The 144,179-nt window shown below is 32.5% G+C and overlaps 6 protein-coding genes and 1 long non-coding RNA gene across 7 annotated transcripts; 4 read left to right on the top strand and 3 right to left on the bottom strand.

Moving 5' to 3' along the window:
* Nucleotides 1–28,151: 28,151 nt before the first annotated feature.
* LOC112779638 (transcription factor MYB78) lies at nucleotides 28,152–29,658 on the bottom strand. Its single transcript, XM_025823969.3, has 3 exons — nucleotides 29,364–29,658; nucleotides 28,959–29,088; nucleotides 28,152–28,870 (listed from the first exon to the last, which is right to left on the bottom strand). The coding sequence occupies exons 1-3, from the start codon at nucleotides 29,557–29,559 to the stop codon at nucleotides 28,369–28,371; spliced, it is 828 nt and encodes a 275-aa protein (XP_025679754.1). The 5' UTR covers nucleotides 29,560–29,658; the 3' UTR covers nucleotides 28,152–28,368.
* Nucleotides 29,659–39,672: 10,014 nt separating this feature from the next.
* Nucleotides 39,673–40,122, bottom strand: LOC112778118 (uncharacterized protein At5g39865-like). The gene is made up of 2 exons (XM_025822482.1): nucleotides 39,812–40,122; nucleotides 39,673–39,727 (listed from the first exon to the last, which is right to left on the bottom strand). The coding sequence occupies exons 1-2, from the start codon at nucleotides 40,120–40,122 to the stop codon at nucleotides 39,673–39,675; spliced, it is 366 nt and encodes a 121-aa protein (XP_025678267.1).
* Nucleotides 40,123–56,840: 16,718 nt separating this feature from the next.
* LOC112778116 (uncharacterized) lies at nucleotides 56,841–58,492 on the top strand. The gene is made up of 4 exons (XM_025822481.1): nucleotides 56,841–57,474; nucleotides 57,670–57,900; nucleotides 57,985–58,035; nucleotides 58,125–58,492. Exons 1-4 carry the CDS (start codon nucleotides 56,841–56,843, stop codon nucleotides 58,490–58,492), a joined length of 1,284 nt encoding a protein of 427 aa, XP_025678266.1.
* A 24,397-nt stretch (nucleotides 58,493–82,889) lies between these two features.
* On the top strand, nucleotides 82,890–85,150 carry LOC140181889 (uncharacterized). Its single transcript, XR_011877528.1, has 4 exons — nucleotides 82,890–83,068; nucleotides 83,161–83,215; nucleotides 83,304–83,432; nucleotides 84,861–85,150. It is a non-coding gene; the product is annotated as an uncharacterized lncRNA (long non-coding RNA).
* A 31,682-nt stretch (nucleotides 85,151–116,832) lies between these two features.
* Nucleotides 116,833–121,889, top strand: LOC112780099 (probable pectinesterase 53). Its single transcript, XM_025824438.3, has 5 exons — nucleotides 116,833–117,376; nucleotides 119,798–119,987; nucleotides 120,563–120,766; nucleotides 120,871–121,106; nucleotides 121,381–121,889. The coding sequence occupies exons 1-5, from the start codon at nucleotides 117,108–117,110 to the stop codon at nucleotides 121,529–121,531; spliced, it is 1,050 nt and encodes a 349-aa protein (XP_025680223.1). The 5' UTR covers nucleotides 116,833–117,107; the 3' UTR covers nucleotides 121,532–121,889.
* A 6,094-nt stretch (nucleotides 121,890–127,983) lies between these two features.
* On the top strand, nucleotides 127,984–129,531 carry LOC140182198 (uncharacterized). The gene is made up of 2 exons (XM_072228336.1): nucleotides 127,984–128,778; nucleotides 129,025–129,531. The coding sequence occupies exons 1-2, from the start codon at nucleotides 127,984–127,986 to the stop codon at nucleotides 129,529–129,531; spliced, it is 1,302 nt and encodes a 433-aa protein (XP_072084437.1).
* A 4,548-nt stretch (nucleotides 129,532–134,079) lies between these two features.
* LOC112779352 (gibberellin 2-beta-dioxygenase 2) lies at nucleotides 134,080–140,928 on the bottom strand. The gene is made up of 3 exons (XM_025823594.3): nucleotides 140,274–140,928; nucleotides 136,386–136,755; nucleotides 134,080–134,778 (listed from the first exon to the last, which is right to left on the bottom strand). The coding sequence occupies exons 1-3, from the start codon at nucleotides 140,651–140,653 to the stop codon at nucleotides 134,500–134,502; spliced, it is 1,029 nt and encodes a 342-aa protein (XP_025679379.1). The 5' UTR covers nucleotides 140,654–140,928; the 3' UTR covers nucleotides 134,080–134,499.
* Between the last annotated feature and the right edge of the window lie 3,251 nt (nucleotides 140,929–144,179).

Here is a 144,179-nt window from a genome sequence, read left to right as displayed (position 1 = left end):
AAAAGAAATCATACTTACATTATATGTAATGTGATTTAATTTCTTTCTTATATTATAGTACTTAAATATAGCATAATATATCACGTTTAAAATATTTTTATAATTTATTATTAAAATTTGTCTTTCCTTAAATTATTTTAAGTATGAAAAAGAAAATAGAGAAATAAAAGAAAAAAAATAGTCATGAGTGTTAAATAGATCTTCTATGATTAAAAATAATTTCTCTTTTTATCTTTTTTTTTATTTTTTTAATTTTATCTCTTTTTTAAATAATTTAATAAAAATAAATTTAATATTTAAAATAATTAATATTTAAAATTTTGAAAAATAATATGCATTTAGTAAAATAATATATTTCCAATATAGTGGATTATAAGTTCCTTCTATAAAGGTACAAGAGAAACAAAACTAAATTAAAAATAGTATTATCTAATAATAATAATAATAACAATAATAATAATAATAATAATAATAATAATATCCTTGTAAAATAAATAGACAAATAAAATTTTGAGGGAGACACTGCATCACAGCGAAGGAGAGAAATGGGACACCAGTGCTACAGAGAAAGGGAGCTCAAATAAAATTTATACCATAGGGAGATAGGCTGTTTTGTGTCCACTTGGACAAAATCGATATTTTCAGTGTTTAAATATCTCATAACGAATAAATCGGTTGTATTTTTTCCGTGCACTCTCTTGGATCATGTTCAGTTGTTCACATTAAGCTTTTTTTTTTTAATCTGAATTCTTCATATATTTTATATTAAATCTCATTAGTAAAAAAGAGTGAAAGTCTGAAAATCCAACAAAATACAATGTCACACTTAAAATGCAACGCTTCCTATATATTAATGGAAGAGTTTTAAGTGTATCAGAAATATCGATGTTCCAGTTATTTTAACGGTTGATCTGAATTATAGAAAATATATATAATATATATTAATTGAAAATAATAATTAAAACAACTGAAATATTGATATTTTATAATACACTTAAAATTTTTCCTATATTAATACACATATTTTATAAGCGTTTCAGGTATGGCAAGGTACGGGAGTGACATTTCAATATGCCAGGTACGATCAAGTTACAGATATGGTTTTGTCGTTTACTGGTTCGTTAATTACCAATGTACCCCATTTTTAATGTTAAATAAATTATTATAGACAGCTTTCAAGTTAGAGATAATAATTGATGAGGAGTGCTAAGGAGTCAGTAATTTTTGTGTTTTATAACTATCAATTAATCATTAATAATATCTTTAAGAATTATTCTTCACATACAAGTTATTTAAACATACAAGTTTATATAAGTCATTTATATTATATTATTTAAAAATTTTTGGTGTATGTGTATTGATAAGTTTTGTATAATTCAAAATTCTTCTTCTTCTTTCTTGCATTATAAAAGTGAATTTTATTAAGTTAGGGTTAACTTGTATAAATTTGTATGCTAAAAAAACTTGTATGTGTAGTAAGTCTCTATTTTTAATAGTGTGAGATTATATCAATTAGTCATCTAATGATAAAAAATCACTCACTTTTCTTTTGATGATTAAGTGATGACCACAAAATACAAAAATTGTTGGCCCTAGAATTTCTCGTAATTGATAGCCGGTCGTGGAAGAGTGAGCCACCATCTGCTCAAACAACTATCCAATCATGCTCAAACAAGTGCAGTTTATACAAATCTCGTCGCTGTTTACATTTTTCATTCTCTATTTTATTATTATGCATAAACAAGATGAACAAAGCTTACAAAACAACTCCTCTAAGCAGTGTCCGGCTTAAAAGTAAAGCCATACATCAGGCCATCAGCGCACTGACAAATTAATTCATTATCAAATTTAATCCATTCTTTTTTCTTAGAAGACAATGGGACACCCATGTGATTTATAGTTTTAAGAAATTTTAATATGCATTTTCAGAGATAATTTATTTACTAAATCATAACATATTGATAGTTTGTTTGGATGAGTTTCTATAATTTTTTTTGTTTAAATTATTTTTTTAAAATTAAAAAAACAAAAATAATTTTATATTTAATATTTCATATAAAATATTTAAATAATTTAAAAAAAATAAAAAACAAAAATAATTTTATATTTTAATATTTCATGTAAAATATTTTTTTATATAATGATTATATTTAGGAACAATAATATAAAAATATTTTTTATTTATTAATGATGTTAAAAATATTCATTCTAAAATAAAAATATTTTTAAAAAAAATATAAATTGTACTTCTAAAATAAGGTGTATTTTTTATTTTTCTAATATTTTTATTTTTATTATTAAAATTTTATCAAACACACAAAAAATAAAAAATTTATTAAAAAAATATTTTCTAATAGTTTAATAGTGTCTAAACAACCACTAAATTAAAATATTATTCCATCTCAAATTTTCAAATCCATTTATAAGTTAGATTTATGTATATGTTTAAAACCTCATTTTAATGGTTTGGATTTTTCTTTTCCTTTGCACAAAATTATGCTCCGGGACTGCAAGTACTACTAACTTATATAGATATAGGTTAACATATATCCAAGTCTAACTATAATAAAAAAACGAATAATGTTACATTCAAGTATTTTTATTAATCAAGTCTAATTAAATTTGTCTAACATAAAAAAAATTAGCTATGACTAATATTATTTTAAGTTTTACTATTTAATTTTATTAGACTTAGTTTATAAAAAAATTTAAATATGTAATATTACTCTAAAAAAATATAGATGTCGGCACACAACAAATGAGTCCAATCTAATTCACCAAAAAAAAAAAAATCTAATTCATAATGCTTTAAATGTGCTGCAAAACCCGTACCCGGATCCATTACCCATGCCTATGTGCCTCCAAGCCACGAATCAGCAAAGCAGCAACAAACTAACACTGAACACCAATTTAGGGCAAAATCGACTTTCAATACACCTATAGCTAACTTCCACAACCAATAAAAACCCCTTGTTACACCCGACAAGCACTATGTCTACATCAAAACTGCTTTGCATCATCTTAATCATATAATTATTTTATGTTAAATCTAAATGGTTTTAGACAATGGAGTACTGAAATGTCACATCCGTACACTGTTTCACCTGAAACGTTTTTTATTTTATAAACATTTTATTTATATTTTTAATATTATATATATATATATATAAAATAGTAATATATAATTATATATATTAATAATTTTAATTATTTAAAATTTTATATTTATTTTTTATATATAATTTTAATGTAAGATATAAATAAAAAATTCATAATTTATTAATAGATAAATAATATATAAAATTTATTTTTAAATATTTTTTAAAATAGATAAGTTATAATTTATTAATAGACAAAAAATATATAAAATTGATTTTTTTAAATATTTTTTAAAATAGATAAGTTATAATGTATTGATATAGAATTATAGATTATATTCTTATTATTTGAGCCAGTTCATAAGTTCGAGTTAGCTTGTGAGCTTTCGGTGAGGCGAGTTTGAACTTAAGAAATAGGCTTAATTGTTAATGAACCAAGCCGTGAACTAAGCTCAATTTTTGTGAGTTGAGCTTAAGCTTGTTCGGCTCACTTCTAGCCCTACTTATTAGCTAGTTAAACAACTTAATATCATTTAAGATTAGTTTGGATAAATTTATAAGTAATTTTTTTATTTTTAATTTGTAAAAAGTTAGAGCATTAATATTTGATATAATTTTTAAAATTAGTTTGTAATTTTCTAAAAATTATTTAAAGGAGAGGTTTTTAAATGTAAATTGATCCAAATTAAACCGTTTATCAAATCTAATTCAAATCGAAAACTGATTAAACAGCACTAATTTGAATTTAATTAGATTCTTTTTTTACAAATAGTATGGATCGGATCAGGTTTCGAATCTATTTCACAAGCCCAATCCAATCTAATCCAAACCGCATAATATACTATAATATTTATAATTTTATTTTTTATTTTATCAATTTGTTATATATTTTTATATTATTCATATATTATTATTATTTAATAAATATTTTATGTTCAAAAAGAAATTTGTTTATTTATTTTAACTAATTTGTAATTTTATTTCTATTGTTAGAGAATCATTAGCATTATTTAACATATCTGAATATTTATTATAAGATATTACATTTTTATTATTTCGATTCTCTTAATACCTATAAATACTCTTTTATATTGTATCATTTTAAGACAACTTGAATATACTCAATAATACACAAATCTTTTCTCTAGTTTAGTCTCTTGTTTCTAACATGGTATCAGAGCTATGGTATCCTCCTTGAAGAAGATATGTTGTTTTTCTTTTGGTGAAATCACCGTATTTTTCACACTTTTCCTCTATTCCATTTTTCTTGTATTTTGTCACTTCTTTGATGCTTTTTCACCTCATCGATTAGCCTATTCTCTCCGTCTTGTTTCTTTCCGAGTCGAATGATCAAACACTAATGTCATCTGCTGTTTACCTATTCTCATGGAAAAATCATATAGTTTTTGCTCTCTTTCGGCAGTTCCGTCTGCGTTCTCTTGTGCCAGTTCCGTCTGCGTTTCTTTGTGGCAAATCCGTTCGAGCTTTCCTTTTGGCAGTTCCGTCTGCGCTTCCTTCAGACATCGGCAGTTCTGTCTGTGCTTCCTTTAGACAGTGACAGTTCCGTCTGCACTTCTTTCCGACAGTTCCGTCTGCATTCCTTCAGACAGCGGCAGTTTCATCTGCGCTTCTTTTTAGCAGTTCCGTCTGCATCCGTTCTACCAGTTTATGTATTTTTTTTTATTTCATTATTTTCAATAAGTTTCAAACTTAAGTTGTCACTTGAGTTTGAAGAAAGATGTTAAAATATAATTAGGATTAATTAGCATTATTTAACATATCTGAATATTTATTATAAGATATTACATTTTTATTATTTCGATTCTCTTAACACCTATAAATACTCTTTTATATTGTATCATTTTAAGACAACTTGAATATACTCAATAATACACAAATCTTTTCTCTAGTTTAGTCTCTTGTTTCTAACATCTATTTCTATTGAATGTTATTATTGGTTTTTTAAGATATTGTTGAGACGTGTTATGTCATTGTTGATTATTTAAAATTTGATGTTGAGACTTGTTACACATATTTAATTTTTTAATTTACAACATCGCTAATTCAATCCAATCCAAACCTCTTGAAATTAGATCGGAATTATCCAATCTAAACCGCAGCACAAACACCTCTAATTTAAAGTGTTTATGGAGAAGTTAAAAAAAATTTTTTCTCCTATAATAGAATTTTTTTTATCACTTTCATTTTAAACTAAGTATTTTTGTAATTAAAAAATCAAACATAAAATAACTTGTTTATAAATTACTTTTAATATAAATTCATTAGAAGGTTGATTTTCTTTGATTTTCTTCTGCCATATGCTGATTGGCCTGTTATAACTCGGTTACCATCCGAAGAAGTTCAGATGGTGTTGAAGGAAGTTGGTCAGTCATATGCGAACAAGGAAATTTTGAAGTCTAAAAAGGGAAAAGAATTTTTATTTCTTAGGGTCCACGGTGGGCGCCAATTGTTCTTACGTGAATTGGCTGGGGTACAGCTCGTCCTTTCCGCAGTCAACTCGGAATTTCTTATCACAACTCTGAGCTTCTTGTTTGGGAAGACCTTGGTGCAGAGAGAACCAAAGGAAAAATACATGCAAAAGGTACTCCGACGTTCAAGTCACTTTTTATATGTAAAAGTAGTGATCATATCTTTGATAAAGTATCTTACCTCCTTTATATGTGAGGCGAGATATTAACAATTATGCTTTAGAAATTATATGTATTAAAGAAGAATAATATTATATCTAGAGCGTTATGATATACATTTTGGTGTGCAAAATCAAGTTATAACGTTTGAGCGAGTTATAACGTACGAACCCGAATTATAACATATATGGAGCCGATTTATAACATTTTGATTAAGTTATAACAATCATATTAATTTTGATACAAAATTGAAAATGTTAAAAAATGGATAAATTAAAAACATTAAAAAACAAAATTAAATATTATAAATATTTTTAAAAAATTACAAATATCAAGAATAAAAAATATATTTTACCCTTAAATATATTAGCAGTGTCTCACTTTTTTGTCCGAAAATATTTATATCAAATTTAGAGAATGGATCCTCTCAAATATTAAAAAAAATTAAAGGAGTAAAATATGATATCTAATTTTTTATTTTTTTTTCATATTTTTTTTGTTTTATTTATAAAATTAATAATAAAATATTACACTTTATTCCTTCCATTATTAAAAAAAAATTGAGAAAATTCATTTCTATTTAAAAGGATGAGCACCAAAGTACCAATAAAGTCCAAAACATTTTCCTTCCTTCCCAGGTAAGCCAAAACGGTGATCTATTCAACATTTCAACTATTATGCCCGCGTATTGGACATATTGATCAAGGACAAAAATACTAGAAAGCATCCGTTTCACGTGAGTTATTTATATCTATTATTTTAAATAAAAAAAGTTTTTATTTAAATAAATTTTTACATATAATTATTTTTATATAAAATTAATAATTAAAAATTATTAAATAATTTAGTCAAATATATTAAATTATTTAATAATTTTTAATTTATAATTTTATATAAATATAATTATATATGAATTTTTATTTTATTTATTTATTTATTTATTTATTTTGGAACATGTCCAAGCACAGTGTAGAGAAAGCTAAATTCATTCATTTTTTAAATTACAGACGAAATTTAAAACAAGAGTATTCATTATTTACAATAAAAAGAAATAAATTATTATTATTATTATTATTATACAGTAGCACAATAATTTATTGGGATATTTATTGGTTAAAAATATTTTATTAAAAATAATATGTATTATTAATTATACAAACACAAGAAATTATCTAGCTAGAGTTCTTAAGGTATTTAAAATGTGACATGCAATATTTATAACTTTTAGTTTTTGTATTAGAATAATTTAGTTTATTATAGACGCGTGCGCGTGTATATATATATATATACTCTTTTAGGAAGCAATTCAGATATATCTCTATCCTTTTTTGAAGTTTGAAATGTTATGTATGTGTTGTGATAAGATTTGTTAAGTGAATGCCCATTTATGATAGACGATGCAGTATTCTTAAAGAAGAATGTTTTTAATAAGTGTTTGAAAAAGTTACTTCGTGTAATTATATAAATAGAGGCTCAAACCTCTCACAGTAACACAATAATAAGAATATTAAAACATTCTTCGCTCTCTCTCTTTCATACTATTTTCCTTCTTACATACTTTATAATATTATTAAATATATTAATTGATATAATAGTTCTAGTGAATATTATTACTATAGTTATCTAATTATATTTTTATATTTTATATTTGTTATTTCTTCCTTATTTATTTAATTATTTTACAACACGTTATTACGAAACTCTAACGAAATTTTAGGAAGACTCAGGTAACAAATTTTTATTATATCGAAACTCTTTCATCTTAAATATAATGCTTTTGATATATCTGGATACTATATGTTAAAATCCATCTTGATTCAATGGATCTTGAAGATACCATTAAAGCTGAAAATAATACATCCCAGAAGGATAAAGCCAAATTCATAATTTTCCTTCGTCATCATCTTGAAGTATGATTGAAAAATGAATATCCCACATTAAAAGATCCTGCAAATCTGTGGAAAGGCCTTAAAGAAAGGTACAATCATCAAAAGACGGTGATACTTCCTCAAGCCTGATATGTTAGAGAAAATTTTCTCGACATTCCATGCTTCGAAAGTGCTCCTGCAGCAGCAGTATCGAGAAAAATGATTTAAAAATATTTTGAGCTAATTTCTTGCTTTCTTGTTGCTGAACGCAACAATGAGTTGCTCTTAAGAAATCATGAAGCGCGCCCAGATGGCGCCGCCCCATTTTCTGAAGCAAATGCGGCAAATTATAACCCCAGAAGAGGTAAATGACAAGATTTTGATAACAAGAAAAATTATGGAAGGAAAAGAAATTATGCTCATAAGAAAGGATCTCACCAGAAGTGGGATAAAGAAAGGAACAATGGACAAAATAGATCAATTGAGGATAAATGCTTCCGTTGTGGTGGAAAGGGCCATTGGACACGTACCTGTTATACCCCAAGGCACTTAATTGATCTTTATCAAGTATCCTTGAAAAATGATGACAAAGAAAAGGAAACAAATTTTGTTTCAAATGATGAAAATTTCACCACTCATTATGATGTATCTAATTTCTTTGAGGATCCTGAAGGAAATATTGGCTATTTAATCAATGACGAAATAGTTTAATATGTGTGTTTGTTAAGTATTTATGTGAATAATTTTTACTATGCATGTACTTTTGCTCATTTTATTATTATTATTATTATTATTATTATTATTATTATTATTATTATTATTTGTTTTTAAAGAAAAATGGCAAGGACATATCCTGAAGATATTTGCCTTGCGGATAGTGCAAGTTCGCACACTATTCTTAAAAGTACTATATATTTTACCCATCTTGTGCCAAAAGAAGAATGTGTTAATACTATTATTGGCTCAGGTAATGTGATAGAAGGCTCCGAAAGAGCTATAATTTTGTTTCCCGGAAGAAGAAAATTTATAATAAATAATGCACTATTATCTACAAAGTCCCTGAGGAACTTGTTGAGTTTCAAAGATATTCGCCGAAATGGATATCATGTTGAGACAATGAATGAGGGAAATCATGAGTATTTATGTATCACAACTCATGATTCAAATAAGAAAGTTACATTAGAAAAGTTACCCTCACTTTCATCTGGATTGTATTATACCAAGATTAGTGCAATTGAATCACATGCCATTGTAAACCAGAAGTTTACTAGCCCAAATGAATTCATAACTTGGCATGATAGATTGGGTCATCCGGGAACAACCATGATGAGGAGAATTATTGAAAACTCTCATGGACATTCACTAAAGAACCAGAAGATTCTTAAATCTAGTGAATTTTGTTGTGCTGCATGTTCTCAAGGGAAGTTAATTTTAAGGCCATCACCAGTAAAGATTGGATTTGAGTCCCCTGAATTCCTAGAAAGGATTCAAGGTGATATATGTGAACATATTCATCCATCATGTGGATCTTTTAGATATTTTATGGTCCTAATAGACGCATCTTCGAGATGGTCACACGTGTGCTTATTATCTTCTCGCAACCTGGCGTTTGCGAGATTATTGGCTCAAATTATTCGATTAAAAGCACAATTTTCAGAAAATCCAATTAAAGCAATTTGTCTTGATAATGCTGGTGAATTTACTTCCCAAACTTTTGATGCTTATTGTATGCTAATGGAATAAGTGTTGAACATCCAGTAGCTTATGTTCACACACAAAATGGGTTAGCAGAATCACTTATTAAGCGCCTCCAATTAATTGCTAGACCCTTTCTTATGAGAAAAAATCTCCCAACCTCGGTTTGGGGGCATGCTATTTTACATGCCGCAACACTTATTCGTTTGAGGCCAACGAGTTACCATCAGTTCTCTCCTATGCAATTAGCTTTTGGCCAGCAGCCAAATGTCTCCCATTTAAGAATATTTGTGTTGAGTTAAGAAATTAACTAAATTAATTAGTGATGACAAACATTATTTTTGGGAAAATAAATAATTAGTGTTGATTAATTATAATTGCATATTACTAATTATTTATAAAACTGCTGCAGGCCAAAATCTGATTTACAGCCCAAATGGAAGGGAAAATAAAACAAGGGAAATGGGTTAATAAAATAAACAAAGCCCGAAAGGATTCAAAGCTGAGAAATCAAAACGGGCCAAGTTAATGGATACCCGATCCAAGCCCGAATTGATTTCAATTCCCTCCATCTTGCTCCAACCAAAGCAACGTTCCTCTCCTCTCTAATCAAGTCAAATCAAGACTTCAGAAAAAGTAAGAAAGAGAAAGAGAAGAAAAGCTTACTCCATAAGCCAGTAACCAAAGAAGCAAGAAAGAGAAAATTTAAGCTTGAAGCACAGAAGCTAAAGCAGAAAATCTAATCCAAATCAAGCTTAGGTTAAAGGTAATCCATCTTATCTTGCATGCATCAGATCTTCATCCCTTCTTCCCAACTCTCTGCACTATCCGAAAATGGCATTCAAGGTAAAGTTGATCTCTGTTCTTCACTGCTACAAATCCACGGTCACAAGAGATTCTTGGGGACCAAGTTGCATTTCTATGGTTCAGATTTGGTTGACCATGAGAAGATTTCCATGGTTACTGTTTTGTGGCTTTTGGTCAAAATGAGGAAGTCAGAGGGAAAGTTTCTTCTCTGAGGATTAAGGTGAAAAAGTAAATCTGTGGGTTGGTGAAGCTCAAGGCTCAAGGTGTTGACCTTGGAAGAAGAACTCAGCCACATGCAAGGAGATAAAAGAAGCTTGCTGTTCATTCAGAAAGCAAGGAGAGAAAACCAGTGAATAGAGGTTTTGTTCTGAGAGAGCTCTTTGAAGAAGTTCAACTAACTGGACAGTGTAACCTAATCAAAGGTGCATTCCGCCAATATGAAGAACTAAATCAGAGGCTTGCTAATCTGGTTTTTCGCATAGCACAGAGGCTGTTGATGAAGTCAATCTCCTTCATGTTTTACTGATTGTAATGTACTTTTCTATGTTTATCTTTCTGTAATTTTTTGTGAGAAAAGGCATTGTGAGAAAGCTCAAGTAAAAGCCATGAGTGGAAAAAGGCTGAGTGAAACACTTGAGAGAAAAGCCTAGAGTTATTTTCATATTTCTTTAGGTGTGTTTATGTCTTGTATCTTGTACCTGTGAGGTATCCCTTTCTTAGTTGGGTTAGCACTAAGAGTGAATAGTTAGGTATTAGCATAACCAATGTCAAGTTAGGTTAGAACTTGAGTGTGAAAGGATTGTGTCAATCCTGTGGAATTGGTGTATGTAATACTGTTAACTATAGTGAAATTCTTCCATAGTTGTGGAGGAGACTGGACATAGGTTGCATAGCACAAGGCAACCGAACCAGGATACATGCTGGTGTTAGCTTTTCTCTTCTCTGCTGTGTTCTATTTTCTGATATTCATGAGACAAAAATAAATTGTCTCATAAATTTCCGCTGCTAAGTTAAAACAGAATCAGAATTGCAAATTTGTTTTAAAAGGGTAACAACAGCAACTAAAAGGAAGGCATAGATTCAACCCCCCTTCTCTAAGCCTACCACAACCTTCAATTGGTATCAGAAGCTAAGGTCTCAAGAATCAAGCTTAACCGCTTGGAGCAAAGATCCAATGGCAAACAATCTGGACACAACCACAATTGCCTACACCCTCACTGAAGGCCAGTCAAACAACAGGCCACCTTTCTTTAACGGAAAGAACTATTCCTACTGGAAAGAAAGGATAAGGATCTTCATCCAATCCATTGACTACAACTTATGGAAGATCGTTGTGAGTGGTCCCAAGATCCCAACAAAAACAAGTGCTGATGGAGTGGTGACTCCGAAAGAAGAAGCTGAATGGAATGAAGATGACAAAAAGAAGATAGAGCTGAACGCTAAAGCAATCAACCTTCTTCATTGTGCTATCAGCTTTGAAGAGTACCGGAAGGTGTCTAGATGCAAGACAGCCAAAGAAATCTGAGAAAAACTCCAGGTTACATATGAAGGCACTAAACAAGTCAAAGAAACGAGGATTGATATGCTGCGAAAAGAGTACGAGATGTTTAGCATGAAGGATGGAGAAAGCATTGATGAAGCATTTGAGAGATTCTCAATCATAATCAACAACCTTGATGCTATGGGTACAAACTATGCAGAACAAACCTTGGTGAGAAAACTTCTTAGAAGCCTCACAAAAGAGTGGGAAAACACTGCCACTGTCCTAACCGAGAGTAACAACATAAGTCCCATAACCTATGATGAGCTGAGAGGAAAACTCCTTGCCTATGAAGCCACACACACAAATACAGACTCAAAGAAAAAGGGAATAGCCCTCAAGTCACAAATAGAACTGAAAGAGAGTGAGTCTAGTGATGGTATTTCAGATGACGAACTTTTGTTTTTTGCTAGGAGATTTAGAAGGATGATGAAGAACAAGGGCAAATACAAAGGTTCAAGTTCAAAGGAGCACAAGATAGACTTGAGCAAAGTGACGTGCCATCATTGCAAGGAGGCTGGACACTTCAAGTCAAGCTGTCCAAAGCTCAAAAAGGAGGACAAAGGAAAGAAGGAAAGGAAGAGAGTACTCATGGCAGCATGGGAGGATCTTGAGAATGACTCAAATGAAGAAGAAGAATCTGAAGGAGATGACAAAGGCTGTTTCATGGCTGGAAACAACAATCTTGATGAGGTAAATTATTATGATTTGACCATTGAGGACTTGCATGTTATTATTGATGATCTCACTTTAAACACCTCAAAACTGCTTGACAAATACAATGAATGCAGATCTGAAAGAGATGTGTTAAGAGCTGAAAATGAATTTTTAAAAGAAAAAGTGAAGGAATCTGAATGTGCTTTGGACATCATTGAAGAAAACAGATTTCTAAAATCTGAACTTGAAAAATTAAAAGGAAAGCACATTGTGGATCCGTCACATGAGTTAATTGCTGAAAATAAAAGATTAAATGATATGATTAAAAGGCTGAATGGTGACTTAGCAAAATTTGCTCAAGGTTCTAGTAACTTGGACAAATTACTTGCAATTCAAAAACCATTGTTTGAAAAATCTGGTTTAGGCTACATAGCCAAGGAAGATGCATTTTCTAATATTTCCTCTATAAAGTTTGTGGCTTCTTCATCAAATACCAAAACCATACTAAACAAATCTGGTATTGAAAATGCTCCAACACTTGAAGAAAAATTTGATGAAGTATACACAAGTGAAACTGAGCCTTCACCAAGAACTGAACCGAGTTCAAACCGGCCAGGTTTGGGTTATATTTCGAAAAATGAGACTGTTTTCAAGAAACCACCATTTTACAACAAAACCTCATATTCGAAAGGTAAAAATGTTCAAAAAAATTCTGGTGAAAATACTTTTGCAAAGAGGAATAACTTTAATAAAAATCAGTTTGTTAAAAGAAATGTATCTCCTCCAAAAACCAGAAAATTTCAAAACTTTAATCATTTCAAGCAATATAACTCACATCAGTTTCAGCAACACACACAAGAAAATCATTGTATTAATTGCAAGAAATTTGGTCACTCATATGCACAATGCTTCATTGAAAAGAGAGTTGTAGGAAACAAAGTCTACAATGTTGTTTGTGATTTCAATGCACTTGGGCAACCAAGATGGATTAACTTCAAAGGATCCAAATTAATTTGGATACTTAAGGCTACTTGAAACTCATCATGCAGATTTGCCTAGCATCCAAGAACAAAAAGGACATGTGGTACATGGATAGTGGATGTTCAAGGCACATGACTGGAAGGTCAACCTACTTCATCAAACTAAATAAGTATGATGGAGGTTTTGTGACCTTTGGAGATGATGGTAAAAGTAAAATCATTGCTGTTGGAAAAGTAGGTAATGAGCAATCTACTTTCATTGATGATGTGCTTTTGGTTTGTGGTTTAAAGCACAATCTTTTGAGTATAAGTCAGCTGTGCGATTTAGGATATTTAGTTGTTTTCAAAAAGCTTGAATGCTGTGTTGTTAATGAAAAAACAAATGAAGTGATGTTTGTTGCCAAGCGTTTCAATAATATGTATGGACTTACTCTTGATGAACTAAAGAATCAAAATGTAGCTTGTCTTCACTCTAAAGAATCTGAAAAGTGGTTATGGCACAAGAGATTGGGCCATGCAAGTATGTTTCAAATAAACAAACTTGTAAAGAAAGAATTAGTAAGAGGTCTTCCTTTGATAAAGTTTGACAAAGACATCACTTGTGATGCTTGCCAAATGGGAAAACAAACAAAAAGTTCTTTTAAACCAAAGGAAGACATCTCTACTAAAAGACCACTTGAGTTGCTACACATTGATTTATTTGGTCCAACAAAAACTCAAAGCCTAGGTGGTAAACATTATGGTTTAGTAATTGTGGATGACTATACTAGGTTTGGTTGGGTTTTATTTCTTGCACACAAAAATGAAGCATTTTCGGCCTTTGAACCTTTTTGCAAGAAAATTCAAAATGAAAAGGATTTGAAAATCTCTTCTATAAGAAGCGATCATGGAACTGAATTTGAAAATAATTTGTTTGAATCCTTTTGTGAGGAACTTGGAATATCTCACAACTTCTCTTGTCCAAGAACACCACAACAAAATGGTGTTGTGGAAAGAAGAAATAGAAGCCTACAAGAGATGACAAGAGCCATGCTTTGTGAGAGTAATGTTCCAAAATTCCTTTGGGCTGAAGCGGTTAACACAGCTTGCCACATTTTGAATAGAACAATCATAAGAAAATTTTTGAAGAAAACCCCTTATGAACTTTGGAAAGGCTACCCACCAAACTTAGATTACTTACACATCTTTGGATGCAAATGTTTTGTCTTAAATAACAAAAAAAATTTGGGTAAATTTGATCCAAAGGCTTATGAGTGTTTGTTTGTAGGATATTCCACAACTAGTAAAGCATATAGGGTTTATCATCAAGATGCTAGGATTATTGAGGAGTCCATACATGTTACATTTTGTGATACTAACTTGGTACAAAGTATTTTGGAAGACTGTGATGCAGGAAATCAAGCTCAAAAGGAGGATGAAACTGCTCAGAATCATGGAAAAGAAAATTCTGGACAAGCTGAACCAGAAACAGCAAATGCTGAAAATTCAAGAGACAATTCCATTTTGTCTCATGAATCTGAAGGAAATTCTGCAGACAGCAGCACACAGAATCCCTTGGTGACTGAATCTGCGTCCAAGTCCACCAGACCTCGTGAATGGAGATTCTTGAAAAATTATCCTGAGGAATTTGTCATTGGGGACGTCTCTCATGGAGTGCAAACAAGGTCTTCCACTAGAAAGGCAAATGAAGGATCAAACATTGCCCTTCTTTCACAAATAGAGCCTCAAAACGTCAAGGAAGCACTTAGTGACCCTTCTTGGGTTAAAGCTATGGAGGATGAGCTTCTTGAGTTTGAAAAGAACCAAGTATGGACTTTGGTTCCAAGGCCAAGTGGAAAGAAAGTGACTGGCACCAAGTGGATATTTCGGAACAAGTTGGGAGAAGATGGTAGCATTGCAAGAAATAAGGCAAGGCTAGTGGCACAAGGATATGACCAAGAAGAAGGAATAGACTTTGATGAATCCTTTGCCCCTGTTGCCCGAATGGAAGTCATAAGACTTCTCTTAGCTTATGCTGCATTTTGTGGTTTCAAATTATACCAAATGGATGTGAAATGTGCATTTTTGAATGGAGTGATAGATAGAGAAGTGTATGTGGAGCAGCCTCCTGGTTTTGAAAATAAAGAGCATTTTGATCAAGTTTTCAAACTATCTAAAGCTCTCTATGGTTTAAGACAAGCTCCTAGAGCTTGGTATGAGAGACTTAGCTCTTTTCTTTTGAAAAATAGTTTTCAAAGAGGCACCACTGACACAACTCTATTCATCAAGAACTCTAATGATTCTTTTATTCTAGTCCAAATATATGTTGATGACATTATTTTTGGATCAGCAAATGAATCCCTTTGTTCTGAATTTGGAAAACTCATGACAAGTGAATTTGACATGAGTATGATGGGTGAACTTAATTTCTTCCTTGGGCTGCAAATTAAACAAACTGAAAAGGGTATTTTCATTCATCAAGAGAAGTATGCCAAGGAATTAGTTAAGAAATTTGGTATGGAAAATGCCAAACCCATGGGAACTCCCATGCATCCTAATTCTAAATTAGATAAGGGAGAAACTGAGAAAGATGTTAATGAGACTAGGTATAGAGGAATGATTGGCTCTCTTATGTACTTAACTTCCTCTAGACCCGATATTGTGCAAAGTGTTGGATTGTGTTCTAGGTTCCAATCCAAACCAAAAGAGTCACATCTTTCTGCAGTTAAAAGGATCATTAGATATGTTCATGGCACATCCAATTTTGGTCTTTGGTATCCTAAGATTGATGATTTTTCTGCAGTTGGTTATTGTGATGCAGATTTTGCTGGTGATAGAGTTGATAGGAGGAGCACTTCGGGTTTATGTTGCTTCCTTGGGAAGTCCTTAAATGTATGGTCAAGTAAGAAGCAACCAACAGTGGCCCTTTCCACTGCAGAGGCTGAGTATATAGCTGCTTCTTCTTGTTGTTCTCAGCTTTTATGGTTAAAAACGCAGCTTGCTGATTACAAATTAAATGCTGAAAATATTCCCCTGCTGTGTGATAATATGAGTGCCATTAATATTTCTAAAAATCCAGTTTTGCACTCTAGGACTAAACATATTGAAGTGAAATTTCACTCAATAAGAGAACATGTCCAAAAAGGAGATATTAGTATTCAATTTGTTAAATCAGATGAGCAATTAGCAGATATTTTTACAAAACCATTAGCTGAGGATAGATTCTGCATGCTTAGGACTTGTCTAGGAATTTTGAGTTATGATTCCTTGTTTGAAAAATGCTGATGTATTTGCTGGAGCTTTTTGTCTCATAAACATGCATGAGACAATTCTGGGCAGGTGATGAACGTTTCCATCAAGTCAACGTGTTCTGGCCTTGTTTCAAATAAATCTCAATCTGGGCCAACCTCAATATTCAAATCAAGAGTGGTCCAAATGTGTTTCATTAATTTCATATCACCTCAAGGCCCAAATATGAATGTTACAATCTTGTTTTTTAGTTTTTGATGAATTGTGTGTTTCATAAAAGGCTTTCACTAAATGTTTTGTGGCCCAAAAAGTGTTTCAGGTTAATTTTGTTGTTTTTTAAAATTTCAAAAATTAATTTTTTAAATTTTTAAAATCAAATAAAATCTTTCTTGAATGAGGTCATGTCTTTTCAAGTCTTTTCAAATGGTGATGCAGTTGCATGGTTTTAGAAATTTACTTTTGGGTACGGTTACCAACACTCCCTCTCTTCCCTCCATAACTCCTTCTTTATCCCTTCGGTTTTCACCACTACCCACACTACTCTCTTTCTTCTTAAATCAAAAAACCACCAAATGAGGAAGAAAACCATAGCTCACAAGCCTCCTAGAGAAAAGGTGTATAAACTTCCATCCAAACCCTCCACTCGCTCCCAAGACCAAACCTTCACACCTTCACCGTCTCCTCCTACCTCTCCTCCACGCACGATTCCCATGGCGCGAACCAAGACCACTCCAAAGTACCCTGCTCCTGCCAAGCCAATGCCACCACCTAAGACGACGCCCTCCAAACCGAGCTCTTCGAAACCTGGCTCATCCAAAGGGAAGCGTCCTGCTGTTGCAGAACCTGTTCCTGAGACAGCAAAACCTCAGTCAAGGTCTGTCCCTGTTCGATCACAAAGAGGTAACCCTCATCGCCCTCTCACATCTGTTAGAGAACCAGACATTGATCCTTTTGCTCACAAGTCATACTACATGACATCTCACTCAGACTTTAACCCCCATCGTTTCAAATCTGCCATGAACCATGATTTTTATGAGGGAGTCGTTCAGTATCGTACTCTATGTCCATCTTTTCTGGCTGATTTACCTGATTTGAAAAAGAAAGATTTTTCTTTTTGTTAAAAATTTGGAATTTTTAGACTGGAATCACCTTTTCAAAATCAAAAAACCTGTATATCCTCAGTTGGTCAAAGAATTTTATACAAACATGACTTACCATGAAGGAAGTGTGCATTCGTATGTTAAGGGCAGAGACATTATCTTGAATAATAAAACTATCAGTGACTCCTTGAAGTACACTGATATTGGGCCGTGTGCTTATACCTCTGTGAAATGGGATGAAGGTGTTGGTATTTCTTACCATGATGCTTTGGCTCACATTTGTGAACATGTTTCCCTAATTGATGGCATCACACCCACTCACAAAGCCCTGGGATATGAACGTGCTCAGTTGCACCAAATTGTTAATCACATCTTGATTCCTCAAAGTGGTTCATATCAAAGGGTCTCTTACACTGACACACTTGTTTTGTATGACCTAATCACTAAAACAGAAATCTCTTTTGCCTACTTGATGGCTAGATACATGTTTAATTCTGTTAGAAGTATAAAAGATAAAGCACTACCTTATGGCATGTTTTTAACTTGCATATTTGAGAATTTTGGTGTTGACCTGTCAAATGAGGATTATGAAAACAGACATTCATACCTAAAAGGGGGTGGTTCAGTGAAACAGCAAAAAGGACCAACTCGATCTGAGAGAGTGGTTCTAGATGATGATGATGAAGAGTTCATTCCTGATGATTCTACTGCTCCTTCCACTGAGGGTACTTCCATCTCCACTGGGAAGAAATCTACTCTGCTGAATGTGGTGAGGGATGTTGCTCAAGAGTTTGTTTTCCAATCGAATCACTTGATTGAATTGAGCAAAGAGAAAAGGAAGCTGGCTAGCAAGTATGAGAACTTCCTGAAGAAATCAAGGGATAGGGTGGCTGTACTGATGACTTTCATTGACAACCTTCAAAATGATGAAGACATTGCCACGGATGTTGAAGAGGAAGCTGCTTCTGAGGGGAATGGTTCTGATGCCTAGGATTTGTCTCATAAAACTGTTGTTGCTGCTCTCTTTTTGTCTCATGATTTCTGCTTCTTTAGTACTTTTGAACTGTTTCATTTTGGATGACTGTAATAACTCTGGATATTACTGCACCTTTGGTAGTTTAGTTAGTATTTTGGACTGTGCACTAACCTTTCTTGCAGGGTTTATAGTGATGTTTTTGTTGATCTTGCCAGTCGTCCACCCTTGATGACAAAAGGGGGAGTAATAGTAGGATAAGCATTTTTTGACATTGATGCAGCCATCAGTTTTTCTTTTGAAATTTTTGTCAAATTGCTGCACTAAAATTTAATTCTACATGCTGAATACTGATGCTGATAATATTAGCTTGATATTGGGCTGATTATGTGATGTTGCTCATTTGATATTCCTTGTACAAGATAAATTGTGCATAGCTCTTCATTATGCTCTCTTTAAGAACAATGTGAAACAGGAACAAAGAGAAGAGCATAAATCTAGGGGGAGCAAATCTTGAAAAGGAAAGGGGGAGCAACATAAAAGCAAATGACAAAAATCAAAGGGAGCTTCTAAACCTTACTCAAACTCATTTCTTTTGCTTATTGCTTAAATCATGTTTGTCATCAAGGGGGAGATTGTTGAGTTAAGAAATTAACTAAATTAATTAGTGATGACAAACATTATTTTTGGGAAAATAAATAATTAGTGTTGATTAATTATAATTACATATTACTAATTATTTATAAAACTGCTGCAGGCCAAAATCTGATTTACAACCCAAATGGAAGGGAAAATAAAACAAGGGAAATGGGTTAATGAAATAAACAAAGCCCAAAAGGATTCAAAGCTGAGAAATCAAAACGGGCCAAGCTAATGGATACCCGATCCAAGCCCGAATTGATTTCAATTCCCTCCATCTTGCTCCAACCAAAGCAACGTTCCTCTCCTCTCTAATCAAGTCAAATCAAGACTTCAGAAAAAGTAAGAAAGAGAAAGAGAAGAAAAGCTTACTCCATAAGCCAGTAACCAAAGAAGCAAGAAAGAGAAAATTTAAGCTTGAAGCACAGAAGCTAAAGCAGAAAATCTAATCCAAATCAAGCTTAGGTTAAAGGTAATCCATCTCATCTTGCATGCATCAGATCTTCATCCCTTCTTCCCAACTCTCTGCACTATCCGAAAATGGCATTCAAGGTAAAGTTGATCTCTGTTCTTCACTGCTACAAATCCACGGTCACAAGAGATTCTTGGGGACCAAGTTACATTTCTATGGTTCAGATTTGGTTGACCATGAGAAGATTTCCATGGTTACTGTTTTGTGGCTTTCGGTCAAAATGAGGAAGTCAGAGGGAAAGTTTCTTCTCTGAGGATTAAGGTGAAAAAGTAAATCTGTGGGTTGGTGAAGCTCAAGGCTCAAGGTGTTGACCTTGGAAGAAGAACTCAGCCACATGCAAGGAGATAAAAGAAGCTTGCTGTTCATTCAGAAAGCAAGGAGAGAAAACCAGTGAATAGAGATTTTGTTCTGAGAGAGCTTTTTGAAGAAGTTCAACTAACTGGACAGTGTAACCTAATCAAAGGTGCATTCCGCCAGTATGAAGAACTAAATCAGAGGCTTGCTAATCTGGTTTTTCGCATAGCACAGAAGCTGTTGATGAAGTCAATCTCCTTCATGTTTTACTGATTGTAATGTACTTTTCTATGTTTATCTTTCTGTAATTTCATGTGAGAAAAGGCATTGTGAGAAAGCTCAAGTAAAAGCCATGAGTGGAAAAAGGCTGAGTGAAACACTTGAGAGAAAAGCCTAGAGTTATTTTCAGATTTCTTTAGGTGTGTTTATGTCTTGTATCTTGTACCTGTGAGGTATCCCTTTCTTAGTTGGGTTAGCACTAAGAGTGAATAGTTAGGTATTAGCATAACCAATGTCAAGTTAGGTTAGAACTTGAGTGTGAAAGAATTGTGTCAATCTTGTGGAATTGGTGTATGTAATACTGTTAATTATAGTGAAATTCTTCCATAGTTGTAGAGGAAACTGGACGTAGGTTGCATAGCACAAGGCAACCGAACCAGGATACATGCTGGTGTTAGCTTTTCTCTTCTCTGCTGTGTTTTGTTTTCTGATATTCATGAGATAAAAATAAATTGTCTCATAAATTTCCGCTGCTAAGTTAAAACAGAATCAGAATTGCAAATTTGTTTTAAAAGGGTAACAACAGCAACTAAAAGGAAGGCATAGATTCAACCCCCCCTTCTCTAAGCCTACCACAACCTTCAATTTGGGTGTGCGATACATGTTCCCATTGCACCACCTAATCGCACCAAAATGGGACCCCAAAGAAAATTGGGGATATATGTTGGATATGATTCTCCCTCTATAGTGAGGTGTCTTGAGATACAAACGGGAGATGTATTTAAAGCCCGGTTTGCGGATTGTCATTTTGATGAATAAAAATTTCCAACATTAGGGGGAGAGAATAAGCTTCCTGAAAAGAAACTTAATTGGAATGCATCATCGTTGATGCATTTAGATCCTCAATCAGGGCAATGTGAACTAGAAGTTCAAAAGATTATACATTTGCAAAGAATAGCAAATGAATTGCCTGATGCATTTTCGATACAAAGAGGATAACCAAATCTTATATACCAGCGAAAAATGCCCCAATTCGAATTGATGTCCTAGTAGGACAAGTAGCCACTGAAGCAAATTCACGCCAGAAGCGTGGCAGGGCGGAAAATGCCCCAATTCGAATTGATATCCCAGTAGGACAAATAGCCACTGAAGCAAATACATGCCAGAAGCGTGGCAGGCCTGTCAGTTCCAAAGATAAAAATCCTCGAAAGAGAAAAGAGGTAAATATGATTCCTGTTGAAAAAGACATTGTAAAGACACTTGCAGCTGTCCAAAATTCTGATATAACGCCAGAAGACGTTCAGGTACCTGAAAATTATGAAAATGATGAGATCTCGATAAATTATGTCTTTACAGGAGAGAAATGGGACCGAAATAAGACAATTGTCAATTAAATATTTGCATATAATGTGGCATTAAATATCATGCATGAAAGTAAGGATCTTGAGCCAAGATCAGTCGAAGAATGTCGATAAAGGAATGATTGGCCAAAATAGAAAGAAGCCATGAAGGCTGAATTAGACTCACTTGCAAAACGTGAAGTCTTCGGACCTCTAGTCCGTACACCTGAAGATGTAAAACCTGTTGGATACCGATGGGTATTTGTGAGAAAACGAAATGAGAGAAATAAAGTTGTGCGCTACAAAGCCCGACTTGTGGCACAAGGTTTTTCACAAAGGCCCGGTATAGATTATGAAGAAACGTATTCCCCTGTAGTGGATGCGATAACATTGTGTTATTTGGTCAGTTTATCTGCATATCATAAACTGCATATGCATTTAATGGATGTGGTAACAGCCTATTTATACGGCTCATTAGATCGGGATATCTATATAAAAGTCCCTGAAGGGCTAAAGATGTCTAAACCATCCAATGAATTTTTGCAGGGGTCATACTCAGTTAAATTGCAAAGATCTTTATACGGTCTAAAGCAATCTGGACGAATGTGGTATAATCGTCTTACTGAGTATCTGACCAAAAACATATTCAAGAATGATGATATCTGCCCATGTGTTTTCATAAAGAAAACTGCATCTGGATTCATTATAATTGCTGTGTACGTTGATGATTTAAATATCATTGGGACTCCTGAAGAGATTCCAACAATTATAAAAACTCTAAAGGAAGAGTTTGAGATGAAAGTTCTAGGAAAGACTAAATTTTGTCTCGGCCTGTAGATCGAGCATACAAAAAATGGGATCTTTATTCATCAAACAACATACACAGAGAAGATCTTGAAAAGATTTTATATGGATAAGTCACATCCCTTGAGTACCCCAATGATCATAAGATCTTTGGATGTGAAAAAGGATCAATTCCGTCCTAAAGAAGAAAATGAAGATATCCTTGGTTCAGAAGTACCATATCTTAGTGCCATTGGAGCGCTAATGTATCTTGCTAATAATACGCGACCTGACATATCATTTGCAATGAATTTACTAGCAAGGTATAGTTCCTCTCCAACCAGAAGACATTGGAGTGGAATCAAACAAATCTTTCGATGTCTTCATGGAATGGTTGATTTGGGATTATTTTATCCCTATGGATCCAAGTCACAATTAGTTGGCTATGCAGATGCTGGATACCTGTCTGACCCACATAAAGGGAGATCTCAAACAGGATACCTGTTCAGATATGGTGGAACAGCTATATCATGGAGGTCCACGAAATAGACAATTACTGTAACATCCTCTAATCATGCTGAAATACTAGCGATACATGAAGCTAGTCGCGAGTGTTTTTGGCTGAGGAGTGTGATCCAATATATTCTATCATCATGTGGACTGATTGATAAGAAGATAGCTCCAACTGTCCTGTTTGAAGATAATATAGCATGTATTGCTCAACTTAAAGGCGGATACATCAAAGGTGATAGAACAAAGCATATTTCTCCCAAATTCTTCTTCACTCATGATCTTCAAAATCAAGGGACAATTGATGTCCAACAGATCCGCTCAAGTGACAATCTGGCAGATTTATTTACAAAGTCACTCCCAAAATCCTCCTTTGAAAGATTGGTACATGAGATTGGGATGCGCCGATTTCGAGACATCAACTGATGTCGACAAGAGGGGAAGACTGTACTCTTTTTTCCTTGGTCAGGTTTTTTCCCATTGGGTTTTTCTTGACAAGGTTTTTAATGAGGCAGTCCCCATCACTAAAGGATATTGTACTCTTTTTCCTTCACTAAGGTTTTTTTTTTCCCACTGAGTTTTTCTTTAGTAAGGTTTTAACGAGGCAATAATCCTAAATGGTCATCCAAGGAGGAGTGTTGTGATAAGATTTGTTACGTGGATGCCTATTTATGATGGGCGATGCAGTATTCTCAAAAAAGAATGCTTTTAATAAGTGTTTGAAAAAGTTAGCTCCTGTACCTATATAAATAGAGGCTCAAGCCTCTCACAGTAACACAATAATAAGAATATTAAAATATTTCTCACTCTCTCTCTTTCATACTATTCTCCTTCTTACATACTTTATAATATTATTAAATATATTAATTGATATAGTAGTTTTAGTGAATATTATTACTATAATTATCTAATTATATTTCTATATTTTATATTTATTACTTCTTCCTTATTTATTTAATTATTTTACAACAGTATGAATAATTTTTGGGTTAATCATTTGTTTTTTAGTGAGCTAGTAATTGACGATGTTATCCTTGTAAAAGCTTTTAAAAGACGAAAAGGAACAGATAGAATACACTGGCTGAAAAGTTAATGAGAGCCATAAAGATTATAGCTATTTTTCTTACTTTTTCTACCATTATTATTGTAACATGTGTCATCTCATGGTTCCTACTTATTAATGTTCAATAATAAAAGAATAATTTTATACATCTAAATTTTTTTGTTAACAAAATTTAATTAAGTTAGTCTTATTTTTTCTAAAGTTTTAATAATTTTTATTATTTATTTATTTATTTATTTTTGTAATCTTTTGTTTTTTTTATTGGATAAAGATTACAAAAATAAAAAAATAAATATAAATAATTAATAAATAAAAATTACAAAAATTTTAAAAAAATAAAAATTATCAACATAAAAATTATAAATAAAAAAATAATTAAGAATATATTTGTTTTTTATAAAAAAAAATTTATTGTTCTTTTTAAATATTATAAAAATATTTGATCATTTTTAATAATTTTAGTATTAAAGATTTTTTTAATAATTAAATCTTCCTAACGATCCTTTAAAATAATTTTTTTCTTTTTTTTGTTTATCATATATCAAACTCTACTTAAACATACTTACCCATAATATTAGAAACAATATTCTTTAATTATATTTTTTCATATATGCTTATTGCTTCCTTTAATTTGCATTCTGAATAAATTCTAAATACCTAGCCCACCTCCATTAACTCCAAAAAGAAAATTCTAAATACCTAGCCCAAATTGAATCATTTCAAAAGTCCCATGGCCCATCCCATTGGCTGCACTACAGCCTTCCAAGTTAGCTACATAGAAAGAGCCATTACTTTACACTAGCTTGAATATTGACGCCATCTCAAATTAAGGATAAGTATTATTTTGATCTTTAATGTTTAAGGTTGGAATCAAATTTATTCCCAATATTTTAAAATGGTATTAAAATCATCTTTTTTAATAAAATTTTTTTAAATAACAAAAATGATCCTTTTTTACCAGTTCATTGCTCTTCTTCTTCTTCTTCTATTAACAAAATTCAAGCTACAAATCCTTCTTCTTTCGTTAACAAAAGAATAAACTACCATTTCTATCCACGAAAGTTTTAAACACTGACAAATCTACCTACAAAAAAAAAAGAAATTACCGTTTGTACCCATAAAACATGAGTTTCATATAACAAAATTATCCAAATACTAAAAAGTTATTTTAAAACCCCAAATTACCCTTTTTCTAACCCTAATCTCAACCCCCTTCTTCCAAACCTCATCCATTCATTTATTCTTTTCAGAAATTTCACCACCTCCTTCACCAACACCACTACCATCTCTATCGCCACCAATTGTCAACCTCACCTTTCTCTTTCTCCACAGCCATAAACAACAACGATAGTGATGATCCTTTGCTTTTTGCAACCTTTACTTCCTGCAACTGCTCATCTGCTCTACGCCTTGCGTTCTTCTCCTCTTCTATCAAAAACACGCCGCCACTCATTCTTCTTCTCAACCACCTCCATTTCGATGACCACCACTCTTTCACTATCTCTTACCTCACCATTAAGTGCGGTTTCTTCCATGAAAACATTCTCAGAGCACATAAGCGCGTTCTCTTTGACACCCCATCAAGCCAGATTTTGTCATCTCTTCTTCAAAGCCCACGGTTTCTCACTCTCCCAAATCACTACTATTATGTGCAAGATTCCTGTGTTACTCACATGCGACCCCACTAAAGTGATCTTGCCAAAGTTTCAATTTTTAGCATCCAAAGCTACTTCTCTTTTTGATATTGTATTGAAAGTGATGGAGGAAGGGTGGTGATGGTAATGGCGGAAATAGAGTGTTGATAGGATTTGGGATTGGAGAAGTGATGATGAGAAGTAAAATTAAAAGTTAGAGTGAAGTTGTTGTAGTTTATGGCTGTGACAGTGGAGAAGGAGGAAGATGAGGCTGACGGTTGGTGACGATGGTAAAATTGATGAAAAGAATAAAGAGATGGTTGAAATTTGTAAGAGGGGTATTGAGATTAGGGTTAGGAAAAGGGTAATTTGGGATTTTTAGGTTATTTTTCAATGTTTGGATAATTTGGTCATATAAAATTTATCTTTTATGGGTACAAATGGTAATTTTTTTGTGACTAAATTTGTCAGGGTTTAAAACTTTCGTGGGTAGAAATGGTAGTTTACTCTTAACAAAATTTAAAATTATAAATTCTTAAATACAATTAACAAAACTCAAGATTGTGATGAACAAAAACAAGAATAAAAATTAAGAAATTAGAAATTGTGATGAACAACAACAACAATAGATTCAGATTTAAAAACAAAAACAAAAAGAATGAAAAAAATAACAGCATCCAGAAGCAATCCAGAAACAAAAACAAGAACAAAAATTATTCTTCAGATCTAACAACAATAAAAACATATTCAGATTTAAAAAAAAACAGAAAATGAAAAAAGTAACAGCAATCCAGAAACAAGAACATAACAAAAACAAGAATAAAGATTAGAGAAGGTGGTTGTAGTAGCAGCAGCGACGTAGGGAGGGGAACAGCTCGGCGACGACCTCCTTCAGCCTCGACGAAAACCACTACAGGATTTGTGATGAATTTAAAAATTAGGGATTATGATGAATTCGAAAATTAGGGATTGTGATAAATAAGAACAAGAATTAGAAACTTGAATCTTAACTTACCTGTGATGGTAGTGACGGTGGAGCTGCATGGTATTGGTGGCAATGAACCTGGATAGTGGAGAGTAGGGAGGGAAGGGGAAGGAAGCCGCGGCGGTGATGTTAGAAATGCTAGGAACACGACCACCACCACCACCACCTCCCCGACGACGAGGAGGAAGAAGAGGCGAGGGCAAGGGCTGGGTGCGGTGAGGCAAGGCGCGGCGCAGCGAGGCGAGGTCGAGGTGGAGGGCGTCGACGACCACGACGGCGACGGCGAGACTTTCTTCTCTCTTTCTCTCTCTCTCTCTGAGTCTCTGCTCTGAATTCTGCTTCTCTCTTCTTTGAATGTGAGTGAGAAGTGAAGAACAAAGAAGAGCCTTGCTTCTCTCTCTGTCTTCTGATATACCCAAGGGTAAAATCGTCCAAAAAGATGATTTTAATATTAAATAAAACGTTGGGAACGATTTTAAATCCAAAATAACGTTGGGGACAAATTTGATTCCGACCCTAAATATTAGGGACCAAAACAATACTTACTCCCTCAAATTAATGACAACTGCACACCCAATCATTCGGTAAGACCCTTACTATTCACCTCATCACATCGATTATCACACTATCTCCGTGTCTTTTAATTTTACCCATTTAAATATTTTACAATATATCTTAATGGATGAAAGGACTGACGTATTGAACTACCAGTATAGGAGCCAGCCTCACCAGAAACGCTTCCAATCTTTTATATATAATTATAAACAAACGTTACTCGAGGCAAATAAAAATTTGAACCATCAAAATAAGCGATAAACTCGAGATAATACTCAATTTGGTTCTTCAATTTGTACGTAAATCTTAATTTAGTCTTTAAAATATCAATTATCTCTATTTAGTCTCCAAAATTTGTGGATGTAACTCATCTTAGTCCCTGGGATAATTTTTGATGTACAAACGTTAATAAAATGCTGACATGGATAGCCAGATATTATGTTGGACTCCGTAAAATGTTGTTTTTATTTTGGCACTCAAATAATCCAAAAAAAAAATATGTTGTTATTGAAACTTTTTTTCTAAAACAATTGATCCAGTATTGTTTTTGAGTTGTTTGAATATCAAAACTAAAATGACATTGTTTTACAAATTTCAACATGGCATTAGTTCATTAGTTATTCATATCAGTGTTTTATTAACGTTTTTGTGTAAAAAATTATTCCAATAATTAATATAAATTACATTTACAAAATTAAAAACTAAAAAAATTAAAGTTAATTAAAATTTTAGGAACTAAATTGAGATATCTATATAAATTCAGAATTTAAATTGAGGATTAACTCTGATAAACTCAATCGGTGGGATATCATTATATTTAATATGCTACATAACCTGTGTAAATGAAATATCAACGGAAGAAATTAAAAATGAAATGAAATATTTCAAATTAAATAAATGTAACGATTACAACATGATACATGAACAATCTTTGGAAACAAATTATCATGTTGATATACGTAGGACGACAATTACGACCTAAAAAACCAAAAATAATAATCCTAAGAAACTAAATAAACATGCAATTAAATTTTATTAGCAATAATGTCAAGTGGATGGAGACTCACAAACAATTTATTTTTTGTTATATGAAATTGATAATGAATAATTATTAAATAATTTAATATATTTAACTAAATTATCATCTATAACCATCGCTTACTAATTTTATAAGAAAAACAACAAATTTCCACCGTAATGTCACGTAAACTCTAATACACTTGAAATCAAACATGTTAGTGCGGTGCCTAGCGTAAAAGAAATTATCCATATGATGAGAGTCAAAGATGATCATCATCAGCAAGTTGCTGCTGCAAGAACCATATGTTTTCATCAGTCCACAAATCAGCACCCCCGAAACCATTTTCCGGTTCAAATGGCGTGGATGATGACGTGGCTCCCTTTTCCGCATGCTCTGAAGAACCCCCACCACTTCCACTACCCATTAAACTGTAATAAGACACACAAGAATCAGAGACCGAAGAAGAGGCTTGGAATTGTTCACATCCTGAGAATGAAGAGCAAGATTTAGACGAAGCCATCGAAACTGAAGTGACAGGATTAACTATCTCGCGAGCTTGGGAGACGCACATGGTGGATCTTCCTTGGGCTTGAATCTGCTCAATAAGGCGCGGCATCCATACGTAGCGCAACGCGTCTCTGAACTGTTTGCTGTTGACGTCGCATTTTAGTTGCTTCGCCTGCTTCACCACTCTCGTTCTCCAGTAGTTCTTGATCTCGTTGTCTGTTCTTCCAGGCAATTGTTCTGCTATTTTCGACCACCTGATGATAAACACAATCATAATGGTTTGTTCATTCACATGGTAATCACATATCAATCAAATAAATTAGTTATATAATAATTAAGTACCTATTGCCCCATCGCGAATGGAGGTCAAGAATCAAGAGTTGTTCTTCGAGGGTGATGTTCCCACGTCTAACATTCGGACGCAAGTAATTTAACCATCTTAATCTGCAGCTTTTCCCGCTTCGTTTTAGACCTGCAATTCAATAATAAACACACTATTAATTAATCATATCAACCATATCCTTGTTTAAGACATGCATGGTGTGTATGATTCAGAACCCAAAAATGTAAATGCACACCAAAAATTAGCTATAATATTTATGTATAAATACATATGTTATTTAACTTATTTTAATGTACATGTGGCTTATTTGATCAACGATTTTTTAATAAAACTGTTGTGAATCACCAAAAGATTTTTAGTATAAATTTTTTATGAATAATGGTAAATATATGAATAATGCTTGCCTGCAGAGCGTGCAACAGAGTTCCAGTGTCCTTCACCATAGGTGGTGATATGGTTCAACAGAGCAGAATCCTCTTCCTCTGTCCATGGACCTTTTCTGATTTCCATATCTTCCTCGCTCCCATTTGTTACTGAAGAGCCACAATCCGATAAACTTCTCATGATCATGTGAACACTGCTTGTGTACTCCATCTCCATAAAACCACGCACTATCTTCTGAATTGCTTCAGAGAAAGAAACAAAGAAAGAAAGGGAAATATCTTAGCTTAGGATTTGTTGAGCACATGGAAGATATAAATGGTGATATATATAGATAGGGATGTGTAAGCTCTTAGGAGGCATTGGATTTAGGAGAATGTGCACTTCCAAGATAGAGTATTTGTCAAAACCAAGTTGGGGGGCTGCGAATTGAAAATTTTTTAATTGACTCAATGGGTCTAGAGTATTATTTTTCTCGTAGGTTTTGGCTGAGTCTTTGACCTTGCATTTGGGGCTGACCCGTTGACTTCTTATGACACGCTTCTAAACAAAAGTGAGCAATATAATAATAAGAAGATTTGTTTTTCCTTAATGTTGTCAAACTCGATCACACAGTGGGTTTTGCTGCAACACTCGGTCAACGTCCTAATTTTATCGATATCACGACATGGTTCAATGTAACCTAATTGTGTTTATAGTTCCGCCCCTACCTACTTTCTTATTCCTTGTAACCGTTTATAGTAACAGTTTGTGTTAATTGCAATGACAACTAATTTGTATATTCCTTGGTAAAAATTCACCTGCAGAAATTGTTAGAGAATAATTTGGCCAAATTTATTAACTCATTTAATAGTTTTAAATATAAACTTTATATGAAAATAATTACTTGTGAATTTTCACTATATTCTTATTTTTAATTAATTCGTTCAACGAGTTTCAATTGGAAATCTATCTCTTTCCAATAAGAGTGTGTTATTGATAAATATTTTTGCATTAGTGCTTAGGACTGCACATGAATCGGATAATATCCGCATATCCGCGGTAATTATTCACATCCGATTCGAATTTTACGGATATTATTCGATCCACACTATGATAGGATCTAATTGCGGATTTGGCAATGATATCTGTGGATCCGATCCGCAAATTCGCATATCCGCCATCTCATATAAATAGCATAGTTTAAGAAAGTAAACCCCAATGTGATATGAATTTTAGTGTGTTATTTTATGAATTTTATAATATCTTGTTTTTAATTTTTTATGTTGTACTTCAACTTAGAATAATTAAACTTAAATCTTGTGTTATTATTTTGTTTTTGTTATTCAAGAGAACTTTTATTGATAATATTTTAGAAGTAAATAGGCTTAAACAAGTGAAAAATGAATTTTCTGGATATTTTTTTTTGTAAAAACAGCCAAACAAAATCTTAAAATAGTTTTTTTTTGAATTATGCGGATATACCCGATATCCGATCCGATCCGATCCGCGATCGGATCCAGCCTGAAAAAATGTGGATATCATATCCGATCCGATCCGATAAGTACCCATCGAATAGAATTTTAGGCTATATCCAATCCGATCCGATCCGTGTGCAGCCCTAATAGTGCTACATAATAAACTTTTTTAATAATAAGTCTAATTAAATTAGTCTTTATTTATTAGCACAAAATAATTTTCCAACAAAAATTATTAATACACATTCTGCTAATTTTTTTTCCTTTTCTATTGTGTTTTTCTTTTTTTCAGGATTCACATTGAAAGCACTTTGATTTACTCATATCTTTGTTTTGATGGTTGAGTGTTGCCGTTGATACCAATTCATGCACATGTTCTACCAATCTGTCAAGAATCATATGGAGAACAAAGGCCAGTAAATATTCCCAATCTCATTTCATCAAGGGCAATGAAAGAAGAAGATGAAATTTTTTTATAATTAAGAATGAACAGAGTAAATTCGTAATACACCAAAAAATTGTGTTTCTTTATCCTTATTTCTTTTTAAAAAATTCTATGTTTAAGTAAAAAAATTGTGTTTAAGTAAAAAACTTGTATTTATGTAAAAAAATTCTGCATTTTCTTCTTGTGTTTGTTTTTTAAAATTTTTGTATTTATCATAAAAAAATTTACATATTCTAGTAAAAAATTACCATGTTGTCTTCATATAATTCTTTTCAAAAGTTTCCATGTTCAGATCAAAATATTTATGTGCTTACCTTAAAAGTTTTGGACATTTTTTTATACATTTTCTTCTTTTACTACAAGAAAAATATTGAGTACAATCGAATTTATCGTCATCCTGGAGTTGACGGTATATACAATGTTGGAAACTGTTTACCGGTAGGTTTTCTGTCGGTATTTTCAATGGATTTGTCGAGACTGAGTTGATGAGTACTATCGGATTAATCCAACGATAACTTTGGTGCCATTTCATGTATTTAGGAGCCAAGTTACCGTTAGAGTAATTCGTTGGTAAATCCTACAGTAGTTTTATTTTTATTTTTTATTTTTGGACACAGTTAAGCCACAATTAGTAATCAAATTAAAAATCTTGTTAACAAATTGTTAGATGATATCTAAAATTAGTAAAAATCAACAAATTATTTTATTAAAAATAAATAGTTTAAATACAATAAAATGTCACAGAAGTAGAATACAATGAAATAGACAAACAAAAAAAATAAAACCTTAACCCCTACAGATCCCAGTAATCTTCGTCGTTGTGGTCCCCCTACTAAGGCGGCGGAGTAGGTGCTGACGTCGGTGCCCCACCAGCAGCGTTATCACTGGAACCAGCAGCGCTATTGCCTCTAGCGCACATCTGCTGGTTGTACTCCTCCATCTACTCTCGCAATCAATCTAGCTGCTCCAGCTTCTTCGTTAGGTCCGAGCTTATGGCAACGGCTCCTCCCACGCGTGCAAGAAGGTAATTGTACCTTTGCTCAGACTGCTCCGCTTGCTAGTGAAGCTCCTGTGTCAACTTCTGCACCTCCTCCCTCAAGTCGACAACTTCCTGGAGATCGGTAGGGCTGGTGGCAGATGAAGAGGCAGAGGAAGCCGCCAACGCAGAGGAGTGGAGGCCATTGGCGAAGAATGACCCCAACTTGAAGCAACGATTCTTGTGGGGTTCAAAGGTGGTCTCGCGCCAAATCCTATCAGGATCTACCACTGAGGTCTCGGAGCCGGCTTCGTCGTTTCCACTAAGTGGCTGAGATTGCTGAGTCGTGGTCTCCAACCTCTTCATGTAATCCTCCTGTGTCATACACATTGTGATTAGGATAACAGTTAAATAATTGACTTTCAACCAAATAAATTTGAAAGTTATAATTAATTTAAACACACATAATGGGTCACAGACTGCTCGTCAGCATATCTCTCCTTGTTGGCCTTCAAGGTATGGGTATACTTGAAGGTCTTCGCCAGGTTGCCTCACGATCCAACGACTTTGACCACAAAATATATTAACCAATAAAATAAATAAACAAATTAAACAACTAATTCAAATGACTATTAAAAAATCAAACAATGACAAAATTCTTACCAGTCTGCTCTTCGTCTTCAAGAAAGTCGTCGACCCACCCGTATACTTCGATGACCTGGGAGAAGCCCTGTGAGCGACGTTCGTCAGACGGCGATGCTTGAACCCCTCATCATTTCTAAAGTGGGCCTCTAGTTCCTTCTTGATGGATGGACGAACCCAGCTCGTTAGGTGGTCGCGTCCCTGACGAACGTCGCTCATCATCTGTTGAAGTCGTTTAGCTGCCCGGTGATCGAAGATCTTCCTGATCATGAGATTATGTTCTGCATCCCATATGAATTTCAACTGTACAAAGTGATTCAACAATATTAGTTAGTCGAAATAAAATACAGTTCAAATATAGTTAATTAATTCAACATTATTGGGTTCTTACCGTCCACTTCTGAAACCATCGCTTTGGTATCAGCCAGGATCTTCGTGTAGCTTGGCCACGGGTGGTCGTACATTGACGTAATGACCTCAGTGATCTCCTGTACACAAGCATTGAGGTTTGGTGCAAACCTATCAGAGAAAAAAACCTAACATTAACAAACACATAGAAATACATAAACTTAAGAATAACAAACTTAAGATTAAAAAATTGTATGTACTCACGACTGCATGCCATCAGGCCAAATCCTTAGACGGATGATAAGCAGTGGTGGAGAGGCATCCTGCTGGGGGACATTAGAGGAATCACCCAATGTGGGATTTGTTGTTGGCATGGTTGTCAAACTCGCAAGTTAACTCGTAAACTCGTACGAGTTTACGAGTTTAGGTAGTGGAATCGAGTTAACTCGGATACAAACTCGTTTTTGGGTAGACTCGGGTAGACTCGGCTAGACTCGGACAAAATCGCTTAAACTCGCGAGTTTGAGAGCGAGTCAGCGAGTTTGAATTCGGTTCTCATTTTCGCCAAAACGGCGTCGTTTTAAGGGAAAAAAAAACCAGCAACTACAGCTACCCATCACTAACCCAGTAACCCTAATTTGAAACGGCGCAAACTACTCCAAGCCCTCACTCAGTCACTCTCTTCTCCAACATTCGCCGAATCGCCACCACCACCATCCACCATTGTCTGCACCACCATGCCAGAGGCCGGACGGATCCTTCGCCTGTTGCCTCGCCTAACCAGTTTTCCTGGTGGAGTCGTCAGTTGTGGTAGATCGCCGACACCGCCCACCAGCCCACCACCCCCATCGTTCATGTCCTCACTTCCTCGGTTAAGCTGAAGGCTGAGCTGGTGAAGGTTCCTCGTGCTACATCGCCGACACTAGCCCACCAGCCACGTCGGAGAACTCGACGATTCACGGCACGCTGTTCATCGCCCCTGTTCTGCGTTCGTCGGCCGTCGCCCCTGGTCTGCGATCTACTTCCACTTTGTTCATCCCCCTTCTGCTTCGGCATGGTGTTCATCCCCCTTCAGCTTCACTGCGTTCGCGGTTCGTCTCCCCTGTTCGTCGCCCCTATTCTGCACTACCGATCTGCTTCATTCTGCCCCTATTCTCCAAGGTAATTTCTTTAAACAAATTTAAATATTAACAATTTTGTTAATTTGGTATGAAATCTGCAATTTTAGTTCTGAACTTCTGATATTAAACTTCTGATTTTAGTTTAGTTTAAATCATACACAGAATTGGTTAATGAGATTTGATATGATGGGAAAAAAATTAAACTGATGTTGCTTCATGCTTTAATAAGTTAGTAATGTATAAAAAAAACTAAAATGTGTGGTTTACTACTTTACTGGTTGTCTGGTTTAATTAATTTTTTTTTTCTAAACTACTGATATGTGATATCAATAGATAATACTAGGTTGATTGGTTCTGGATTAGTGGACTTGTTAGTTGTTAGACGTTAATGTTAAACTGTTAGTTATTTAGTTAGTGGATCAATTGGCAATTGAAGGCTGAAATCTGAATGTTATTTATCAACTGAATCTGAATCTGAAATCTGAATTTAGTTAGTGGAATAGTGGATAATTTGAATCTGAATTTATTATTTGGGTTGTTGATTTTTAGGGATAAAAATATAAAATGTCTGAGAATGTTGCAGGGACAGGGTCTTCACTTCCTAGTATTCCTAGACCAACATGTGAATGATGATGTTGATTTTGTTGGCCGTGTTGAACCTAAGCTTGAAAGAAACGATGAATCTGATGAAGATGGTGAAGATGATGATGTTGATGTCATGTAAGATGAAGATATTGGAGATTTGAGTTTTAGATTTTATTTTTTTGTTTTCTTTTGTTTTTTGGTTGTATCTTAACTCTTATGAAGCTTTGATTGTGTGATTGTGTGTTATATGTTGAACTAGATACATACTTGTGAAGGATTTAAATGTGTGATTTAGAGTACTTGTTGTAACTTGTAATTGTAATATTATGTTAATTTATTATGTGTTTTGATGTTGAAATTGTTAAGTTTGAATGTCTATATCTGAGTAAATATATATATTATACATGATATATATATTTTTTTATAAAAAATGTATAACAGATAAACTCGTACGAGTCTACGAGTCGAGTCTAGGTCAGCTCTACGAGTTTACCTAGACTCGCGAGTTTGACAACCTTGATTGTTGGATCTGCAGAGGGCGTAGCAAAAGGAGGCACATAAGCCTTAAACTCATCTAAACAAGGAACCTTCATGATTCAAATTCAAAGCAATAAGATGTGACATGCATAAATCCAATGCAAAAATGATACGCAAAACTTAAAAGTAGATTTACAAAAAGCAAAACTGATTATTAAATGATTAATCAAACCATGAAACCAATTATTGAACATTAACATATCTTATGTCATAGATAATTAGAGAATTAAATAAAAGCTTATCAATCAGAACTATCTAATATAAGTGTACATCAGTTGTTTCTGTTCCGATGTTCAATTATTCTTCCCATAATATTCGGTTGATGACAATAAATTATTTGGTTCAATAAAAAATGCTAATTATCAGTTGATCAAAGCTAACAACTAACAAGATCTCTTTTTCAGTTCATCACAATCAGTCAGTGGAACAACAATGCTAAAATAGAAAGATCAGATAGGGAAAAGTTAAGAGGCCTTGTAATAATGAGAACATGGGTGGCCAAAAATGTAAAAGATTCAAGATCTGATCAATAGAGAAATATATTCAAGAACATAAAAACAGTGTGAGAAATGCTAAAGTGTACTGTGTAAGAGCACAATCATTAAAGAAAACTAGCAAAGACAATAACTAAATCATACGTATTCTACATGTGCAGTTTTTATAAGACTATTAAGCACTATTAACCTTTTGACCTAGTCTAATGAGTATAATTTATAGTCTAAAATACCTTTTAAATACGAGAGAGGTATGAAGTCTAATTAACAATAAGAATTAGACAAAGATTAGTTATAAGCTTATTACTGTTTTTTAATAGTAAGTATAAACTAATCTAACGGACGGAAAGAAATTAAATGTCATAGTCAAAAAGTGGGAATTATTACTCATATCCATCAATCATATCATATCTTTCAAATAAAATCCACAATATAACAGCCTGTTATTAATTTGCAAGCATAGTCATAATCATAGTTAAATTATAATCTACGTATTAGTTCATGTCACTACAAGAAATAGTGTAATTATCAACGCCAAAAATCGACGGCAAGATTTTCGTCGATATTTGTCGACGGCTTGTCGTCGATAAAATGAAAAATTATTAAAAATAAAATAATAAAATCGACGACAATGTCGTCTATTATTTTAGTAACCTTTACCATTATCGTCACATGGCCGACGAGATAGTGGGAGATAATTTTTTTTCTTTAAATCGACGGACTGGTTGTCTATTTTAATAATTATAATATCGACGATTTTCGTCGTCGATAAATTTAAATGATAGAGCTCTTCTCTTAAAATTGGATAAGTGGTGTAGATTTATTATATAAAATAGACGGTTAAGGTGTCGATTTTTATTTTAATTAAAATCGACAAAAATTACCGTCGATTTTTATCAACAAAATGTTACTCCCACGTTTGCTTTCCGACTCCTCTGTTGCAGTCAATTCCCCAAATATAAAATAGACAGTTAAAGTGTCGATTTTTTTTAACTAAAATCGACAACATTATTAACAATTTTTGTTTTAACTAAAATCGACAGAGTTACCGTCGATTTTGTTTTAACTAAAATTGACAAAGTTACCGTCGATTTTTATCACCAAAATATTATACCCGCATTTACTACCCACCTCCCTCATTTCAACCAATTTTCCAGATATTAACCCATTATATAAAATAGACGGTCAAGATGTTGATTTTTATTTTAACTAAAATCGACAATTTTACCGTCGATTTTTATCAACAAAATACTATGCCCGCGTTTACTACCCGCCTCGCTCATTTCAGTCAATTTCCCAAACTTTCAGAGAATGAGAGTTCATAGTGAGGCTGTTTCTTCCTCTCCAACGCCTGAGAGTAGAGACAAGAGACGGAGTCACCGGAGAGAGGCAGAGAGCAGATCAGCAGATCTTCTTCTTCTTCGATGCCTGAGAAAACCCGCCGTCCTCCGCCGAAGAGCAAAGCTCTTCTTCTTCTTCTTCGCCTCCGCCACCGTGCCATCCTCATAAGTTCCTCTCTCTCGCTCTCTCTCGCGTGCTCTCTCTCTCTCTCTCTCTCTCTCTCTCTCTCTCTCTCACATTGTGATTTGTGAATCTGCATGTAAGTTTTTCTTCTTCCACAGACTTGTCGTTGCAACGTCTTTGTCGGTCCCCGTTGCTGTGAGCCCGTCGCCAGATTCTGTCGCCGTCGTAACTTCTTGTACATTCCTCTCCGTGTCTCTGATTATTAGATTTATTTTTGCAATTTTTGTATCTAATATTTTCATAATAAAATTCTAAATTTGCGTTTGTTAATAACAATCGCATCAATATTACTAAAACCTAGTTAGCATAATCAATTCATCACATTACTTCAACTCAATTAGTTTGACACATTATTTTTACAATGTGATTACACTAGTTTGTGGTTTAGTGTTTGGTTGTAGGAGAAAGCTCAATTTCTAGATATGCTCTTGTTACTATAAAATGGTGTTCTGATCATAAATTTTTGTGCCATGCTTGTGATTTGGGGTTGTGGATTGATCTCTCTTTTTCTCTGCTTAAGTCAGGTCCATTCTCTCTTTTCCTCTCTCTTTCTCTCTTCCAATGATTGTTACTTAAGTGTCCGTCACTTTTTCCTGGTCCATTTGCTTGGTTTCAATTTAATTTGGTTCATGAAGTTTTGATGTTTTCAACTAATTAATGTGTGCAAAGGCTCATAGTAAGTGTTGACCGTTTGGAAATTGGTTCAGGATTTGAACTTCAGAGATTTTGACAATGGCAGCCAATGCTTCTAATGGAACAGCAAAGCAACCTCCTCAGCCATCTCCCTTGCGCTTCTCCAAGTTCTTTCAGGTCATCTCTCACATGATATTCTGTTATTTCATATTATTCTAAGGTTGTTTTGATTCATGCAAGCTTCAGAATTTGATAATTCTAATTCCTTTTCTTTAACTAATGATCTTATTTCATTTTCCACATGGTTGCTATTCTTCCAATTTTGACTTTTAAATTGTTTTAGGAATTATAGTTGGCAGTGTTTGTTTCTGATAAAGTTCCAAACATTGTTATGGGAGATCCTGGGAGATTCAGACAAATAATAAAAAATCTTGTTGGCAACTCGGTTAAAGGAAGTGTATTTGTGGATGTGGACTTTGGTCTAGGTGTTGGAGGATATGATCTTGAGAGGTAATAAGTATCATGTTGATTTATATCTTTCAAATATTGGTACTTAAATGTTTAATTGAATAGGAAATGGAAACAGTTTTTTGTTGTTTTCGGTGATGATTTTGTGATTTCATTTGAATTTGATATGTGACAGTGGTTCAACGGTTGTGGCTTGTGGGAAGTTATTGGGTGAGTTGAGAAAGCATGGGAAATGGAAATAGGCAGGGGAGGAGGAAGAAGATGAGGAGTTTGAAGAACATGATGCAGTGCATGTGCTCAGGGGAGCAGTTGAGACGAGAAGGAAGCATGGATGAGATGGCAGTTCCTTCGTCATCGGATTCTCTGGAGTACTTGGCTTGTTAAGAATCCTAATTTACAAGGTACACACATTGATTAGTTATTGGGATTTTTCATATTGAGCTGAGAAATCGGGATAGGCTGAAAAATGTTTCTCATGGTGCAGGTATATGTGGATGGAACAACTACCATGTCTACTCATGAAAGGAAAGCTAGCATTAGAGAATTCTATGGTATTTGTTCCTCTATTTTGTTGTATGATAAGTTGTTTTGCATCTTTCTGTCAGTTAATTTGGCTGATTTGTTGAGTTTTTGCATTGATCAGCGGTAATTTATCCATCTTTGTTACAACTTCAGAAAGGAATTACAGATTCAGAGGATAAGAAACAGAAGGCTGTTTGTATGGAGAGGTATTGAAAAAGAGACGATGAGGATCATCAACAATATTCTGATATAGACATTGAAAGAGAAGAAGAATGTGGAATATGCATGGAAGTGAATAGTAAGATTGTGTTGCCTAACTGCATCCATGCTATGTGCCTGAAATGTTACCGTGAATGGTACTCACTCTTTCTTGGTTGCTACTGCATCATGATTCTTTGTACTTCTCCATCAATATATTTTTGTAGTTGAATGTTATTTTAGCACATCATTATTATGATGATACATGAGATTGAAAAAGACCAAACATGAAAGGCATACAAATTAAGCTAATTAATTAAGCAACATGATGCAGAACTAGTACTACTTATTTTTGAGTCAGATACTAATAATTAAAAATCTATTAGGAGGTGAAAATGGTGCATTTGACAAGACCATTCTCGTTGCACTCTGGACACCTAACGAAGAAGAAGTGATCATCCTCATGAGCGTGAATAGTGCTGAGTTTGCGGCTTCAACTGCACAAAGAGCAAATAGAGAACCTGAAATTGTTGTAACCAAGACAAGGGCAGTGATCATGATCGGTAGTGATAGTGGGAGCGCCTTCTAGAAGGTTCCTAAGGCAGCCGAGCTCATGCAAGGCAAGAACCTCGTCAGCGCCACCAATGCAGGTTCCTTTGATGAAGAGCTTGGGAGGGATGGTGACTTTGCCGCCAAATAGGTTCCACAACTCATCCCTGTAGTCCATGTGAAGGGACACATCCCTCTCATCAAACTTCACTCGGAGGCTTCTCAGAAGGAACATGATTCTGTTGCAGTCTTGAAATGTTTTCCTTATCCCTCTCATGCTCATCGTGTACAGAATGATCCAATGCTTTCCTCTTTCTTCTTCTTTCATGTCCAATTTCAGGTTATTTAATAGATTATAAAGTCTCACAGATTTAAAGTCATCACTTCTGAATTATGATGCTCAATTTCTTTTTACTTTTGACTAATTTAATTTAGCTTTTCGAATTATCTCTAAAAATATAATATCCAATGATAAAGTCATCACAAATTTAAAGTCATCACAGCTAAATGTTTTGTTCTGTTTTGAATATTTTGTATTATTAGTGGATTGCAATTTAAACGAATATAAGTCTAAGTTTAGTTATTTATTTTGTCTTGAATCTTTATATTAGAGGATTATTTATTATTTTGATAAGTTTGTAAATTTATTATCTAATATTTAAAAGTTTATTTGTATTAATTGTTTACTATTTTATTTCTATATTTAAAAGTTTATTTGCATTAATTGTTTATTATTTTTTAAATAGAAAAAAATAATTAAAACATATAACTATTAAAATCGACGGCAGAGTTGTCGCTTTTTAAGTTTAAAATAGACAAAAAAAAAATATAGACACAGAATTTGTTGGTATCTAAATGATTAAATCGACGGCAATTGTGTCGATTTTATTAAATCAAATATCGATGGCAACGTCGTCGATTTTCTTAAGCATATTATAGATGAAAACGTTGTCGATTTCATTGAATCAAATATCGACGAAAATGACGTTGATTTTATATAATAATATCGATGGCAACGTTGTCGATTTTAATAAGAAGTTAAAATTTCCAAACTCATATTATAGACAAAAACGCTGTCGATTTTATTAAATTATTATCGACGGTTAGGCAAGCCGTCGATTTTATTAGAATTTTGAAAAATCGACAAGCTTAATAGCGACTACCTCCGCCGTCCATTTTGCCATCAAATTTTAATATTATCGACGGCTTAGCCGTCGATTTGGCCGTCGATTTTAACGATGTTTCTTGTAGTGTGTCATTATTATCAATTTCATGTAGCTCCACCTCTTGAGTACAAAAAATGATAACTTCCATCGCTATTCTTAATTTCTTATAATTTATAGTCTTATACACACAAAATACCAAGGAGTATAATTTATAAGTATTTAAATAGCTTACCAATCATAGAAAACAATAAGAATTTTAGAAAAATAGTAGAACAATAGCAGAACAAACAGCATAACAATATAAAAATTAGATTTAAAATAATAAAAATTAGTAGGAATGTCACTAACTTGAACTTGGTGGACGACGACTCAGTTGGACCTGGCGGCGGATGACGAAGCTGACGACGCGAAGAATAGCCCTCGTTGGCGGTGAAAAGAGCGGTGGCTGCAACGAAGACTAGGGTTCACAACGGCTGCTTCAATGGAGACGTCGCGCCATCGCGGCGAACGGGAGGTGCAAGGAGAGGGGGGAGCATCGGCGGCGGCAGTGGGGCTGACGGCGGTGGCAGGGTTGAGACGCAACTAGAGAGAGAAAGGGAGAAGAGAGGCTAGTGAGAGAGAGTAGTTTCGAATTGAAGGGGGAGAGGAGTTCGTGCTTTGAATTTTAGGGCTCATTAGTCGGATTTATCGGTGGATAAATCTGACGGTAAATCATTGCGGATGACTAGAACGCAACGTTTCACTAAAATAGGTTAAACCCGCCAGTAAACCCCATGCAACATTTCACGCCTATTTTCTCAACTTTCCCTCCAGGTATTATTGGCAAATTTACTGACGAAAACTGAAATCCACCGATAACGATTTAGCCCAACGAATTTCACGTCAAAACCATCAGTGAAACCGACGCTAATATACGAAGCTAAATCCGACAATACTCGATATTTTTCTTGTACTGTTCTTCTACTCTCAATCTTCTCTTTTAATTTATTTCTTACGAATTTTTCTATTCATGGTATTTAGTGGTTGTTTCTCCTTCTTCCTTTCCTTCATAGCATTTTCTTCTATTCAAGTGTGTATATATTGCAGGACGGGTTTTTATGGCATTTTATGTAGTGACTAAGCATTGACTTTTTTATTTGTTGTTTGAGATTATATGACTCTTGTTTAGATGCTGTTTATAGTCTTATAATTTATGCGTGACTTGTTTATAGGATTTCACTACCCTTCAAAAAGCTTTATAAAAATTATTAAAATTAGAGATAATTTAATTAAATATAATTTAAAAATATTAGAGATAATTTAATCAAATGTAACTTATTAAAATTATTTTAAAAATATTATTTATTAATTAATTTTAAATAAGTGTTTTAATTTAAAATTAGGGATAATTTAATTATTTTTTTAGTTCATAAAATTAAACAAAAAATTTTAATCTTTTAAATTAAATTATCAAATTTTTTTATTTTTAATTACTAAAATTTTAAATTTTAAATAAAAAATACCGCATTATTATGAAATTTATATGAGTCCAAAATAATTTTAAATTTAAAATATCGTCAATTTGACTTAAATATTTTTAGTGAAAAAACTTTTTAAATATAAAATCCTAAACAAATATAATAAATCATAAATAACTAATTATTTTTATTTTCAAAAATTTGAGGTCATATATATATATATATATATATATATATATATATATATATATATATATATATATATATATATATATATATAAGAGATATGCTATTTTGCAGTGAGTCTGTATATATGATAAATGAATGACCACTTTAAAATATTTTATGACTTTTTAGTTTAATCTAAATTATTTATGTAAAATATTTAATAGCTCATATAAATTTGACCCGTATGTTCTAATATATTTGTTAGTATTATTTACTAAATTTAATTATATATATATATATATATTTCTTAATCTATTTCTATACATAAGTATTGATTATTTCTTGTATCAATATAGTTCAATTATTAAAAATTTTTTATTCAATTTTTTAGCTATACCAAACAATTTACGGCTAGAGCTCAATCCGATTAATTTTTTTGTTTTTTTATTAACATTAGAAAAATTTCAATTTTTTTTGGGATGAGCAATTAAAAAAATAATATTAGCTAAAAAAATACTTTTAAGTTAATCGGGTTACTTTTTTTAGGTGGCTAGTCAAATTTTAGGTCGGGTCCACAAAAAAACAAAAAATGTACTAGCTCATTTGAAAAAAAAAGGCATCCGTTTGGCTCTCGTTTAAAATTGCTTTAGATTAGTGACAAAATTGTGACAAAATATTTTAGCGTGCTTGACAAATTTGCTTCAAATTTTTTATGAATTTACCATGGATTTATATAGAGGTTAGTGGTTAGTAGCAACATGAAATAAGGACAGAATAAGGACTAACGTTTTTTCTGACAATTTTCTAGCAACATGAAATAAGCGAGAAAAGTTTATCAATTGTTAAACGGTCGCTAATTTCTCACTAAATAAGCTTTTGATTAGTGACTCAATTGCGACCAATTACTTCTAAAAATTTCTCGATTAGCTTTAGATTTATTATAACTCGACGACGGATTTCGAACGAGATTAGCGAGTAATTTGCTACAAAATAGGTAGGATATAGCTTTTGCTTTGTGACAAGATTGCAGTTGCCAAGTCGCTCGCTAAATTAAACTTGCGACAACTTAGCGACAAATGTATTTCGCCCACTAATCAGCGACTTGAAATCAGCGAACGAAGTGTGTCAGTTGTTAAACGATCGCAAATTTCTCGCTACTTAGGTCATAGGGGCTCAATACCCATATTTCCACTTTAGCAACTAATTAGTAAGGAACACTTCCCTAGCTAAATGATTTATCTGTTGCGACGAGTGACGGAGGAAAAATGTCGGTAAAGATTTTCACAAAAATTTTTGCGTTGCAAGTATAGTCTAAATCGACAATTAAACCTCAATCAGTATTTAAATTGTTTGCCACTTAAGCAAACCCAATAAAAGTAACCGAAGTATTAAATCTCGGGTCGTCTCTCAAAGAATTGCTAGGAAGTGTAGTTATTATTGGTTATGAGAAAGTATATTTTTGGATTTTTGAAATAAGGAACAAGTAATGTAAAATAACAAGGAAATAAAATAACAACTAAGAAAAGTCCTAGCAAGGATTGAGAATCGGAATTCTTATCCTCATTATCAATGTCAATTGTGACGGCAATTGCAAATTGCACTCACTTAGTTAACCTCTAACAATTGAAGGAAAGTCAAGTGAGTAAATCAACTTGAGTTCACAAGTCCTAATCAAAGACTAGAGTTAGTGAAGCTTAAGTCAACTAGCAACTTTCAAGCACCAATCAACAAAAGACTTTTGATAATTCAAGAGTCTCCAAATTACTCAATCTAAGCTAAGAATACAAAAAGCTAATTTAAAATCCAACTAAGCATTTTATCAAACACTTGGAAGGCACAAAATAAAAGCATAGAAAATTAATAAGGGATAATAAAATCTAAACAACCAATTGCAAGGAATCAATAACAACAAATAAAGAAAGAAGCAATAAATACGAAATACTTCAAATTGCATTAAAAAGGAAATTGAATCTAACATGAAGAGTTCATAAACTAAATTGGTTGGAGAATAAATAAATCAACAAGACAAGATAAATAAACTAAAGTACTAGAACAAATAAAAGTAGAAGAATACTAAATTAAAGTGAAGTAGAAATCTGAATTTGAGGAAAGCTAAACCTAAAAATCCTAAAACCTAGAGCGAGGAGAGAGCCTCTCTTTTTAGAAAACTACATCTAAACCTAATAATTGTCAATGAATGTGTGAATGAATGAATCCCCCCTTCCAGCTCCACTCTGCAGCCTCTAATCTTCATTTTCGGGCTTGAAACTGGGCCAAAAACAGCCCAAAAATCGCCCCCAGCGAATTCTGATATCTGCAGCACGTGACGCTTTGTCACGCGTACGCGTCGTCCACGCGTACGCGTCATGTCACGCGTACGCGTCGCTTGAAGTATGGCGCAATCACGCGCACGCGTCGTCCACGCGTGCGCGTCGGCATCAGCTTCTCAAATCTTCATTTTCTTGTGTTCCTTCCACTTTTGCATGCTTCCTTTCCATCCTCAAGCCATTCCTGCCCTATAAACTCTGAAAACACTTAACACAAATATCACGGCATCAAACGGTAATAAAGGAGGATTAAAAATTAGTAATTTAAGGCCAAAGAAGCATGTTTTCAATCATAGCACAATATTAGGAAGGAAAATGTAAAACATGTGAATTATATGCATAAGTGTGAGAATAATGGATAAAATCCACTCAATCCAATATAAAATAAACCATAAAATTGCGGTTTATCAATGAGTTAGCGACAACTATTTTCCAGTGCTACCCTAATTTTAAATTTTACAATATTATGTGACAAAATTAGCGAGAAACTAGTTTCTCGCTAAAAAATAAAAACTTTGGTGACAAATTAGCTAGGAAATTGTCCATCACAAAATGCATTTCAAGTCTTTGCGACAAATTAGCTAGTAACATTGTTCCTCACTAATTAATTTTTTCGCACAAAATTTATTTAGCGACGAACTAGCGTGTGAATTATTTTTCGCTAATTGTATATCAAATATTTGTGACAGAATAGTGACAATAATATCCCTTGCTACTTTACTTTTATTCGATTGAACCCCTAAGTGACTGATTTGCTAGAACATTGTCACTCGCTAATTAATTTGTGACAAATTAGCTAGAAAATTTTTTCTGCTCTTTCTTTAGCTACAAAAGTCAATTTGCGAGAAACAAACTTACTTGTGAATCTCTCGCTAATCAGTTGCTTTTCTCAAGTTCGAATATTTTGTGACCGCTCATTAATTTTTTCGTCAGTGTGTCACTAATTCCTGGCAAGTTGGTGACGGATTAGTGACAAAAAATATTTCTCGCAAAAATTTGTCGCTAATTTATCAAATTCTTGTAGTGCATACAATATTTTTAGTATATGAATATAAGAAAATATTTAAAAATTATTGCCCAAAGACTGATAAAGAGTTATTTTTTATCTATAACAACACTTTGGGACTTGAGGCGACGCTTTTGGGACCTTGCAGATGTGGCCTTGTCTTGGATCAGAAGCAATGGTTTTTTTGTTTCAAAAACAACATTTTTGGAAACAATCCTTTGGGAGTGTTGTCTTTTCTTGAAAACAGGCAACGCTTTGTAGCTGTGTTTAGGCAACGCTTTACATATGTTCTTTTGGTTCATCATACTTTGCCCACTAGCAAAAAATGTTGCCTCTTCCTTCGATTATGTAACCTGTTAAAGCATTGTCTATTATTGTACATTAGAGGAAAAAATGTATAATTTATACTTTATTATATATGTACATGCTCTTTTTTTTTCTTTCCAAAAAATTTATATACTGATCATTCTACAAGCATTTCATGTAGGCATGTATGCGGATCGGATCGGATTCAATTTTTGCGTTTTTTAGTCAAATCTGATCAAATTCGATCCGGACATTTGTAAATCAGATATCGGATATATCCGCAAAACATAACAATATTTTAGAAAGTTTATTTCTATTAACAATATTTTAGAAATTCAAAACATAAACGCACTTTTTTAAATAATAAAAATAAAATAATACAACATATAATAATTACTAATTAAAATAAAATATAAAAAGAATATTTACTTACTTATTTATTTATTTTTTATGGATTCACGAATATGTGGATACTAACCTGAAATCCACAATCTGATTCTATTAGTGTTCAGATCGGATTAGAATCGATAGCCTTATGGATTGGATCATATCCGCAATTTTCACATCAAATTTGGATAAATACAGCGAATATACGGATTTAACCCGATCCATAAACAGCCTTAATTCCATAATGAGTAAAAATCTTTAAGAGTAAAACAAAAAAAACAAATAAATTTACTTAGAATAAAAGAAATGTGATTAAGAATAATTTACTTGGATGTGATTAAAAAATAATTGAATAATTATCTACCCAAAAAATTGATATTATTGAAGAAAAAGATTAAAATTTATTAAAATAAACATAAAAAAATTCGGTACATTAGACACAAAAAATATAATTTATATTTTATTATATATATATCATGCTCTTTTTCCTAGTCATTTTAAGCTATAAGCATTCTATGATGAGTAAAAATCTTGAATTCGTAATGCAATTTATTTCGTTAAAATTCACTTTCCTTTTAATTAATTTAATAATTCTTCTAAGAGTAATGTATTGTTATTGTTCCTAATGTTTTCGTCTTATTTAAGTCTCTAATGTTTCAAAATTATCCCAATGTTGTCCTACCATCAATTCTGTTAACAAATCATTAATGGCAGAACATTCTAAAAGAGTGTGGATATATGTACACATATGAAGAGTGGTGTAAAATAATCTAGAAGAGTTTAAAAAAATGTGGTAGGTTAGATATTTATAATCAAAGTTCTGAACACTCGATCTGGACCGTTATTAGATTTAATTCTAACCATCTATTGAGTATGTAGATGGCTATAAATAGAGGTGAAAGTTTGTATTTTAGTGTGTGAGTCATTTGTAATAAATACTTGAGTAGTAAAGTATTTTTTCTACCAAAATTTCTTTTTTCTTGTGTTATTAGCTTTCTTGCTAAATATTGAGAGTTAGGCTAACTTAGTCTAAGGTTGTGACAATTTGGATAACATTGAAATAATTTTAAAATGTTAGGATCTTAAATAAAGCGATTTAAATATTAAGAACAACTTTAAAATTTATCCAAAATATTAAAAACAAAAACAGTACTTTATTCTAGATAAATCTGATAAATTTTTATTCTACTTTCGAACATTCTTTTTAATGAGATTTTGAATTTTTTTGTTTCAAATATTAATTTAGATGTTATTATGAATTAAAAATAAAATTTTAAAAAATAACTGATATTGCAAGTAAATTTTGATTCTCTAGTTGGTCTCTTTTGGTTAACTATTTTAATAAACCCGATTTATGTAGGTGTAAAAAAATTAAACCAATTCACTTTAAAATTAAACAAAATTAATGTATTTTAAATAAATAATTAATTTGAGTATACAAATTTATATAAATTTTGTGTGATTTGTGTTCTGCTTTAGGATTATTTATGCTAATACTCTAGAAACAGTTAAGGCTAAAAAACGTGATGAAAGTTTGACTTAATAAACTGAGTATAGAAGACTGGGATCACTGGATTTGATCTTTAAATATTACGTTTTAAATTCGTTGTGTTTCTCATTGGAAGCACTAATCGCCGCAACCTTTGAAATAAGCACATTTTGTTTCTTCTTAAATTATTTGAATTACAAGAGTCGTTGACACGTAATTGGGCAGTCAACATATTATTTGTTTTTTAATAATCACTTCTCAATTTCTTTGCTTTTGGAGTCCAATATTTGGTCATCGCTGACATCACATTATACTCCGATTCAACTCATCAGCAATAATCATTCAATCATGTGTGTGTTTCTTTACTTCCCTACTTAATTAAATTACAAACTTTGTCTTATTAATAAGAGGAATATAATTCCAAACTTTTACATACATCTAAATTGTAATTATTAATTGTATTGCGATATTTATTTAGTTTTACCTATCTCACCACCTTCAGTTTGAATTAAATTAGTGTTTCAAATAAATAAATAACTATTTTATAATATTTATGCAAATATTATTAAAAAAATCTTATCAAACTCACTTCAGTCAAAACTTCGCTCTATAAAATGCAAGTAACCAAATGGCATACATATAGTACAAAATATTTACAAGATTTTAAAGATGTTAATTGCCCTATCCAAATTGTTAATAGTTGATACTTATACTAAAGTTACGTCTTCATATTATGGTTCTAAAAATTGGATTGGACTACCAATCGGATCAGTCTAACTGCAAATCGAAAAATAATAAATTTCGATTTATTGTTTAAAATTGACAATTTTAAAACTATTTAAAAATCGTTGAACTAACTGGTTAAATCAAATCAAAACTCAGCCCGTTCTCATAAAACTCATTGTTTTGATGAGTCCAATCCCTCCAAGTTATTCAACTCTCAACTTTCATTCATTCATTCACCATCCCAAAACACCACCAACCCTAAGTTACAACGCCGCCGCTGGCGCAAGGAGCTGCTTTCGTTTGTTCAGCCATAGCTTCTTTCAACCTACCACCGTCGTGCTGCTCGTTGCCAGGACTTCGTCTCTGTCACACTTCTGCCCCTTCATCTCTTTCGTTTACGGTAAACCTAATTTTTCTTAAGTTGCATCTCCTTCTTCTCGAGTTCTCCACTTTTCATCCCTCATTCCCTCGGCAAAAGAAAAATAAAAAATCACATCACTCGCTCCGTCACATATGCTTCAAGCTGCCATTCTCACTGTAACTCGTCTCGTGTTGTTCTTCCGTCACGCAGCTGCTATTCCACTGCGTTGGTCCTGTTCCACCGCGCACCGGCCAATTCTCCTCTGCTCCTGTTCTGCTACACTCTACCCTCCTCTGCTCCAGTTTTGCTGTGCTCTACCCTTCTCTGCTCTAGTTCCACCGCACTCCAACCTCCATAGCTCCAGTTCTGCAGTGGTCCAGGCCACCACTTCTCTAGTTTCGCAGTGGTAGAGGCCACCTCTTCTCTAGTTCTACCGCATCCAGCACTCTGTGCTCCCTCACCTCTGCTCTAGAAAGTATTTTTTACTGTAATTGTTGTTTTAATTGGTTTAGGATTGTTGTCAATGAGTTATAGCTCAAATGGCATAGTTTCCCTATACTCATCTAAGAAGTCGCGGGTTCGAGTCTCCCTATCTTTAGTAAAAAAAAAAATTGGTTTAGGATTGTTAATCTCGGATTTTTTTTCTTCAATTATTATTATTATTACTGTGGTTGGCTATTGTTTTTTTAATTGCTAAATTGTTAGGTTGTTATGATATAATTTGCTGAATTTTTATTCAGGTGTTATTCTTATTTATTTGTTAAATTGTTGTTGTGTATTGTTGTCCTTGAGTTGCTATGTTTTTCTCATATTTATTTATGAGTTAATTACATATTAATTATCCGGGTCTTACATTAGTGTTGAAGCGAACTGCGTCGAACTACTGGTGGCAAATTGTAGCAAATAAAAGGAAATACGTAAAATAAATAAAAGCTTTAAATAAATGAAAGCGTAAAATTGAAATTGAAAGAAAGCAAAATAACAATAAAATACTTAAAGCAAAGAAATGAAAATAAATGAATTCAAACGACAAAAATAAAGGAAAATAAAATAAAAGTGGACTTCTAACACTCACATACACTTGCACTCCATGATCTTCCATTGCGTCATTGGAACTGAAAATTTTGGCAGAATTTTGTGTGATGATCTAGTGCTTTTTTTATTAAAGTCCAGAACTCTTATGAGTTTCTCCTATTCATACACCATGAAGATATACTTGCCATGGAGAATCTGGCCCACAATCTTACTCTCTCCTTTTTCTCAGGCCATGACCTTGTCTTGACCATGAAGAATCTTGACTCCTAAATTTTGACACTCACGTCTTTCTTGGTCTTCAAATTCCACATTTTCTTCAGCTTGCTCCTCAAATTTCGTACTTATGTTCTCCTCTTAGCTTGAAGGTCGAGGAACAAGTATTGATCTTCAAGGAAAGACAATAACTAATTTTCGACTTCGACGTTCTTTGCACCATCTTTCTTCGACTTCAGCTTGCCCGTCTCTACTTCTGTCACTACAAGACGGGCGGCAGATGGCGGTGCCATTTTAAAGGCGGTTTCTAAATCAGCCGCTATCTACCAATTTAGTAGCGATTATTGCAGTCATTTTGGAGAAAGCTGTAATACATTTTATTTTTCTCATAGATCTGCCCCTTCTTTTCCTAAATCTCAATCTCATCTGTGTTTACCCTAACAATTACCAGAGTTCTCTCTCTCTCTCTCTCTCTCTCTCTCTCTCTCTCTCTCTCTCTCTCTCTCTCTCTCTCTCTCTCTCTCTCTCTCTCTCTCTCTCTCTCTCTCTCTCTCTGCCAGGTCCGCTCGCCGTCTCCTCTAAGCTATGCATGAGCGTCCTAACAGCATTGCCTCCAACCTCCATCAGCTCTACCAGCGCCCATCGCAAGGACTTCTCCTTCTTCCTTTCTTTATTTATTTGGTATTTTGTTTATTTTTTCTTTTTTTGTCTAGGTTTTCATGTTTTAACAAAAGGAGAAGCGCCCCCTTAAGCATTCCGAATGATACTTTTGTCTCAGATTTGCTCGCTACTCATGTGCCATTTGGTTGAGATTATGCCTTTATTTAACTTTGATCAGATTTCTTTCTCTATTATTTGGTTCCAAATCCATCTCTTTTTCTTTTTGATTTGGTTTCAATTTACACTTTTTTTTGTTCTTGCCAAGAACACAGAACAAAAGACGGTGAAGCAAAATCCAATCCGCCAAAGACGTATCAGTGCCGCCGCGTCGCCCTGCACTTCTAGTTTGTGGGTCTTTCTTGCTCACCATCACTGCTCTATTCCATCCTCTCCTCTTATCTGGTTTGTTCTTCACTCCTTGGGTCTCTAATTTTTTTTCTTTTTAATTTGGATGTCAATTTTAGTCTTTTGATAATTTGTGATGATTATCACTTAACAGTATAGTTATTGATTTTTACCTAATAATACATTTAATTTAATCCCTAATTAAAAATTGGTTGGACTATTGGTGAAGGATAGAGAGCTTCCATGGTCACAGGATACGTGATTTATTATTTGCTGATTATGCTTTATTTTGGTGTTTTTTATGTTTAGTTCTACCAGTTTTTTGTGAAGTTGTTTGTTTAGTCTTTATAGCATTTGATATCTTCAGTGTTGATAGAAACAAAGCACAATCATGCCCCTTTTAGTTTGTTCACACCAGTCATGGAAGTAATTTGATTTTGATTTATGAGTACTGCAATAATTGTTGCTTTAACATTGCTGCTTCCTTTTGCCAAAACTAGATAATAATAACTAATGAAAAAGGTCTTAGATGTTAAAGGGCTATGATGATATCACAAAGTATTGAGGTCTGGAAGGTTTCTCTTGACACACAAATTATTGAAGATGATCCAAAATGTAGGAAGCTTGCTAACTTTGTACCCTTAACTAATTACAGGTACATTTGGTTGATAGTATTTTTGTTCATTTTAACTTTTTGTCTAGTTAATTTGTTGCTTGAAAAAACATCTTATGCAATTGGCTTATGCTTATTTGTTTACAATAATTTTCTACTTAAAAAATTTTCTGTGCTATTTCACTTCTCAAATTGATTAACCTTACACTTTGTTAATCATGAAATCCCGTTGAGTTATTTCATTTATGAATTTTGTTTCTTGTGTTAGTCATACTTCAAAAGAATGCCCCATCCCTCTCATTTTCTCTTATGCTTTCTGTCACAAGTTATGCAGAAAAAAAAAATAAAATTGAAGAAAACTATTATTTTATACAAAAGCTGCAGCCTACTAATTAAGCAAGAAAATCAGGGGTTTCACATCCCTCTTTGCTTGCTCTACTTCTCCGGCGGTACAAGAAGAGGGAGGAAGTTCAGCTTCGAAAGGAAATAAAAAAACAAGAAACAATTAATCTCTATTTTGTTCTTATAATGATATGAGTTGTCTATTGAAAGTTATTAATCTCCATCATCAACACCTCCTACTTTCTGAGTTCTGACTCTCTATATTAGCCATAAACTTTGTCCCAAACACACCATGTTCCTTACTCTTTTCCCTTTCCAAGTAAACGTCACAGTAATTAGATAACATATGAATTATCATTTGCTTAATTAAGTTTTGGAGCTGTTGACTGTAAAATAAGGTGTTGCACTACGACTATGCATTTTTTTTCTTTTTCTGCATGCTAATAATTGTAGTGTATGTGAATCTTTAAATTATTTTTTTCAGGCTATTATTATTAGTATTAATAAGCGTGTTGTGTGGGGATTAATGTTCAATGAATAAGCGTGTGAGTGATGAGGCAATGGGGAATAATATTTTTTAAGATGTAGACACCACTTTGTTGATGATTGTGTTTATTATAACAGGACCTTGCATATGTGAAGCTTGTATATTTGGATCCTTGGTATGGATTATGCGAGTATCATGATGATAATTGATAAGTTCTTATTTCTAAGTAATTAATTTCTTCTGCTAATTAATATTACCTTTTTTGCAGACTCAAGTTTTGTGGCACCTCTTGTGTATGCTTTCATGGGAACCTCAAGAGATATTGCGATACGACTTGTAGCTGTGGTGTCCCTCTTGCTTGGGAGTTTACTTTCTAGTGAGATCAGTGACACCAAAAGTCATTACTACGTGCGCCTTGCCTTAACTGCTACCTTCTTTGCAGGAGTCACTAAATTTGGTACTTGGAGTTTGCAGGTACATACAGTACTAGATAGGACTTAACTATGCAAAAGGTTCATTTTCATTCATATATGCATTGTCCTTTTTGGTGGTGCTTTGCCTAAAGTATTGTGCTTTCATGAATGGTTATTGTAGGCTTGGTTTCTTCATAAATTTCCTATCTCATGCTGTCATTGTGGGCTTCATGGCTGGAGCTGCCATTACTATTGCACTGCAACAGCATAAAGGTCTGCTTGGCATAAAGGACTTCACCATAAAAATTGATATTATTTCTGTAATGCATTCAGTTTGGAGTAATGTGCACCATGGGATAAATCTTTTCATCTTGTTTTATATTTATATATATTTCAGTATATTCAGATGATGAACAAGCTCATAAATAATAATTGTTTATATATTAGTACTTGTCCCTATAATTTTGTTATTCTTAGTAAAGAAAAAAGAAGGTGAATGGAGATTTAGCATAAATTATAGTGCATTAAAATAAGTTACAGTGGCTAAAAATTCTTGTAACTATAGATTTTGTGTTGCTACTTGCTATATGAATCAAGCTGTTAGTGTATTATCTAATTTGGATCTTTAATAGGGTCATTGCTAAATTTGTTATTATTTTATTTGTGATATTTTAGCCATTTTTAGCTTACTCTTATTTTCATATTTGTCTAGATGTAGAAGCAATATAATTGAGTAGGTTTATGAAGCCAATTTTTTTTAATGTAAATGTGAAAATTGTGGGGGTTATAAACCTCTGCAATTATATTTTTTTTTAAACTGCTTTCAAAATTATAGCGGTTTACAAATTGCTGCAATTTTTTTAAAAAACTTGTAAGCCAAATCGCGGCTGTTCTAAACCGCTGCAAATAATCTAATCCTATTTTGCGGTGGTTGTGCCAGCAGTTCATTAGAACCGCCGCAAAATCAAATCTCCACGCCCTATTACGCAAAACTTAATGAACTATTGGTATGCCATTTTGCGACGGTTAAAAACCGCCGCCAATCCCCAAAAAAACCGCAGCAATCTCCCGCATGTCTTGTAGTGTGTAGTCGAAACAATTGGCAGTCGAAATACCTTCTTGTCGAGAAAATTCACTTTTAGAATATATTTAAATAAATATCTTTGTTATTTAACTTTTGAATTTGTACTTTGTTAAGATTTAAGATCATAAGACTTTGGTTGATGATATTTCATGTAATGTTTTAAATTTAGAAGATTTTTAAGGTTTATATTAAATTATAATCATGTTTTAGGGTATTGATTTATAATTTATTTATTATTTTATTATAAAATAATTTTTTCGGTTGAATTATGGTTGAACCGATTGAACTAGTGAACTAGCAAATTAATAAATAAAGTAGTTCGATGACCGATTTAGTTTTCAAAACCTTGCTCTATATATACTTACATCCATTTTAGTTATACATTAAAATTTAGTCACTAAATTAGTTATTAATATAAAATACATATTAAAATATAAAATATATATTAAATATAAGTTAAATAATAACACACAAAGAGTGGTCATCGAACTACGGAAGCAACTTTATATGTAATTTGGGGACAACCGGAGGGTTTTAAGGTGTTGAATCGGGGGGGGGGAGTAATATCTTTCAGTTCCTTTTTGACAAAGAAATTGACCTGATAAGAATCGAGAAAGGGGGCACATTGGTTATTCAAAAACTATATCTTGAATGTTAAGCGTTGGAAGGAAGATATGGTTATTGCAGATGCAGAATTTGCCATAGTCCCTGTTTGGATTCAACTTTGGGGATTGCCGGAGCAATGCAAAACAAGGAGTCTAGGAAGGAGAGTAGGGGAGGCAACAGGTAAAGTTATGGAATCGGACCTATTTCAAATCAGGGGAAGGGAGGAGTGGCTTCTAAAAGTTAAAGTGGAATTGGATATTACAAAACCTGTTAGAAGAATTTTGAGGATCTCAGGCAGCAATCAAAAAGTAATTGAAGTGCAGCTGAAATATGAAAGAATTGGCAATTATTGTCATTATTGTGGTTTTGTAAGGCATGCAATACGAGCGTGCAGACAGAATTTAGAAGACTCGGAGAAAGGGGAAGTAAGGGAGGAGATGCGGGAGCCTTGGTTGAGAACTGAACAGGTAGGAAGGAGAATCGGAGATCGAAAAGAAAATCACAATCCAAATTAGTTCTCTAACAGTGAATAGAGGAAACACACAGCAACAAAACCTACACCAGTCAGCCTTATCCGTGTTTTTGCAGGCTTATCTGTCCAGGAAGGCAATGCTCGGGCTGACGAGATAACAATGAAGTACAGAGCAAACTACAAAAGAATGCAGAGAATAGGAGGAAGCAAGTGGTGGAAGAATGTGGAGGTAAATCGGAGGAGGCGGGAAAGGAGAACGAAGATGGCAGCAAGTTAACTCTGAGGATAATTCAGAGAGCATATCTACATTTGGTGCTTCGGTGGAATTAGGAGAAAGGAAAGGAAGGTGAAATGTTAACTTGAAAAAATTGGCAAAGAAAGGCAATGCAGATAAACCAGTAACAGGTCTCAAGAGGAAGCCAACCAGCAGTGAAGATAGATCTACCTTGAAGCAACACTACCAAGAGAACACCAAGACAGCTGTGAGGGTAGAGGGTGCCACGCTTCAATGGGCACCCCAGGAGGAATGAAGATGCTATTGTGGAACTGTCGGCGTTTGAAAAAACTCCTGACAGTTCACAACATTAAAGGGATTGTTCAATCCCATTCCCCCGAAGTATTATTTCTTAGTGAAACAAAAAATAATACTTCGAAAGTGGGAAGTGTGCTACGAAAAATTGGATTTAATTCATTTTTCATAGTTGATCCAGAGGGTTTATCAGGAGGATTGGTGGTTGGGTGGAAAGAAGAAGTAGATGTTCACATTTTAAAGCATGATAGCTTTTTCATATACTTTATGTGTACTGACCAGCAACACAACAAAGAATGGGAGGTAATGGGAGTCTATTTGGCAACAGATGAAAATAGAAGAAGGGAGCAGTTTGCATATATCCTACATATGATGGAGGGAAGGAACAACAAAATAGTGATTATGGGAGATTTTAATGCAATAAAAGCGCACCCTGAGAAGCATGGTGGAAGAGATAAATCGAAAGCCTCAATTCAAGGCTTTAATGAGTTCATTAATGGAGGAAGGCTGATCGATTTAGGATTTGAAGGAGATCCATTCACATGGTGCAATAGGCAATTTGGAGGAAATTTAATCAAAGAGTGATTGTATAAGGTATTGATTTTGGCTGAATGGTGGGAAGAATGGCCAAATGCTTTTGTCTATCATTTAGATGATATGGGGTTAGATCATAGGCTATTTTTAATTCAAAGAGAAAGGCAAGAACGAACACCAAGCGCCGATTTAGATTTCAAGAAAGATGGTGTGAGATAGAGGAGGTAAACAGCTTGATCAAGAGAACGTGGAGGGAAGACGTGGAGGGCTCTGCGATGTACAAGTTGGCTGGAAAATTGAAGAAATGTAGACATCGATTAGTAGACTGGCAAAAGATCTCATCTTCAAATTCAAAGAACCGAATAATCAACCTCAAAGAAAGCATTGCTGCTGAATCTGAAAAAGGGGAACAAGCCAATCCTATTGATCTAAGGGTGATGGAGTCTGAATTGGAGGAAGCATTGGAGAGTGAAGAGAGATACTGGCGGAAGAAATCTAGGATAAAGTGGCTAAGATGGGGGAATAGAAATACAAAGTTCTTCCATTCCAAGTTTAAAACAAGGAATAGAAGAAATAAAATCCATCATCTAGAGGATGACGAAGGTAATACTGCTACTACTTCTGAAGGCATCGCTGAAATGACCCAAAAATACTTTGAGAAGCTCTTTAATTCGAGCAATCCGAAAGACCCAAAGGAGGATATTCAAGGAATCCCTCAGAAGATCGATAATACAACTAATAGGATGCTGGTCCAAATAGTAACTGAGAAGGAAATTAAGTCAGCTGTTTTCTCTATTAACTCCTTTTCAGCCCTTGAGGATGATGGTTTTACTGCTAAATTCTTCCAGTTCTTTTGGAAAACAATAAAAAAGGATGTATGTCAAGCTGTCAGAAGTTTCTTTCAGAGAGGTAAAATTTTGAAGGCTTTTAATCATACTCATATATGCCTTATCCCAAAAGAGGCAAACACTACCTCTATGAAGCATATTCGGCCAATAAGTCTTAGCATTGTTTTTTATAAAATTATTTCAAAGATTTTGGTTCACAAAATGCAGTCTGTTATGAATAGATTTATTAGTGATAATCAAAGTGTTTTTGTTAAAGGAAGATTAATTAGTGATAATGTCTTAATAGCTCATGGGTTTATGCATTTCTTGAAAAACAAGAGCTATGGTGAAATGGAGATGGATTTGAAATTGGACATGAGTAAGACATACGACAGGGTTGAGTGGTCTTGTGTTTGGGTCATTATGAGGAAATTGGGTTTTTGTAACAAATGGATGAATTGGATTAAGGAGTGTGTGATGACAGTTTCGTACTCTGTTACTGTGGATGGTCAACCTCATGATTTTTTTAAACCATGCAGAGGATTGCGCCAAGGTGATCCTCTTTTCCCCTATCTATTTCTATTTTGTGCAGAGGGCCTCTCCCATATGCTCCACAGAGGAGAACAGAGGCTAGAGTTTTCTGGTTTGAGGTTAAATCACAGATGTCCTAAGATCAATCACCTATAGACGACTCAATACTATTTAGTCGTGCAACTGTTGCTGACTGTCAAGGAATACTGCGTACCCTACGAAACTACGAGGAAATTAGCGGCCAAGTGGTAAATATGGATAAGTCATCGGTGTTTTTCAGTAAAAACACTCTTCTTCCTATCCGAGATCAAATAGCTACCATTCTTCAAGTTCCTCATGTTGGTAATCAAAACAAATACCTGGGTTTACCAGCAATCGTCCAGAGATCAAAGAGAGCTACTTTTAATTACATTAAAGAAAAGGTTAATCAGAAGCTACAACATTGGAAGAGGGCACTATTGTCACCAAGTGAGAGGGAGGTTTTGATCAAAGCGATGGCTACAGCTGTTCCGTTATATACGCTTAGCTGTTTTAAGCTCCATGAGACACTTTTAGATGAACTGCAATGAGCCATGCTCCAATTCTGATGGGACAAAAGAGAGATGAGAATATATTGCAGTGGGTGGGATGGAAGACTACTTGTAGGCCAAGGATCCAAGGGGGACTCAATTTCAAGGACTTGAAAGCTTTTAATCTTGCTATGTTAGCCAAGCAAGGATGGCAACTCCTAACTCGAACAAATTCACTGATATATAAGGTGTATAAAAGCAAGTAATTCAGGTTTACAAATTTTCTCAGAGCTGAGGCTGGGAATAGTCCCTCTTGGGGCTGGCGAAGTGTTTTAGAAGGAAGAAAAGTACTGAAAAAAGGCTTACTATGAAAAATCGAAAGGGGAACTTCTGTCAGAATACGAGAAGATTATTGGGTCACCAAGTTTACAACAATAACCCCTATCTCGAACCCTAACTCAACAGATCTCCCTCTACAGGTATCAGATTTAATTCTCCCGAATAAACAGTGGAACCATAATAAAATAGCAGAATGTTTTAGTGCAGAAGTATCAAAAGCTATCATCAACACTACCATTAATGATGGAGAAGATAAAATTACCTGGATGAAGGAGAAGACTAGCAATTACTCAGTGGCAACCGGCTACCAGACGGCATTCCAATTTAACCACCCACCAGTCGAATACCTCCCTGAATGCTTTCAACATAAATAGATGTGGTCAAATATCTGAAAATTAAAGTGCCAACTAAAATAAAGAACTTTACTTGAAAGGTACTACATGAAAGCATACCTGTTAAACAGAAACTTCAAGAACGAATTTCGAGTGTTAACCCACTCTGTCCCAGATGTAACTTGGCAAAGGAAACAGTCGTTCACTGCATCTGGACGTGTGCAGATTCAGTGGAAGCTTGGGAGACTTCTGAAATTATTGTGCTACCTTGCGAAGAAGAAGCATGAAAATGGTGGTTAGCAATCCAGAACGAAATTGGTCAAGCAAGGCAATCAGAAGGAAGGAGAGAACTAGTTGCGAATTTGTGCTGACAAGTGTGGAAAGCTAGGAACGAGTTAGTGTTTGAACAGAAGCGCAGATCTCTATTGCTATGCTTGAAAGAAGCTCGAAGGACAGTGAGAGAGAGAGAGAGCATACAAGATGACAATTTTCTTTTTTTTTTATTGCAACTCTGTCCGAAGGATATATTTTAGTTTGTTGGATCTTTTCCTTTTATCTACCCAGTATAAGTTAGTCCAATTAGGCTCAAATACAATCAATCTCTATTGTCTTAGAAAAAAAAATAATAATAACACATATTTATATACAAATATATCTTCATTAGTTGATTTAAACTTCAACATGTTATGTATTACTAGGAATTTAACAAAAGTCAACTTAATTTGATAGAGGTTTCAATTAAGAAATAAAAATTTCTAATACAATTGTTTTTTACTTATATGACCCAATCCAGCAAGGATTTCATATATGATATATATGTATAATTACTTTCTTCTTGTATAGTCATATCTACAAATAATATCTCATTTAGGGTCACTCTTCGGTACAGATCAAAATTGATACAGATATACAGAGATTCATTGTTTGATTGACGTGTATACTGTCATTGTAGAATGGAGCAAACTTTTGCCAGCAATTATCCCCCTAAGCCACGGCTTGATGGTGAAGCCAAATGCGACTCATCCCTCTGTGTGTTGGTCTCCGTAACGAGCAAATTGGTGAGTTGGTGAGTTTAGGTTATGGGTCTCTTTGTTCATTTGTTGGGAAATTATAAGGTACAGATATTAATGTACAGATATTCTATTTTAATCATAAATATAAGGACACGTAATTTTTCTTTAGTGCAATGAGAAGTAGTTTGACAAAGTATTAAATGGCTCAAAGTTTTACACGAGCCAATTATCATTGCTAGCTTGTAGACTTACACATAACATAATAATCATAGTACTTAAATAACATTAAATAGTACTTGAGAGCCAACAAATCATTGCCATGCTATTTGTTATATTAAAATTTTTTGCTTTGATATAACTTAAATAATTGTTTTAAAGATTATTTTTGAGGAAAAAAAATATTTGTTTTATCTCAGGATTTAACAAAAAATTTAGTTTTTTATCTTCATAAGATAAATAAATTCAAATATTCAATTTTAATTTAAATATTTTAAATAATTTTAATTTTCTTATTTAAATATGCATAGCATATTTTTGTCATACATTTAACAAATACTAAATTTATGTCATGGTAAAAAAAATTACAAAAAAGTATGAGTTTTTATGCCAATAGTGATAATAAAAAATTAATTAAAATTATAATCTATATCTAGAGATGAAAACACAAAAATCAATGTTATAATTTTTAAGTGATATTTGAATGTATAATTTTATTTGGCACAAAATTATTAATTAAATATTTATTATGAAAATAATAATTTTTTTGAAATAATATGGCTTCATTTTGTAATGATCAATTATGTTTATATTTTTTAATAGTTGAATTGCTCTTTTAGTATTAATCAATATTAAAGGAGATAAATATTTTTTGGTTGAAACTTATAGTTAACAGTGCATTGTAAATGATATTTTTTTATAAAATAGTGTTACAAAATGTTATTTTTTCAAGTATTCTCAAACTAAATAATTATTCAAATCACTAAAAGATTTAAGAATATTAGATATTATTATTGCGTCAAGTCTTCTCAAACTAAGCTTGATCACTAAAATTGGTTTGTTTACAAAGACAGGACATAGAAACAGGGACACAGAGACATAAAATTATATTTGACAGATAAGATATGGACAGAAGTAATGTGTCTAAAGATAATGAATTAGTGTATTTTGTGTTCATCCTAACAGAAAAAACACGAAGACACTTACAATGGACACAACTTATTTTTTATTTTTTTATTATTTTTATTAATTTTTTATAATTATATTTTTTATTATTATATTTTTTGTCTCAAAATTTTTTTAATGAAAAAAATGAGAATAAATTAAATTTTATAATTTGTTATAGTTTATCATCAAATAGAATATAACACAAAAATTTGTGTTTCTGTCATTTATGTCTTATTCTCAATATCTTGTATTATCCTATTTTTAGAAACAAATGCAGCCTAATAGACCAGGTATAAAAGTTCAATAATTTTATCTATGAACTACACATACAAAATCCAAAATTTAACTTCAAGACATTATCAAATGTAACAATTTATAAAAATTGTGTTTAGTAATCAAAAGAATTCAAAAAAATCATAAAAGTGTGTTGTTCAAAAAATATTCTAATTAAATATTTATCATTTTAGTTCTAATATTTTATTCTTTATTTTATAAAATCTCTTCTAATTTCATAAGAGAATTTTCTTAGTTATTTTAAAAATATTTCAATTTGTGATTCTTTTGACTAAAATAATTGACATGGTATTTTAGTGTTTTAAAACTTCAATTCAAATTTCTAATTTATAATTCAATAAAAAATTATGATATTTTTGTCTTTTTAAATTAAAATTTAATACACTGATAGTGTAAAATATTTTATATAGTCGTTCAATTACATTCTTTCTTTTTAATGACCATTCATACTATTAATATGAAACGTAGTTATTTTATTTGGCATATCATTATATAATTGGATACATGTGTAAAATTATTTTATAATGACAGTATCAAAATAAAATTATTTAAATTTATGCTAAATGACGTTTTAATCTCCTAAAACAAACTCTATCTTTATTTTAGTATTCTTAAAAGTTGAATTTTATAATTTCTAATATAATTAAATAACCTTAATTTTAAAAGGTTAATTTTAATGTTTGTAAGATTAATCTTAAAATATTATTTTAATTATTTTAGAATTAAATAAAAAGTTATTTTAATATTTTTAAAGTTAAATTTAAATTCATAATTGCTAATATAATAAATCAACCTCAGTTAATTATATAAGGATTATTTAGTATTTTTTAAATTAATGCTTAAAAGGATATCTTAGTCCTTTAAAAATAAACTAAAAGGTATTTTAGTTTTTTAAAATCAATCTTCAAAAATTGTTTTGTTCTTTTAAAAATTAATTATAAAATTATTTTAATCTTTTTAAAAATTAAAATTTAAAATTTTTATAGATATATTTTTGAAATAATGTGTTTGATGTATGTGGTATTTTCATATTGCCTGTTTCTTGTATTAATTTTTCAACTAATTTTTTTCTATTTTCATTTAAATCTTATATAAGAGAAAACAAAATTTTTACAATTTTAACTTGTATTTGCAATTAAATATATTCTAAAAAGTGAAAAAAGTTAATTATTTTTAACATATTCTTTTATCTTTTTTTTTTCCTAGTTTAATAAACTTGCTTTACATTATTATTGTTTTCTGCTTCTAATCCAACTTTATATTTTTTTTCCATTTTCTTAATAAAATCTAAAATTTATACCCCGAATCCAAGGGCCACTTGCTATATGCCTATATTGGAGCCAAATCAAATAGATGCTAACTCAAAGAGCTAGATGAAGAATAGCCAAGCCAGCCAAAAAACATTCAATACATATGTAATAAAATAAGATTAAAAAATAGAATATCTGTAAATGTTGATCTGTACCATAGTGCGACCCTCATTTGTTTTTGGACCATTGGAATAGTTTGAAAAAAAGTATTGGGTTGGGGAAGGGGATAATTGAGGAAGTCACGGTCGTGTTCCACGGATTTTTTTAAATGGGTTGTACAATTAAAAAATATTAATATAAAAAATGCATATAAAATAATAAAAAATTAAATTAAATATAAAATAATATTTAATTAAATATTTTAGATTATATATATTAGAAAAAAGAATAAATAGGTCCCTGACCTTTTGTCCTGCAGACATTTTTTGTCCCTGACAATTGAAAAATACTTTTAAGTCTCTGACCTTCACAAAACTTGGACATATCAGTCCCTCCGTCCAAATGCCTCCGTCAGGGACTGATCCGTCCAAGTTTTGTGAAGGTCAGGGACTTAAAAGTATTTTTCAATGGTCATGGACGAAAATATCCACAGAACAAAAGGTTAGAGACCCATTTGTCCTTTTCTCTATATATTAACTACAAATATAATATATGATTATATAATATATTTTTTAAAACAGTTTAATTAGGTATTTTTAAAAATATTTTTTTATTCAATTTTTATTATAATATTTAAAAAATAAAACAAATACATCTAAAAAGATTTAGTATCTTTTTAAAATTAAATACACATTTAAAATATAAACTAAATAAAACTCAAATTTAAATTTTAAAATTTCTATTTCTATTTTAACATTTTTAGTTACTAACAAATTACAATTTAAATACACATCCAAAAATCAAATTAAATAAAATTTAAAATTTTGATTTTAAAATTAATAAAGACTTTAAAATGAAAAAATACTAATGCTAGATTAAATAATAAAAATTTCAACTAATACTATAATAAAATATGTTAGATATATTTTTATTGAATAAGATCTAAAAAATTTAATTTAATTATTTATTTTAATAATTTAAAAAATTTTAATGTTCAAATAAGTAATGAAAAAATTCAAGTAATAATAAAAAATTAAGAAATATTAGAGGCGTTTTTATCGAATAAGATATAAAAAATAAATTTTATTTTTAATGTTTAAATTTAAATTTTACATTTATGATTTTGGATATGTTTTAAAAATATTTTATATATAATTTAATAATTTTATATGTGTTATAATTGAAAAAAATAATTTTTATGAACATCTATTTTAATAATTTAAAAAACGTTAATTTTCTAATGAGTAGTGAAAAGATGTAACTAATAATAAAAAAATAAAAAATATTAAATGAGTTTTTATCGAATAAGATGTTAAAAAAATTAATTTTATTTCTGCAACAACTTTTTCTTTTTACATAGTCATTAATTTTAATTATCAACATGTTTATCTATAAAATAGGAACTAGTATTTTTACCCGTAATAATATTACGGGAATATAAATAGTTTAAAATTACGGTCTACTTTATTTTGACAGTATAAATTATGCATAGCACAAAAAATTTATAAAATTAAACTACTTTTACAAAAAAAAAAAAATCGTAGAAAGTCTTTGGTTAAGAAGACCAAGGTATCTGTAGATAAAAATTTAAATAATAAGATTTTTTGTTACTATTTTTATATGAAAAAATTTAATTTTTTATTAATAATTAATTTTAACATTTGTTATCTAAAATTTAAAACAATTTAACATAATAATGTGTATACTTTTACATTTAATTAGGTGTATGTTAACTATTAAGTCTTTTTTTTTTATCAAAGATATAAGACTCGAACCCGCAACCTCTTAATTGAGTATGGAGAGACTATGCCATTTGAGATATAACTCATTGGCAACTATTAAGTCTGTTGCACAAATAGAAATAATTAATTTTTATACTTGTTATTTAAAAATAATATTTTTTTCTCTCTATGTATATAAAAATATAATTAGATATTAGCATAAAAAATTATACAGATAGTTATAAATTAACTCAAAATTAATTTAGGAAGAGAGTTTATTAATTTTAAAAAAAAATATTTTTTTAAAATTTTATTAAGAGAGTGTCATGTGACACATTTGATTATTAAATTATTTTAATAAGAGAGTGTCATATGAGTATGTGACACATTTGATTATTAAATTAGATAGTAATATATGATACATAATATAGGTATATTTCAATTTCAATTTTAATATTTCAATTTTAATTTTAATGCAATTAAAATATGTCATGTTGTACATTTTGATTGTCAAATTAGTAATTAATTATTGATATTGATAATGATATATAAAATAGATGGAGTGGTTGAAGGAATGAGAGAGGTGGAGAAAGGAAGAGAGAGGAGGGAAAAACTTTTTAATTTTGGAAGAAAATATTTGATTTCAATTGCAACGAATGAGTGACATGTGGCACATTTTAGTTGTAAAATTAGTAAGCAGGAATGAAGAATTCTTTAATTTTAGAGGAAAAAATTTGATTTTAATTATCATGAAAAAGTGACATGTGAGATATTTTAACTCTAAAATTAGAGATATATAATAGATATATTTTAATTAAAATTTAATTTAATAATACTGTTTGAATTAAAAGATTGATTAAAAACAAAAATTAAAAGATAACTAGCATTTTTCTTTTTAAAAAATATAGTTTATAGCAAGAAACACTCTAACCTAGTGACAGTTAAGTTGTTCTCAATCTCTTAAATCTCTTGTTTAAAACTCACATTCAAATATAATTAAAAATTAATAAAATGATCTTATTTTTTTAATCTTCTGCATTTCTAATAGAATTTAGATAATATTTATTCTAGTATATATAATATATAATATATGTAATATACATAAAATAATTGATAAAATAATTAATAATATTATATTATATTTAAATTTTTATTTTAATTTATATTATGTATGTAATAATAGTTATATAAATTTTAAAATTTTATTTTATTTATTGAATTTTAATAATTATAGGAGCAAGAGCGAGTATCCGCTTGAACGAGTTAGGATTTAATTTTTTACTATTTATGCGGGTTATTGCAAAAATCCGCCGCTACTCACCCTATTAGTTAATCAATTTGACTATTAAAAGTAGGTAATTCGTTCCACCTGTTTTTTGTTTGTTTCTATTGCATTCTATCTCATCGTATCCTATTCTGTTTTGCGATATTTGAGAATTGCCGTCAGTACTTCAGTATAGGTTTGAGATATTCTCTTGTTTTACAGTTTGGGACTATTTAAACTAATCAATTTAAAATTTTTCAATGTACTAATAGAATAGAAGATGCAAAAGTTAATTATTCAAACAATATTGTTAAGTTAAAATATAGTGTTAAAAAGAGGTCTTTAATTTAATAATATTTTATACATAATTTGTTGTTTGAATTTTTTAAGAAGGCGATAGATAATGAGAGACTGAAAAATATACTTACAAATTTTTTATTTTAGTTTATTTGTAATTATATTATATGTATTGTAATATGTTAACTTTTATTAATTATATATTGTAATATAAATTTATATATTTTTAGTAATTATTGATAAATACTTATGTACAAAAATATAATATGTATTAAATGATAGAATATATACAGATTAAACAAATTGATAAAAAATAAATTTAAAAATTCTAATAAAATAAACCACTTTAGAGTGAATGTTTAGAAAAAAAATCCCAACATCAAATGCATTTCTTTAATATTCACAGAAAATTATTGTGCATCAAAAATTCACTAAATATCCTTCTTTTTGTTATTTTTATCCGTCCAAACTAAATATGCTTGGACTCAGTTATAACAGTTTTTCAATTCGATTAATATTTAAGCAACACATATAGTCAAATTCATTAATATACTCACATTTGTGTACCAGTAACAACCAAAAAATTTTGTATCATAAATCCATTAAAAAGTACAATAAGACATAAAAAAAACGGAACCCAAGAAATAAAATTACGCTTACAGAATTATCAATTAATAATATTTGGGTCGATCTACTGTACAGAGGTAACTTTGTACAGATTTACAGATATGCCGTTTCTTTGTATCTCCAGCTGACACGTATTGTTTTCTTTGTGCGGCTGGAGCAGGCTGTTAGCGTCTCAGCTAGGTGTGGGCGCTGATGGGTGGGTCGAGTGAGCCGAGGGAATTGCGTGAGATGGAACGGAGTTTGTCCGTGCCGGTTCCGTTGGTGAGAGGTTCCGTTTTGGCCTTAGTGGGCGCTCCAAAAACAAAATTGAGGAAAATACGATAGGCAAGTTGAGTCTTTACGTCATGCCTATCTTCTCATCAAAGCATACCCTAGCGCCGTCTACGAGGATCGCCGCCGTTGGTCTGCTTGCTGTCGCTGCTGGTGGCTCGGGAGCTGTGTGTGCTCGTCGCGGACCGTCGTGGCGAAGCTCGCTTCGCAGTTCGCAAATCGCCAGTTGCGTCGTCGTAGCGAGGGAGTGGTTGTGCCTCCGGCCCTCTTCCAGGTCAGTGGCGCTCTTGCCTCGGGTTAGTGTACGAAGCGGATGGCTGTTGGTTCTGAATTGGTTTTGTGTTGCAATGCATTTAAAAAAAAAAAGATTGGTTCCAATCTGCCCACTCGTTTGTGTCCCAGAATGATACTAGGGTGGGTTTTATGTCATTTCATTCTCATTATGTGGGGCAACATAACTTCTTCTGAGACTTTGATGCGTACTGTGAATCATATGGGTTGTGTGAAAAAATATTTTGAGTTGTGTTCAGCTTGGTTGGGTTGTCCTCCTTTGAATTCACAGGAAATCCAAATTAAAAAATACTTAAATTACGGATATGTTCAATGTAGGTAAATACAAAAGAATTTCCTTCATTAGTTATTACTTATTACATAGATAATCATTTTCCTATATTTCATAAAGTCTTTATTATATATATAGTTAAGTTATTTGGTTTAATTGGAAATATGATCAAATCAAGCATTCTAACTATAGGAACTTCGATTATAGACAATAAATCTAAAACTCAATGAAGATTATAAATCCTGATGTGAGTATACAAAAAATAAAAAATAAAAAACATGTGATACAATATAATTAAATTATACATGATTAACAACATAAGTTTTGTAATAGGCCAAACAATGTTATTATATAAAAAGATGTAACAGTGAGAATTTTAACTTGTATATATTCATTATGTTTAAGTACTCGTATTCAATAAACTATTTACTTTTTAATTATATATATACGTTTTTATAATTTTATTTATTTATTTATTTTCTACAAATATAATGATAAAAACCTAATAAATTGGTGTATTTTTCTAACAAAAAGACTAATATTTTAAAAGGAGAGAATATAATTTTAATAGTATCAACTCCATTATTTGATAGTTTTATAACTTTAGTAATTTATAAAAAAAAAAGTGAAATACAATCTTCGAAAATTCACAAAGTCATTTAATAAAATTTTTTATCTTAATTATTTATAACGAAATTTCTAAAAATGACTTAAAATTTTTTAACAATACCCAGAAAGAGGTTTAGAATGTTTTATACAATTTATTTAAAAAAAAAAACTGTTATACATCTATTATTAATTTTATTGTGCCTAATCACATATTTAAGATCGCTTAAATCACACATCTTATATTAACTATTTTTTCTAGCCTTATATATATATATATATATATATATAAATGGTATCATATATCTATTATTAATTTTACTGTGCCTAATCACATATTTAAGATAGCTTAAATCACACATCCTATATTAACTTAGAAATATTTTTTCTAGCCTCATATTATATATATATATATTGTTTATTTGGGTCATACTAAGGTTGGAAGTGAGCCGAACTGAATCGAACTAGACCAAATTTAAATTTGGCTCACGAAAATTGAGTTTGGCTCACGGTTCGACTCATTAACCATTGAGCCTATTTCTTAAACTCAAGCTCAACTCACCGAAAGCTTATAAGCTGGTTCAAACTCACGAGCTGGCTCAAATAATAGGAACATAATCTATAAATCTATATCAATAAATTATATCTTATATATTTTAAAAAATATTTAAAAGATCAATTTTATATATTGTCTATCTACCAATAAATTATATATTTTTTATTTATGTTCTACATCAAAATTATATATAAAAAAATATAAAATTTTAAATAATTAAGATCGTTAATATATATATAATATTAATGAGGTAAGTTTATCCAAACTCAAGTTCGGTTCATTTAATTTACAAATTCAATTCCAAGCTTAAATTTGACTCCCAAATTTAACTTATTAAATTATTAATGAGTCAAACTTAAGTTAATTCATAAGCTAGTTTGACTCATTTCTAGTTCTAGGTCATACACTCTCTTATTTTTTGTTCAGGGGTCATATACTCTTCAATGTTATATTCCTCCTCCATCATGGTTTTTCCTATGCATAATACCACTTACATCAACCAAAGCCTTATTGCAACGTTTTTGGTCCCTGACCCAATCATTGCAACAGCATGCTTAGCTCCAACTATTCATTTTGAGATTCCAAAAGGAAAAAAAAAAAACACAAACGGAGCCAATCACCGTTCCAGCTTCAGCGGCTCCGCACCATTCCACAAAGACTTACAAGCTGCTTCCAGCCGCAACGCTCATGAACACTTGTCACTTCTGCCTTCTTCCTACCTAAATATCTGTAACTCACAATCTGTACACTATAATTATCCTATTAACTAAGCTCTGGTTCTATCACAAGCCAACCCTAACACGTACCACAAGCTCTGGCAATTTCTGCCAAGCTGCTTCCTCCCAACTAGCACAATACTAGGTGTCAACATGTCACCCAATCAATGAGAATATCTATATCTTTACATCTGTACATTATAAATGGCCTCTCATTTAATATATTAAAATAGAAATATATACCTAGATAAAGTGGGCGTTACTCGCACTAGAATTTGGGTGCTTCGTTGTTAATAAAGAAAATTGAAATAGAAATGTAAAATCGAATAATTAAATTAAAACTGTTTTAATTAACAACATTCTCTCAAATCTCAATTGTGATTAAAATAAACGTTGAATAACTGCCGCATTCTAGAACGTTGAATGTTTTAAGGTTTCATAAACAAAAAGGTTAAATAAAAAAAATATTGAAACTAAGAAAGTCACGATAGCCATCTACATTTTGTTAGTCGAAATTCACCTTCTACATACAAACTTTTAAATTGTTTAATGTATATACACGGAAAACTTTGTTTTAAACACAATAAAAAAAATAAAAAATAATCACATGATAACATTTTTATATGAAGATAATATTATAAATTCTTAAATAATTAATTAAATATAATACTATTTTCATGTCAAGATATCATTATGAAAGTATCTACCGTAAAAAAATTATAGTGGATAGTTATAATAATGGGATGAATAGTTTTTTTGTCACCAGTATACATCCTCAAGTATTCGGTGGTCAAAGGTTAACGACTAATTTCTGACACCATCTGTGCTCATTTTTATAGGGTAAGGATTTGATTATAAATTTATAAGAGAAATGTTAAGGATAAGTAATTTTTGTGTTTTGTAATTATTAATTGATCATTAATAGTATTTTTAATAGTGTGAGATTATATCTAATGGTGAGAGATCATTCACTTTTTTTTATGATTAAGTACTGGCTATAAAACACAAAAATTACTGGTCCGTAGATTTTTTCAATTTATAATTATAAACATTTCGCCTGATTATAAAACATAGGAAGATATAATCTGTCAAACAACAGGTTTTGGGAAAATCCATGGGGTAGGAGTGGAACTGTGGAAGGGACTAATTAAGTTGAGTCGAATCAGACAAAATTTAAGTTTAATTCATTAATCAACGAGCTTAATTGTAAGCTCAACTTTAACTCACACAAAATTTATAAATTCACCCAAATATCACGAATATTTTTTTTTTATATTGCAAGGGTTACCGTATCCGAAGTCAAAATCTTAGAACAGAAGAAATACTAAAACTTAAGAAATACTTAAAATATTGTTTTTTTCCTTTGGTGTTACAAGAGAGACTTGAACCCCTAATAAAATCTCAAGGAAAAAGAAATACTAACATCTAAGAAAGTACCCAGCAACTATAGAGCCATAATCCGATAAACTTCCTCTGATGAAAGAATCTTTAGCCAATGTGATAATTGACTCTCAGATCAGAGTTGAAATACCGTAGAAATCTTGGTTAAAAGAACCCACGAAAGTCCAACCTAGATACCAACTAATTGGAGGAGGGTCTAGCTACTTTCCTATGCAACCAAGAGAGAGATTCCTAGTCCAATCGGAAGTTACATAGAGATTAGAAGATCAAGCTCAAAAGCAAGAACAGATCTTACAAGATGCCACGAAAAAGAGCACCTAAGACACTCTCGCTAGAAAATAGATGTTGTGATCTGAGAACACTCCTAGGTTAAGTTGGATGTGACTTTGACCCCAGAAAAGGTTACTCAAGGTATTTCACAGGATGGGGATAAGGGAAGAGACTCCCACAATTTTTCTATAGAAATTGTCGATTTGCTCATTCTGTACATATTTTCTCACTCCGCTGATATAGATGCCTACGATGGCAACGCCAACCCACAACACCACTTGGTACATTTAAAAGTTAGATGGTTTTAGTTAGAGCCCAAAACCTTCTAAAATGTAAAGCCTTCTTGATAACTCTAAAAACAGACACATTTAGAAGAATGCTAGCTATACTAATTTGGAAGGCTTGTGGATGCCTCTGTTGGACCAACGTTGGGAGCCGAAATTTTAGGAAAAATCAAGTGGAAGAATACAATATTAGAATATATCACGTCTAACTCAAAACTTTAAAACATCAAATTAATAGGATTTTTATTTTATAAACTCTTTGCTTCTCTTTATTTTTTTAGATGGGTCTAATTTATTACAATCCTCACACTTGCAACATTAATACACCACATTAAAAATGTCAACCCTTTTTTTTTTTAACTCTTCCATCACATTTGAGTATTCGTCTATTATACTACCGCATTATACTGCAGAACACGCCACTCAAACCACCAAAAAAATTTTAGAAGAAGCCAAATAATAATATAAAAGATAAGAAGACGTCATATCTAATTCAAAATTTTAAAACATTAAGTTAATATATTTTTTATCTTATAAATTTTTCATTTCTTTTTATTTTTTCTGGTATGAATCTAATTGATTAAAATCCTCACACTTATCATCTTAATAGGCTTCATGATTCCCAGGACATGGAAAGTATTACATGTAAAAAGGAAACACATGCATGTATTCTTTTTTTTTTTTTTTTTTTTCCTATTTTTACCCTAAAGGATTTTTCGACAGAAAGATTTTAAAGATGTATACACTCTTTTAGTCAATTATATAAATAAAAGATACTTCTATATTTATATCAAAATTTTGTTACTTGCATTACAAATCTATAGCCAAAATTCCTCTAACTTTCGTCGTGAAAAATGCTAGTAGGCACCAAAGAAAAAATCGTTACCTCTTCGGACTAATCATGCATGAGTCGATTGGGTAAATGGATAAGTCCAATCATACATTATTATGGATTCATTTCATATTTTTTGGAGACATAAATAATAAGATATATTTTTTTAACACCTAACTACAAAAATATATAAAATTTTTATTAATTTGTTTTTAATTTTATGATTAGATGGATTAAGTGAGTTATATGGATCAAACCCACATATTGTAGATTGTTCATTTCTTTTAACTAAAACCAATAGGGTTGGTAATATATACTTTACTTGTGGGTATCCAACTCGAATCAATCCGTTTGGATAGGGTTGTCTACCTGACCCGCTGCAGGTAGAATAGAGTGCAATACGAATTTATTTGTGGGTAGGATAGGGTACAAGTTCAGGGTATACCCTATCCTACCCTACCCACACCCCTCATAGTAATATATATATATATATATATATATATATATATATATATATATATATATATATATATATATATATATATATAAGTTATGTATGTAATGAAAAAAGTTAGTGTTGAACTCGCAATTTTTTTTTTATAAAAACTTGAAATAACCACTAAACTAGTTAATGATCATATTATTTTTAATTTTAATTTGAACTTATCTTTTATTTTCTATTTTATTAATTTGTATAAAATTTAGAATAGTTGAATTTTATATTTATTTGAAAATTTTTTATTTTTCTACGGATAGGATCGAGTAGGGTAGGGTTTAGAACTTTAGAGTGCGGGTAAAATTAGGGTTGAGAAATTCTGAAACCGCGGGTAGGATAGGATAGAATTTTAAAAAAGTTTTTAACCCACGGGTAGGATTAGGGTAGAGTTCAAATCCTACCTTACCCTATTCATTGCCAGTCCTAAAAAGTAATAGTAAATCCAAATCAACTAGTACTTTCTTTTGTTGGTTAAGCTGAAACCCAATGCCTTTTGGATTTGTCCAAGCTGTATTTGATATGTGTGTTTTTTTTTTAAGTGTTTCTTAAGAATTTTGTAAAAAAAAAAAATTTTAAAAAAATTATTTTTTTAATTTTTTATAAAATTAAAAACAAAAATATCAAAAATAAAAATACAAACTAAACGGAAACTAAAGGAGTGTAAACAGAAAATACATGTTAAAAATTTAATTAGAAACGCACATCTCCAGGAATTGTTTTGGTATTATACATGTCTAGTCAAACAAAATAACCCACAAAATGTCAATGAACTGCATGCACCAAACGAGGCTGACTAGCAGGGCAACACTTCTTACCCAACATGCACGAAATGACTTTGTGTCCATTTCACAAATTAGAAATTACACACACGAAATGGCTTCCTCTTACATGCTTAATTTGGGTGGTTAAATATGTAGTTGTTTCTCAATGCAAATTGACAATATGTTCTTTTGGTTTGGGAGTAAGAGAATTTTTGTTTCTGGCAAGTGAGAGTAAGAGAGCGAACGAGAAATTCATCTTAAAGATCTACTGGTAATTTAAGTGGTGAGAGTTTGAGAGAGATTTTCTTAGTAGTGAGGTTAATCATAAATTGTGAGAATAATCAGAATTATATATTAAGAAACTATAATGCCATGGGTTCTCTAACCTCAACCGATTAGATTCCGTCCCATTTTATGTTTCAACTTTGTTTAAATAACCAATTAAGATTTGTAGTCAACTAATATATGGATTACAAAAAAAAGTCCAACAAAGAGGGAAAAAAAAAATCTTAAATCCACATACCATTTTATTTGAATTTTCTCTTTGTAAGAAACTTAAATTCAAATTATTATGAGAAACATATAAAACCAAATAAAAAAGAACATCTAAAATCTAAATAAAATATCTAAAATTAAATAAAAATAAATATCTAAAATTATAAAAAATATCTAAAATCTAATAAAAAGAAATATCTGAAACGTAACAAAAAGAAACATTCAAAATCTAACAAAAAAGATATCTGAAATTATTTTAAAAAATTCAAAACCTAATAAAACGAGACATTTAAAATTATTGAAAAAAGAACGTCTGAAAATTAAAAAAAACATTTAAAACCATTAAAAAATATCCAAAACCTAAAAAGTCACATAAAAATATCCAAAACATATAAAAAAGACACATCTAAAACCTAACTAGGAGAAATAAACATCCAAAACAAATAAAAAAAATAATTCAAAACTAACAAGAAAAAGAAGAACGTCTGTCACTATCACAGTAAGAGGACTTCAAGAGTGATGACATGACATCACGGTAAGAGAACTTCCACGAGGCGATGACACTATGAGGTGAGGGAAGATGAAGGAAGAGGGGACGGTTCCGCAACGAGAATGGTTGGACGAGGGGGAAGATTGCGCCGCAAAGGGTTGAAGGAGAGGATGCAGTGTCGTTGCAGGAGTTGGAGAGAAGGTCGCAACATGAGGGGTGAAGTGGGAGGAGCGTATTTTTTTATGGCAAACCTAGTTTTTTAAAATTTAAAAGCTAATTTTTTTGAAAAGCTGGCTCCGCTTGACTACATGTAGAATTGGTTATATTTATTTTCTCCCTATGTTCATGGTCTAAATTTATTTTCTCCCTATGTTCATGCGCATTTTGTTGATGAGGGGAGTTTCATAATTTTACTTATATGAAAATTAGTTTCCTATTTTAATATTTTATTTCTATTTTTTTTACTGTATTGACGATAATCTGTCAAAAAAAATAATTCTTCATATCCAATCAATTTTATATCCAAGTTCATCTAAGTGATTTGAGTTACGCGTTTTTTTTTTCTGTTTTCTTCTCCCTTGCGCTTCTTCTTTATTCCGGATGCTATGTTTTTTTCTCCTTCTCCTCTTTTTTTTTATTATTTTTTAATTTCGTTACGGTCATCACTAACAACACCTCTTCCTCTTCCTCCTATTGGAATTTCGTCTCCTCCTTCCTTTTCATCTTTCGCCTCCATCATCATCATCATCATCATCATAATCATCATCGTTATCGCCATTGTCTTCTTCTAATACGTATCGTTGTTATGGTTATCATCGAATTCGAATTTATATAATGGACAATTTTCGGTTCATTTGGTATTATACAATGGTTTTTTTTAGCTAATTTTCGGTTCATTCAAGACGCAAATGTTTTTGAATTCGAATTTATATAATGGACAATTTTTAGTTCATTTGGTATTATACAATAGTTTCATTTTGATAATATTTTTGGTTCATTCGATCATCACAAAGAATCAGAATCAATAAAATGTTAGGAAAATATTGGTGTTGTTGGTGATGACGATAATGATGATGGAGGAGGAAGAAGAAAAGAAAGGAAGAGATCAAAGAAATTCAAATAAAAAAGAAACAGGAGGAGGAGGAGGAGGAGGAGGAGAAGGAGGAGGAGGAGGAGGAGATGGATGTGGTGGATTGCTTGGATGTGTAGTGGGGCTCGTCAAAAAATATCAACAAAAAACTTTATTGTCGATTTTTGACGTCGATAATTACATTGTTTATTGTAGTGAACCGAATTAATTAGTTCAATCAACTTGATATTGGATGAAGATTAATGTGGAGAAGTCTAAAGCGCTTTGCTCCAAGAATGTCTCTGCAACAAGGAAAGAGGTTTTCACTGGGGTATCCTCTATCAAATTTGTCCAGGACTTGGGCAGGTATCTTGGAGTTACCCTTAGCCATTTTAGGGTGACTCGTTCAGCTTTTAATAGTGTCCTGGATAAGATTCGGAGTAGGCTAGCAAGCTGGAAAGGAAATTTACTCAATCGGGCTGGTAGACTCTGCTTGGTTAATTCTGTTGCAGCTGCTATTCCCACGTACCAGATGCATGTCTCTATTTTTCCCAAAGGAATCATTAGTAAATTGGAGTCTATGATGAGGAATTTTCTTTGGAAAGGACAAGTTGATGGAAGAGGATTGAATCTTGTTAGTTGGAAGGTACTGGTTACTCCAAAAAAATATGGAGGTTTGGGGATTAGAGATCCTTATTGTGTAAATATTGCTCTTCTTGGGAAGCTAGTTTGGACTTTTTTCCAGCAGCCAAACAAGCTATGGGTCCAATTGTTGGATGCCAAATACCGATCATCTCTATATGACTATTTTAGTTATCCTAAGAACAAGGACTCTCCCATTTGGAGGTGTCTTTGCAAAGCTTGGGAAGTGTTGAAGGATGGGTTTGCTTGGTGTATTGGAGATTTGAACCAAAATTTTTGGTTTTCTAGCTGGAGGAGAGAAGGACGGTTATCTAATGAGATGGATTATGTTCACATTTCTGATTTGAATCTCCGGATACAGGATATTTGGTCGGTTGGTAGGTGGCATTTGGATACTCTTTATTCTCCTTTATCTCAAAATCTGAAAGGTAATATTCTCTCTTACAATCCAAATGAACAAGCAGGTCCGGAAGTGGGTTGGTATTGGTGTGGGTCTGCTACCAAAGTCTATGACTCACGCAATGGTTACTTGTGGTTGTGTAAGCAGCTATTTGATTGGGAGGAGCGGGAGAATTGGTTTTGGCTTTGGCGTCAGCTTGTTCCAGAAAAGCATAAGTTTTTGGCTTGGTTGTGTCTTAAGGAGGCTCTTCCTACTGCAAGTTTTCGCTTTAGAAGAGGGATGTCGTCATCGGATAGTTGTCCAAGATGTCTTTCTAGCCAAGAATCGGTTTTACATTGTATTCGGGATTGTTCAAAAGCTCAGCTTGTCTGGCATAGGTTGGATATTTCTTGTCATCCTTTGGATTTGAAGAACTGGTTCTTGTATCATAGCAGAGAGCATCCGTTCAAGTTCTTTTTGGGACTTTGGTGGATATGGTGAGCAAGGAATAATGACATCTTTAATCCTCATGAAACTTGGCCTCCGAAAAAAGTGATTTGTCTGGAATTAACTTTAGAAAAGGATCTTAGGAATATTTTTGAATTACAACGTATGTCCCTTCCCTCTACTCTAAATGGTTTTTGGAATCCCCCATCCATTGGTACTTTTAAGATTAATTGTGATGCTAGTTATTTTTGTCCGGGTGATAGTGTTGGTTTTGCTTGTGTTATTAGAGATTGTAATGGGAGTTGGCAAAGGGGGTGTTTGGGAATGATTGAGAGTAATAGTATTCTTCAAGGAGAATTGTTTGCCATTTAGAGAGGATGTCTCTTAGCTTGGGATGTGGGTCAACGAGATGTTATTTGTGAGACGGATTGTGTGGAAGCATTTAATCTTGTTACTCAAGATGGTTTTGGGTTTATTGATCCATTGGTGCTCAAAATAAGAGATATCATGCATTGGAATTGGCGTGTTGACTTTCGTTTGATTATGCGAGATGCAAACACGGTGGCAGATACTATGGCAAAGATGGCGATGAAGTTACAACTTTCACATGTGGAGCTTCTTTCACCTTGGGAGGAGTTTAAGAGTAGTCTTAAACAGGACTGTCCCTCTATTTAAGCAATTCCTTGTTTTGTTTGTTCTGTTTTTTTTTTTGTTTAATTTATTTCAGTCACAAAAAAAAATTTGATATTGGATCGGTCTAATTAAGTGAAATATCAATTGTTACTAAATCGGTAAAAAATAGATAAAGTCCGTCAAAAATAGATAAAATTGTTACATCATAGCCAGATTTTAACCATAACGTATACCAATTTAAAAAAGAATAATGCTATGATATATCCAGGTTTTTTGTTAATCAAGTCTAATTAAATTGGTCTAACGTAATAAAAATTAGTTATAACTAGCATTATTCTAAATCTTATTATTTAACTTATTGAACTTGATTCATAAAAAAACTTAAATATATAGCATTATTTTTTTAAAAATTACTTTAAAGATGATTTTATATAATATATTATCTTATTAGCTCCGAATCTTTGAAAAAAAATACATATTTTGAAAGCTTGTACTATCATTTGAATAGATAGATTATGATACATTCATTTTCTTTTTCTATAATATTAGTTAATTAAACCCATTTACAATCCTTTGGTCATTTTAAATTCAAATAATTTCTTTTTTTGCTGTGGTTGGCTGTTCTGTCTATACTCAGCTCTCTAAATTTTGATCTTGTAGATTTAAACCATTCAAATAGTTTAAGAATTGAGAGTGTGAAAAGAAATACAAGTAGTCAAGGACTTAATACTGTGTGAAACTAATGACCAGTGGCTGTTCATTTTAATTATAGTTATCTCTTATTCACTTTGAATATGTGCTCTTTTTACGTGCTTTTTGTTTTGTTTGTTGTTCCTTACTTGCCGTTGGGAGCTTTGTGAGTGGTGTTGTATCGGAAAAAACCATTCATATAATGCTCTCCAAAGGAAGGTTTGTTCCTTTCCTAATCTTCCATCATATATTAATATTAGAGTAAATACCAATGCTTACTACTAATGCTTTTATTGAGTAATATACTTCTTCATGCTTGTAGGTCAACCAAGAACGCTACTTGCGGAACGCCAAAAAAAGAAAAGGAAGTTAAAGTGTATGTGTCACTTGTTTGGACAATAATTTCTGCTACTGAGTGAAGTGCTCAATGAGGTGGCCAGGGATCATGATGTGGAACATGCCAATGATTTGTTTTGATATTTCATTGTGTCGTATGATTGACATTGGTTTAATATGTTACTTGCTGGTAAGTAAGTTTAAGGCCTATGGTGCCTGTTCCACAAAACATATCAAAACTTCACAAAAAAAATCAAACTCAATTGTTATATTTTGGTTTAAAAGTATAAAATGTGAGCATAGTTAACAAATTAAAATATTTGAAAAGTTATTTTTTAAATATAGGAAAACAAAAATTTATCCTTTTTGCACATTTAAAGTTTGCATTGATTGTTTACTATACTTTTAATGCATTTTATTTTTATTTTTAAATATTTAAATGAATTATATTAATATACTATTATAAATTAAACAAAAAACAAAAATATTCTCATTTAAAATACTATTTTTTTATTAATATAAAATTTAATACCTCCACCAACAATATTATTATTTGAATAAAGGATTTTAATCTATAATCAATTAGCAAGAAAATATTAATAACCACAAAACATCCAAATAATAGGTAAAGTTAACGTTACATTTATTTTAACACAAATTTTTGTGTTTCTAATTTTTAAAATAATCTATATCTATGAATAAAAATAAAAAGTCATTCATAAAAAATCAGAGACTACATTCTAGTTTGACACAGCTATAGACATTGTTAAAGGTTAAAAAAGAACAATAGAAAAAAAAGATATACATAGAATAATTTATTGGTGGATCAACATAAAAAACTAACCATATAGCATAAAATGGTCAAAGCATATTACATATGTATCCTTGAAATTAAGGTCAGATGCAACACTCGGCTAATTTCCATGGCTTGTTCTCTTCATTGTTGTGATCGTCGTCGTTCATGAATAATCCCCAAAAGGAATCAAGGTTGACAAAGCTGCTGGTATACACTTCCTCTTCTTTCTTGCCTGTAATAATAGATATCAATTCTTTTGTTTCATTCTCTTCATGATGGTAACTTTTTACAAAAGCCTGTAGTAATAACAAAATTGAAGCCATTTTAGTAATAGTTAACAGGAGAATATATTTTTAAGTGACCCTAAAAGTGGACAAGGGCCGTGGAATATATACATGGCAACTTGGCTCTTCATCCTGTTCAATTTTGGTGGGGAAAGTTTCTTCCTAATAATGGAGAAATTATTCAAAATCATGGATTTCTTGAAATGTTTGTCATGCAATTTTTCTTGCCAAAGTATCAAGACAATCATACATTTTGAGTCCGGAACAAAAATTCCTGAAAAAAATGAAAGTCGATAGGCATGATTGGAGAATGAAACCTGAAAATTCAAAAGTAGTTTATTCATTCATTTGGAGTTTTTCACAAGAAATGCTTTGGAGTCATGCAATTTAGGCCCCCTCCAAGTTTTGTCAAGAGTTGGTAATCTACACATTCTTTAGCTACGTCAAACAGAGTTGAACAGCTTGTGATGAGTGAGCATGCATCTTGGTATGTACTACGCTTCCAACAACCATATATAACGACACACTTGGCTTCTGTTTAATGCCATAAGAGGAAAATGTTTCCCTTGCTTATGGATGTGGACAATCTCAATCACTTTATTAAGTTTTGTTTAGAGAATTCACTTTTTTCCAAACAAAATTCAACCAACAAAACAATAAATAAACGATGATTAAGGATGGTTTATGTTGTTCTTATAAAGAGGGAAAGAAAAATTTAAAGAAAAAAATATGACTACTAATTCTTGACGAAAAATTAATTCTCAAGCTTTCCTCCACTTTATTAACTAGAAGTCTAGAAATTAATATATTTGAAAATGATCTTTTTGTTGTTCAAGAAATATTGAAGATAAGAAATGCTAAAAAAATGATTTCACACATCATTATGGCATAAGTTGTTAAGTGGCCATGTCATAATTTTGTTTAAGTTACTTCCCAATTTTGTGATCATTAACAAAGAAAAGACGAAAGACAAATTCGACTCATAAGAGTTAAAAATAACAAATTCGTCCAGAATGAATTTTTTTTGTATAACCAACCAAAGTGTAATATCAAATGTCTTCTGGCTGTATATTTTTTCTTTATATTTTGTTCCACATTAACAGTAACCAGGTTTAAACCTAATTCAATTCCTAGCCCAAAATTTTAACTAATTAATGATATAACATAAATACTATAAGATTAGCTACCATCAAAACTTATACAGGAATACAGAAAGACACGTAGTTTTTAAAAAATACAAATCACATTGACCATAATAAAATTTTATAAATGATATAATCAAGTCTAATTTATAGTTATAGTCAAACTTAATAATAACATGCTCAAACAATATTTACTATTAGAGGCAAATGAAATAGTCAAAGAAAAATTTGAATGTTGATGATGATAATGATAATAGTATTTGAAGAAGACGTTTGTGTTTAGATTGGGTTTGTCAAACTTTTGTAAAATTGATTTTAATAGAATGAATATTGTTCAAGATAATATTAAGTTAAAATTATTTTTAAATAAATAATTACTAAAAAAGACATGACATTAAAAATATTTTATCAAATATATTATCTTGTTAAGCATGTTTAATTTTTTAAATATTTTTTAGTATTTTTTTATATAGTATTTGTTTTAGTGGTACTTTTTTTTATTAATATACTATAATATTTCACTATTTTTATTACGTATGGTTAATTTTTTGTTTAATTTTTTCTACCTAATAGAATCAATAATTCATATTATAAAAAAAATAATAATAAACATAATACACAAGAAATACCATTATAAAATTATACAATGTCAAAATAAAAAAGTTAACAAAAAAAATAAAAAATAATAAATAAATTAATGGACAATTTACCCAAATAAATAAATTGGGTGAAAACTTTACTCAAATACACAAAATAGAAATCTCTTACATACATGTGCATTTTCACACTTCTATGTAAACCGTGGGAAGCTACCACAGTTTCTGATTTTAACATAAACCGTGGCAAGCTACTACGGATTATGGTGTTTAGGATTTGCGTGTAAACCGTGGCCAGCTCCAACGGTTTACGAAGAGAGAAAGCTAAGCATAAACTGTCGCAAGCTCCCATGGTTTATGAAGGAGGAATTTTTATCATCAACCATTTATTTTTAAATGTTTGATTGCATCAATGTGGTATCATTTAGACTGCGCATGATAATTGTGACAGAATACATGTATATAATAGAAGCTCAAACCGCTTAAACTATCAAATACATAGCAGATAATATATTAGACAATTCTCAAACCATTTTAACTATCATTTCCTGTTACTTCATTACTGTGTCATGTCATGCACCCAACAAAACTAATCTAATGTAATCTAATCTTCACTCTCAAATCTCAATACTCACTGCTAAATACACAATAGTAAAACAATTTTGTTAACACATTCATCGTATTTTTTTTAAGTTTTGGATTATAAAATTAAAGTATCAATTATATGTATAAAATATATATTAAAATGTAAAATATATATTAAAAATAAATAAAATAATATATATTTATACAAAAATATATAATAATTGATTATATATATATATATATATATATATATATATATATTGAAAAAATACAATATCAAATTTTTGAAATGTTAGACAATGAGTACAATAACTTTTAAGGAAATTTTTTGGCTTTTTAGGAGAAAAAAATATTCTTCTTAAATTAACATTAGATCTAATGAGGTTTCAAGAAAAAATATATTATCTGCTATGTTGTAAACCCCGGTTAAATTAGTAGATAATTAGTTAATAAATTATTTTTTAATAAGGAGGATTAGAAATGCGAATATTATATCAAAATAGGGTAGAGCTCATCGAAACGAGAATTTTGACACTAATTTTGAAGAAAACGGTCCAAGAATGGACCGAAAGGACCGAACCAGTTGAACCGGACCCGAACCGGGCTGTCGGTTCAACCGGACCAGCCCTATTAAATGAACTCAGCTTTGTCTTCTCCCTCATTACTGCAGCAACGAAGCTTTCAGCTTCCAGGGAGAAGAGAAACGAGAAATATCCCGTAACCCTAACGTAAATTTCCGATCCCCGTAACTTCTCCGTCCGAGCTCCAATCGCCGCACCGTTTGCGGCCACGCGTTCACCGCGTCGAGCTCTACATTTCTATCGGAACAATTTCATAGGTAACTTGTTTAATCACTCTCAGCTTCATCTTCCCCCAATTTTCGAATTTTAAGTGGGGAATATTGAATTTCTTTGATTTATGATGTTTTAGGATTCAATTAGCTTGAGAGAAACGTTCACTCTTGCTTATGTGAAGCTTGGGTAAGGTGAGGATATGATAATTCTATTTTAATTTCATTAAATTTGAGCTTTGAGTATTAAATTGGGTATATATGTATTATGAATGTGTATTAGGTTGAAAATAAATAATTGGAGCTTGAAATTGTGAATACTGGAACTTGGAGGAAACGGATTAGTTGAGTTTTGAGGGGCTGTCTTGGTTTTGAATAAATAGCTTTGGTCGTTACGTGGAAATCGGCTAAGGTATGGTTTAGGTTTCTTGCATTTAATATATAATGTTCTGTGAAAACTTAGGCTAGACGGCCATAGGATAAGTTGGAATGCAGGTGTATGTTTAATGTTTAGTAATTTGTTGATGAATATATTTGGTTGAAGTTTATTGGATAATTAGTTATTAATCTTGGATGGTGAATGTTATTGTTGATGAACATGGTTGGTTTAGTGCTAATGATTTGGTGAATTATTGATTTGAGATATTATGTGTTAGAAGCCTAGGGTTAGTGAACTATGATCCTTAGTTGAATTTTGGTTGTTGGATTTGAATATTGTATGAATATAATTGTTAATCTGAAGTAGATTTATTGTGGTGACTGTTATGATGATGAGGAAGGGTATGTTGAATTGAAAAGAAAGCAGGTTTGGACCCGAAAAGGGTGGCAAAGTCTGAGTTTTAGAGGAGATGCTGCCGGAATTTTATAAAAAATTAGAGATTTTGTTTAGATGATTATTTAAAAGAGATTTAGATTTAAATGTTATATGGTTTGATTTTGAGTTATTAAGAAAGTGAGTATGTTTTAAGTTTGAAGTTTGATTCTTAGAAAAGAATGAATTATGTTTTGAATTGAAACTATTGATGGACGGAATGGGAGGTGTGATAATGAAGGATAAGGATTGAATATGTTTAATGTATGATGATGAATGAGATGCAATTGAGAATGATGTGGATGTTGAGGAATTATAATTGAATTATTTATATGGCTTATGAATTTGAATAATCTGAGATACGAGATTCCCTGGATTAAGTGTCGTGGCTTGCCACCACGTGTACCAGGTTGAAAACTCGATACTCTGTTGACCCTACGACGTAAGTGTGACCGGGCACTATATAAATTCCCGGGAATGTTACCCCCATTGAGCAATATTGATTATTTGAGAAAAATCTATGCATAGACTCTTGGGGATGCACGTCGGGGGACAGTCTAAGGACAATTCAGACTTGTCGGGTTGGCTGGATAACCGACAGATGAGCCTCATCAGCCATAGGACAGGCATGCATCATATGCATATTACTTGAATTACTTGCTTGTGCTCTAATTGGGTGTGCCTATCTGTATTTACCATGTTAAATGTGTATTTGTTACCTGCAGTAGTTGTAACTTTCTTGTGTTTGCCTTTATCTGTTTATTTGTCTGTGAAAATGCATGATGGAATTGGAGGTATGGAGGAATGGCAGTATAGGACTTAGATTTAAGGTTAAGTTAAGTTAGGATTAAATATTTCTAGGAAACCACCTTTTATGGCTTCTGTTTAATACTTTAAGCTCTACAATCTGAGTGTCGGCGTTCTAGGATTGCCTCTGGCATTCCCAGGACCTTATATATTATGTGTGTGGCACCTTTACCATATTGAGAACCTCCGGTTCTCATTCCATACTATGTTGTTGTTTTTCAGATGCAGGTCGGGAGCCATCTCGTTAGGCGTCTGGACTCTTAAAGCGGAGGGGTTACTGGATAGTGTTGTTGTATAGTTTTGTTGTACAGTGATGTATATATTTGTACTTAGCTTTCTCTCCACATAACTTGTCCTTTTTTATCCTCTTAGAGGTTCTATGGAGAGGCAGGATTGTGTGTATGTACTTTTGGGTTTTGGATATGTATGTATACATGTGTAAATATTCTCCGGCCAGTCTTGACTTCGCAGGCTGAGTTAGGAGCTTGTTATTTTGTATCTTTGGCACTCTATTCCTACTTTTGTTATCTTATGTTTGACAGTTACGGTTTTCTTAGCATGCAAGTTAACTCATTCCTTGAGCGTTGCGCTTTTATCTCGCGATTTTTATTTCCCCTATCCTTCAAGGCTCCTAGTATATTATAACTCTTCTGCTATTATATGTACTTATTTTATTTTAGAGGTCGTAATACCACATCACCTCTGTTTTACGACTTAAGCGTAAAGCTTTGTGTGGTAGGGTGTTACATATGTATTTGATAGTTTAAGCGGTTTGAGCTTCTATTATATACATGTATTCTGTCACAATTATCATGCGCAGTTTAAATGATACCACATTGATGCAATCAAACATCTAAAAATAAATGGTTTATAATAAAAATTCCTCCTTCATAAACCGTGGGAGCTTGTCACGGTTGATGCTTAGCTTTCTCTCTTCGTAAACCGTTGGAGCTTGCCACGATTTATGTTAAAATCAGAAACCGTGGTAGCTTTCCACGGTTTACATAGAAGTGTGAAAATGCACATGTACGTAAGGAATTTTTGTTTTGTATATTTGAGTAAAGCTTTCATCCAATTTATTTATTTAGGTAAATTGCCCTAAATTAATCATAATTTTTTAGTATTCTTTTTAATTGAATTTAATTTTTCTAATACAATTAATAATTTATATTATAGAAATAATAATAATAAATAAAATACATACTAATTCTAGAATACAGTAAAAACTATACAAATTTAAACAAAAATAATAATTAAAAAATTATAAATAATTTAAAAATATTATATAAACAATGAGTACTAAAAATTTCATTAAAAACAATAACAATACGCTCCAAAACGTATAAATTACTTAGAAGAAATTAATGAAAAAGCTCCAAAAAAAACAATAACATCTATGGTATGAACAAAAAAAAAACGAAAAATCAAACTTAGAAGATAATATAATAGGATAAATTATTTGTAAAGTATAATCATAAAAAAATAAATACAAAAATTTTCTGATATTTTTTATTACAAATGAGAATAAAAAATACAATTAATAGAAAAAAATATTTTTTAATTATTTCTTTAAATATAACAATTGAACACAAAAGTAATCATTTATTACTTCTAATAAACGAAAATTTGAACATAAAATCAGATTTGCGTTTAAAGAGAAAAAGAAAACTAAATGTACTTTCTAAGATTCCAACATTAAACCAAATCCAGTAATTCTCCAGCCAGTTCGATACACGTCGCGATTGCTATGACCGGTGTTGTGGAGGAAAGGAGTGGGGAATGGATAACATATTTTATTAAAATTGGACATTATCAAGTGTATATATAATCAGATAACTTTTATTTATATATATTTTGCGTACATATATTTTGTTATTTTCCAAGTACATGAAAAATATATTAATTAGCTTTTTATTCACATAAAATTTTACAAAGATAATATATAAGTTATAAAATTTTTAATCCAGCAATGAAATTACACAAATAAAAATTATTTGTATACACACACATTTGTGATGTGATGAGAGATAATATAATGATGGAGAGTTTATTTGTAATTTCACAATAACATTCAACGACAATGCCATGGTTATATTACGGGTGACAAGTACTGTCCACCAAGGAATTGAATCTACCCAAAACTGGTAGAAAACCATCTGCGAGCCTTTGTTTGAATTTAAGAATAGAATAAAATAAACTAGTGAGAACATAATATAAAAAAACAGATATATAAAAATTAATTTTTTTATATTTTATTTAATGATAAACTGAACATAACATAAAATAAATAATAAAAAATTTAATTTATTTTTATTTTATTAATATAAAATTAAAATAATAAAATAATAAAAAATATAATTATAAAAAAATAATAGTGATAATAAAAGAAAAAAATAAATTGTCTCTATACAGTATTTTTGTATATTTTTTGATAAGAAAAATATAAAATATATTAATTCACTGTCTCAATATTCTAAGACATAATATTTTTATTTATATTTTTTACTAAATACAATTTTATATATCTATATTCATATCTCAATGTCTTGTATTATAAACAAACGCAACTAAGGTCAATGTCTGGCTAGTAGCAACATCTATCGCACGGGTTAATGAGTCACAAATTAAATAACCACAAACCTTAATTGGTTGATGAAACAACCGTGAACCCTGACTTAATTGTTTGTCACAGTTGGTAAGACCAAATTTGGACAAGCAAAACTCAACTTTTTATGTCTTTTTCACTTGTTTTTTCCCTTCTAATTTGCCATTTAGGTCGAAAGAAGTGACTGTTATTGCATCATCTCGAGATAACCTTTTCAAACAAAAATTGACAATAAAAAATAATGACGCTAAAACCATTTTACAAACTTGCGTATTGTGACTATTAAGGCTACAATTTTGGTAAGCTAATTGTTAGTTGAAGAATTTTGTGTATTAAAATACTATTGGTCAAACTTGTAAGCAGTGGCGGAGCTTAGTTCAGACAAGGGGGGCCATGGCCCCCCAAACTTTTTATAAAAAACTTAGTAGTATTTTTTTAGAAGATAAAAAATAGTTCAATTGACTTAAATATTTTACTATGACTTAAAGTATCTAATAAGTTCAATAAACAACACTCTCTCTATCTTTAAGTTCAAATATAAAAAATTAGATATTTTTATTTATTTAATTTAATATTATTTTATATTTTACTATTTATTTAATTTAATTTTTTATATAATAAAAAAATAGAATATTCAATAAGTATTAATATTATTGTATTTGTATAAATTGATAAAAAAAATTCAATAAATATTATAAATTTTAATATTTGTCCTTCTAACTTCTTCTTTACATATTTTACAGGATATATATTCAAATTTTTATATAAAATAATAATGAAAAATCAAAGAATTGATACATTTTTTAAGAGGAAGACTAATATTTAAGAAGAACATATAACTTTTACAATATCAACACCTGTAGATAGTTCTTCTACTTTAATGAATCACGAAGAAAGTGTGATATAACTTTCAAAAGTTTAAAAAATTACATCTGATGACTTTAACTGACGCAGGAGCAAGTAGAGTTAGTAGGTTAATTATATTAGTTAATTGTAATAAGGGAATATAAGTCCCATATTGTTTAGGATAGTGAACTTTGTGTTATATTTTAGTCCCACATCGTCCGAGTCATGAAGACTTTTCCTTCCCCTACTAGTATAAATAACGCATGTACCTTTTATTTATGAAATAGAGTTGAAGTTGATTTTTGAATATAAAATAAGCTGTGTGCTTATTTTCCTCTAGACTCTTTGAGAGTAAGAGGTGCATCCTTGGCTTGGCCGACCAAGGTGGGTTTATGGCTATTTTCACCATAGTAGGGTTACTAACCTCGCCAAGATTGGTGAATCTAAACTATGTCACCATAGTGGGGTTGTTAACCTCGCCAAGATTGGTATCCCAAGCGACGTCCCGGCGTCAGTTTGGTATCAGAGCAAGGTCGGTCCTTGTGGCTTTCACCTTGCTTTAGTGGAATTTTATTTGATTTGTAGGTGCAGGTTTTTGGCGTGGATTCGCCAATGGAATTTTTTTGGTGTGGATTCATCAATGCGATCGTCTGCTGCCACGGATCTTGTAAAATTTTATCTGATTTGTGAGTGTGGGTCTTTGGTGTGGATTCATCAAGGAGATCTTTTGGTGTGGATTCATCAAGGAAATCATCTGCTATCACAAGTCTTTTCACGCAAGAGTTCTTTCAACCCAAGGAGAATGACGCAGGAGCAAGTAGAGTTAGTAGGTCAATTATATTAGTTAATTGTAATAAGGGAATACAAGTCCCATATTGTTTAGGATAGTGATTTTTGTGTTATGAATTAGTCCCACATCGTCCAAGTTATGAAGACTTTTCCTTCTCCCACTAGTATAAATAACTCATGTACCTTTTATTTATGAAATAGAGTTGAAATTGATTTTTGAATATGAAATAAGCTGTGTGCTTATTTTCCTCTAGGCTCTTTGAGAGTAAGAGGTGCATCCTTGGCTTGGTCAACCAAGATGGGTTTATGGCTATTTTCACCATAGTGGGGTTGCTAACCTTGCCAAGATTGGTGAATCTAAACTATGTCACCATAGTAGGGTTGTTAACCTCGCCAAGATTGGTGACCTAAGCGACGTCTCGGCGTCATTAACCTTAACTTTTTGGAACGAGATCTTGAAAAACGGTTTTAAATTTGGCAATATCACCCAAACCAAAGAGATGAGATTAGACGAGCTTATCTTAAATGGGGTCCATATCAAAAATATTTTGACAATTATTTTCTATCTGGCCCCCCAAAATTTTGTTTCAAGTTCCGCCACTGCGTTGCAAGGATGTTATCTCAAAAAATAAGTGTCGATAGAAAGGGGTCTTGATCTGCCATAATTTGTCGAAGAATAAGATTGCAGACAACATGTTAACATCGATGGTATATTGCACAAAAGCAATTATTTGACTTTGCACTTGGTGGGAACGGTTATTTTTTCAGACTTCTCAAAAGTAGTGACATTTGGCAATAGAAGATTAGTCGGATTGGTCTATAAATTAACAAGGCTTAGAAAAAGGAAGGGATTAGAAGAATCTGTCTTCAGAAAACACTCTTGCACACTCACATTCCAGCGAATTTCTAAGTCTGCTTCAAGTTCATTTCTGTAGGATTCCATCCATATCTTTCAATTTATATCTTTACATTTTTTTTAAATTTCTTGTAATTTCTCTTCCCGCAGTTTACTTTTCCATTGCAAAGCCCTTTTCTTTCTTCTTTTAAATTCTGCATTATCATTTTCACTCCAAAGTCCTTCGACTGTATTAAGGGCATTTGTTATTTTCTTTAAATTGAAGTCATACACATTCTTTTATGTAATTTCATATTCAAGCAATTTAATTTCAATTTACATTCTGTATTTTCCTTTCTTTTACCTGTTCAAACGTGAAGTCTTTGGTGCATATAAAAATTTGTACTCACAAAAGAGGAGTAGGTTTCGCCCCAGATTATAGATATCGAATCAACTAAGATTTGCTAAAAATTTGCAGAACAAATTGGCACACCTGGTGAGATAGTTTTTTGTGAAATTATGTCAAAGATTTTTCATATGGTATTGATTTAGTGCATGCAACTTCGAAGTGGTAGGATTATCAATATGACTGAAGAAACTTCGAATAGTAACATAGTATTCTCAAATAATAATGTTTATGTAGTTGTAACACAGACTTCTGCAAATTTAACATCCCATGCAGAAGGAAGTATTCAAAATTCTAGTTTTGGTGAGAATGTTGCGGTTAATAATGCAACTGCTGGAGGTAGTGGACGTAACTCACGTCCTCGAGGTTTCTCCAACTCTAGTTCAACCACCAGTAACTGTAAGTTGGATTTCTTTTGGTCTTCCTCCAGGTTATACCCCACCTATGGGTAATTTTGCGCCCCAAGTTAGATTTGGGAATGTGCCAAGTGTGATTAGTGATCAACCAAGTTTTTCTCACTCTAAAACCAGTCGAGATTATCATGTTGGTTCGACATCAAATAATTTGAGGTCTATGGCTACTTTTCGACAACACATTGATGAGAGCCATCATGACCTAGTCAATTTGTTAACTCAACAAATGACTACCATTTTAAATCCAATAATGGCTGATAATGAAACAAAGTATAAGCGTTTGGATAGGCAAGTCGAACGAATTACTCGAATTATTGATTATGATGAAGGGCAACCTCATCATCAAAATTTTAAGATAGATCCTGATAATTTGGGTGTTGATAAGGGAAATTTGCATGTTAATCTCGATGAAGAAGAACCTATACCTCATATGATTTGACGTAATCAAAATGCTGATGATGTGTTGAACAGAATCCACACTAACTAGTATGGGGATCAATACCAAATGACTAGTATTGTTGAAAATGTCCTCAATCGAGTAGGTATTAATGTGGGGTTCATTAATCGACCCTATTTTGTGTCAACTTTTCCTGCTGAAGTACAAATATCTGAAGTGTCAAGAAGTGTAAAGAATTATAAGATAGTCACTAAGTTTGCAGGAGAGGTTGGAGAGTCTACTATCGAACATATTGCTCAATATATGGTTGAATTAGAGAATTTGGCAAATGATGAAAATTTAAAAATGAAATATTTTTCCTCCTATTTAATAAAAAATACTTTCACTTGATTTTCAAATCTAAAGCCTAATTCGATTCTGACATGGGCATATTTAGAGAATATTTTTCATGTCTAGTTTTATAGGGGGGTTAAATGTTATGATAACATATTTGGTTGCAATTAAACACGATGTTGGTGAGTCGATCAATGACTTTATGATTTGATTAAAAAATGCACGCAACAGATGTTATGTATCACTTCCTGAAAGTGAGGTGGCTAAAATAGCGACCATGGGATTGGATTTTTATATGCGTCAAAAATTATTGAATGTTTATATCCTGATTTAGTTGATCTAGCTGAAAGGGCTAGACAAGTTGAATCACTTAAAAAAGAAAAAGTGGCATTTAAGAGTGAGAATAAGGCTCTAAAAGAAAAGATTTCCTATGTCGAAATGGAAACTTCGAGTGAAGATTCTAAAAACAAATATTTTGAAGTTGACTTGGCTGAATTAAAGAAAAGACCTCCTTATGTATGCACTTCATTGAAAAAAGTTTCAAATGTTTATAAAGTTAGTGAAACAAAACATAAGTGTGGTAAAAAATATAGTTTTGATTTTTCAAAATCAGAACAAATGTTCATTGTGTTGCTCAAAGATAAACAATTAGTTTTACCTGAGGGAAAAACTTTAACCTTGACTAAAGATTTAAAAGGAAAACCTTTCTGAAAGTTTCATCAAGAAACCAGCCATTCGACTAATAGTTGTGTTGGTTTCAGGGATCTTATTCAAGAAACAATCATGGAAGGGAGGTTAAAGTTTAATGAAGGAAAAAAGGATATGAAGGTTGATGTCGATCTATTTGATGCACCTGCAAACTTTGCTGAACCTCATTTCCTTGGGGTGAACATTGCTGGTTTCACTTCTTGTGATTTTGATACAACTTTGGGAGATTTTGAGGCTAATGTCTGACAGGTGTACCCTAGTGTTGGAGACGGGTTACTAGACTTTTTAATTCACCAAAAGTTAAAGGATAGAGACATGTCTTTATGTCCAAAGTGCAATGTTGTTTTCGATGTTGAAGCTACAGCAATATTTGAGAAGGAAATGATGAAGAAAGAGATAGATTACAAAGAAGAGCAAGTCCATCAAATGCATCCTCCTCAACGTTAAAAAGGTCAAAATTCTCAAACTTCCCAAGAGAACTATTCTCCTATATTTCACCGCTCCCAGGTCATTGGTGTTCAATTCATTAAGAATTGTAAAGATTTTTGAGAGCGCGAGTTTTGAGAGTATCAATAACGACAGGTTCGAAGGGGTCATCGAGGATATGGACGTAGTCGATATCCATATCCCCGAGGAAGGGCATGAGGTAGGATAGTTCTATTGAGTTATGACAAAGAAGCCTTTGACTTCTGCAAACAAGGGGGGAAAGCTTTCTACTTTGACTAGAGTAAATTTTTCATCTGATGGTTAGTCTGTCCCAAAGGGAAAAAAGTCTTCTAGACCGACAGGTAAAGGCAAGACAGTCAAGGTTGTTACTGCTAAGCCTAATGAAAATGTTGCCTTTAACTTTGATCTTGACGAGGAGTATTTCGAGGAGGGGATAATGAGATGATTGGCATAGTCTCGATTATTTTGTCAGAATTTTTGGGGAGTTATGAAGGAAATCTCAGTGGAGATTATGAGGTTGAATTTGAAGACGAAGATACATTCACTTTTGTTTGCGATCATGAAAAAGCAGGTTGTTTTAATAAGCCTACTGATACACAAAAAGCACATCTTCGACCACTACATATTAAGGCCACAATGAGTGGTATTGCTGTCAACAAAGTGTTGATCGATGGTGGTGCAATGATCAATCTGCTTCCGAAAAGAATTTTAGTTAAAGGTATGGAAACGTCTCGATGATTTGGTTCCTACAAATATTTTTGTTACTGATTATAGTGGAGTTTCAACACTAGGTTGGTTACCCTTCGAGTTCAAGTCGGTTCTTTGATACAAACAACTACCTTTGTGGTAGTAACTTCGAAGGCTAGTTATAATGCTCTGTTGGGTCGAGATGGAATTCATGGTGTCAGAGCGATACCTTCAATGATGCACCAAAAACTTCTCCTTTGCACTTGTGAGGGGAAGACTGAAGTGATAAAGGCTCATGATAGTCTTTATTTTGAGCAGATGCACGTCGATTTCCTAGTCTACAATAACAAGCTGAAATCTTTGGATGTCGACAGGAACCTGAATTCTTATAATTGTAGAGGATGCTTCCTGACTTCTGAGGGTCTCAACATAAAGCTTTGACACCCCAATTTCGAAGTATACTACTCTTGTCTGGGAGTAGAGTCTGTGTTTTTTAAAGAAAATAATAGCTCGAATGCTAACATTTCAAGATGTCTAAAGGAAAAGATGTGTCAGACTATTTATTTTCTTTGAAAAATTATGTAAATAGCTTTACTTCTGTAACATGTTCTTCTTTTCCTAGTAATGATTTCTCTGATAAAGTCGAATCAATTAGGGATTTCAATTCAGTAACATGTATTTCAATTATTAGGATAGTTTCGATTCCTGAAGTCAAACCTAGTAGTAATTTATTTTCTATAGCATGTACTTTTCCTTCTAGGACTAGTGTTGTAAGTGCTGCTTTGAGTGATTAAGAAAAAATTATCAGCCGGTCAAATTTTGATGTATCCCATAATCTTTGTACTATAAATGATTTGATAGCTGATTTGGTGTATGATTCCAATAAAATTTGTGTTTTCTCATGTGATTCACTTAATTTATCCTTCGATTGTATCTATGACCTTGAGCCATTAGGTTTTGAAAGGACTTCAATTAATGATGATCATATTGACAAGGTAATTGAATATCAGGATTAACTTGATGAAAATAACTTAGAAATTGATAATGCTATAAGGCCCACTTTTATTAGCAAACACATTAATGAGGAATTTCGAACAAGATTGATTAAATTTTTAACTGAGTACAAAGATTGCTTTGCCTAGGATTATGATGAGATGCCTAGTCTTGATCGATCTTTAGTTGAGCATTGATTATCGCTAAAGCCGTTTCTCAACCAGTAAAACAGGCTCCTAGGCATTTTACTCCTGAAATAAATCTTAAAATTAAAGAGGAAATCGAACGATTAATTAAAGCTTAGTTTATTCGGACTGCCCGTTATGTCGATTGGGTGTCAAACATTTAATAAAGAAAAATGGAAAGTTGCGTGTTTGTATCGATTTTCGAGATCTGAACAATCCAACTCCTAAAGATGAGTATTTTATGCATGTGGCAAACATGTTAATTAATTCTGCAATCGGTAATGAAATCTTAAATTTTATGGATGGATATTATTGAGTACTGTTAGGGAGCCAATGGAATAAGTATACAATATGTACAATGGGCTCATTTTTTAGCCCAATATGAATAAAAAATAAAGAGTACCCACATTCAACCTAATTCAAACGTGATGTTCATTTTTGAGATAACCACCACCACACAATCAGGAATCCTAATTTTCCCACAATCAGCCTTTCTTCCGTTACCGTGATGTTTCAAACCAAACCCTTCACATACCAAACTAAACATCCCACCGTCTTCCCCAATGGAACTCTGATAAGCACTGAGCATACTTCACTCCAAGCTTTCGTCGTGTGTCTCCTGCCCACTAGACCTCATCATCTCACCCTCGGTCACCGGTGCACAGGACGCCGGTGGTTCTACCGAAGCTCTCCCGTGACCAAACACCCGAGGTCACCCACCGTCGACGCCGTGGCGAAACACCGCTGCTCAGCCTTCCTCAGCGACATTCCAAACGACCGATTACCAGGCATTGGCGACAGGACCAGCGCCGGGGTTCCACCTTCCATTACACTTCTATTTCGGCGCATGCAGTACCCAGTGAGCGGTGCCCGCAAGTTTTCCGTTGAAGGAGGTTAGTGAGAAGTATTTCGTTTTTTTCTGTGTGATTTTAATTGATTCTTGTTGTTTCTAGAAGAACAGGCATTGAACTTTGTGTTGGTGTTTGGTTTTACATAGTGAACAAATAAATTGTTACTAATTCGATTTGTCAAAACGTGCATAATAAGCTGTAGGTGTAGAGGCATTGACCTTTGTGTTCGTTTGCTGTGTGGGCCTTTGCATGTTATGTCACCAAGATTAGTTGACTGTTGTTGTCTTGTAGTTGAAAGTGTTTGGATGTTTTTTATAGCATGCTTTCGGATGATTATTTTGGCATGCGTTTTGAAAGCTCTTCAATTTTTACTTTTTGCTGCCTTGTTCAGGGTTTCATCACCCGTGTTTATACTCTTCGTTCATCTAGACTTATTTAAAACTTCTTGAGACTAAATCTTGTTACATGATCGGTTAGGATTCATATTCTCTTGAATTATAACAGGTAATGATTGTTGAGACTATTGATTTATTGATTCCTTACAGGCACATGGTTGTGTTGAATTTGAATTGCTGAGAACCATTCTGATGGGAAAAAAGGTAATCCGTGTAGCATCATTTAGCAGTCTTCATTTTGATGGCTTGTAACTTGTTTAATTTATGTAAACATAAATTAGTAGAGACGCGCTGTTCTCCATCCTATATCAATGGAATGGTCACCCACCTGCAAAGCATTAATGCCGTGGAAAAGCTAGTGGATATTGACAAGATTGGGTTTGGTTTCATCAAGAGGATTCGAAAATGGGCAATAAAGCAAAGTATAATGAAACAACTAGCGAGAGCATACGATGTGGAGACAAATACACTTATAGTAGACGTCAGAAACATCCGCGTCAATTTTGAGTTGATAGCGAAGGCGTTAAGGATACGCGACGGGGGTAAGATAGCGTTGTTCCCTTCTTAGTCTTTATCATAGATATCTTGGTTTGATTACCTTCCTGTTGCGTACTAGTTATTTTAAACACTTTGCTGAGTTCGAAATTGTAGGTGATGCCATACCCGAATTTAAAAAGAAGAACGCTGCCCATCTCGCCATCAAAGCACAGTTTCAGAAAAAGACAACCACCCAGTTGCGTGACTTTGTGTATGCCTGTCCCATGGACACCGAAGCGCAACGGGTAGATTTCAGAAGGCACTTCATCCTGGTGGTCCTGAAGATGTTCTTATCCCCAACGAGTCAACAAACCATTTCTCCGTGGCATATACCTGTTGTTCTTGATGTCACCGACCCCAGCAGGTTCAATTAGGCTCATAAGACATTCAAGTGGTTGGGACAAGCAATTGAGAAATTTAAATCTAAGCACCATGAAACATGCATTGGCTGCATGTTCACCCTTATGGTATCTTGTAATGTTTAGTTGCTTATTTGACCTAATTGGTTTTAGATGGCACAACATAACCTTTCTACATTGCCTTCCAGTTGTTATACTTTCAACGATTGCAGCATGGTCCACTCGATCACTGTAGACAACAAGAACCATGGGTCACTGCATGGACTATTGCAGAACTTGAGAAGAAAGCCGCTAATGTGCTGGCTGGGGTACTTTGTTGGTTAATTTATTTGTTGCTAGGTGGTAACCCAATTTACTGATGAGGAAATTGTTAAAAAATGAGTAATGCACTAATGTTGGATTTTAAATTATTGCTTTCTAAATACCATTGACATGTCCCTAACAAGGTTGCATCGGAGATAGGAAAAAAGGGTGCAAGTAATCAGCATCCAGTAAACAAAGCCGACGGAGGGAACGCAAGAATATAGGGGTGCACAAGGTAATGTCTTTGTTGGAATTTAATTTAATTATGTCATTGAAGTTATAGGGGGTTTTTGACATTGTGATGTCATTGTTCGTCTTCAAAACTATCTTGCATATAATTTCGTTTGAATATCTTACTGTTCTCACTATTCTCGGTGTGGAATTTCTAAATATCTTGTTTACAAACCAGGAGACCAGAACAGGCACGCGAAAAAAGCTGTCGATTGTCAAAGGAAAATTCTGTAGAAAAAGCACCACAGCTTATGAAGCCCCAAGTTGCAACGAGAGACATGTTGTACCTTCAGACTTCGACGAAGACGATGACGTGTCCATTGCTCAAAGAAGGCACCGACTGTTCCAGGATGACTTGAACCCAAATGGTGCGCATATAAATGAGGAGGACAGTGCGTTAGCTCCACCGCAGAAGGATTCCATTCCACCCTCTTCAGCACTTGTGGAAGTTAAAGATTACTATTTTGACAGGCAAGTTCTAGAAATAACCATATGTTAGGGATTCTAATTCTTCGATATCTCGTTTGTATTTCAATTTAAATCCACCTATAACTAGAGTTATGTTAATATAGATTTTGTATGACTTTAGACCACAGATAAATTTTTCTCATTGTTTAAGTGTTTTCGCTGCTGCAATTTTGTTAGAACAAATATGGTACATTTCTATGTAGAAGAACATGTTAGGTTCTCTTCCTGATCTCATTCTATTTAACATATTATCTAAGCACGTGAAACATATTTTATTTTAGTTAACCATCTAATGTCTATCTCAATTTTGCATGTCTTAACTGTTCTTTGATTTCAATCCGGTTACAACTCGTGTTATGTAACTATAGTTTCATCCGATGCAGAGACTTTGACTTGAATTTCGTGCAGTGTCCAGAAGTTGAGAAAATATTGATTAAGTTTGAACAAGGTAGGAACACAAGCCCAATTAACATGGAACCCCTTCAGACGGTCGTGTTTAACAAGTCACGCTATCACACCCCGAGTCCCAGAAGGCCTAACTTTTCACTTGGCTTGACACAGCTAGAGAAGTCACCAGCCACACCTCCCCTCATAACGGTGCATCCGAGGCTTAAGAATGTCAAGTTAGGTGAGGAGAAGGAGGAAATGGTCCAGCGTTGGATTCTAAACTCTCGCCTCAACAAAGAGGAGCCATTAGCAACCTATGGAGGTAGGCCATATCTTCAACTGACAAGGTTGGAACTGTGGACTCTAAAAGTACGTGGTTGGGTCAATAGCAACGTAAGTTATTGAAACCCATGCTTTAGTTACAAGTAATTTGTTTTTCTTGTACCCTGATTTCATGCCTATTTATTATTCTACGCAGATTATTCAATAGATGTGCAACACATTTAACGATGCCCCCGCTATGCGATTTAAACATGACTTCTATTGTGTCTCTCCAGGAATATTGGTATGACTATTATAGTCTTTTTAGCAATCTCATGATAGTTATAGCATCACTGGATACTACTTTGACAACAAAAAATGGTGATATGACAATGTAACTTGGACGCATTCCAGAATGGACCAGTTCTGGTGTATGATGGATTCGGTCCAAATTTCAGAGAGGACAACAGATTCTTTGACAAAGTGGGGGCATCCAAAAGAAAATGAGTGAGACATCATTTTATTTTATGTAGTGCAAAGTCATCCTTTTTTGGATAAGGACTTATTTGTCCGGGTTACTTGTTCTACCTAAACTGTTGGTTGTGTTGAAAAATAATAGACATTGCCTCGTTTGTTTTCTGCATTCACTTATTCAATCGTACTTCTTATATGTGAAAGGGATTGTCTAAGGTCATTTAACCGTGAATGGTAAAGAATGAAACAACTTGTGAAGTTTATGATATGTTTGTCATGCATCTTACTCCATGCAATTAATAGTTGAACTCTTTGGGATTTGTGATTTCATTTTGCAGTGGTTTATTCCAATGTATTGGAAAGGACACTAGTGGCTATATGCTTTTGACGTGGCAGGGAAAAGGCTGTTGGTAATTGATAGTCTAAAATATGAGGAACCCACTGATGAAAGGAGGAAACTAGATGCATATGCGGTAAGCTACGACACCACATGTGTGTTGTTTACTTATGCATCGATAAATAACATCAACAACTGACAAAATATGGTTGGGTATTTTACAGGGACGATTGATTGAAGACACGTCCAAAGTGGCTATCCCAACTTACGAACGTACTACGAATGGCCCAAGTATTACGTATGCCTCAGCCCTCGTGCAACCGAACGGGTAAGTATAAGTAATCGACACACCGAACAAATTTATACTTTAGCAATTGCTGTAATATTGATATCATACTGACTGGTCCCTTAATAATTATGTAGTTGGGATTGTGGCATCTTTGTCATTAAATTCATGGAGTTATGGACTGAAGATTGTAGACTACATGATTGGGATGCTGTAAGTTACTCAGTCGCTCAATTTTAGTTTTGTAATTTTTAGTTCATCTTTCTTACACAATTTGATCATCACTCTCATCATGAAAATACCACAGAGGATATGCTTCTTGCTTTGAGAGTTCAACTCATGCTGGATATTGTCATGGGAGCGCACAATGAGTCAATTGAACAGGTGCGAACTTTGTTGGAACAAAATGAGAAACGTGCGCGCCACAACCCTACAAGAAACAAGAAAAAGGAAGTCAAATCACCATTCAAAGCACCAAGTACAAGGACATTGATGGAACGGGTCAGAGAACAACCTGTGAAAAAGAACCGGAAACGGAGAAAGCACTAGTTGTACTTAGTCTTAAGACCAAAGAAACCTTTCTTTAACTTATGTGTTTATGGGTTTGGGTGTATATGTTTTTTGGCTGTTGGAGTGTTGGTAGAAGATATAGGATGAACACGTTTGGTTCCCTAACTACTCTGATTATATTTCAAGAAAATAGCTAAGCGCATAAAAGCTACTGATTAACATTAACCATTCAGTTAACGGTAGGATTAAACATCCGGTTTCCTATTGAATCGAATATCCAGGGTAAAATTCTTGTATAACATCACACACAATAATCCTTGACAATTTTATGTAAACATCTGCGTATAAGAAGAAGTAACCATCCGCTGTCGTATAGGTGTGAACTTCCAGGGTTAAAATAATACAAATATATGAATTCCAATACACACACTATATAGAATAACCATCCGGGGTACCAGGGATAATAAACATCTAATATCCTACTGAATTGAACATCCATTCTAAAATACTTGAAATTGATCACACACATACATGTTTACTATTCGAAAATAAATATATGTGAACAGCCTTAAATAAATATCCGTTACTCTATTAAATCGAACATCCACGTTAACATACTACTAAGCTGTCATCCACAATAGAACTTTTTAAAATGCTTCATTCGGCCCAAATTAGAATTCTTCATTGAAATAAATCAAGTATAGATTCTTCAATTAACTGCATACAACCTTATAAACTAATTCTTTATAACGTAATCTCACCCACTACATCTACCCCCTATAATTCATGAATGCCAATCGAAATCATATGTACATCGAGATGAAAACTAAATGCGAGCACACCCATGTCCAACATGTGCTAACTTTTGTCAAAGGAGGTTAGCAAAGACATGAAGCTACCAACTTGCTCAGGCGCATTCCGGCCAACAGCATCACCAAAGTTTGTATCTAGATATGCATTTGAATGAACCACCTGCTAAACAACACAAAAAATGACAACAATCAACTTATAGCATAGTCATATACCAAATAAGAAGTTGAAGTCAGATTGATACAAACATGTACCGGGGAAGCATTCTTGTTTTTCCTCCGACCAGGTTTCCTGAAGGACTTCTCCAGGGCAGCTCCGAGCCTCTTACTCTTTGGCCGGCCTTTTGTCGTGACCAAAGATGGGCCTTGGATGTCCACAACATCGACAACATTTGAATTTTGTGAACCAATACTAGTGTGGGTCTCCGCCACGCTCTCGGAATTCTTCTTAGCATGGTGCTTGCTCAGCTTGGCCCTTGTTTCTTCTAGAGCAGTATACAGCAATGTTGTTTCATCGTCGTCATTCACGAACTCCTGAGCAATGTTGTAAAAGTGTGCACATAATCCCCTGAATGCATTATGACTCACATCTGACCAACTGACCTGGTGACTGCTCTTGATATAAGTATGCTTGCGCTTTATTCTCTTACTCCATCGAGGGAGAACATAGCAGGTAGGTACTTTATACACTTTATACGAATGAAAAACTGTAAAACAGTGACAGCACAACACACCTGAACTCTCAAAAAGATTGTACTCACAACGAAGCTCCTGTGTGGAACGGTCAAAGTGGACGACGTACGAAACACAAAGCATAGTATCATGGACTAATTTTTCCTCTTCCACCTTCATGCATACTACTGGCCCATCTTCAGTAACTACAGATACTTGCAATCAGCCTTTTTCACAAACTCAACTTGAACATCCCTAAACATGCTAGTAGTGTACTCCTGCTGAAATTGTCTCTCCATAGGCGAGCTCGTTGCACAAGGGATAACCCCCCCCCCTCGAGTCTATTGCATCATCTTCCAATTCCCTCTGCTCCTTGACTCCAAGTACATGGTCGTATTCGTGAACAAATTGGACCAAGCAAGTCTTGCTGTGTAAGAATCCACCATAGAATGCGTGCATGCTCTCACTCCTTTGCGTACTCCTCATAGAAGCCCAAAATTCACCCTTGAAGAATATAGGAACCCACATGTGTCGGTCATCATAAAGATCTACAAAAAAGACGTAGTTCTTATATAAGATAGCTTTGACTGAACTTATTATTACACAATAGATAAAGCCAGGTACCGCATAATTATCCATTGAAAAGCGTAACGTAATTGTACAATAACGAACCTGACAGCCATGTGTTGTCATGTAGATTATACTCCTCTATAAATTCAAACTATTTTCCCTCGAATGACTCCTCCATCCGAGAGTTGAAAACAATGTCCCTGAGGTCAGCACACAACTCTCCGTACCAGCGATAACCTCCAAGCTTCTGCGGTAACTTCTTCATGATGTGCCAGATGCACCAACAGTGACGTGTATTGGGTAACACCTTCCTAATCACCCCGAACATGGATCTGCATTGATCGGTGATTATGCTTTGTGGAGCAGTTCCCATGCACGTCACCCATTGGCTAAAAACCCACTCATAACTTGGAATTTCCTCGTTTCCCAACAGCGCACAACCAAGGAGGGTCGACTTACCATGGTGGTTGACACCGACGAACTATGCAAACGGTAATCCATGCCTACACACATAAACAACCACAATTAAGAATTCTCAGTCACAACAGCACGGAAAGAAAATACCAAAAAAAAAACCAACAACACCACCTGATACTTGTTTGTACTGTAAGTGCTATCAAATGACACAACGTCTCCATAGTATTCATAGGAAGCCCTGCACCTTGCATCCACCCAAACTGCACTCCTAAATCTACACTCGTCATCCAATTTCACGACAAGAAGAAGTTCAGATTGATGTCCTTCATTCTCATGAAATAGTTCATCATCTCCCTAACATCTGCATTCACGTTGTTGGTTTGGAGTTTTGCTGTATTATAGTTTCTTAAAACCTTTTCTGAGAATCCCAGATTCGACGGGCCCCCAACCTCATTTGCCAAAGCTAGGAATGTCTTGTTTGGTCGAATCACAACCTCATTATTATTCTGAATCACACACTTCGCATGCATGGTCAGCTGCCTGTACTCATGGTAGTGCACTGCCTTTTTCGCCGAACATGGATGCGAGTGCCTCAACTCAACCTTGAAGAAAAGACACTCTTACTTTTCCTTATCAAATTTCACATATATTCTTGCCTTGCACCCGGCGGCTGAAATCGGGTTCTTGCGCGTTGTTGCTTTGACACGAGACCCGCGAATGCGATCCCGATTACAGTGGATAGCTTGATTAACGGGTTTCTTTGTGATCTTGTCAAATGTTGTTGTCCTTATCTTAGTTGCAAATCCAACTTTCTTTACGTAGGTAACATAAAAATCATGAGCTAGTTGCAACTTCGCAAATCGCATTCCAACGCTTGGTATTTCATCTTCCTCGAGGCAACCGTGATCCAGTAACTACATATCAGAAAAAAAACAACGCCATTAATGATGAAATCAAACATGTGGATCCTGACTGCACAAATTTAAACTAGAGTCCGAACCTCGTCACAAATATCCATCTCGTCACTTCCTACCTCAGTAACAGCCGACAATTGCGTGGCCTGCACTTCCAAGATAAACACACAAATCCAAACAAAAAAAAAGTTAATTTCTTATTCAATATCATGTACATGAAACCTCACTAACTAGCACAAAAAATGCAAATTAAATTTATAAATCAAGTAATCCACCCTACCAATTTTAGTTTTAAAACAAAGGCATTTAAATGCTAATCATGGTATTTGAATCAATTATTTCATTTGAACTATTATACAACTATTGTGACTACTACATACTCTCTTTTATGTTGACACTGAATAGAAAATAGCTGAACATGCATTCGGTAGAACTACCATACACATAGTTCTGTCCTTGGTTTTTGAACCACTGGTTCCTATTCTTACTTTTAAGATTTGCTTTCTTTATTCATACATTGAGCATCATGCATCACTATATACATATAATCTAATCCTAACATGCAAGAAGCACATACAGGTAAAGTATCAATTGATAACTCCTGCATTTTTTCTTTTCATTATCAAAATATATCCTTCTTACATATAATACCAGTGGCTACAGCTCAAATTCAATTGATAACTCTTGCACTAACATTGTCTACATGCAACTGAATTTTAGTTATGAGGGAGTATATTCAAATTTAATGGGTATTCATAGAAGATAGTCCAACAAAGTAGTATTTTCATCCAGAGACACATCAATATGCCATGGTTATTATCGTTAATCAAATTTGCCACATATATAAGAATACCATGAATATAAAAACTTCCTAAGCTTCGTTGAATCAAGCATGTTGTTGATGCATCTGAATACCCATTAAAAACATAAAATTAAACAAGCCACTTGCATTGAGTCTAAACTTCCCATTCAACTAAAAATGACCATCCATTGAAAAGCGTTTAGTACGTAAAATGGCTCACCTTAGTCATTTGCAAAGGATCGACGATGAGAGGTTCATCCATATTTTCATTTGGATTTGATGAAAGATTATTCCCGCCGGGAGATGGAACACAAACCACCGGTTCAGCCACAATGCACTCCATTAATGAACTCCGGCGGGGTGACGAGGGTGGACTAGCAAGCACACTTGAGACCCCTTTTAATTGCGACGTTGACATCGAGCACATGAAACACACACCTGCGCGCTGCGCTCGCTTGATGTTCGTGTTGAGGAGACTCCAACGCAGATCGAACAAACTTGCGGGTAGGTGGTGCCGGACGAAGGCCTGTGCGGACTTTGACGCCGGTGGGAGGAGACTCCAACGGTGGGCGGTGACAGATGGGAAAGTAGTTTTTGATGAGAAACGGAGATGATGGAGACGATACTGTATTGAGCAACTGACGTCTTTGTTGTGATCCTATAACTGCTCCTAATCCTATTTTGTTTCAAAATTTAAATTTGAATAATTTCAAAATTAATTCATTGCCCATAAATTAATTTTAATTTGAAATTAACCCCATTGTATGCATTGTACGGCACATGTATTGGCTCCCTATACTTCCTCTTCTGGATATAATAAAATATTTATTGTTGAGAAAGATGTGTCAAAGACAGCCTTTCGATACCCAGGTGCTTTAAGTACCTATGAATGGGTGATGATGCCTTTTGGTTTAAATAATGTAGGAGAAACATATAAACATGTTATGAATGCAATTTTTCATAAATATATTGGAAAATTTATAGAGGTTTATATCGATGATGTGATGCATAAATCGAACTCCATTGATCAACATCTTGATTATTTGCGCAAAGCCTTTGATACAATGCGTCGAAAAGGATTAAAAATGAATCCCCTGAAATGTGCATTTGGTGTATCTACGGAGAATTTTTCAAGTTTTATATTTCAGAAAAAAGGAATTGCAATTGATCAAAATAAGGCTAAAACAATCTTGGAATTACCACCCCTAAAGTCAAAAAAGGAAAGTCAATCTTTTCTGGAAAAAGTCAAATTAAAAGAATATGTATGAACTTAGGAACATCAAGAGGAATTTGATTCGATCAAGGCTTACCTTTCTAATGCACCTAGCATGGCTATAGTTCGTCCTTTAGAGCCTTTGAAATTGTATGGTGCAGCTTCGACAAATACAATTGGATGTATGCTAGCGCAGGATGATGAAGCAAAGAATGAAAGAGCTATTTATTATTTAAGTAGGGTTTTGTCTGATATTGAGACAAGATATTCTCCAATCGAGAAGTTGTGTCTCTCCTTTTATTATGCTTGTACAAAGCTTAAATGTTACATGATAGCCAAAACCATCAGGGTTATTGCACAAACAGACTTTGTTAAATATATGTTATCTTATCTAATTTTGCGTGGTCGAATTGGCAAATCGATGCTTGTCTTGATAGAATTTTATTTACAGTATGTCCCTACTAGGGCAGTTAAAGGTTAAGTCATTGCAGATTTCTTGGTCAATCAACTAGATAATCTTAATGACTAGGGGACAAATATTGTTGAAGTCAAACCTTGAAAATTGTATTTCGATGGATCAAAGTATAAAGATGGTGCTGGTGTTGGCATTTTGATTATGTCCTCAAAAGGAGTCCATCAAAAGTTTTGTTTGAATTAAAATATCCATGTTTGAATAATGTGGCTGAGTATGAGGCTTTGATATTGGGTTGGAAATATTGATTACCAAGGGGGCACAAGATGTTCAGATTTTAGGAGTTTCTCAATTAGTTTTAAAGAAGTTATCGAAAGAAGTTAAGTGTACAAGTGAGGTGTTGCAAAAATATTTGTCAACAGCATGAAAATTATTCGTCTTGTTTCGAAAAGTATCACTAATACATATTTTGAGAATTTGAAATGAAGTGACAAATGAATTAGCTCATACTATTTTAAAATATAAAATTTCTCATAGAAATTTAGAGAATTTGACAATGGTGCAACAAATTCTTGTGCCTATCGAAGAATGAGAAATCTTGGTGATTGACGAGTAGGATGATGATGATTGAAAAAAACTTATTGCTAAGTATTTAAAAAATCCTAATGTTCAGGTTGATTGAAAAACAAAATTAAGGGCAATGAATTTTTTTAATGATAGGGGAGGAATTATATTAAAAAAGGTGTCGAAGGAAGCCTAATGAGATGTTTAGGCAAGTCTAAAGCAGCAGTTGCTCTTGGAGAAGTTCATGAGGATATTTGTGGAGCACATCAAGCAGGTAAAAGAATGGAATGGGTATTATGGCGTGATCAGGTGTTTTGGTCGATAATGATTAAAGACTGCATCGAATATGCAAAAAAATGCCAAGAATGTCAAAAGCATGGTGTAATATAATAAATACCTACCTCCGAATTGCATTCGATCATTAAACCCTGGTCATTTAGAGGTTGTGCTTTAGACTTGATTGGTATGATTCATCCTCCATCATCGAAAAATCATAATTTTATTTTGGTAGCAATAGATTATTTTACTAAGTGGATAGAAGCTATTCCTTTAAAAGAAGTCAGTCAAAATAAAATTATCGATTTTATTGAGAAAAATATAATCCATCGTTTTGGAATTTCTCAAACTTTAAGTACTGATCAAGGTACCATGCTTACTGGTCAATGCATAAATAATTTTGAAGCATTGAGGAATATAAAAATGATAACTTCGACCCCATATTATGCACAAGCAAAAGGTCAAGTTGAGGCCGCAAATAAAATTTTGATTAATTTAATTAAAAAGTAAATCGATAAGAAACCACGTACTTGGCACAAGACATTAAGTCAAGTTTTATGGGCTTATCAGAATTCTTCGAGAGGATCGACAATACGTCTCCTTACAAATTGGTTTATGGCCATGATGTCGTGTTGTCTTTAGAAATTAATCTTAATACTATGCGGGTGATGAAACAAGATGATTTGCCAATTGAAGATTATTAGAATGCTATGTTTGATGAATTAAATAATTTAGATGGTGAGCATATCCTGGAACTTGATAATCTTATTCGTCAAAAGGAGAGTATGGCTCGTGTTTATAATCGACGTGTAAAGGAAAAAGTTTTTCATATTGGTGAGTTAGTTTTAAAAACAATTCTTCCATTAGGAAAAAAATCGAGTCGAGGGTTTTTTGAAAGTGGTCCCCAAATTGGGAGGGACCTTATCAAGTAATCAAGTTGTATTCAAAAAATGCTTATAAAAACAAACATATTGATATTGGTGTCGAAATTAAATCGATCAATAGAAAATATTCAAAACAATATTGATGTCTAAAGGATAATATTTGAAATAAAGAACAAAGTATCGATAGCATAAAGATAATAAAGGGTAAGTAAGTGAAAATAAAATACAAAGAAACTTGGCACTCCAAGTCTTCATAGATAAGGCTCCAAAAGTTCTTCTATTTCGAATGTGAGATGCACTATTTCCTCATCAATCGAGTTGTAGACAACAACTTCTTCATGCTCTTCAAGTTGTAACTTTTTGTATTTCCTCCTGATTTCATCTCGAGTGCTCTCCATTTTGCATAGTTCTCGATTGAGGTCTCTTTTCTTTTTATCATCTTTGAGGAAAAGTCCTTGCAACGGAGCTTCGTCTGCGCAAACTTGGGCAAGTTCCTTTTCAAGCTCTTTCCTTCGTCGAGCTAATTGTTCGAGAGCACTGGCTGCGTGGGCAACATTTGCTTTATATTTGTTGTAAGTTTTTTGTGTTGATACAAATGAAGCTTCAAGTTATTCAGATTATGTCTCGATTTTCGCCATGCCTTTCTTATTGTCGGTGAGCTTGTTGTGAGAAATAAATAAGCTATTATCAATTTTCTTGAATTTCTTCACTTACTCGGAGAAGTAGATAGGTACTCGATACTCAAGAGTTGTGCTCAGAATGTCAGAGAACAAAGTATTCAGATCATCTCAATTTTTCCATTCATCAATGGTGTGCTTTGAAAGATGAAGAAGCATCTTTAAACTTTCAAGGGTCTGGGGTGTTAACTCTTTCAAAAATTCAAATTCAGGTGATTTGTTGGTGGATGGAAATCGAGAAGCCACTTCTATTTTGTAAGATAAACTTGAAATAGTAGAAGGATTTCTTCTAAATTGGCTTCTTATGGGCTAGAATCTTTGTCTAGTGCAGATTGTTTGCATTCTTGTTGTGGATTGGTACCAAGATCAACTCCATCAACAATGTTGTATGTATCATTAGCTTGTGTATCAACATTGGAACCACTTTATTGTCTTCCCTATGTTCTTTAATTGGACTATTTTCCATGGATCTTTTCAGGAAAAGGTTCTTTTCGATGGTCTGACCTTTCGAAGGACTTCCTTTGTCTTGTTGATCTTTGAAGTTAATTTCTTTGACATGTCTTCCTTTGTCCTGTTGATCTTTGAAGTCAGTTTCTTCGACAGGTTGACTAACCTCTTTCTCATCATGTAAATAATACGATAAGATATGTCCACTTGATGAGAAAGATGTTGGAAGTTCTTTTTTCTACTGTTCAAAAGATTTGGTTTTGATTGGTGTTATGTTCAAAACCGAGGATAGTTTATGAGAGGATTTTTTTTACCTGTAATGATTTTAGTTACTTGGTTTGAGAATTGGTCTCGAAATTATAACAAATATGTTTTGTAAATGGAAATTGTAAGAACCGTTGAAATACCTTAGCTTCTCGAGGATGAGAACTTGATGAGTGTGATGAGCTTGATAAATTGTCAGAATTTGAGCAGTTTGAGGTAGTAGAGGATTCATTGGAATTGCTAGGAGTCCCTCTTGAAGATGAATTGATGGATTTATCAGTAGATTCTGGAATGGAAAAGTCTCCTAAATGGAAGTATGTCAAATGTATGTAAAGAGAATGGATTGTTGTTGAAAGCAAGTAGTACTTATATTTGCATAAAATATGAATTTAAAGTTGTTCTAGATACCTTGCTGGTTTGAGAAACTTTTGGCGAGACTTTATGCATCTTTTTTCCCTTCTGGCGTGTGATGACATAACCTTTCTTTTTAAGAGTTTCGAAGTTAGTACTTCGATGATGCCTAGAAAGGATTTTATAAGTCCCTTGGAGATATCCTCTAGTGATCAATCATAGTGGGAGTAATAGTTCTTCCACCATTCGACGAAGGACTTAGTAACATAACTACTACAAATAAAAGAGAGAGGGAAGTAGCTAGTTTGATGTTCGATTTCTTTCTTCCTTTTAAAGTTTATCTGGCAGAGAGGAGGAGTCTTGCTTGGGAATGGTGCTAGAATAGCTTGAGACAAATCCATTTGTCTTGCTTCATAATGGGTAGCATGAAGAGTGACTCAGAATTGGTCTTTCTTGTATTTAGGAATGCATGTTGGTATCAGTTAAATAGTGAAAAAGTTTGATCACATTTCATCATTCAGACGTTGTCCGTCTGTATCTTCGTCTTTTTGAAGTACGGGACATCGAAACCAAGTTACTCCAAATTTGCGGTCAACGAAGGGAGAAAAATTTAAGTTTCCATTTTGGAAACTAGTGCTCGAGTGAAGTTTTGAAAATACTTCCCAAAAGAGCTCATTGGTGGAATGTGAATGAGTGAATTTTGGTTGCATCTAAAGGAGCCACTCCTTTATGTTTCATGTGCTTTTCGAAGACAGCGTTTAGCTAAAGTTGTAGTAACTAGAGAGGTCCTCTAGCACTAACAAAAGATTTGCTTTGAAGGCTATCAACCATCTGCCCTAGCTCATCATAAAGATTTCCTAATAGTAATTTGGCTAGGTTGAGTTTGTGTTTCTCATGAATAAGAGAAGCCATTGTAATGTATAGTTTTTGTGTCGAAACACTTCTTGAGCAAAAAACTATAGCTTTGAGCCAGTAGTATAAGAAGACGACATGTTCATCCTCTGTGATTGGGCTATTATCTTCTCCCATGTTTTCCTTGATAAATTCTCCATAAGAGCATTTTTCAACAATGTTATACTTGTGCTCAGGTTTCATGTCGAAAGTAAGCACAAGACTAATTGGTGAGAGCCCGATGATGGCTACTACATCAAAGAGTATGAGTCCAACCATACCACATGGTAAATGAAAGTTGTTAGTGATTTTATTCTAAAAATATAATGCAGCACCAATCATCCAATGGGATGTTGAAGGTTGAAAATGTGAGAGTCGAAGAAGATCATAAATTCCTTGAAATTTCCATCGTTCTTCTTGGAGGGTTCGAGTCTTTTAAACCAGGAAAAAAAGTTCACATTCTTGAAAGTGATTTTTGGATTGTTGCGGCATGGTCGAGCATGGTCGACAAAGGGAGCTACGAATAGATCTTGTTTAATTAGTAAGTCTTGGCCTTTGCAACTAGAAAAATAGTGAGAGACTTTCTTTACTTGTTCAAGAGAATTCAGGGGACTAAGAAAACAATGAAGTTCATTTTCAACGGAGAAAGGGAAAAAGACTTTTTTTTCATTCTCAGTATCGATCGGATCTTCGATGACGGTATCTGTTGTATTTAAAAGGATCTTTAAGTTTGATTGTTCAATAACCCTTATGGTTGTCTGTTCTTTTTCTTATTCTGATGTTTGTTTTTCTTTGGCTTTTGCTGAAACAGTCGCGAGAGAAGTTGAGGCATCCATTTTTGTACAGTTTGAATAGAAATGAATTTAATCACTAGTTTTCTGAATTTAATAAAAATGAAAAAAAATTGCATGATATTGTGCGAATCCCAAAGATTAGGTATTTTTATGAATAAGAATTTTAACAAAAACTGGTGAAGGAAATATAAGTGTTTAAAATAACATGAGATTAAGATGAGCCGATGAGGTGGAATGTACCAAGAAAACGCAGAAGAATAGTAAAATTTGAAGTTTAGAGATCTTCGCGATAATGATGATGGAAGGAGAAGGTGAAAAGGAGAAATGTTGAAGGTAATTGGTTTTGGAAACTTTTGAATCTAGAAGGAGAAGGAGTTTTTTATTAAATATATAATTCTGAAAAATTGAAGTGCAGAAGAGAGAGAGAAGAGAGTAATTAGGGTTTGTTTGGGTGAACTTCTAGGAAAAGATCTTTTTCCGAGTTATCTTTTTTTAAAAGATCTTATGGAAAAGTAAAAGTAATTTTATGTTTGGATATCTCATACAAAAAGATCTTTTTATCTATCAATTATGTTTGGGTATAACAATATAAAAGTATTTTTTGTTTATTTATTATATGAAAAATATCTTTTTTTAAGGAAAAAAGATCTTTTAAAAAAATATGTAAATTACAACTTCTCAAAAAAGATGTTTTTTTTTTATTTTTCTAGTGCTTTTACTTTTACTACTAGAAATTTGTCAAACACGCTAAAAAATAAAAAAAAGATCTTTTTTCAATAAAAAAAGATATTTTTTATCAAAATAATGGCGCCCAAACAAGCACTCAATTCGTGACATGCGGATGTGCGTAATTAATGGGATTATGCTAATAGAGATGGTTATCAAATATGTGAATGGACTTTCTCTCTTCACTATTTGTTTATCTCAAATTTAAGATAAATCTTATTCAGGATTAATTATTTCATCTTTAAAAAGATTTCGACGATAATAATAATCCTAAGGGACAATTTGTTAGTCGAAGAAATTTGTGAATTGAAATGTTGTTGGTCGAACTTGCAAGGATGTTAGCTCGGAAAATAGGTGTCGATAGAAAGGGGTCACGATCTGCCATAGCTTGTCGAAGAATGAGGTTGACAGACAACGTATTAAGATTGATGGTGTATTGCACAAGGGTAGTTACTTAGCTTTGCACTTGGCAGGAACAGTTATTTTTTCGGACTTCTCAGAGGTGACATTTGACAGCAGAAAATTGGTCGAATTGGTCTATAAATTAAAGAGACTCAAAAGAAGCAAGGGGTTGAAATTTGTCTATAGAAAGCACTTTTGTACACTCACATCCTAACAAATTTCTAAATTTGCCTCGAGTTCATTTCTGTAAGATTCCTTCCATGTCTTCATATTTTTTTTTAATTTTTTTTTAAGTTCTCTTCTTGCAGTCTACTTTTCCTTTGCAAAGCCCTTTTCTTTCTTCTTTTAAATTCTACATTATCATTTTTATTTTAAAGTCATTTGACTTTGTTAAAGACATTGGTTATTTTCTTTAAATTGAAGTTATACATTTTTTTTCTATAATTTTATATTCAAGCAATTTAATTTCAATTTACATTCTGTGTTTTTCTTTCCTTTACTTGTTTAAAAATGAAGCCTTTAGTGCATATAAAAATTGATATTTATAAAAGATAAGTAAATTTTACCCTCGAATTATATATATGAACAAAAAAAATTCAAAGAAAGTATTTTACCAAAATAAAAATCAAAGAAAGTTGAAAAATATTTCGGACTGAATTTTAATGATTAACAAATATTTTTTAAAATTTTTTTTAAATTTTTTCTTCTTTATAATATTAATAATAATTTTTGGTGTCAAATAATAATTATTTCTTTATGCTAAATCCATTAGAATAATAAAAAATTAATTTTACTATCTAAAATATCGTTATAAAGAAGGAAAATTTTTAAAAGAACAAATATATTATATATTATCAATTTTATAATCAAACTATGCTATATGTCATTCTCTCATTATAAATAAAATCTATTTTTTTTTTCTAAAATTAGAGTATTCTGTACCTTTTTTTTTCTTTCTCAATCTCTCTCTTTCATTCACTCACTATATTTCTCTTATATATCATTATTATCAATGACTAATTAATCTATTGTTTATATCTAATTTTGCAACAAAAAATTATCAGATACCATCTCCTGATTATAATTGGATTACAATATTTCTCGCTTTTTTTCTGAACTTGCAAATTCACTTCTTATAATTCTCCATCCAATTTAATCTCACTGCTCTTTCAAGGGCAACATCTAATTTCTCTCCTCAGTCATCCCCTAGCTTAATTCTTTAGTTCCTTCTCTTCGTTTCAACATTTATCACTTCTCACCTCCTTTCTTATATTGGTTGATATGCTTTTTTACTTTCAGCATGTGTGTTTTTCTTTTTCAATGTCCGATGAACATGAAAGAAATATGGTCAGTGACTATGAATTTAGTGCTTTGTCGGTAATTCGTTTAACTTATTATTATAGTGGGTGATTGATTCAACTTATTGTAGTGATTGATGAATTATTGTTTTATTTTTTTTTCCTGCATATTACATGTTTGAATTTTGATGGAATGTTTTATGTTATATATAAACTTATTTATTATATTTTTTAGTATTATTTATTTACGTGTCATATGTTTGATGAATTGTTTTACAAAATTAAAAATTTTTTTCCTCTCTCTTTCTATCTTTCTCATTCATTTATTCCTTTTATCTTTTTTATATATCATTATCAATTAGAATTGGCAATTTAGGAAATGAATCCTCTCAATTTTTTTTAACATTTGAGAGAATAAAGTGTGATCTCTTACCATTAATTTTATAAGTAGGACAAAAAATAAAAATGAGAGAGAAAGCAAGAGTTTTTTTTCTACTAGAGAGGATCCACTCCCGACAATTCATATCCTACTCGCGGATACTCAATCCAGTCCAATCCATTCAGGTAGGGTAGGCTACCCGACCCGTTCCATACCCCATATAACACATATTTTATAAAAATTAGATATATAGAGAAGGAGGTGAGAGTTGAACCCACAACCTTCCTCATATAATAACTTATAATAAATGAACAACCACTAAACTAGTTAGTTAATTTAGTAATTTAAAACGTTAATTTTTTATTTTTTATTTTATTAATATATATAAAATTCGAAATAATTAAATTTTATATTTATTTTTAAAAAATTGATATTTTTGCGGGTAGGGTAGCATAGGATAGGGTTTAGAACTTTAGAATACGGTGGGGTTAGAGTTGAGAGATTTTCAACCCACGGGTAGGGTAGGGTAGGGTAAAGTTTTAATGAAATTTTTAACCCGTGAGTAGGGTTAGAGTAGAGTCCAATTCCTATCGTACCCTACCCATTGTCAGCCCTATTATCAATGATTAATTATAAATAGAAAGCATAAAAATTAATTATTTCTATTTGTACAACAGACTTAATATCTAATTAAATATAAAAGTATACACGTTAAATTCTTTCAAATTTTAGATAACGAATGATAAAATTAATTATTAGTAAAAAATTAAACTCTCTCGTATGAATAATAACTAAAAAAATTTATTTAATTTTTTTATCTACAGAGATCTTGATCTTCTTACGATCTTTTTGTAAAAATAATTTAATACTATAAATTTTTTGTGTCATAATCTATAATATCAGGACTAACGTAATTTTAAAATATTTATATTTCCGTAATGTTATTACGAATAAAAATACTAGTGTATTACTAATTTTACAGCCAAAATATACCACATGTCATTCTCTCGTTGCAATTAAAATCTAATTTTTTCTTCCAAAATTAGAGTGTTCTCTTCTCCTTTCTTTTTCTTTCTCTATCTTTCTCATTCATTCACCCACTCTATTTCTCTTATATATCATTTCTCATTCATTCACCCACTCTATTTCTCTTATATATCATTACCAATGACTAATTATAACTTTGATAATCAAAATATGCAACATCATATTCTCTAATTGCAATTAAAATTAAATTGAAATTGAAATATTAAAACTGAAATATAGCTAATTATATTACTAATTTAACAACTAAAATATATCACATTATATTACTAATTTAACAACCAAAATATATCACATGACACTCTTTTATTAAAATTTAAATAAGATATTTTTTTCTAAAATTAATAAACTTTCTTTTTCTATCCTCTTATCTACCTCTCTCTCCTTCTTTATTTCTCTCTATCAACTATCATTCCACTCTATATATAATTTATAATGTATATTTTATATTACTAATTTGACAAACCAAAATACGTGACGAGATATTCTTTCATTATAATTAAAATAAAATATTTTTCTTTAAAATTAACAAACTCTCTCTTCTTCTTTTTTATATTTTTCTCTTTTCTTTCTTATTTTTTATTTCTTTCTACATTTCTATTCTATAAAAAATAAAATTAATAAAATAATATAATTCAAATAAATTTATAAAATTATAAAAAATACATTAAATTTATAATTAAATATAATTAAAAAATAATTCTATAATATTATTTACATACAAAATATGTTGTTGTTGTCATTATTATTATATATGCATATTTTTTTAGTTTTTTTTATTTAACTTTAAATTTTTAATGCTTATCTTTTTAATATATATATATATATATATATATATATATATATATATATATATATTCAAATCTCTTCCTTAAAATATTTATTATATAATTTAGAGAGAATGTTAATATTATGATTAATAATTAATTAATTAGAATCAAGATTCAATTATTTAAAAAATTGATTTCGAGTTAATTTTGCTATCAATATAATTTTTTATATTAAAATCTAATTATATTTTTATATATAGAGAAAAAATATTATTTTTGAATAACAGGTATAAAAATTAATTATTTTTATTTGTGCAATAGATTTAATATCTAATTAAATATAAAAGTATACACATTAAATTTTTTTAAATTTTAGATAATAACCATTAAAGTTAATTATAAATAAAAAATTAAACTCTTTTACATAAAAATAATAACTCAAAAATTTATTATTTGATTTTTTATTTATGAAGATCCTAATTTTTTTAACTGACAAAAATATTTGTTCCTAACGATTTTTTTGTAAAAATAGTTTGATTCTATAAATATTTTTGTCATAATTTATAATATTAATATAATTTTAAAAGATTGATATTCTCGTAATATTATTACGAGTAAAAATACTAGTATTTAGTAATTCGGAGAAGAACTAATGAAAGCTCAATAGATATTCAGATTATTAATCCAATACGCGTAATTGTAATCTCAATTTGTTGTTCATCGACTCTCTCTCTCTCTCCTTTTTCTCTTATTATTATTAGTTTGGTTGCATTGCCACCCTTATTCAATGGATCAAATAATGAAATTCTTATTTAATTTTGTGATCATGCTTGATAAGCCTGATGCAATAAAAAAAGAATATTCTATACATTTTTTTAATATCTTTTGTATATTTTATATTTTTGTATTAAAAATAATTCATAAGTGAAAAAATAAAATATTTATTTGTTATATCATAAATATATATATACACAAAATGTGTATAAATAAGATTATTTGTTATTGTTATTATTATTATTTCTTCTATATGTTGTATAATATAACAAACCCAAGCTATGCAACCACCACCACTACGCCTATTTAGACTTTTGAAAATGGAATACAGCTATGAGGTTCAGAAATTTATTCATCCTGCGCCAATATTCATCAAGCCATTGATGAATGATCATGATGATAGTTCTTTAATTTGGCGTTGGGGTCCCAGATTCCCACCCTCCATCTTTTTTTCTGATTCTGTGTTGTGTTCTCCATATGAAGATAGATGCTACATATACACTAAAATAGAAATTATCACTATAAAAAAATAGAAATTCCACATATTTATTGAATTAATATAAATTGGCTTCATAATTTTATGCATTTTCTAAAACTGACTATAAAAAAGAATTATAATTTTATGTATCTCTGGGTTATATATTTTATTTAAGACATAGAACAAACATATCACTACTACTCTAATTGATTGCTGTTCTAGAACACGCCTAGTGTCCACTACACATACAACAGGTCCATCCTATTCAAATTTCAAAGAGGAGATTAAAATTGAAAAGAAAGAATAGGACTTTGGTTCAACTCCTTGGTCATGTGTCAGAACAGTACAATATGCTCTTCATTCCGTTATGTCAATGCCTATTTTCTTTTTTTTAAGGAGGGTTAGTTTGGTCAATTACTAAGAAATTCCCATTCATATGTGCCTACTGCCTAGTGGTAATGTCTATAACTCTATATAACAATATTCTCTTGGTTTCAAATTCATCAAGCAGCATTTACATGCACTTTAAATATTAACGTGTTAAGAGTGGTATTGAAGTTATAGCAACATACATATATAGTATCTAGAATTATTTGTGATGGCTGTCAAAACCCGTTTCCAAGTGATTATGATGATGATCACTGTGTTCCTTCTTTCATCTTTATGCATCACTTTGGGAACCAAATTAAAAGTTGTTGGAGGTAGTGGTCCAGATTTAAGGCTTAGAGATGCTGAGAGTAACAAAGTTAGAATAACGGTAAGTCAAGACGGTGCTGGTGACTTCAAGACCGTTACAGATGCTGTTAATAGCATCCCTCAATGGAACAATAGGAGATTCATTCTGTACATTGCACCAGGTATTTATAGGTATGTATAATGTATTATTATACCATTTTATATGATGTTTAATGTGCTATCTTAATTAGTAATATATGTTCTTGCGTCAACTTCCCTGCCTTCATTTGATTCTTTTTTTTTCTATGGGCATTAGCTTAGTTTTTCACCAAAAAGTATGTTTCATAGTAACAAAGTTAGAGAACTATTTTAATAAAAAAAAAATTAATCAACAAAGCCTGAATAAAACAAAAGATATATTTTAAGCAAAAATTAATTTTGTATGAATTGTATCTTTTTTTTTTTCTTACACATATTAAAGAAGAAAGCTAATTATTCCGCCATATTAATTGATTATCACTACATAATTAAAGAAAAGAGAGAAAATATAATAAAATAAAATATAGAATGAATAAATAGTTGGAATCGTCTGTGGAATTAAAACTTCATATTTATAGACAATGATAAAATATCTCTTCAATTAGCATGTCTCAAAGTGCAATAATAATGATAATGAAAATGGTTTAGAGGCTCTGGCTAAGAAAATTAAAGTGAAGAGAAAATTCAAACCTTTTTGTCTATATAAATATGATATTCTAAATTTCAAATTTCTTATTTATCAAAATTTAACTCTTGATTCCTTAATTAGCTAATAAGGAGTAAGGAGGATTATATAATAAAACCCTAATAACTATATACCCTCCAAATTATCTTTCTAATAATGAATTCTTCTCTTAAAAAAAAAAAAAACAAAATGCGTTTAGAGCAGGTCTGTGAACAACATAAAATACTTTTTTTATTATATATCCCAATTTAATTTTTTTTAAATGATCTCTTGTTTATTTTTTTCAAAAATAGACTATATGTTTTTTATTTATCAAATTGACCCGAATATTAAATAATATACAATGTAAAATTGTTTCATACTTTATTAAATGGTTTTGTCATATAATAAGAAAATATTTTATAAAATTTCAGTAAAGTCACCTTTTATTTAAAGCATCAATTTATAAATTAATTATTGAATAATAGATTATATTTAAACATTACAGATAAGTAATTAGTATTAAGGTCCAGTTTGAATAAATAGTTTAATTAAACTCCTATTGAAAAAAGAGCTTAAATAATAAATATTTATATTAAAATTAACTTATAAATAAATTATTTTGTATTTAATTTTTTAGTTTTTAAAGTGCTTATTTTAAAAGAAGAGTGATAAAAAAAATTTATTATAAGAGAAGTCATTTTCTTTTAACTTCACCATATTTAAATAGTTTTTTAGAAAGTTACATTTGGTTTTGAAAATTGCATTAAATATTAATACTATAACTTTTTATAAGTTAAAAGTTAAAAAAAAAGTTATTTATAGACCTATCCAAACGGACTCTAAATAAATATAATGGGAGCCACTTAGATAAAGATTTCAAAAACGTCTTTTTTTTAAAGATGTTTTTTAAAAATTAAAATTTAACACATATAATCAATTAAATTATATTATTTTTATTAAAATTAGACTGGACAAATTAGTTTAGTAAAAAATTAATAAATTAAATTTTAAACTGGTATAAATTAATATTTTTTATAAAAAATTACTACGATATCCCTATTATAAAACACAACTAAAATATCCCTATTATATATATATAAGGGTTAGAGAAAAAAAGGGATATAATTTAAAATTCTCAAAATTAATATATATAATAAAAGTATTTTAGTCATTTTATATAATAGGAGTATTGTAGTCATTTTTTATAAAAAATAATATTAATTTAGATGAATTCAAAATTTAATTCACTATTTTTTGATTAAATTAATTTGTATGACCTAATTTTAACAAAAATAACATAATTTAAGTTATTATATATATTAAATTTTAATTATTAAAAAATATCTTTAAAAAAAGACGTTTTCTACGTCTTTATGGGAACATCCCCAAATATAATTTGACAGCTCTTCCAAGCACACCATTAATATTTAAAAATATATAAATTATTTTAATTTTTATCTCTAAATTAATATTAAAGATATAACTATTTATATATATCCTTTATTAGTTTAAACTTTTAGAATAATTAGTATCTTGATATTGTATCAAAACTTCGATTACTTAAAGATCTAAAGTTTAATCATTATTATTTATAAAACCAATTCAACCTAAAATAGATAAAAAAAAATGAAAAAATACAAAATTTACGAAAATAAAAAAAAATCCCCTAGACAAAGGGTGTATTAGATATATACTTAATTAAATTTTTGGAATAAGTGGTATTATAACCATTATTGAAGTATATTTTAAAAAAAATACCATCATAATTGATGTTTCTTTTCTTTATATTATTAGAGAGTACTAAAAGCAAAATCTTTAATTTGTTTGCCTATTACAATTAGTAGCATTAAAGTTGGTAAAATTGGAGACTACTAATAACTTGTGTTATGATTATTCAATGGTGTTAGGGAGAAGATAATGATCCCAAGAACGCTTCCTTTTGTTACATTCTTAGGGGATGCTAGTGATCCACCAACCATTACAGGGAATGATACAGCTTCTATCCTTGGAAGAAATGGAAAACCAATTGGCACTTTCCAGAGTGCAACAGTTGCTGTCGACGCTAACTATTTTCTTGCCATCAACATCAAATTTGAGGTACACTCAAAAACCCTTTTCTGTAGGATTACAACTTAACTCTTAAATGAAAGCATACAAATCAAATAGTTTTGGATAAAAATATACATTTTGTTACTTAAGTATTTAAAAATATTTTTAATATTTAATTTATTTTAATTTTATTCATAATCATTTAAATATATTTCAATTATACCTTTAAAAAGTTAACTGTTAACACAATCAAAGAAAATGCTGACGCAGCAATAATGTTTTAAAAGACGAATTATATATAGATTTAGTTATTTTTTTTAGTATGAAAAATGTTAGAGTTAATTGAATATTTTTTCGTAAATTGAAGATATCTACAATTAAGAATTTAATTAAAAATTTTGATCACATATTTTTTAGGAAAAATATTCTAATAATTTAAAAAAATTTTACATAAAAAAACTTAATTACAAAATTAAAAAATATAAAGACTTAATTAAAAAATATATATAAAAATCTAATAGTAAATTTGGTGAAACTACAATACCAATAAAGTAATTAAATCTTATATATATATGCATGCATGACGTTTGTGAAATGAAAATGTTGTAAGATTGTTAAAACAGAACAGAGCTGCACACTGGATTGGAAGGAGAGGGGAACAAGGAGTGGCGCTTCGAATTTCAGGGACCAAAGCTGCATTTTACAATTGCACATTCTATGGCGCTCAGGACACATTATATGATCACAAAGGCCTTCATTACTTCAACAATTGCCTCATTCAAGGTTCTGTTGATTTCATCTTTGGCTCTGGCAGGTCTCTTTACGAGGTCTGCGCTCTTTTTATTACTTTCTACAAACTCAATTTAATTACATATGCTTCATCCCTTTCCTAATACATTCTTATATTGAATTTGATTTGAATTACATAAAGAACTGCTATCTAAATTCCACAACAAGGAAGGTGGCTTCCATCACAGCTCAAAAGCGAACAAATTCATCAATGGAAAGTGGATTTTCGTTCAAAAACTGCACAGTCACAGGGAGTGGCCAAGTTTTTCTTGGACGAGCCTGGGGCGATTATTCAACGGTTGTTTTCTCTTACACCTTCATGGACAAAATTGTCCTTTCACAAGGATGGAGTGACTGGGGTGATCAAAAGCGCGACTTGTCCGTATAAATTACCTTATTTGGAATTTTAATACACAGTCGTCTAATCATATTTATTTTTTTTATAATTATTCGTTTTATTAATAAAAAAATTAGTTATTTTTACTAATAAACAATTATATAATTAAATGCATATGTAAAAGTAAAACTGTTTTATAATAATAGTGCATCAAAAATAAATTATTTTAATATATATTCGTTTAAGCAAATTGTGACATTTAAATCAACTATGTAGAGTTTGGTTTTAATTGGTCTTGGCTTTCGTGTGTTTCAGGAGAGTATATTATGGAGAATACAAGTGTAGTGGCCCTGGGGCTAATTTGACTGGAAGAGTACCATGGGCAAGGATGCTTACAGATGAAGAGGCCAAGCCCTTCATTGGGATTCAATTCATTGAAGGAGATTCTTGGCTCATCAGCCCCTGACCTTATAAATACAATCTTCAACTCTTTCACTCATTGGGGTCAACCCGTTTAATTTTTTTACTATTATCAAGCAAAATTATGAGAATGGAAGAATGTTGAGACTTTTAAATTAAGTTATAAATGAAAATTAAACATGAGTAGAGAATCCAATCCCTTTTGGATTTTTATGTGTTTTGCAATGGTTCTTGTTTTATAAATATCTACATTATTGACCTTTGACAGTTCGAGTATATGCATATTCATTTCATAGTGTGGAACCTTCAATATGTTAGTGTTACAAGACATGAATTTGCCTCTTGTATTAACAAAGTATGCCAGTTTATGCATGCTTCAAGGACACTCCAAGTGAATTTTGAGGTATTCCAAGGACTTTTGTACACTTGCCCTTCATCTAGAAAAATCTGTATCTCTTTGACATTTCAGATTACACATTTAAACTAGTACATACGATATAAGAATAATTCGATGCACAAGCATCTCGTATTAACTATTAACATAGGACTGCAGGACGGACTCAGAGCGAGCGAGTAGTGGGCTCGACTCCCTCAAAATTTAACAAACTATATACAAAATATGTGTTTAAAAAATAAAAAAATATTATGTAATTTAGTAATTTTATATATATTATTTTTTACTATATAATAGATTTATGCCTTAACTATTTAATTCATTAATATTTTATATTTAACTAATTGAATATCATACTATCAAGTCTTTGTACCTTTTAAATTAGTTTTTATATAATAATCTTTATATTTATTTAAAAAAATTATTTATTTTTTATATTAACATATTTAACATTTATATTATTATATTAATAATGACTTACGTAGTTATATTTTGGTAATCACATTATGTACTTTAGATATTCTTTTCTAGTAAAAAATACTCATTTTTCTTCTAAATTTACATTGTTAAAACAAAAAAATTTATAAAGATATCTTATATCTTATATTCTATAAAGGTATTGTGTCTTTTAAATAATTAATAATTAATAATTTATTTTCAAATTTTTTAAAATTTTTAAAAGAATTAATTTTAATTAATATGTGATAATTTTTAACTAAAAACATTATAATTTATTAGTATTTTATAATTTTATAATGTACTATTAATATTATTATATTTTTTTATGTAATATTAAAAACAAAATTGTAAAAAAAAATTTTATATATATATATAAATATATTGATAAATCTTTTAAAAAATTAGCTCTAATAACTATATGTTAATTATTTTTATGAAATAAAAAAATTTATCTAAATTTCGACCCCTCTATATTAAAATTTCTGAATCCGTGCTGGATAGCAGTCAGAAAATATTATGCCCAAAAAGCATAATATACACAGTGATATTACATTAGTAGTTGTTTCTATGATTTGAACTCATGACTTTAAAAGTCATAGGTAGATAATTAAATTGTTAATCTAAGATTCTCCTTCACTAGGCATCCAATATACAAGACAAAAAATCCATCTTTAACTTTTGCATTTACAATTAATAGCGGCTCACCAAGGCAAGATAGTGCCTGTTAAAAAATAAAATTAAAAAATATTAATTTATTATTATGTGTAACTAAATTAATATAAAAATTTATCAATGTTATTTAAAAATTAGTTATTTATAAATATTATTAAATTTATTTATTTTCTCAATCTTATTTAATTAGAAACAAATTTAAAAATTTATATTCAAAATACTTTTTATCTTCATCCATAATTTTAATAGATAAAAAAATGTATTTCTTCAATCTTATCTTAAATCTCTTTAATTATCTTTAATTTTATTATTTTTTAAGATTATTAATTTTTATTTTGATTATATTATCTCATCATATTATATACTATTCTTTCTCTTATTATTATTATTATTATGTTGTCTTGTTTTATTCTTTTTTTTTCTTCTTCTATTCATTCCAATTGTAATTAATTATCACTATACCATTATCCCAACTCTCATTTTTGTTTTATCACTTTGATCCATAACTATCATGCATTGTGTTAACTTTTGAGTTATAAAAGATTTGCTAAAAGAATTTTTTTCTTCTTTAATTTAAATATTTAGATGTATACCTATTGTATAAATCCTTATTATTTGTCAGACTTACTCATATTTTATTGCTTCCAGACAAAATTTAACATATCAAGTATTCAGATTTTTTGTTAATCAAATTATAAAATTTATCAAGAATTATAAAAAAAATAATATCAAATATATTATATCTTCTTAAAAGGATAATATTATATAGACACTATTATTTTAGCTACTATTAACCTATACAATTTAATATAAAAATATTACATTGTTGAATATCTCTCCTACTCTTAACACTTATTTATAATAATTCTTAATCTTTATCTACATCTAATATGTCAACTTCTATGTCTCTAACTAATAAAATTTTTAAGATTTTAGTTTCATTTAATTTCAAAATAAAATTGTAATTTTTATATTGTTATTTTTTTTCTAATATTTTTAGGAAATTAATTTTTATGTTTTTAAAATTATAAATTTGAGATAAAAATAAAAAATAAATAATAAATTATTAATAAATAAAAATAAAAATAAAAATTTTATAAGTTAGTTAATTTCTTTTAATGTATAGAATAATGAAATTTAAATTAATTTAAGTATAATACTAAAATTGTTACGTTGTTATTATATGTAACAATCAAGATAAAAATTTATAAATATTAATAAATTTATTAATTTTTTAATCTTATTTAATTTGAAGTAGATATAAAAATTTAAATTTAAAAAACTATTTTTGTCGCATAATTTTAATTGCTAAAATTTTTTTCTTTTAATTTTATATTCAATATCTTAAATCATCTTTTGTTCCATTATTTTTTAAAAATTTTAATTTTTATTTTCATTATTTTTTATCATTTTTTATACACATATTTATCATTATTTGTTTTAATTAAGTGAAATAAAGATAGGGAGAAAGTACTACATATATTCCATAGAATAAGAAAGAAGACAACATGGATAAAAATTATGTGTAGAATAAAAAAGTAACTGTACAAAAAAAAAGAAAAAATATATTTTGGACCAAATTATAAGAGGACAATTATATTAAACACTATTTATTAATAGGATTAAGATGGAAGAGTGAAAATTGAATAACAAACTCTCCTATTTCCTTTATATATTGTTATAGATATTTAATTTAAAGTACATTAAGATATTATAATAATATCTATAATAATATTATTTAGGACATTTACGGAAGGTTTATCGAATCAAAACCTAAGAAAAATATATTATTATTAATTAAATAAATATACAGAATTTTTATCGATATTTGGACCATTCGGTCTGTTACTTGGACCAATTTCACTGTTATTATGAATATTCTGAATATTTAAAAAATTTATTATTAGAATGAAAAATAACGTAATTTGATAATTTAAGAGTACATTCAGGAGATAAATTTTACATAAATGGTACTAAGAGTACAATAACATTGATATATTATAAAAAATAATTCATATTAAATGATATACTAACAATATAAATTTATTAATGGGAAGTATAACTTAGAGTTTAGAGTACTTGACACAGAGTATTGATTAGCGGTCATATTTGTGATATCTTATAATGTTGTCATATTAGATGTACCACTCGATGTATCAATTTATTTTCATCGTCTAATACTCTATCCGTAATTGGCACGCCTCTGGTGAAGTGTTGCTGCCTCTATTCTTCACTCATATTTTGTTTTCGTCGCCTTGCCAAGTCGGTCGACCACTTCCACGTGAGTCTTCCATTGGTATCCTGTCAACTGTAATTAATCTGTTACGGCCTGGCCCAAGAAGTTTACGGGCCAGTCCAACCCGAGCAGCACCTGACCCGAACGGTCGGAGGCGAGACGCTCAGATGCCGACCCGGACACGCGTCCCCGACACGCGCCCCTGACAGCTTCGCCACAACTGTGCGACGAGGCCTCGAAGAAGGTGGGCATGTCCCTGCAGGGCCCATCTCTGACACGATATATATATGGGGAAGGACCTACCCTTCCCCCAAGGTACGTCACACATCATTCTATCCCTTTTTCGCCTGCACACTCACTGACTAGAGCGTCGGAGTGTCTTTGCAGGTGACACCCCCCTTTCACGTGAAGTGCTCGGGACCCCGCCTACTCCAGCACGGTGGCCTACGACCAGATGAGATCACCCCCTCACTCAGGATACCTACCCGAACTGTCCGGTACCCGACCTACCGAACATTGGCGCCATCTATGGGGATCCATCCATGGACTTCGTACTGGTCCAAGGTGGAACAGGCCGCGAGGCCGAGCCCGGAGAGGACCACGTCGCGACTGCTTCCCGGCAGCACACAAGATCCCCTCCAAGACACACAACACAATCTCACGATAGACGCCCCTTCGGGGGAACTGGCGACAACCATGCCAGAATAATGCAAGAACTACGCCACAAGATGCAAGACTTGGAGCGCCGGCTGGCAGACAAGGAGCACGACCAGCACACCCCAGAACAAAGTCACTCCCGCTCTCACTCTAGGAGCCACTCCAGACGCACGGCCAGTCCCCAGGCCGAATCCGTGAGCGCGGGAGAGAGAGGACGCACGAGAAGACGCCACGACCCCGTCATCTACGCCAGGCATGAGAGGCGGCGTACTACAGATCGCAGACACGAAGGTGCTCGTCGGGAAGACGACGAAGGGAGAACAGCGAGAACGCGGGGACCCGTGATAATGGGAGCGACCCCATTTCATCGTTCCATACTCGAGGTCCAGCTGCCAAAACATTTTGACAAGCCAACGGATATGAGGTACGACGGAACGCAAGACCCTCTGGAAGACAATCAACGACCTAGGAAGAGTCATCAGCACAAGGATGTTGGTAATGAAGTTCATAACTGAAGAAGGGTCAGTAGGGTCTGTGAGGGGAGACCTGGAAACGGCAGTCGCTTGCGACAACGCCAGTCTCTCGTTGAGAAGGAAATCTAAAGAGGCATCGGGAGTATTCCTCGCCGACTTGGATGCCAGAATAGATGACAAACCCAGACCCGAACCCGAAGGGGACCTGGAAAAGTTTAGGGTCGGAAACTCGGAGGAAAAGTTCACGTTCGTGAATAGGAACCTCCCCCATGAGTTGAAAGAACCTTTGATGGAAATGATCAGAGCCAATGGCGATTTGTTTGCCTGGACACCTGCCGACATGCCGGGTATAGACTCCGGTCTCATGTCGCACCACCTAGCCATCAGGCTGGAAGCCAAACCGATGGCTCAAAGGAGGAGAAAGATGTCTCAGAAAAGAGCAGAGGAAGTGGCCAGGCAAACGGCCAGCCTCCTCGAAGCGGGGTTCATCCGGGAGCTCGACTATTCGACCTGGTTGTCAAACGTGGTCATAGTAAAAAAGCACAATGGGAGATGGAGGATGTGTGTGGACTACTCCGATCTCAACAAGGCATGTCCCAAGGACTGCTACCCCCTCCCCAACATTGATGCACTCGTCGACGCAGCTGCGGGATACCGGTATATGAGCTTCATGGATGCCTACTCCGGCTACAACCAGATACCGATGCACCGGCCAGACGAGGATAAAACGGCGTTCATAACACCAGGGGGGACCTATTGCTACAGGGTGATGCCGTTTGGCCTAAAGAACGCGGGGGCAACGTACCAGAGACTGATGAACAAAATATTCAGCGAACTCATTGGCAAGACGGTGGAACTCTACGTGGATGACATCCTCGCAAAGACCACCCTGCCTGACAATCTCATAAGCGACCTAGAAAACGTGTTCGCATCCCTCCGACAACACGGCATGAGGCTCAACCCGCTTAAGTGCGCCTTTGTCATGGAGGCCGAAAAGTTCCTGGGGTTCATGATAACCCAGAGGGGAGTGGAGGCCAACCCTGAAAAGTGCCAAGCAATACTCCAGATGAGGAGTCCATGCTGCATCAAAGACGTTCAGCGGCTGACGGGAAGGCTCACCGCGTTGTCCCGTTTCCTGGGTGCATCGGCAGCAAAGGCCCTACCCTTCTTCGGTCTAATGAAGAAGGGAATAGCATTTGAGTGGACCCCTACGTGTGAAGAAGCTTTCAACCACTTCAAAGAGATTCTAGCAGCACCCCCGGTGCTCGGGAAGCCCAAGGACGGAGAACCACTCTATCTGTACCTAGCCATAACAGAAGGAGCGTTTGCAGCGGTGTTGGTGTGGGAAGAAGGGAAGGCCCAGCAACCAATCTACTTTGTGAGTAGAGCACTGCAAGGGGCAGAACTTAGATACAGTAAGCTGGAGAAGCTGGCATTGGCACTCCTGGTCTCCTCCCGCCGACTACGACAGTACTTCCAGAGTCACTAGGTGGTCGTGAGAACGGATCAGGGGATTCGTCAGGTGCTCCAAAAACCTGATCTGGCGGGAAGGATGATGACCTGGGCCATCGAATTGTCCCAATACGACTTAAATTACGAACCCCGACATGCGATCAAGGCGCAAGCAATGGCAGACTTCCTGGTGGAAGCTCCATGTAGACGGAGCCTCCAACCAGACGTCTAGAGGCGCCGGGATCATCCTAAAAAGCCCAGCCGGAGTTATCTACGAACAATCAGTCAAGTTCGAGTTCCCTGTATCGAACAACCAAGCAGAATACGAAGCCCTCCTGGGGGGCTTGGTTTTGGCTCGGGAAGTCGGAGCAACGAGGCTGGAAGTGTGCAGCGACTCGCAAGTCGTCACTGTGCAGGTAAATGGAAGCTACAAAGCCAGAGACTCGCTGCTGCAGAAATACTTAGAAAGGGTCAAGGAACTGAGCAAACAATTTGAGGAAGTCACGGTCCAACACGTTCCGAGGGAAAGGAACGCACGGGCAGACCTCCTATCCAAGCTGGCAAGCACAAAACCTGGAACCGATAATCGCTCCCTCATTCAAGGCATAACAAAAGAGCCGGCAGTTGCCCTCCACCTGACCAAAATAAGCCCTTCCTGGATGGACCCCATCACTGACTTCTTGGAAAACGGCAAACTCCCTCTGGATGAGAAGGAAGCCAAAGCGGTAAGAAGGGAGGCCGCCAAATATACGATCATACAGGACCAGCTATTCAAAAAAGGACTCAGCCAACCTTTGCTGAAGTGCCTGCATCCTGACCAGACGGACTACGTACTCAGAGAAGTCCACGAGGGGTGCTGCGGCCACCATATCGGGGGCAAAGCCCTAGCTAGGAAGCTCATCCGAGCTGGATACTACTGGCCAACAATGATGAATGACTCCAAGGAGTTCGTAAAAAAATGCGCGAAGTGTCAACAAAACGCCAACTTCCACAGAGCGCCAGCTTTCGAGCTTAGCCTACTGACGTCCACTCGACCTTTCGCGCAGTGGGGAGTCGACCTCTTGGGACCCTTTCCAGTTGGCCCGGGGCAGGTCAAGTACCTCATAGTTGCCATCGACTACTACACCAAATGGATAGAGGCTGAGCCGCTGGCCAGCATATCCTCATCCAATTGTAGGAAGTTCTTGTGGAGGCAGGTGATAACCCGTTTCGGCATCCCGGAGATCGTCATTTCGGATAATAGCACGCAATTCACTGACAAGAAGTTCGCAGAGTTTCTCACCGGCTTGGGGATAAAACAGAAGTTCTCCTCGGTTGAACACCCCCAAACAAACGGACAAGTGGAGTCCGCAAATAAGATCATCTTACTAGGTCTCAAGAAGCGTTTAGATAGCAAAAAAGGCGCATGGGCCGACGAGCTCGCCTCGGTTCTCTGGTCCTACCGAACAACTGAGCAAAGCTCCATAGGGGAAACCCCCTTCCGCTTAACGTACGGGGTCAAGGCGGTGATACCCGTAGAGATCGGCGAGCTGAGCCCACAGTTACTCCTTGCAGGAGTAGAAGAAGCGGTGGACAAAGACCTGGTAGACGAGGTCAGAAAGATGGCCCACTTATCAGAGGAAGCGCTGAAACAAAGAATAGCCCTACGCTACAACACCAAGGTCCTCAGAAGGGAATTCGAGGAAAGAGACCTCATCCTGTGACGCAACGACGTCGGACTACCGACCCCAGGAGAAAAAAAGCTGGCGGCAAACTGGGAAGGCCCCTACATAATCAAAGAAGTGCTTGGCAAGGGTGCCTACAAGCTGGAAAAACTCGACGGCAAAGAAATTCTGAGAACATGGAATGCAGGTAACCTGAGGAGGTTCTATTCATAGCTTGGGCACACCGGCCAAGCGGCCTGACGAGCTAGATAGATGTTTGCTTTTATCAAATGCTAATTTCCAATGATTTACTTTCATCAAATGCCTACCATGTTCATGAATATTGTTTAGCTAACGACCAATTTTTACTTATCTGAATTATTCCATCTACTATTCCCCAATACGTATCCCACATAATCGCGCTCTTCAAACGGCAATCCGGGACTAATCACCCCGGGAGCCAATCGAGTCATAGCCATAACAAACGGCCGCGACAATATGACCAAGACGGTTCCAACCATGTTACCAACGTAAATGGCAAAACAGACACAAGCAATAAGCCCACGCCAGAAAAACGGTAACAAAACATAAACGCTCCTAAACAAACAAGATAAAGGCGATAATTAGAAGCCGACCAGGCGACCATTAAAGAGTAACAAAGGTCTTAACGGTTGCAACAAAGTACTTTACAAAGCCAGGCAAAAGTACAAGTTACAAGAGTTCACTTTCGGGGCATATCAACAATCTTGCCGTCCTGAATCGTTTTGAAGACCCCAATAGCCGACGTGTCGAAGTCTGGAACCACGATCTTCACCTGAGCCTTGAGAGCCTCCTCAGTCATGAAGATCGCGTTCTTTCCTTCCTCTTTAGTCGCCTTATGCTTCCTCTTGAGATCTTCGACTTCGGCTTGGACAGCTTTGGCCAACGAAACGGCCTGGTCGCACTCCTTCTCCATAGCGACCACCCGACCTTGCGCGGCACTGAGCTGGCTCTCCAGAGTCATCTCCAGCTCGGTCAAACGGGATACGGTGGCGTCGGAGACCTTCATCTTTTCCTTAAAGGACGCGGCCTTCTCCTCGGCATCCTTGCGCCCCTTCTCCGTCGCGGACAGCTGTTCCTGAAACTTCTCGACTTGTGCCTTGAAATCGTTGTTGGCCTGGACAGCAGTATCGAGCTTTCTTCGCAACGCCTGCATGCCCAACAACTTGAACTCGGCCTTTCGAGCTATCACCGCCCCGCGGAGAAGTGTGCGGTACATCCACCTCGCCTGTCCCGTGAGCTCGGTACCAAGAAAGTGGTCCTCCGTACCGGGAATCAACTGACTGTCAATAAAGCCCCAACATCGAAGTTTCTCTCCATCACGGTGAGAGTTCCTTCTGGACTGGAGGATGCCCTCTGCCTCTTGGGAGTAGGAACAAGCTTCAGATCATCCTGCTCCCGAGGGGTAGAAGACGTTTGCCCGATGCCAGCCGTCTCCTCGAGAATAGGAGAAGCCTGCAGCCCGGCAGAGTTCTTGTCGGACATCTCGGTGTCCCGAGGCGAAGGCACAGCTTCATCCTCCTTCTCCTCGGTAGCCTTCTCCTCATCAGCCTTCTCCTTGTCGCTATCCTCCAAGAAGGTCTTGACTAAACCTTCGAGCCCAGTTACCGAAGCAGACATCTCCACTACAACAGAGAAACAAATACATTAGTCATGAAGACGGCAAGAGTATATTAAATGATGAACAATACAAAACTACAAGACAAAACAGCTCACAAATATAACTCCTGGCGGCCTCCCGTTCACCCATAAGGAGGTGGGGGTTCATGGGGTTCTTCCCAAAAATTGCAAATAACACGTCGGCAATTCTCTTATTTACAGGAGACATCCCCTTGTAGGTCACCTTAATAAAGGTGTTCGACCCCGCCCCGAAGCTCCAATACGTCGGGATGAGGCGTTCTCCCTCTAACGACAACCAAAAGGAATGGCGACCTTTGACGGGACGAACTTTGAAATATTTGTCCTTGAACCAATGATAGGAGTCCTCGAACAAACCAAATATTCTCCGACCTTGGGCAGATCGGAAAGACAGGAACCCTTTCCTCGCTTTCCCTTGTTTGGAAGGGTTAGTAAGATTGAAGAAGAAGAGAAAGACATCCACCGACACCGGCAGCTCGAGATATTCACAAACCATCTCGAAACAGCGGATAGAGGCCCAGCTGTTTGGATGAAGCTGCGACGGTGACACGGATATCCGATTAAGAAGCGACATCTGGAAGTCGAAAAACGGTATGCGAATGCCAACCTGGGTGAACATGGCTTTGTAAAACCAAATCCAGTCGGCAACCCGGGAGGAGTGAAAATTAATCTCATACAGCCGCTCATGGGGGCAGGAACGAAGGAGTCATAATTGGCCTCCTCGTCTGTCCCCCCGCACAGATACTCGGCTTGCCGGAACTCCGTCAACTCCTCCAGATCCATCTGATTTGGCGAGTCCTTCACATCGGAGGTCACCCAGGCGTAGGGGTCATAGTTCGCGACGGAAGAAGCCCGAGAAACGACGCGAGGCATACCTACAGTGGGGTACCACTCCATTAGTCTATGAGGTCGGGAGTCCAAGAAAAAACCAGAAACTATGTCCATCCTATTCAACAGTTAAGATCAAGTATGGCTAAAGCTATATCTATCATGCAAGCCACCTAAAATCCTATCCTAGAATGGTACCCCTCCCCTAACGCATTTACTTGACACTAGAAAGCCACCTAGCAACAAAGATCAAACAAAAACAGCAAGAACATGGAGCAAATGCAAGTAGTAAATGTACAACAATAAAATAGAAAAGAGAAAGGATCAAATATTACCTGAATCGGTTGCGAAAACTGAAAAGGAAGAAGGAAAGATGCACGAAGACGCTAGAACGAAGCTCTGAGATTTTCTGAGTAAAGAAGAAGGAGATGGTAGGGAGATAATAGGAGCAAGAGTGTAAAGAGAAAGATCAAAGCAAAACTGTTTAAAACTGCCACCCAGGAAGCGCGAAAGACCTGGGGGCAAAATAGTCTTTGCATACGGGGTTTTCCATCCCATTATGAGCATTAAATGCCCTGCGCAAAGAACGAGGTGACAAACGGTCGTTCCAACAACAAACAGACACGCGCGCAAGAGGCCCGTCCACCCCACAGACGGCCGACCTGACGACAACGCACGAGAGGGGAGAGGACGCGCCACCAACGATCCTCACGGTCGGAGGCGAGATGCTCAGATGCCGACCCGAACACGCATCCCTGACACGCGTCCCTGACAGCTTCGCCACAGCTGTGCGAGGGAGGCCTCGAAGAAGGTGGGCCTGTCCCTGCAGGGCCCACCTCTGACACGATATATATATGGGAAAGGACATACCCTTCCCCTAAGGTACGTCACACATCATTCTATCCCTTTTTCGCCTGCACACTCACTGACTAGAGCGTCGGAGTGTCTTTGCAGGTGACACCCCCTTTCACGTGAAGTGCTCGGGACCCCGCCTACTCCAGCCCGGTGGCCTACGACTAGACGAGATCACCCCCTCACTCAGGATACCTACCCGAACTGTCCGGTACCCGACCTACCGAACATAATCTAATTAATCAAAACAAACACATAAACATAGTTTTACACTTTTATTTAATGACAAAAAATAAATTATATTACATTTTACGTTATATTTAGATGAAGTAAGAAGAATGCATGAGAAGATGGATGAGAAATGAAGGAAGTTTTTTTATTAAGTAGTAATAATAATGTGAAGTGAGAGAGAATAAAAGAAGAAAGAGATAATTATAAAAGTTACGTGGATTTATGAGATAAGAGAGAACGTGAATGAAGATTAGATAGTGGAAGTTCTTAACTGATCGTATATTGGAGTAGGTTATTAAGAAGGATAAAAGTGAAAAAAAGTTTTGGATACCAAAACAGATTTTGCCATTATATATTGGTATAGATATTGCTCTGTTAGTAGTTAAACTCATTTGAATTTAGAGTCCTCTCAATCAACATAAATTGCATATCCAGAATATATTTCTTTCCAACTTCCTGTATCACGAATTTGAAATTGTGAGAGAGAATATTTGTTAGTAATTTTGCTGTCAATATGTGTGAAATTATTTTGTTCTTTAAAGTAGTATTTGTTTTTAGAAACTGAAATTGAGATTAGAAGACTAAGATTCGGTATTATATTTAGTAGTTAGAAATTGAAACTAAAGTTTCAGTCTCAGAATACAAATTCCAATCCCTTCAATGCTTTCAGAAAGTAGGGATACAAGAAACTGAAATTTCTAAAGACGAAAACTAAAATTTTAATAATATTTTTTAATAACTAAATATATTTTAATAAATATTCTTACTTTATATCTATATTTATCTTGAATTAAATAGGATATATTTTATATCAAATATAATTTAAAGATTTAATTTAGTCTTTGTTTATCAATTTTAGTCTTTTTTCAAATGCAGTCTTTAACTTTACTGATTAAGCTAATAAAATTAAGTTGACAACAAAGTATGAAACAATACACAAAATCGTAATTTCTTTTATTTTTTTAATTAAATGTGAAAATAAAGAACTTTTTATTCAAATAAATAAAAAAAAAAAGCATAGGACTTCAAGGATGATGATCTCATTAGTAATTTGACTATAAAATTTTTTTTTTTTTTTTTGGACATGGACTATAAATCACCTTGCAAGACTGCAAGGATGACCTATATTTTACAACAGTAACAAATAATTGGACCTACTTTCGGTCTCAAAGTACATCACTCAAAAAAAAGAAAAAAAGTCTATATAGTGACATCTGAGCTTAAAACACTTCTATCAAATAAAGGGTAGGAAAAAACATCTTGCCAAAAAAAAAGCCTATAAAAATTCTAACTACTGACTATAGGTAGTGCAAGACTATGAACAATGAGTGAGTATGATATGGGAAAGTTTTTGCTTTTTCATAAATGAGATTTATGTAAGGTAGTTTGGGGAGTTTTAGAAAGTTTATTAGGGAATGACCCAAAAAAAAAAAAAGTTTATTAGGGTGAAGGAGGGACAAGATTGGAATCTTGTTGTTGTTGGAGCTTGAAGAGGTCAAGACGAGAGGCACCCAATCTCAAAGAGTAAGCAGCTTGTTTGTATTGGGCCCAAGTGAAAGGCTTATAAAGGGTTGGGTTGTGAGGTGTCACCATCTTAGACAGTGGTGTGATCCACCAATTCAGCGGTGGTGCTGCAAAATACATCATTGACATTCTTGACTTCAATGGGTTTGTCAATGCTCTGTGTCTCACACTTGTAAACCTTCCGTTTGTCAATACCTGAAACAAAACATAACATTAAAAATATGTTTAATATGGCCATTTATAAGATTTACTTATAATATACCATTATTGGGTGTTTTTTTATAGGTATGGTTATAAATAAAGAATTAAGGATATAATTGGCAAAAGAAATATGATCAAATGATTGTAAGTTTGTAACATTCTCCCGAGCACTTTAGATAGGAGTGCCATTATTGGAAAAACAGTGACAACAGCATCTTTCTGAAAGCCATTTGAATAAAGATATTTAAAATATTTTTTTTTAAAAATATTTTTTAATAATTAAAATTTAATATATATAATCAATTAAATCGTATTATTTTTGTCATAATTAGATCAGATAAATCGATTTAATTAAAAAATTGATGAATTAAATCTTAAATCGGTCTAAATTAATATTTTTTTTAATAGAAAATAACTACAATATCTCTATTTATAAAAAAATGATTAAAATATTTTTATTATTATTATTATTATTATTATTATTATATATATATATATATATATATATATATATTAAAAAATTCTAAATCTTAATCTTTATGATGACATAGAAAAAAAAATATTAGGATTTAGAGTTCTCAAAATATATATATATATATATATATATATATATATATATATATATATATAAATAATAAAAGTATTTTAGTCCTTTTCTATAATAAGAGTATCCTAATTATTTTTTATAAAAAAAATTATTAATTTAGACTGGTTCAAAATTTGGTTCACTAATTTTTTGGCCAAATCAATTTTGTCTGATTTAATTTTGATAAAAAAAAATATCATAGTTTAATCAGTTATATGTATTGAATTTTAATTACTAAAAATATCTTTAAAAAAAGACATTTTAGACGTCTTTATCTAAGTGGCTCCTTTTTTATATACCGTTATATTTTCAATTTTTTTTTCTTCTAAGATATTTTAAGGGAAAAAACGTATTTTAAGCAGCTAATATTAAACTCGTTTTTGTTTTATATTTATGTTTAATGCTCTTTATTTTTATAAAATTAATTAAAAATGTTATATCATATATTACATTTGATATAGAAAAAATTGAATTCAACAAAAAATGTGCATATAATAACTTTGAAAATGCAAATGTTTTTAATTAAATTTTGCCATTCAAAAAAGAACGTTGTTAATATTTTATTGAATAATATACAAGTACTATGTGAAGAGATTAATGCAAAAGACATTTAAAGATAATTTTACTAAACCCAAAATATTTTTTAGCATTGGACCACCAAAAAAATAAAAATTAAATATAAAAAATTAGATGACAAAAGAATAAATTTAATTTTAAATAATTTTACATCTATATTCAGTTATGTAATGTCGTATTAATAAAAATAACTAATTTTTATATTAATTATATCTTAATAATCTAAAAGAATATGCAAATGATGCCAATGAGTTATAATTCAAATGACATAGTCTTTTTATACTCATCTAAGAGGTTGCGGGTTCGAATTTTTTTATTTTTAGTAAAAAAAAAATGCAAATGACTGTGATGTAGGTGTGATGTGGATAAGATTAAATGATTAATGGAAAAAGAAAAGAGTGGGTTGTGAGTGTGATTAGTGAGTAGATTAGGGACCAACCTGGAGTGCATCGCCGACCATAACGAAGAATTCGTTAGAGTCCGGGGGGACAGGGATCCACAGCCCGTCATGAGTTGAGATCTGAAGCCCACCAACGTTGTTGGACCGTAGGATCGTCAAGATCTGAGGGTCAGAATGCTCCCCAAACCCAATGCTGCTATTGCTGTTCCCCTTCATCAATGATGGGTCCCACGACTTCGGTTTCACCATCTGAGGGTAGTGGTTGATCCGAAGCAGCGAATCACTTTGAACGTCTCTGATTAGCTTGCTTAGTGAGTACTTATCTTGGAGCCGTAGACCTTCACCCACTAGATCAAGAATCTCACATGCTAGCTCCCTCGTTGATTCTATGTAATCGTTTACTGCGCAACTGCGATTCATGACCAGAAGATGCTAAGATATTTTCAGACACAAATTTAATATTTTGACGGTTTTTCCTTTGAAAACTAGACAAAAATACAATACAGGTATATATTTACATTTTTTCAGAATAAAATTTATTAATTATTATATTAAAAATTATTTTTTATTAAACAAAAATTACTTTCTATCAATGTATGTGTCGCACTACAATCAAACAATTGAATATATATTAAATATTTTGTCGTTATGTTTCCTGACACTATCCAAAGACTAAATTATAGACGTTTAAGAGCGTTAAAAAATCTCTATTTCTAACCATTTAAACTGATATAAAAATACGCATAAATAATTTATCTCTAACATCTTTTTAAGTAAGAACCCTTTTAAATTTATTTAAATTTTTTTATAAAATTTTTTCGTTTCATGTTATTTTTATTTTTTAAAAAATTTTTTATTATAAAAATTCTTATACTATATCATAAAATTACTAAAAAAATGAAAAACAAGGATAAAATACTAAAATAATGTGTTTAGAAACACGATAAAAAAAAAAAGAAAAATTCAGTTGAAAATTTTTATAATAACTATCTTATAATTTTTAATTATCAACTTCACATAAAAATTACCGTATATGAGTTTCTACCAAATAAATTATGGCCTCTACAATACAAAATAAGTAAATTAAAAACGTTTTATTGAACTTTAAAATTAGTTCTAACATAAATCAATTATACAGCATTGATTTCACCTAGAATCAATTTTATGAAAGCAAAATCAAACACAAGTAATTAACTCAATAATCCAAATTTGATACCGCGTACGAGAAATTGAGGTAAAGTAAAATTCTCTTTTATATTTTTGTGGTGCTTTAATTTATGTCACTCCATCTCTAGTACGTGGAAAGATCAGAGCTACCATTATTTTCGGTTAGACAAGCATTTTATTTTTCTTACATTTCCAAAAATTAGCAGGCAAAGACACATGGAGGGTCATATGATTTAACACATTTCACAACTTTATAAATTTTTTTTTGTTCAAAAAAATAAAAGAATATCTGTGTAAGTTATTGATTTTTTGCTGACTTTAACATCCCAATAGTATTTGGTGTATTTTAATTTCTTCAACCTAAATGATGATATTGTCACTGAATTAGTACGAATATATGTTAGGACTTATTAGGACAAGTAGTCCTGACGGTTCTGTAAGAAATTACAGAGCAACGTGATAAAAATCAGTTAAAATGTTAGTTGCCACAAAATAATTAATAACCTAAAGGTTGATAATTGATTTTGGACTTTCCTCCCAATGATTCACAAGGTTCGTGTACTTGTCACCATTTTTGGCCAAACATCTTTAACCTTTGGCTCCATTTCTTCCTACAGATAAGAAATCTCGTTCTAATAGCCATCATTGTGAAATTTCAAATTAAATCAAATAAAAAGTTATCCATATGAATTATGAATTATTTCTTCAAGAAAATTAGTTATTTTAAGAGCTAATGATATAACAGCAAATGCATTATGTTGTGTATATTGGGCCTACCAAATTATTAAGTAACAAGTAACACTCCAATGTTTAAAAAAAGTTCAGAATTACACTTTGTTATTTAATTTAATGAATTTTCTTCTAATATCATAAAGAGACCAACCAGCTATAATTCAAATAGTATAGTCTCCACATACTTATTTAGAGGTTGTGGATTTGAGTTTTACTTTTAACTTAAAAAAAAAAATTAAATTATAAAATATAGTATCAATAATAGTAGTGCTAATTAAATTGAACATTGTCAAAATTTAAGGACTAAAATATAACTAAGAATGCCAATGCACTTCAAAAGTAAAGAATAATCTTCAATGATTGAAATTTCATTATGGTTGTTTGTTGCATATAATGTGCAGCAACTATAATGAAGTTTAGAACTGTGTCCATTGTATTGAAAATGTTGAGACCTACAAATCAATCATGGTCGTTTGGTGTAGCCCTTGTTCTGTTAGTGCACGTGTTGTTATATGCCTTTTCAACTCTTAAATTCATTTTCAAATGATAGAAAATGCTTAAAATGAGGCATCATAATTAGATAAATGCAATATATTAATCAATGGTAGATAGAGTACCTATATAGGTATTAATTAATGAAAGGAAAAATGTTGAGGATGATGATGAATATAGAAACTGTCATTGAAGTTAAGGCTTAATCAATAGTTAACAATAGTCTCCAAATAATAATTTAAAAGGTGTAGGTCATTATCAAATAGCCGAATCAACCACATGAAAACAACTACATACATGCACTGATAATTATTAGAAAGGATTTGGTCAGTTTAAAATTATAATATGTATTATGAAGACTAATGTGTATTATTCTATTCACTGACGATAAGTTAATGATATTTTTTTATAAAAGAATTTTTTTAAAAAAATTAGTGAAATAATAAGTTACTTTATATTTTTAATGTATTATTATTATTTATCAAATGTTTTTAAAATACTTTTTAGTTATATATTACTTTATATATGTATATATTATTTGTTTACATATTTTTTTAATAGAAATTCACATATTTGACTTTATAAATAAATTATACCATGTACTTTAGAAAAGACAATGAACAAGGAAAATAAAAAGAAGAAATTTTTAGCAATCCAGATGAATGAACGTTGGAATATGGCCTTATTTCAGTTTGTTTATGAGGGTGAAATGTTATTGAATATGAAAGAAATTGTAAAATATAGTAGAAATATTAATTTCGAATTTCTAGAATAAAGGAATGATGTCCCTGTCTAGGATACAAAGCACCAATAATACTAAACCAAAATTACTATACATAAATTGAACAAGGGGTACAACTACTTTCACTAAGCCAGAATCAATTATTTCCTTTTTTCATGACACCTCATTGGAATGTTACCGCAATTAGTAATAAATCAAAATAATGCCAAAGTCGTCAGAGTCACAAAGGACTCAGCAAAAGTCCCCACCACATCCTGCTTGGCACTCAAGAAACATAGACAGATAACGCCTTGGTCCCTGCTTCCCCTCTCTTTCTTTTCTCATTTCAATGCATTCATTCATTATTTTTATCTCTTATTTTACTATTTTAGTAAATTTACCAAAGTGTTCAAAATACTTTAATATAATAATCTAATTTAAATATAAATATTTTATATATTTTTTTATCAGTTTATAAATTTTTTAAAAGAGTGGTATTAAGATTCTGTTTAGAAAGTTCAGTTACTTAGTTGGAAATTTTTACACGTTGAAGTTGTTAAGATTTGGCTCGGTTACAGTTATAGAGACACAAAATATATTGACACGGAGGAACACAAAAGATATTTAATGGGTATTAAATTAAAGAAAGAGACACAACAAATAAAACTGAAATACCCTATCTTATTATGCATATAAGAAAGAAGGATATTACTTATTAGGTCCCTCCTTCCAAACCAAAAAAAAAATAATAATGATAATAATAAAAATAGAAGAATTGTTAATATATTGGTTAATTAGATGAAGTAGTTTAGTACCTGAATTTGATAGGGTCATTGGAAATGGTTTTGGATCTGTCAGAGATGGTGAGAGGATTTGTGTGGAGAAGAAGGTACTCAAGGTCACCCATGTCGCCATTAGGACCAATATTTCTGCAGCCGTAGCCAAAGGGGGTGGCAGGGCCGGCACGGTGCTTTTCAGCGGCGGTTTTGGAGAAAAACTCAGCCCCTTGCTCTTCCAATGTCGAAATGACCTCTTTACCCACACTATGATTCACCACTTTGAAGAATCCATATTCCTCACAAGCCTTCACCACTTGCTTTGACAACTCTGCCCTCTCCATTGAGAGGTCAATTGTTGGAATCCCAACCGCCTTTGTTTTCTTCGTCCTTATCATCATCGAAGAAGCTACCACCATTGAGAGCTCAATAAATAAATAAATGTATGTGTAAATTGCAGAGTATGTATATAAATTTATGTAGCTCTTGGTTGGAGAAAGGTGGTATCATATATGATCTATTTATACATGACATATATGGGATGGGAGAGAGGAAAGAGGGTGGTTATGATTGAATTTCTGTTTTTTCTTTTTCTTTTTTTTTTTAAATATTCTAGCTAGTTAGTTAAATTATTATGTGAAAGACCAAGATGTGGGGTATGTATATGGTCACTGAATAATATATAACATTAATTTCTTAATTTGGTTATATCATTATTAATTATTGCAAATTGAGTAATTGTTGTGATTGTTTAAGACGGGGCGCCTGGACTTTGGACTTTGTAGACAAGACAGTCCAAGGATAGGTGAAAAGGCTAAAAAAGGAAAATCAATTTCGAAAAGAGTTAAAAAGAAGGGATTCAAAATCTTTGGTAAATGATGACTTGATAGAAGAAAAGGAATCTGAAAAAATGGATATTGAAAATTCCTCCTCCAAAGAAGGAAAATTAATGTAATATCATAATGTACCATGTAGTAACTAACTCATAACAACTTATGAATCACCACATCTTGCTCAGTTTAGTTATCATGTTTGCCTATCAAATATATTGTAAATGAAAAAATCTGGAAAATTAATTAAAATACTAGTTAATTTTATCAATTACAATATGAGCCAGTAACAAAAAAAATTTAATAACACAAAAAAAAATATTCTACAACATCATTTAAATTTAATTTCATTTGATTTTTCATTATTATTCACTGTGAAAATAAAAAAAGCAACCGCACACCTCACCTTCTCCCACTTTATCACATTTGTTATCCGCGCGACGCTAGTGATCTTCTTCGTCGCAATGCACAATCAGCAAGCAACATCTTCTGCGGCGCGGTTGGTTTTTCTACGTTGAACTTCGTTTGCGAGTTCCGTCCACTCTAAGTCGCTGATGTAGGTGCTTTTTCGCACCGATATTCTCCCTTCGGTTGGACCTTCCAAAGAACTCTCTTGTCGCCGATTATAAACGGATATCTTGAGAAGGTAGATGTGGAATGTTTCTTTTGTTAAAATTCGAATGTTTTTTTATTAAATTAATTGTGGGATATTTTTTCTATTTAACTTGGATTCTTTTTATTAAATTTAGGATTTTTTGTTATACTTGCAATGTTTTTTTGTAAAACTTGGAATGTTTCTATTGTTAAAGTTGGGATGTTTTTTTTGTTAAATTTTGAATGTTTTTTCTTAAACTCGGGATGTTTCTTTTGTTCAATGCAGGTTGCTCCGCACGGCGCATAAAGGAGTTGCAACAGCAGTGCAACGGAAGTTTAAGACGAGGTACCAATGATACGATGAAAGAGGATGAGATGGGGCTTCACGTTGAGGAAGCGACGCTAATCCTAATTTGGTAGTGTTAATCCTAATTATTTAAAATTCTATTTTTTAAAAAGTTTAAAATTTAATTTTTTAATGATTTAAAAAAAAATTTCAAGTTGGCTGGTACCCTAATTCGTTACCTAACGGAATTGATTGTAGATATAATATTCATTCGATACTCATTTAGCATATGTATTTTCTATTCTAATTATTTCTTAATAAAAAATAAAAATTCATTTTTAATACACCTTTAGACGTATATAAATATCATTATATATCAGTATATCTAACTTTATTTTTATATTTTTAAAATGAGTTTTAAAATAGTATATATTATTATTTATTAAAATAAAAAATTATTTTAAATATTTTATATATATACCATATTTTTGTGTCTTAAAAAAAATAAATTTTCTATGTTATATTTGATATATATGTCAGAATGTTTATATTTCATAGATAACAATTCAAGATTATAAAAGAGTGAACTAAATGTTAAGATGAATTGAAGTAAACAGGGGGGCTTTGTTCATATCAGCAAGGATTAATTTGTAGCAGATGTTAGAGCCTTGGAGGTTTCTACTTGTGCATAGAACTATTACATCTAAAAAATTAAAATTAAAGTAAGATTTTAACTTTTAAGGTAGGAAGTGGCCACATTAGGTAGGTGAAAGAAAAGTTAGGGACTTGGGAGCCATCTGGTAGCTGTTGTTTGTCACCTTACCTGGACTGCTGGACATGTATAATTTTTTTTTTTCTTTGTTAAATTTTATCGTTAAGAACTTGACTAAATTAATAAATTCATAAAAATTTTAGAAGCAGTATTACTAGATCTCCTAATAATATTTTTATTTTCCCTTTATAAAATTTTAACTAATACTAGGGGTGTGCAGTTTGGTTCGGTTTTAAGGGAAAAAGTCATCCAATTCGAACGTTTAATTTATGTGCGGTGCGGTTTGGATTGGATAAAATTTTTTTAGAAATCCGTTCCGATCCGATCCGATTACAAGCGGTTTGAATCGATTTGGATTTGTAATTTTTTAAATTAAAAAAATTAAATACATATAACAAGTTTTAACATCAAATTTTAAATATTCAACAATGACATAACAAGTCTTAACAATATCTTAAAAAACTAACGATAACATAACAATAGAAATAAAATTATAGGTTAGTTAAAATAAATAAATAAATAATATTTTCAACATAAAATATTTATTAAATAATAATAATACATGAATAATAGAAAAATGTATAACAAATTGAACATGTTATAAGTATAATTGTAAATATAATAATAAAATACTACTATTTTAGCACATTGTGCGGTTTGGATTGGATTGGATCGGTTATAAAAAGTATATCCGAAATCCGATCTAATCCAGCCGTTTGCAAAAAATAGAATCCAATAAAATCCGAATTAGTGCAGTTTTAATCAGTTTTCGGTTTAGATCAGATTGGATGAACAGTCTAATTTAGATCAATTTGAATTTCAACGCCCCTAACTAATACACCTGATTAAAGGATCAAAATAGTTGGTATGTGGACGGACACTTTTTTATCCTTCTTTGTTATTGTTAATATTAAAGAAATTTTATAATATTAAAGAAATTTTACGAGCAAATATGTTGTATTTTATTTTAAATTTGTAACAATATTAATTATTTTTTTAATATTAAAAATATTGGTATCTTAGTATTCACAAATTAACTTTAATTTGATGCATGAATATGTGTATTACAAAAATACAATATAATGCTGTAAATTATTCAAATGCGGGTGTTAGAAATTACTGTCATCAATTTTTTTCATCTGGTAGCGTGTGTATGGTAAGATGCAGAAATCGTACGCAGTAATATTTATTCTTTAATTTTCATTTAAAAAAATTGTACCCACTGATTTTTATTATTTATTTTTAAAAAATAAAATCCTAAATTATACAGAAAATTTTCTTTTTTTTTAAATCTTTTTAAATATCAAAAATCATTTCAGCAATTTTCTATTTACCTTCGGTTCCATATTCTGGTAAAACTAAGACAAAAATCTAATATATTAATATACGATACCAAAAAATCATATGAGAACATTATTAAAAATTAGAGTTAAATTATTATTATTATTATTATTATTATTATT

This window comes from Arachis hypogaea, chromosome 19 (assembly GCF_003086295.3).
Source record: "Arachis hypogaea cultivar Tifrunner chromosome 19, arahy.Tifrunner.gnm2.J5K5, whole genome shotgun sequence".
Classification (NCBI taxonomy): Eukaryota; Viridiplantae; Streptophyta; class Magnoliopsida; order Fabales; family Fabaceae; genus Arachis; species Arachis hypogaea.
Note: the sequence above shows the minus strand (reverse complement) of the source record. Positions and strands in the feature narration are given on the sequence as shown.

What these genes read in the sequence shown, in the direction of transcription:
- LOC112779638 (XM_025823969.3), bottom strand. Translation starts at nt 29,559, where the DNA reads ATGGAGATGGAGTACACAAGCAGTGTTCACATGATCATGAGAAGTTTA. An exon ending in CTCTGTTGCACGCTCTGCAG is followed by an intron (nt 29,089 to 29,363) that starts GCAAGCATTATT and finishes ATTGAATTGCAG; the next exon opens with GTCTAAAACGAAGCGGGAAA. An exon ending in CATTCGCGATGGGGCAATAG is followed by an intron (nt 28,871 to 28,958) that starts GTACTTAATTAT and finishes GTTTATCATCAG; the next exon opens with GTGGTCGAAAATAGCAGAAC.
- LOC112780099 (XM_025824438.3), top strand. Translation starts at nt 117,108, where the DNA reads ATGGCTGTCAAAACCCGTTTCCAAGTGATTATGATGATGATCACTGTG. An exon ending in CCATCAACATCAAATTTGAG is followed by an intron (nt 119,988 to 120,562) that starts GTACACTCAAAA and finishes TTGTTAAAACAG; the next exon opens with AACAGAGCTGCACACTGGAT. An exon ending in GGTGATCAAAAGCGCGACTT is followed by an intron (nt 121,107 to 121,380) that starts GTCCGTATAAAT and finishes CGTGTGTTTCAG; the next exon opens with GAGAGTATATTATGGAGAAT.
- LOC112779352 (XM_025823594.3), bottom strand. Translation starts at nt 140,653, where the DNA reads ATGGTGGTAGCTTCTTCGATGATGATAAGGACGAAGAAAACAAAGGCG. An exon ending in AATGACCCTATCAAATTCAG is followed by an intron (nt 136,756 to 140,273) that starts GTACTAAACTAC and finishes CATGAATCGCAG; the next exon opens with TTGCGCAGTAAACGATTACA. An exon ending in TGGTCGGCGATGCACTCCAG is followed by an intron (nt 134,779 to 136,385) that starts GTTGGTCCCTAA and finishes GTTTTGTTTCAG; the next exon opens with GTATTGACAAACGGAAGGTT.
- LOC112778116 (XM_025822481.1), top strand. Translation starts at nt 56,841, where the DNA reads ATGTACAAGTTGGCTGGAAAATTGAAGAAATGTAGACATCGATTAGTA. An exon ending in GTACTCTGTTACTGTGGATG is followed by an intron (nt 57,901 to 57,984) that starts GTCAACCTCATG and finishes TATTTTGTGCAG; the next exon opens with AGGGCCTCTCCCATATGCTC. An exon ending in ACAGAGGCTAGAGTTTTCTG is followed by an intron (nt 58,036 to 58,124) that starts GTTTGAGGTTAA and finishes CTGACTGTCAAG; the next exon opens with GAATACTGCGTACCCTACGA.
- LOC140182198 (XM_072228336.1), top strand. Translation starts at nt 127,984, where the DNA reads ATGCGATCAAGGCGCAAGCAATGGCAGACTTCCTGGTGGAAGCTCCAT. An exon ending in TGAATGACTCCAAGGAGTTC is followed by an intron (nt 128,779 to 129,024) that starts GTAAAAAAATGC and finishes TTGTGGAGGCAG; the next exon opens with GTGATAACCCGTTTCGGCAT.
- LOC112778118 (XM_025822482.1), bottom strand. Translation starts at nt 40,122, where the DNA reads ATGAGCATGAGAGGGATAAGGAAAACATTTCAAGACTGCAACAGAATC. An exon ending in CTTGGTTACAACAATTTCAG is followed by an intron (nt 39,728 to 39,811) that starts GTTCTCTATTTG and finishes CTTCTTCGTTAG; the next exon opens with GTGTCCAGAGTGCAACGAGA.